This window comes from Dama dama, chromosome 15 (assembly GCF_033118175.1).
Source record: "Dama dama isolate Ldn47 chromosome 15, ASM3311817v1, whole genome shotgun sequence".
In the NCBI taxonomy this organism is placed as follows: Eukaryota; Metazoa; Chordata; class Mammalia; order Artiodactyla; family Cervidae; genus Dama; species Dama dama.
In genome coordinates this window covers 84530389-84664251 of record NC_083695.1, presented here as the reverse complement: position 1 = coordinate 84664251, position 133863 = coordinate 84530389, and the positions used below count along the sequence as shown (strand labels likewise).

Here is a 133863-nt window from a genome sequence, read left to right as displayed (position 1 = left end):
TATTTATGCCTACTATGGGGTTTTGCAGAGACCAGGTTTTTTGGAAGAAAGGAAGGAAGAAGAGAGAGGGAAGGTCATAAGTAGGGTTGACAGATAAAATGCAGGATACTCAATTGAGTTTAAATTTCAGATAGACCATTTTTTAAAAAATAAGTGTTTCCAAACATTTCATCTTCAGTAGATTTTTAAATATGCATGAGAAATACATATACTAAAATACTAAAAAAAAAAAAAACAACCAAAACAAAACTGCTCATTGTCTATCCAAAATAGAAATTCAGCTGGGCACCTTGATTTTTGCTAAATATAGCAACCCTGATCATGGGGCAAACTCCTAGCAAAACTTGAAAGTGGTTAGATTCTGAGGCTAAGAGGCAATGTCCCTAGTTTACTCTTCCTTTCCTGGTTGGCCAGAGCTCTGCCCTGGGGCTGTCCAGGCTTTGGTGCTATTGTGCCCGCTGTAAAACCCCAGTGGCTGGCTCCTTCCTTGGAAATCAGAAACCAGGCTAGTAGTTCCTGACAGAATGCTTGGAGGGGTCCTAGAGGAGAAGAGATGCACGGGAAAGGTAGTGGAAAGACAGGAGGAAGGAGTCTTAAGAGTTCTTAAAGGACAAGCAATTGCTTTTCTAAGTCTCAGGCATTTCCTTCACATCAGAAGACATGCGTTAATCACGAACCACAGTGAGGAAGGACTTCTTTGCTGGGGGAAGTGTTCTGGAGAGAAACCTTGTGTTCAGAGAAGCTCTGCGGGGAGAGACAGAAGGAGGGAGAGACAGAAGCCGGTCCACACTGTGCCCCGACTCCCCTCTAGTTCCCACTGCATCCATTACAATAGTGGGGAGGATGCGTGCGTTAGGTTGAGTGGTAACCCTCAGAACCTGCAAATGTGACCTTATTTGGAAATGAGGTCTTTGCAGATGTGATTAAGGGCTTTGAGAGGAGCAGATCCCCCTGAACCATCTATCTGGGTAGGCCCCACGTGTGTGCTTGCTCAGTTGCTCAGTCGTGTCCAACTTTTTGCCACCCCACGGACTGTAGCACTCCAGACTCCTCTGTCCATGGAACTTTCTCAGCAAGAAAACTGGAGTGGGTTGCCATTTCCTCCTCCAGGGGATCTTCCTAACCCAGGGATCGAACTCACATCTCCTGCGGCAGGCAGATTCTTTACCACTGAGCCACCTGGGAAGCCCCAGGTAGGCCTGACATCCAATGACAAATGTCATTTGTCATTGTAAAAGGACATTTACCAGGGAAAATAGACACACAGAGGAAACAGCAATGTGAAGACACTGCAGAGCGATGCAAGCCGAGGAATGCTGACAACACTAGAAGCTGGAGGAGTCAAGGAAGGATTTTCCCGGAGCCTCCAGAGGGATCAGGGCCCTGCCCACACCTTGGTTTCAGATTCCAAGCTTCCAGAATTGTGAGAGAATACGTTTCTCTTGCTTTAAGCCCTCAGGTTTGGGTAAATACATTTCTCTTGCTTTAAGCCCCCAGGTTTGGGTATAAGGCATTGTTTCAAATCTTAGTATCATGTGTGAAACTTCCTATTTGTCTTTATAAAGCAAATCAGTGGTCTCCAAGTGGGGTACTTAGCATGCATGCTAAGTCGCTTCAGTCGTGTCCGACTCTGTGCGACCCCATGGACAGCAGCCCACCAGGCTCCTCCGTCCCTGGGATTCTCTAGGCAGGAACACTGGAGTGGGTTGCCATTTCCTTCTCCAATGCATGAAAGTGAGAAGTGGTGGGCTGCTGTCCATGCATGCATATATTGGAGATGTGAAATTAAAAAAATTAGGTATTGCTATGGACTGAATGGTATCCCCAAATCATATGTTGACGCCCTAACCTCATGGTGACTGAATTTGAAATTAGGGCTTTTAGAAGGTGATCAAAGGTTGAATGGGGCTTCCAAGGTGGCTCAGTGGTAAAGAATCTGCCTGTCAATACAAGAGATGCAGGAGATGTGGGTTCAATCCCTGCATCGGGAGGATCCCCTGGAGAAGGGAATGGCAACCCACTCCAGTATTCTTGCCTGGAAAATTCCATGGACAGAGGAGCCTGTTGGACTACAGTCCATGGGGTTGCAAAGCGTCAAACACGCCTGAGCAACTGAGCACACGAAGTTAAATGAGGTCGTGAGGATGGAGTCCTAAACTAAGAGGATTGGTGACCTTATAATGGCAGGAGGAGAGCAATCTCTCTCTTTCTCTCCATGCACACACACGGAGGAAAGGCCACGTGAGCCCTGATCCAGAAGGTGGTCATCGGCAAGCCAGACAGGAGTTGTCAGCAGAAACTATTGTGATGGTACCCTGATCTCAGACTTCCACCCTCCAGAAGGGTGAGCAGTCCATTTCTGTCCTTTAAGCAGCCCAGTCTGTGGTATTCTGTTATGGCAGCCCCTAAGGGATATGTGATCAAAGTACAGTGATATGGGATCAAATACAGGGATATGTGATCAAAAACATTTGTGAATCACTGAAGTACGTAGTGTGTGGTTCCCTTATATTTCTTCTCTGATTCCTATCATCAGGTTCTTTCTCCTCTGGAAGGTGGAAATGGCTCATTGTGTTTGACTCTAGCAGTGACAGCCCCATTTGTTCCCACTTCCCTCATTCCACGCCTTTGGGTGGTCCCCTCCTGTACAGACTCTGGCCCTGACCAGGTGACCTGCTTTGGCCAAGGGAGCGAAGCTAATGTGTCACAGGCAGAGGCTAAGAAAGTGCTGGTGAGTTGGAGCTTGCCTTCTCTCTTACCATGGGGCCCTCTGGCAGCTAGTGAACTAGCTCACCAGCAGCCTCCTGGAGGCTCCGAGACCAAGAGAAGTGTAGCTGCAGACCTCCCAGCTGAGGCCTGGGACCTGTGCGTGGGGCCGACCCTGCCCACCCAGGTCTGACCAGGCTGGCCCAGACCAGAACTGCCCAGATAATCCACAGAGTCACGAGAAAGTAGAAACACTTATTGCTGGAAGTCACTGAGTTTTGGAGCAGTTTGTTACCTGGCAGAAGTTAAGTGATACAGTGGGGTGGGTGGATCCTAGGGCCTTTCACTCAGTTTAGAAGCTCCGCAGTTTAAAAATGGATGGTCCCAGATGAGATGCCTTTCAACTGTCCTTCTAGGTTTGTTATTTGTCTTTGCATTTCTGGAGCCTAGAACAGAGCCTCACGCATCTTAGATGCTTGGAAACATTTGTGGAATAAAGCAGATGGGTCAAAACAAACACATGTGGAAGATTTCCTAAAAGTGTTTACGTGGATTGTTTTAGTTACTCCTTCCCCTCCAGGGATTACCATGCCCATTTTTTTTTTTTTTTTTTTTTTTACCATGCCCATTTTAAGATGCGGAAACCAAGGCTTAGGGAGGCTAAGTACCTTGCCCGAGATCGGACACCTGGAAACAGCTGAGGGGGACTTGATCTCTCCGTTAGGTCTGCCTTCATAGTACTTCGCTTAGGTTCCATGCAATCCCTCCAGTTTTGGACTGCCTATCTTTCTGTATTCCATGAAATTTGAAAGCCAGAAAGGGAATTTTCAGAATTCTTCTGTTGCTTAAGTGGTCCTCACTGCACACATCTGGCCCCTCCAGAGAACGAGGTTTCTCATGATGATGACAGCCACCGGCCCGGTGGGTCTGGAATAATGGAACAGAGGTCACCAACGGAGGCCGTGAGCAGTAAACGACACACAGCTCAGGAGCTGGCGGCTTCTGACTCCACTACCTGGGAGCGGAGCCAGGGTGCCGCTCCAGCTTGGGCTTGATGAGAACTAATTGATGCCAGTTGCCGTCCCTGGGACCCAGGTGGTGCCCATTAGGCACAGGGACAAGGCCAGTTCATTCATGGGTCTGTGCCAGGCAGGGTTTCCAGCCAACAGCTTTCCCTGCTGGCAGTCTGTGTGAGGCCCTCTGTCTGTCCAGCCTCCCTCTTCCATCCTTGGATGGACAGAAAAAGCACAGATCAGATTACCCTGATAGAGCTGTGCGCAAGCAGCACGGGGTGGGGGACTGTCCTCGGGCTTTGTTCATGCCCATGTGGGGAGACTGAAATGTCTAGGCGGGGACTAGAATAGTAGCTCGCGCGTGTGTTCAGCGCTTTACAGGAAGTGTGTCTTTTAGCCCTCATCGGGGAGGATTTCCCAGCTCCCAGGGCTCCTACATTCTGTTACTCTCTGTTACAGTAAACTGTTCACTGTGATTATTTTGTTTGCTTGCTTATTTGCTTTATCATCTCTCCCTCACTGGACTTTGAGCCCCTTGTTTATTTCTCCCCTTGTTTATTGTCTATGGTATCTCCAGTTTAACGTCATGCAGATAGTGGATGTTCAATAAAAATTCGTCAGATGAACTTTTCAAGACAGACTTTATTATTCTTATTTAATAAAACAGAAGGGACTTCCCTGGTGGTCCAGTGGTTAAGAACTGCCTTCCAATGCAGGGGACTCTGGTTCGATTCCTGGTCAGGGAATTAAGACCCCACGTTCCACTGGGAAACTAAGCTTGCATGCTGCAAATGGAGAGCCCACACCCTGCAACCAAAGATCCTGTGTGCTGCAACTAAGACCCAATGCAGCCAAAAATAAGTAAGTAAAATATATTTTTCTAAAAACCCTCTAATAAAACAGAAAACTAAAACTCAGAAATGTTGGGTAAATTGCTCAAGGTTACTACACAGCTGAAGAAATCATAGAAACCAAATTCTAACTTGGGTTTTACCAACTTCGTAACCTGTGAGATTTTTCTAAAGCGTGAGGCAGACACCACTTGTGGCAGGAGGGAGAACTAAAGTAGCACACAAATATCTTTAAAGAATATCAAGTCATGAGGCAGATTTCCTTTCCATTTGTCTTTCAATCCTGCAAGCAGATGATTTTTCCAATAAAGTGAGGCCTCAAGCTTACAGCCAGACTATTAGCACAAGTTTTGGCTGTAAGAGGAAGTTTGAAAAAGATGATTGAACACAGTAAGGCATGTTTCTCTCTCATGTAAACAGACCCAAATAGCCTAGGGATGGAAAGGCAGTTCCATGATCGTGGGGTACCCAGACTCCTTCTACTCTGTTGCTCTGGCACCTTTATCATGTAGTGTCTCCTTTATAGCCCATGATAGTTGCTGTAGCTCCAGCCATCATGTCCATCAGGTCCACCTTCTAGCCATCAGGAAATAGGGAAGATCCTGCCCTTTCCTTTAAGAGCCACTTTCTAGAAGTCAGTTTATATTCCTTCAGCCACTGGAGAATTGAAGAAGGAAGGAGGGGAGCTGCTGCTGCTGCTAAGTCACTTCAGCCGTGTCTGACTGTGCGACCCCGTAGATGGCAGCCCAGCAGGCTCCCCCTGTCCCTGGGATTCTCCCGGCAAGAACACTGGAGTGGCTTGCCATTTCCTTCTCCAAGGAGGGGAGGGAGAAACAAAAATTTGTATTCCTATGGCTCTGTTAGGATCCTGACTTTTATAAGTTTCATGAAGTCATTGCACTTGGCACAGCCTCCAAATCTGGAAGCTTTGATCAGAAGATCAAGAAGTACTTGATTGTTGGACAGGCTGTGAGTTGGGACTTGTCCTGTGGCTCTTGGCCCATGACTGATGAGGACAAGGAGTCACCTGATTGGGCTGCGTGAGGGGGTTCACCAGGGGCAGTTTTCTTTCCTCCCCAAGGTGTGCGTGGGTGTTGGGGGGCTGCTCCTTTGTGTTTTTACCCTCCTTGTGTAACTAAGGGTTGCAAAGTATCCCTTGTGGGCCCTTGGGGCCCCACCATCCCAATCAGATAGCGCTCAGCCCTGAACATGCTGTTCTCCAGATGAGCCTCACCGTGCAGGGGAGAAGAGGGCGGAAGAGAAGCTGCAGGGTAGGGCTGGCGCCTGTCCACCCATGTGTGCCCTGAACACCCACATGTGTGACTTTCTCAGGCGTCCAGGGGACACAGTGGGAGGTGGCTGCCTCCAGGCAAGAGGACCCCAGCAGCCAGAGGCCATGGGTGTAACTGCCAGTTTAGGCAGCTTAGGTATGTGGTGGAGTGGAACAGGATCACTCACTCAGAGAACATCCAGAGGAACCCCCGCGTGCCCCCTACAAGGCACTAGCGTTGAGAAGCTCCCCCAGGAAGAGTCAGGCAGGCCAGTAGCTCTGCTAACCTGGAGGGGATTGCAAAACACTGGCTACCCCGAGAGACTCCCCGTTCCTTTCCCATGAGTTGCTGACTCCCAGCCCCCAACCTCTGACAACATGAGGGAGGAGAGGGTTATCTCAAAGGCACACCAAGCTCCCTTCAATCCCAGTGGTGGGTGGGGGGAGGTGGGGGGAAGAGGTGGAAAGCAGACTGTCTGTCCCCTTTCAAGTCCCCAGAGCCCCAAATCCACTCATGATGGGGAAGGGGTGACTTTGGAATCATATAAGAGATTAGAGTTCTAAACCAAACTGGGCTGAATTTTAATAAGGAAGGGGACCTGAAAGCTTTGAAATCTGCCCCACATCTTGCTAAGGGATGGGAAAGGGAGCTTCAGTAGAGGCTGGTTCAATCTCTTCTTCACGGTATGTGCTAGGCACTGCCACATGCCTCAAGGGTGGGAGAGATGGATGATAAACAATAAACATACACTCCAGATCGGGTAGTGGAAAATGCTAGGGAGGATGAGGAAAGAGATGGAGGGAGACAGTCGGCCCTCTGAGGAGGGGATTTTGACCAGGGTTTGAATGAGGGAGGGAGGAACTCTAGTGACTGCAGGGGGATGACTGCTTTAGGCCATGATTGGCATTTTCTTCCTATTTCCTACTGAAAGTAGCCTCACCAGCCTGATGGGGTCTCCCTAGGGTACTGAACCTGGCTGATTATTATTATTATTATTTTTTTTTTTTGGCTGATTATTATAACCTCAGATTCCTAAGCCCAACCCAGGGATTCTGATCCAGTTGCATGAGGGAGGGCCAAGGAGCCTTCCCCAAAGCTCCCTATCTGATTCTGCTCATCTGAAGGTCTGAGGACCAGACTGATACGATGATCACATCTGTTGCTCCCCAAGCACCTGCAAGACAGAGGAGGGAGATGGAACTGTAAAAATTGAGAGCAGTTACTATGTATCAGGAAACCTACTAAGGAAACCTACTAAGGAACCCTACTAAGCATTTTGCTTGCATTACCTTATATATATACACATATTTATATACAATATTTGCAAGAACTCTAAGGTGAGTAGTATTATTCTACCCATTTTACAGATGAAAAATTAAGGCTCTGAGATATTCAGTCATTTGCCTGCGATCATAAAATAATGTGTGGGGGCACCAGGTTCTGGCCCAGGCATGAAACTCTGGCACCCTATTCTCTCTGCAGAGATGAGATAAACAATCACTAGTGAAGAAACAGCCACACAAGGCAGTAATTCTAGGTGACAGATGGGAGTGGGCCCTGGGCCACTTAAGATTTCAGAGGCAAAAATGAAACCAGTGAGGTCTGGATATTCAGGATAAAGGGCTGGACTGTCTCCAGTGGGAAGTCAGGCCTGCCTGGGAGAGAAGAAGCAAGCAGAAGCACTGCCGTCTGTGAAGCAGAGCCACGCACAGTTGCCCAGAGGGAAGCAGAGACCAGAGACCACCTGGGCCTTGGGTGGGGGAAGTTGAGATGGTACTTGCCTCAGCTCCTAATGGCCATCTGGACCCACATCTTAGCACAGAGGAAGATCAATGGAGCCTGGGGGCTAGGGTTTGCCTGGAAATGAGTATCAAATACACAGCAGGACTAGAGATTTCATGGTCAGCATATTTTAAAACAGTAACTCAGTGGAAAAGACCCTGATGCTGGGAAAGATTGAAGGCAGAAGGAAAAGAGGGCAGTTGAGGGTAAGATGGTTGGATGGCATCACCAATTCAATGGACACGAACCTGGGCAAACTCCAGGAGATAGTGAGGGACAAGGAAGTCTGGTGTACGGTAGTCCATGGGATTGTAAAAGTCGGACACAACTTGGTGACTCAACTCCACTCATTGCAAAACTGAAATTGAAAACGTTCTCTCCCTACATTTTTGGGACAACCCCGTGACTGGCACTCAGGGACCCATTTTCCTTTAGGCCTCTTTGCTTGCTGTGCTTCTGACTGCTTGCACGAGATTTGGGTGTACTTTTTTTTTTTTTCCTGTCTCCAAAGTCCCTGACGTCTCAGGGACTTATAGTAAACTCAGTAGCCTTATAGTAAACTCTTACTTTGCTTCAGCTGGTTTAAGGGGGTTCTGAATCCTGTAATTGACATATCCCTGCCTAGAGCAGATATGATGAATCTGGTTTCTGATACAGGCCAGTTGAGATTTGAGGGCGGATTATACAGGTTGGACTCTACTAGGAAGCTGGAAATTAAGAGATGGATCTTGAGTGAGGTATAAGTTAATGCCAGCTGCTGGGACACCCAAACCCCAAAATCTTAGTGGTTTAAAACAATAGATGTTTATTTCTTGTTTATAGCATGATGTGCGTGTGTTCCTGGTCAGGCAGCCTTCATCAAGGACTGAGGTTCCTCCATCTTGTGCTTCCTTCTTCCCGTACAACTTGGAATCCACTGAGGGGGCTGAGACAGAGGGGAGACATTCTTGCCGAGAGCTGAAAAATTGATGCTTTTGAACTGTGGTGTTGGAGAAGACTCTTGAGAGTCCCTTGGACTGCAAAGAGATCCAACCAGTCCATCCTAAAGATCAGTCCTGGGTGTTCATTGGAAGGACTGATGCTGAAGCTGAAACTCCAATACTTTGGACACCTGGTGGGAAGAGTTGACTCATTGGAAAAGACCCTGATGCTGGGAGGGATTGGGGGCAGGAGGAGAAGGGGACGACAGAGGATGAGATGGGTGGATGGCATCACCGACTTGATGGGCATGAGTTTAAGTAAACTCCGGGAGTTGGTGATGGACAGGGAGGCCTGGCGTGCTGAGATTCATGGGGTCGCAAAGAGTCGGACATGACTGAGTGACTGAACTGAACTGAACTGAACTCTTGCCCAGATGTGATGAAGGTCCCTTCCACCCACTTGTCATTGTAGAGAATTTTTCACATGATCTACAACAGCCGAAAGGTGGGCCCAAATGCCCATCAATGACGATGACAATGTGTTAGTCACTCAGTCGTGTCTGACTGTGACCCCATGGACTGTGGGGCCCACCAGGCTCTTCTGTCCATGGCAAGAATACTGGAGCGGGTTGCCATTTTCTTCTCCAGGAATGCCCATCAACAGATGCATGGATAAGCAATTTGTATTAGAAATGGGTACAGATTTAGAAAACAAACTTATGGTTACCAGGAGATAAGCGTGGGGAGGGATAAATTGGGAGATCGGGACTGACATGTACACACTGCCATATATATATAAAATATATATATAATACATAACTAATAAGAACCTGCTGTATATAGCACAGGGAACTCTACTCAGTACTCTGTATTGGCCTATATGGGAAAAGAATCTAAAGAAAAAGAGTGGATATATGTATATGTATAACTGATTCACTTTGATGTATACCTGAAATGAACACACCATTGTAAATCGACTATACTGCCACAAAAAGAAAAAAACAACTAAAACAAACAAATGAATAACCCAACTTGTGGTAAATCCATACAATAAAATATTATTCAGTCACAAACAGGAATGAAGCACGGACATAGGCTACAACATGGATGAACTTGGAAAACATTATGCAAAGTGAAGCACAAAAGGCCACATATTGAATGGTTCCTCTTATAAGAAATATCCAGAATGGGTAAATCTGTAGAGAGAGAAGGGCTCACCCCATGGCTCAGCAGGAAAGAATCCACCTGCAGTGCAGGGGCCACAGGAGAAGCAGGTTCGACCCCTGGGTCAGGAAGATCCTCTGGAGGAGGGCATGGCAACCCACTCCAGTATTCTTGCCTGAAGAATCTCATGGACAGAGGAGCCTGGCGGGCTACAGACCATGAGATCTTAAAGAGTCGGACCTAAAAGAAGCAACTTAGCCCACATGCACACAGAGACAGAAAGCAGAGTGGTGGTTGCCAGGAGCCAGAAAAAGGGAGGAATGGGGTGTAATTGCTCCTTTTAAGGTGATGAAAATGTTTTGGAACTTGATATAGAGGTTGGCTGCACAGCATTGTGAATGGACTAGCTCCTGTTGAACGGTCCATTTTAAAACAGTTAATTGCATGCTATGTGAATTTCATCCCAACTGAAAAAAAAAATGCATGCAAGGGGCTGGCAAACATTATCCCTGGCAGGGCAGCTGCTGCTCCTCAGTGACCACTCCCCAGTCCAGAAGGAGGTCACAAAGCCTTGATGACCAGCTGAACATCTGTGCACACTTTTCTTCTTCCTTCCCTAAGAACATACCGGATCGCCCTTGAGTTTGAATGTGGTTTCTCTCGCATTAACGACGTATAAACTAAAAGGGCAAGTTATCTCAATTCTCAGCTCACGCCCCATACATGGAAGCAGAGGAGACAGCATGACTGCAATACCAGCCTATGTTCAGAAAGAGGAAGGCTGGCAGACAGAGCAGCCCCTAGCCTCCAGCAGTGATGAGCTCTGCCAGGCAGACGCTGAGGAGGTGGGCTCCTGAATGGACTGGTCCCTTCATTTCAGCCTATTCTGATTTCCAAGAGGAGCTCCCTGGTCCATTTTTCTCTATGACTGACTCCACCCTCTGGGAGATTTCTCCTTGATCACTATCTCCTGGGCCACATCTGAAGTGCTCTACTATAGAGGCTGTCCAGCTTGCATAAGCCAACTTCCTGCCTGGGCAATCTTGGGGCCCTGAGGGTGGCTCAATGTTTCAACAGTCAAAATCTTTACTAGTTGGGGCTTGTCATTTCTTCGGCAATAAAACACCCTAAAAATTGTTGTAGGTGTCTTGCTAGACACACAGGAAATTACGTGGCGTCTGATTTCAGTTATATCATGTTCAAGAACGGGCAAAATGAATCAAAGACGGCACTGTGCTTGATTGGAATGCAACAGACTAGGAGACTCAGAGGGGCTCAGGGGCTGACCTAAAGTCACACAGCCAGTTTGAGCAGAGGCAGGATGAGAACCCAGGTCTCCAGACTTACAGCTCAGGGAGCTCTCTTTCCACACTTAGCTCTCATAGGGAATGAGGAGACACCGTGGTTTCAAAACTGCGTTTTCTTTCTATGCTTTTAATTAGCATCTACGAAATACACTGCCAATCTAATTTAATTATAATTAGGTAACTGGAAGGCTGATTATGTTGTAAATTTAGATTAAAGAGCTGTTGTTTTCAATTAGATTTGATTGTAAAGTGCTTTGACACTTTTCCAACCTATGGAAAGTTTATTATATAATTTCCCACTTGTTCACTTGTGTTTTTACTCACAGGTCTGGGGTGCTGGTGATGGGACTAAAGTTCCCAGGGCACCCCGAGTTTGGCATGGATTTGGACCTAGTACCCCATCAACGGCAAGGGCCACCAGATGCTAATTGGCTGTTGTATCAGGGTGGTTTCACCCACATGTTACAGCAGATCCAACTGAAAAACAGCTCGAGCTTCCAAGGGACTTAAAATCTCTCATAATAGGAACTATGGAGGTGAGGCAGTTCCAGGCTTAGTTAATTTACTTTCGGAACACTCAGGCTCATTCCATCTTCCTGCTCTTCTAATCAGTGTGTTGGGTTCTGACCTCAGACCTGTGGTTGTGTAGCTGGTGATGTATCTCCAAGCTTTCCCACTTCCCTAGAAAAGGACGTGCCTTCCTGGCATCTTGAACCTCCAGCAAATTAATCATGACTCCTTGGCCAGGACTGCAGTCCAGGGCCATTCCTAAGTCAACCACTGTTCCTAAGGAACCACTATAATGGGCTTGAGCAAATCAAAACTCATTCTGTAGCACCCAGGGTTACCTGTTGCCTGCCAGCCACCTAGTAGACCTGTGGGGACAGGGAGTGACTGTTGGTTAGGCTACCAACTGTCCTTGCTTGGAACCAGCGTGACCACTTTCTAGGCAGATTTGGCTGAGCCCAGCCCGGGTCTGTAAAACTATGATCAAAGGACTCTAGCTGCAAATCATTGCTTCGTGACTTTCCACTAGATGTCTGCCATCTCTGCATTCCTGAGGACTAAGCTTTAGCTTTGCTTGTAGGTGGGGTTGGCAAGATAAGGCACAGTGAGGCAGGGAAAAGGGATGGAAAAGAGTAGTCAGAGAGAGGACTGTTTAGAGGATGAGGCAAGCTGACTGGAGGATGAGAGAGAGGTGAATACGGCTATGAGCAGGGGCCAAACTGCCCCCGTTTCTTCTGGGGAATATTAAAGCTCTGCCTTGGGAAGAGGGTATCAGAGAGAATGGGACTGGTCCTCAGAACCTCAGGAAATGCTCCCTCTAAGGCGGGATTGGGAGAAGGAAATGGCAACCCGCTCCAGTATTCTTGCCTGGAGAATCCCAGGGACAGAGGAGCCTGGTGGGCTGCCGTCTATGGGGTCGCACAGAGTCGGACACGACTGAAGCGACGCAGCAGCAGCAGCAAGGTGGGATTATCTCTCTGACCCAAACTCTCCTGTTCTGTCGGACCAGGCTGCCTGTCTCTCCTGTCAAGCCTCCTGTGTGATGATGCCTAAGGATCGGAGAGAGGTTTCCATTTTGAATCTCTGCTGATGGCACAAGCAGCCTCTGCTTCCCTACAAAAAAATTCCTCAAGATGTTGGGACAACTGTATACGCGAAGTTGAACAATGGATCCACATGGTTATAAATGGCTGTTCTATTCTCAGAAAGCTCAAAAATACTTAAAATCCTCAATCACAGTTGTCCCTTTTAACCCTTCTTGCTGATGTTTTGTTGCCTTTTGAATTTCATTTTGTTATTTTATTTTGCAATTAGACATGTGAGGCTGAAGTCCAGTGACCAGCCAGTAGAGATTAGACTTCCTGTGGGGCTCCTAATGGTTTCCATCTGTGTCTACAACGGGGTTAACTTTACAGCTTTCTAAAAATCACTGGTATCAGTCCATTTGACTTCCCAGGTGGGGCAGTGGTAAAGAATCCGTCTGCTAGGCAGGAGATGCCAGAGATGCGGGTTCCATCCCTGGATCGGGAAGATTCCCTGGAGGTGGTCATGGCAACCCACTCCAGTATTCTTGCCTGAAAAATCCCATGGACAGAGGGGCCTGGAGGGCTACAGGTCATGGGGTCGAAAAAGTACACACACACACACCCACACACATATCAGTCCACCCAGTATTCCATTTTCTACTCATTTTTATAAAACAATAAGGCAAAACCCCTGCAATTTTCGTAAACATATACTATTGACCAGATATGAAAGGGAGCTGCCCAAACTGACCAGTTGGCTGACAGGAGACACCATTCTGCCAAAGCTGGAAATGTTTGGGTTGAGAGTATGAAAGGCAATTTGGGGTATGATGTATGAAAGTGCCGACTGTGCAAAACAGATGGAGCTGAGGCCCGTGGATGTCTGTCCCTCCTTAAACATGACAAGATGGATGTCAGCTTCTACCAGATGATCAGTGTGGCCTATAAAGGGCACTGAGCCCCTGCCCAATGCCAATCCACTGAGAGTGCTGGCCCCAAGATCGTGAAGCATCTTGGTCCAACCACCTGGAATGCTGATGACAATTGCTTGGATTGATTGGCCATGAAGAACCAGGTGTTTTGTGCTCACTGCTGCCAACCGCGTTTATGCCTGTGGCTCCTGCCAGTGCTGGCTGATGGTGGCAGGAGGGGGAGGAGAGGGGGTGGGGGGAGTCCTGAATTTCAGTCCCAGGAAGACCCTTACTTCCAGGCCACAGCTGAATGATGTTGGCCCCGGGTGTCCCCTTCCTCTAAGAACTCCATTGGGATTGGATGCACTAGACCTTTGAATGCCATTTTTTCCCCCTGTAAGTGTAGGCGATAATGTTTAATAAACTAACTCTCATTTCCAGAATTCTCTGTAACCTCCCCGACACAATCTTTCACCCTTTTCCTCCTTCATAATTCCTTTCACTGTGCCTTCTAGAACATTTGCTTCATGATCAGCAGATTTTCTCATGTATTTTTTCTTCAATTATTCCCTCCACATCCCAGCCTTAACCCAAATTTAGCCCTCCTCCGAGAGCAGTCTCCCTGTGACCTCCCAAAGGGACACATTTCTCGTCACTTGGGTTCCTTGATGGGCAAGTGGTGTTGGTGTCCTCCTTGTCCCAGCTGTTCCTTCTTCTGCCCCTTGTGAGCTCCACCGAGGCTCACATCATCAGAGTTTTCTACCCGCCCTCCTCACATTGACCACCTCCTGGAAATTACCGCCCCCATCACTTTCCTTTCCAGATTCCCCTTATCTCCATGTCAACCCTGCCATCAGTCCCATGTGGGAAACACCAACATCTGTGCAGAGGGCCCTTCAAGCCCTCTAGTCTCAACCATTGCTGGCCTCCTCATTAAGCCCAATTCTTTTTTATTAAAAAAAAATAATTTATTTGGTCACACTGAGTCTTAGTCGCAGCACTCAGGATCTTAGATCTTTGTTGCAGCATGTGAGATCTTTAGTTGCAGCATCTGGGATCTAGTTTCCTTACCAGGGATCAAACCCAGGCGCCCTGCATTGGGAGCATGGAGTCTTAGCCACTGGACCTCCAGGGAAACCCCACCAGGCCCAATTATAATATTTGCTGCAAGAATACAAATGGAGACTCATCTATATGTCTCTATGTCCAAATATTGACATGTTATTCACCCAGCTAACAGAATGCTAAATGACACATATACTATCCCCTTTTCTTGAAAAATATATCTTTATATGACAGCAACATTACAAAGTGTGTAAAGTTATGGTAAAATTTCGAGATGATGGATTTACCCATAACTATTTTTGTTTTTGGGTGGGTGTTCTTTCCATGAGCTTATTATTTGGATAAATAATAAAATGAACCCATAAAAAATTCATAAATTATATTTACTCCATAAAAGTTAATTTTCTTGCCTCATTTAAGTGAATTACTAATTATGTTGTTATAATCAAGACTTTCACATAATTTGTGTTCTATCAAGAATAATGATAAATAAACTTCTGGGGACATTTCAAAATGAAGAAATTACGTTTGGTTGAGGTTGCAGCAACTGGAATTATCAATTAAATTCTTAAAACAATACTTGGATTGGAAATGAATCATAAATCTAACATATCATGTGCATTTGATCATGATATGAATTTCATATGTAATATTTTAATGGGGGTTGGCCATATATAATTAATTACTGTTACAGAAAATAGTACAAAATATTTTAATTTCATTATGAAAATTTCTTTTACCAATATCATGAGTTTCACTCTGTCTTATAAGAAAGATCAAGATTTATACATTATTTTAAAGTATTTTCCTTTCAAATTCCTCAATCTGAGACAAAATAAGAAGACTGACAACCACAGCATATTATTTCATTTGTTAAAATCTTTCTTCAGAGTACATTTTGATCTCTAATGGACAAAAAATCTCTATAGAAACTATTTTTGGATAATTTTGTACAAGGCTTTTTGTAGTCATGCAAACTTTTTTGTTTCCTTTAATATTTTCTTTAAAAATTAAAATATTAATGCTCTAAAAAGTGAAAAACAAACAACTGTGTATGGTTTTGTTTTGTAAGCAACAGTTCACATCAAGTATCTGTGGACAGTGCAAAGCCAAATGCAAAAAAAAGTAACTTTATTTTCTACTGAAGACTACAACTCACTTCTATTGCTTCACTTAACTTTTCAAGTGTACCCCATCTATCTTGTCTAAATTAAATCAAATTGCTTTAACACAGCAAGTAGCTCCAAGTCTATGAATTAGAACATGAAAACAGACACCTGGCACAACTGGGCAATGTTACTGTTATGCAAGAATCTATCACATTAGCACCAAGTGGAAAGGATTTCAGAAGTTAATTAATTTGTTCTCTTTCAGTTAAGTGCTGCTGTTGCTCAGATCCTTCTTGCACTCTGATACGTCACTGCCACTATTGGTGGTGTTACCACCAACACACAGAAACCTTCATGGCATCCAGAACTGTAGCTTGTTGTTTTGAGGATGTGGGGTTTGGAGAAGGAATTGCTGTTAGATCACCAAGTTGTGTCCAACTCTTCATGACTCCATGGACTGCAGCATGCCAGGGTTCCCTGTCTCTCACCATCTCCTGGAGTTTGCCCAAGTTCATGTCCATTGAATTGGTGATGTCCATTGAATCAGTGAGAAGCAATACTGAATTGCTAATTCAAACATCCTACCTTTTGGTTATCATCTATCCTGCAGGTTTCGTGATTAACAACCGATATCCTTGCAGCAGCTCTTCAACCTCATGGACACCTCTCATCCATAAACAACTCTCCTGGCTCTCTAGCCACGTGCCCTATCTGTCTTTATTTTCTTATGCAGCTTGAAGTTTATGACTAATTCATCTTTTTCATCACTGATCCAACTCTCCTTCCACTGCATGCATCTGACAAAACCCTAGCTTTAGAAGAACATGATCATTTACATCAAGCAGCTGCATCATTCTTGAAACCTTTCTTTCCCTCACCTTCAAGCTTTAACCCAAGTCCTGTCCATTCAAGTGCCAAAAGAGTCCTGCAGTCTACTACATTTTTCTTCAGCCATTACCATCCCCAAAGTCTAAGTCATCGTTACCTCTTTTTAAAAAAATATTTATTTATTTATTTGGCTGCATTGGGTCTTAGTTTTGGCACTTGGGATCTTACATGCTCTCTAGTTGTGGCCCAAGGGCTCTGGGCTCTGGAGTGCAAGGGCTCAGTACTCGAAGCTCAAAGGCTCAGCTTCTCTGTGGCATGTGGCATCTTAGTTCCCAGATCAGGGATGAAACCCATGTTCCCTGGATTGCAAGGCAGATTCTTGACTGCTGGACCACCAGGGAAGTCCCCCACCATCCTCTCTTGCCTGAAGTATTGCCATAACTCCCTGATTGGTCTCTTTTTCCACTCTTTCCTTCCCTATAGGCCATTCCCCTCAAGGTAGTGAGATGCCCCTATACAATGTAAGTTACATCTCACAGTACTTCTTTATGTCTTTTCCATTCAAACAGAAATACAGACTCCTCAACAGGCAGTATAGAGCACACATGTGGCCATTTCCTTTTGTTGTTATTGTTGTTTAGTCACTAAGTCATATCCGACTCTTTTGCGACCCCAGGGACTATAGCCTGCCAGGCTCCTCTGTCCATGTGATTTTCCAGGCAAGAATAGTGGCATATTTTCTTGCCTGGAAATTTCCAGGCAAGAGAATATATCAATAGAATATTGGTATCCCAATTCGTATATTGAAATACCAGTGTACTAATACTGGAATATTGCTATTTCTTTTCTAATATTCAAGGAAATGGGTTGCCATTTCCTTCTCTAAGGGAATCTTCCTGACCCAGGTATTGAGCTTGTGTCTCCTGCATTGGCAGGCTTTGGCAGGCAGATTCTTTACCACTGAGCCACCAGGGAAGCCCTTTATACCTCTCCTTCATATGTCACAACCCTTCCATTCCCCTTCCCTCCACTAGTGTTCCTTTCTTTAAGTTCCCAGATGATGTCAAACACCTTCTGCCTGGAAAGTTGTCTCCTTAACTTGTTGACTGGCTCACTTCTACCCATCCTTTTGTCTTGGCAGAAATACTCTTTTTCAGGTTGAGTCTCTTTGGTCACCCCAAGTAAAATAACTTTCTCTGTGATGCCTTCTTACAGTGCCTGGTGTTTTCCTTTATCCTGCTTGTCAGGCTTTGGTTCCTGTGGTTCATTGTTTAAATCTTGACACTTCAGAGGAACGGAAACTCCATGAGGGACGGAAACCCTTCTTGTCTGTTTACTCCTGTAGCCCCAGCACAGCGCCTGAGCACAGAGATATTTGTGAATGATGGAGTAAACGAAATAGGCTGACAACAGGGAGCTGGTAGGGTAACCTTTTTCCCTACAGTCTCCTTCAGCTTGAGTCCTTTCCTTCAGCCCCTTAATTCATCGGGTTTACAGAAAGAATCTGCATCATTATTTTTGTTCCCCTGCTAGGATGGAATCTGGCTGGATGCAGATGCTAAGATGTAAAAGGAAGGAACAAAATCCAACATGGAAAGAAATATCGAATAGAGAATACTCCCCCGAGTGGCTACACATCTCCACTGTAAGCAGTAATCTCATTGCACAGCTATTGAAGCTTGAGTTATTTACATGCCTTTAATCCTCTTACCTTCTAATCAAGATCATTCCAATAGCTTTGCCTTTAGATTTCCAATTGTATTATGCATTCACAAGTCACTTCTTTGTCAAATGCTGTATTGGTACCATTATAATCTCCTAGGGAGATTACAAGAAAAGTACTCATTCTTCTTTATCCTAATATAGTTTATCTCTATCAAAGTTGTGTTTTCAATTTTTCCATGCTAATGCCTTCATGAAATTAATAGTCAATTTAAAATGAAATAGAAATTAAAAACAATCATCTATAGGTCCGTGTGTTATCTATCACAAGCTTGTCTAATTCAATTGCTTCTGACTTGACTAGAAGCATGTACAGTTTGGGAATTTTTTCATATAAATTTTCATTTCTTCTTTTCTCTTCTTGCTCACCTCTGAGCAATTTTATCTAACAATGCAAGAGGCTTCCCTGATGGCTCAGTCAGTAAAGAATCTGCCTGCAATGCAGGAGACCCAGGTTTGATCTCTGGGTAGGGAAGACTCCTTGGAGATGGCAATCCACTCCAGTATTCTTGCCTGGGAAATCCCATGAACAGAGGAGTCCATGGGTTGCAAAAATCAGACATGACTTAGCAACTAAACCTCTCTACCACCAACAATGCAAGAATAGGAGGGTTAACTAGATGAAAAGATACAAGAAAATGGTAATAATAAGCTTTGTTTTCTCTTAGGGAAGAATGTATCTCATCATAAGGATGGTATTTTAAGAGTTGATTAAAATGACAAAGGGCTACCAATATAAAAATAAGATTTCAAGTAGATTTAAGGTAGTGATGTGTTTATTCATTAAAAAATATTGAACAATCATAATGAAATACTCTGTAGGAAACGTGACATGGTGGTATTCAAAGCTATATAAGACTAATTCTTAGTGACAAAACCTCTGCACTCCCCCATTTTACCTATTTTAAATAATTAGCTACATATTTATTTTGTAATTGTCTGTCTTGATTCTAATCAATACATACTCAATTTTGTGTGTGTGTGCATGCTAAGTCATGTCTGACTCTTTGCGACTCTGTGTACTGTAGCCCTCCAGGCTCCTCTGTCCACGGGATTCTCCAGGCAAGAATACTGGAGTGGGTTGCCATATCCTCCTCCAGGGGATCTTCCCAACCCAGGGGATCAAACCTGCATCTCTCATGTCTTCTGCATTGGCAGGCGGGTTCTTTACCATTAGCGCCACCTGGGAAGCCCACTCAATTTTGCATACATATATTTTTTAGGGATGTGTTTATGAAGGGGAGGGAGTGGAGAGGTCGGGATGAAGTTATGTAGTGGATAGGCTCTGGGGATTAGATATCTGGGCCTGTAATGGGTATTGAATCCATTTAAACTTCCCTACTTGACCTCAGATTTTATTCTTGTGTCCCACTCTGGGTACCAGGGATGGGCCTCATTTTCCAAGAATAAATCCATGCCCTTGCCAGTAAATGACTCTGGGATTTGGGGCTAAATGCTGTGTAGACTGGTTCAAGAATGAACCAATGGGACATGGAGAAGAAGTATGCTCAGGGCTCTGGGAAAGAACTTGCTTACAATCAACGCCTACCAGGAGCCACAGACCCTCTTCTGGACATTGTTGGTCAAGTATGTGAGGTCTAGGGCTGTGGCAGCCAGTTTGTTGGCAGCCTAAGGATGAAGTTTGCAAAAGAGAAAATCAGGTCAAAACTCAAGGCAAATAACAGAGCTGGAGACCTGATGGAACCATGTCTCACCTTTGCCCCGCTAGACTTTTATCAGTATGTTAGTCAATGAATAGCCTTGATTTTTAAGCAATTTTTACTTGAGATTTCTGTTTCTGGAAGCCAAAATAAATGTTTTAACATACAGAATCCCAACTTATACTTTCTTAATGTTGTTTTTATTTTTTAAACTTTGAGGTTAGGAATGTTTTTCTGATTATAAAAATAGCGTTGATACATGCTCACTGTAGAGAATATAGAAAAGATTGGAAGACAACGAAGAAGAAGATAAAAACCATCTGTAAGAAGCAATAGTTAGAACTGGACACGGAACAACAGATGGTTCCAAATAGGAAAAGGAGTACGTCAAGGCTGTATATTGTCACCCTGCTTATTTAACTCATATGCAGAGTACATATGAGAAACGCTGGGTTGGAGGAAGCACAAGCTGGAATCAAGATTGCCGGGAGAAATATCAATAACCTCAGATATGCAGATGACACCACCCTATGGCAGAAAGTGAAGAAGAACTAAAGAGCCTCTTGATGAAAGTGAAAGAAGAGAGTGAAAAAGTTGGCTTAAAGCTTAACATTCAGAAAACTAAGATCATGGCATCTGGTCCCATCACTTCATGGCAAATAGACGGGGAAACAGTGGAAACAGTGGAAACAGTGGCTGATTTTATTCTTCTGGGCTCCAAAATCATTGCGGATGGTGATTGCAGCCATTAAATAAAAGACGTTTGCTCCTTGGAAAGAAAGTTATGACCAACCTAGATAGCATATGAAAAAGCAGAGACATTACTTAGTCAACCAAGGTCCATCTAGTCAAGGCTATGGTTTTTCCAGTAGTCATGCATGGATGTAAGAGTTGGACTATAAAGAAAGCTGAGCGCCGAAGAATTGATGCTTTTGAACTGTGGTGTTGGAGAAGACTCTTGAGAGTCCCTTGGACTTCAAGGAGATCCAACCAGTCCATCCTGAGGGAGATCATTCCTGGGTGTTCATTGGAGGTACTGATATTGAAGCTGAAACTCCAATACTTTGGCCACCTGATGTGAAGAGTTGACTCATTGGAAAAGACCCTGATGCTGGGAAAGATTGAGGGCAGGAGGAGAAGAGGATGACAGAGGATGAGATGGTTGGATGGCATCACCGACACAATGAACATGGGTTTGGGTGGACTCCGGGAGTTGGTGATGGACAGGGAGGCCTGGTGTACTGTGGTTCACGGGGTCGCAGAGTCAGACACGGCTGAGCGACTGAACTGAACTGAATCCCATTAGCCCTAGGTAATTGCTATTAATGTTTTGAATTAGCCTTTTATTTACATAAATAAACTTACATACACATATTTCCTACTTTGGTGGAACTAATATCCTCAGGTCAGTTCAGTTCAGTCGCTCAGTCATGTCCGACTCTTTTCGACCCCACGAACCGCAGCACGCCAGGCCTCCCTGTCCATCACCAACTCTAGGAGTCTACTCAAACTCATGTCCATCGAGTTGGTGATGCCATCCAGCCATCTCATCGTCTGTCATCCCCTTCTCTTCCTGCCCCAAATCCCTCCCAGCATCAGGGCCTTTTCCAATGAGTCAATTCTTCACACGAGGTGGCCAAAGTATTGGAGTTTCAGCTTCAGCATCAGTCCTTCCAATGAACACCCAGGACTGATCTCCTTTAGGATGGACTGGTTGGATCTCTACTAATATCCTAGTGGGAAATAAAAGACAAATCAAAAATCCAAGAAAACAGATTAATGTCTGAGACTATGGAATGTTGTAGTAATTATTAATTAACCTGTGTTATATCTGTCCAGTGTTGGGTCAATGGTTGCTAGTAATGTTATTTCCCATCTCCACATTCCAGAACAAATCATCAAAGATTTTAAGTTAATACTTACTAAAATATATTAAGCTTTTAGTGAAAGTAAGTGTTAGTCACTAAGTTCTGTCCGACACTTTGCCACCCCATGGAATGTAGCCCACAAGTCTCCCCTGTACATTGAATTCTTCAGACAGGAATACTGGAGTAGGTAGCCACTCCCTTCTCCAGTGGATCTTCCCGACCTAAAGATTGAATCCGGAGTCTCCTGCATTGCAGGCAGATTCTTTATCGTCTCAGTCACCAGGGAAGTCCCAAGTGTAATATAATAATGTCCCATGTCCATAAAATCAATGAGTTATCAATATGTTCATTTGTTTCCCTTCAGTAGGTGATGCTTCTTTTTTTTTTTTTAATTTTATTTATTTATTTATTTGGCTGCTCTGGGTCTTAGTTGTAGCATGTGGGATCCAGCTCCCCGACCAGGGGTCGAACCCGGGCTTCCTGCACTGGGAGCTCAGAGTCCTAGCCACTGGACCACCAGGGAAGTCCCGGTGATGCTTCTTATTTATGGCAAATTGCACCCCGTCAGTAATTGCTTTGGTTCAATCATTGCTAGATTTTTTTCCTAATGGTGTGTTTAAGCAATTACAGCTAACATGAATGTCTCAAATTGATTATTATAGCAGTATACATGTAAAGGGTTCTATGTTCACAAGTATGCTGGGTAAGCCTCCCCCATAGTAGGCCTGACTATTAATAGATGAAAGTTATATGCTGTGTCAGTACCAATCCCTCCAGTTCTAAATGTCTTCATCAATGATTTTCTGACCCATAAATTGATTGGAAGACTAGAAATATGGGTGTTCACTAGCTGTCTATTGGTTATTGATTTCTAACTGAACTATACAGTGGTCAGAGCATGTGGTTGCTATGATACCAATCCTTAGACATGTAGAGAGACTTGCTTTATGACCCAGTATGTTCAAGTTTTGTAAAGTTTCACATATTCTTGAAAGGAGTGTATATTCTGCAGTAGTTGAGTTCTCTGTGTATACATTAAACCAAAGCTTGGTAACTGTGTTATTCAAATCCTCTAGTCCCTTAAAGATGTTCAGTTCCTTTGATCTATATGTTAGTTCTTCTGGCTGCTATAACAAATTAGCAGAAATAGGGGACTTCAAACAACAGATATTCTTTCACGGTGCTGGAAGTCTGAAATCATGGTTTTGGCAGGGCTGTCTTCTCTCTGGAGACTCTAGGGGAGAATTCATTCTTTGCCTCCTCCAGCTTTGGGTGGCTGTTGGCCTTTGGTGTGACAGTGTGACTGCATCGCTCCAGCCTCTGCCGCTGAGGTCACACTGCCTCCTCCTCTTCTGTTTCTGTCTCAGATCTCCCTCCTCCTTGCTCTAATTACGACACCTGCCACTGGTTTTATGTTCCATCTGGATAATCCTAGGGCTTCCCTGGTGGCTCAGACTAAAGAATCTGCCTGCAATGCAGGAGATCTGGGTTCAATACCAGGGTCGGGAAAATCCCCTGGAGAAAGGAATGGCAACCCACTTCCTGGATAATCCAGGAAGCTCTCCTCATCTCAAGATCTTTAATTACCTATGCAAAGACCTTGTTTCCAAATAAAGTAACATTTACAGGTTCTAGGAATTAAGACACAGAGATATCTTTTGGGGGAGCTACTATTCAACCCATTGCAAACTGTTAAATCATCTATTCCGATGATAGATTTCTCTTTCTTGTACTTCTGTCAACTTTTGCTTTATGTATTTTGTGACCATATTATTAGACACACATTTATGATTCTCTTGTGTACTGAGCATTTTTTTTATCTAGTCACATCCACCAACTCAAAAGTCTAGTAATGACAAACTATCATTTGTTGCCTGCAAAAACTGTAATTTCTCTTTCCTCTTACATTCTTTTCTTGCCAGGCTTATAACTCTAAGGGTACAATTCCTCCCCCCTCCCTCCGCCCCCACGGCCGCTGAGCATTTCACTCTGAAAATTGTCTTTTTTTCTTTTTCATATTCCCCAAATGTCCCAGGGCCAGAGAATCAAAACCCTGTGCTGGTTCAAAAAATATATGCCCTTAATGAATATGAGAGAGCATTTTCTGAAATTAAACCATTGTAAGTGCTCACAGGGCTTCCCTGGTGGGACAGTGGTAAGCAATCTGCTAGCCAATGCAGGAGACATGAGATCAATCCCCGGATCAAGAAGATCCCCGGAGAAGGAAATGGCAACCCACTCCAGTAGTCTTGTCTGGGAAATCCCATGGACAGAGGAACCTGATCGGCTACGGTCCATGGGGTTGCCAAAGGGTCAGACATGATTTAACGACTAAAAAAACAAGTGGTCAAAACGCTTCATTAAGTATAGTGCAGAATACGCTGGGAAAATACGTGTAGAGAAGCTGAAATAAATGTGGACACTGAAGTATATCAGAGACAACTTCTCAGTGGCTGAAGTGATTTATGTAACTTCAAACTAATTACATATCTGTGGAAATAAAGATTCATTATTTGCTAGCTTAAAGTAATTAAGGGTTTTTTCTAGACAACTTTTCACTAGCAGAGAACGAGCGCCACAATAACAACTGTAACCACACATTCTCACACAATATACTATTGCTATAATCCAAGAATGCAGAGGAATAGAAGAAATTATAATAGAGTTACATAATGTTTCTTCTTTGTCCCTCAAAACTAATCTCAAATTTGTAGCCAAGATTTGTGAGACAGCATACGGAGAGTGGCATTTTTAAGTTTAAAGTTTCTGGCCTCAGTGTATGGAGGAATTAGGAACTTAAAAAATCCTTGATTAGCTCAAACACACTTAGTATTTTTAGTCACTCTGCTGCTTCGCCTGTTATTCACCAGAATGAGGGTTTGGGACGGGTCTGCAGAGGGCCATGAGCTATTCAGCCAAGGGCCGCCCTGGGTGGTCCCAACCCGTTTATGATGTTCGACCCGGACCCTCTACTGGCCACCAAGGTTACGTATCAAGCAAAAGCCGGAAATGCAAGGCCCTCTGTGGTCCGAAGACCGGTAAATCGGGCGAGCGGAAGAAAAACACGGCCGAAAGGGGAAGCCTGGGTCACATCGACCGTCAAGGATCTGGACATATCTTCAGTCACAAACTCGGCTGCCCGTTGTCCTGGTAACCAGCTTGCGAAAGCGCGTGCGCAGCTCCACTCCCTTATCACGTGAGTCCGGGCGCGGGGCGGGGCCGGAGCCGGCTCCCCAGGAACTGGGTCGCCCAGCGCCTGCCTCTCTGCGCGCGACCAGTCGAGGCGGGGCGAACATCTGTTCTCCCGCCAGGTGGTGGCTCACAGCTCCCGCCCCTTTTCGCTCGGCTTTCCGGAGGCTTGTTTCCTCGCACCACGTGCCCTCCTGGCCACTCCTCCCCCGCTGCCCGCCCTTTCCCCAACTGCCTGTTGGAAGCTGCTGTAAAATGTCGTGAAGAGCGCTCCCGCTTTACGGCTGCCTCTCCCCAGACTGGAACCCGGGAGCGCCCACCGCCGTCAGTCCTGTCTGCAAAGAGGCGTCCCGGCGGAGACTGAGTGACCAGAGGCACGCCGCTGCCCCTCCCCGCCGCGCCCGCTCCGGCCCTTGGCGATGTGAGCTCGAGGAGGCTGCGGTGCCCGCCCCCCACCCCGGCCCGGCCCGTCCCGGCCCGGCCCGGGGTTGAGACGGGCAGCAGGTGCCTGTGAAGGCGGGCGGGTGCTGGGGGCCTGCAGGATGGAGGAAAGCATGGAAGAGGAGGAGGGGGGCAGCTACGAGGCGATGATGGACGACCAGAACCACAACAACTGGGAGGCCGCCGTGGACGGCTTCCGGCAGCCCCCGCCGCCTCCGCCACCCCCGCCTTCGATCCCAGCCCCTGCCCGAGAGACTCCCGGGGGTCAGCTGCTGGCGATGCCTGCGGTCTCCGTGGACAGAAAAGGCCCCAAGGAGGGGCTTCCGATGGGGCCGCCGCCGCCGCCGGAGGCCAATGGGGTGATCATGATGTTGAAGAGCGGCGACGCGGCCTCCGTGGCCAAGGCGGCCCCCGCCCCCACCCCCGGCTCCACCATCAACATCAACACCTCCACCTCCAAGTTCTGTGAGTCCAGCCTTTTCGCCAGCAGCCTTGGCTTTTCCTCCTCCCCACGCGGACGCCGAATCCGTCCCTCTCGGCCAGCCCTTCTTTCTTTGTTTCAGGCCTGGGTCTCCTCTCCTCCCCCCCTCCCCGCGTCCCTCCCTCCCTTCCCGGGTTTGGTGTCTGTGGGCCGGCGCCGGAGCGGCCCTGGCTTCTTGTATTACCTGGCCTATAAAAGAGCAGCCTGGGTTAAACGCACGCAGCCCCGAGTTCTCCTGCAGACGCGATCCGTATCAGGACTGGCTCGCTCTCAACGTTAGGAAGCTCTTTTCTTCTCCGTTCCCCCTTAAGTTTCACCCTCAAACGTGAAGGGAAAAGTATAAGGCTGCCGGGTTTCGTTAGGGAGAGGCCTTCAGTCTTTTTGTGTTTTTTGCAGCCAGAGGAAAAAGAAATCTGGCCACTGTGTTTCTGTGCCTTTAGCCAGCCTACGTTAAGCAAGTCAGGAATTAGAAAGTTGACCTGTATCTGCGCTTCGTTCTTTCCCGTCTCCAGTGCACGCCTTCTGCATCCTCATAGGGAAAATGTATGAGTTGCTTCTTGAGTTAACACCAGTGCAGTGGGAGCTACGACATCCGTTTTGAAGCTAATACTGTATAAAATTATTTTTCAAAGCCTACACTCATGAGAATAAGCCATTCGGTATGTGTCCAAGTCCAAGGTTGTGTTGAATGTTGAACTTTATGTTAGTGATCCGCCTTAACGCTAAATTGCAGGCAGAAAGATTTAAGACCAAATCTCTTCCCCAGCTGGGAAACTGTCCCCAGCCAGGGATGTATGCTTCCACAACTAGAAAAAAAAGTGCTTTTGCTTTAAGCGAGTTTTTTGGGGGGCTGGTGGTGGTGGAAATCGATCGCCACAGCCAGATTTTTTCCCTCCTATTAATAACTACAAGTTTTGAATGGCATCTGGTAAAGCAACTGGAGATTTCATTTCTAGTTGCTAATTTTATCAAGCTGTACCAGTAATTGTCCAAGGAGCTGTGCAGAGAAAGTGCTTTGGTTCAGGTATATAGTGGTAGCCTTACATATTTTGGGGGAACGAGCACATTACCTTGTTTATGTGCCTTCAACGTGGACACATTCACATGTAGTTACGGTTGATAAGATTTCTCTAGGGTTTTTTTGTATTGTGAATACGAGAGAATAATGTTTATATTGTATAGTTTCTGTGTTGAAGTCTATGTAGTGAAACCAGATCTGAGACAGAGTGGCAGGGTGACTTATCTAAATGTTGAAGGAAGGTTGCCTTAGTGCTTTTACCAAATTCATTTCAAGAGTTCCAAAAAAACCAGCCTACAGTTAAGAGCAGAAATCAGTGAAATTAGGAACAAAAGAAAGGTTGGCCAAACTGAAAGAAGATGTTTTGAAGGTAAATAAGCTAAACAGACCTCTGATTTTAAAAAGATGCAGATAGAATAAGTGATAAATGGGAAACGGCTACAAACGTGAGATGTTTAAAAAATAAGTTTATGAATTGCTTTCGGTTTATAAACTTGAAAGCCTGGAGGAAATGTATAAATTCTTAGAAAACTACAAGCTATGAAGGTTGGTATCAGAAGAAATAGATAGCTTGAGCTGACTAATAAATATTTAATGAACAATGGTAAAACCTCCTCTTTTAAAAAAGCCCTGTATGAAGATAATCTTACTGAGTTGCAATGAATTTTTAAATGAAGATTTCTTTTTAAAGGTTTGTCTGGGAATAGGGGAAAAAAAAAGAGGCCAAACTCATTTTATAAAGTTAGTAAAGTCTTGATTTCAAAACTAGTTGAGGTCAGTATGAGAAAGTTATACATCTATAGCATAAATAAGAAAATCCTACATAGAACACTAGCTCATCAAATCCAACAATGTGTTGAAAGAATCTTGATCAGAGTTTAAGAATGTAAATGTGGTTCAACATCTGTTTGTCTGTTAATGTAATTTGTCTCATTAATAGGCTGAAGGAGAAAAGTCATCAATTATTTGTATACCATAAAATCATTTGATAAGATCCAGCACCGATGTATGATAAAAAATCTTAACAAACTTTGAACACAAGATAACTAGATAGTGGCCGTTACCAAAAACCTACAGCAAATAATAATAGAGAAATTTCAGATACACTTACTTTAAGATCAGTAACAAGATAAGGATGCCCTTGTATCACTGTTGGTATTTAACATAAGGAGGTCCTGACTGACACTACAGAGGGAAAAATAAAAAGTATAAAGATTAGAAGGAAAGCAAGAAAACTCATTATTTGCAGATAATATTACTTATCTAGAATAACCATTAGAATCAAGAGAGAAACTGTTGGGACTAGTAAGAGTTTAGCAGGGTTGCTGCTTTTAAAATCAACCTACAGAAATTAGTAGTATTTAGCACACTAGCAATAAGCATTCAGTAAGATAATCAAAGATAAATATTGTATACAGTAGTGGGAACAAACTAGTCTCTAGGAATGAACCTAAGAGCACATAAGATCTTTAAGGAGAGAACTTGACTAAGGAGCCAGAAATATGTTCTCAGTTGCACAGTCGAGTCTGATTATTTGCAACACCATGGACTGTAATGTAGCCTGCTAGGCTCCTCTGTCCATGGAATTTCCCAGGCAAGAATACTGGAGTGGGTTGCCATTTCACTCAGGGATCAAATCCACATCTCTTCCATCTCCTTCATTGTCAGGCAGATTCTTTACCACTGTGCCACTTGGGATGCTCCCCCAAGGAGCCAGAAGAGGATCTAAATAAATAAATGGGAAAACTTTCCATGCTCTTGGGACTGTTTATTGTTGTAAGGATGTCAGTTTTCTCCATTTTAATCTGTAAGTTTGATTAAACTGCCGTCAAAATTCCAGTCAGTTTGTCTAACAAACTCCATAATCTAGATCTAAAATTTATATGACAGGTGGGATAAAGTCTGAATAGCTAAATCAGTCTTAAAGATTTGCTTTGGTGGGGGCTTGCCTTATCAGAAGTTTAAGATTCTGTTTCAAAACTATAGTAATAAAAACTAATAGGAATGTGAGAACATAAAAATAGACTGGGGGGACATATTAGCTGAAAGTTACCTATAAATGTTTAGTAACTTAAGGGTGTCATAAATCATCAGAGAAAGTCATGTTGCTCAGAAGAGTGATTCAACTGTATGGGGAAAAAAAACAATATAACACCACAGATGGGATGAACTATAGATAATTAGAGATTTAAGTGTGAAAGGAAAAGTTAGAAAATTAATGGAAGACAGTGTTGAAGACACTCTTTCCCTCAGGACAGGGAAGGGCATCTTAAAGCTGTTGAGACTTAAACAGAGGTGAAAAAACGATAACTTTGTAGAAAAAAATGAAAGATTTTTCTTTCAGTGACAGACAGATGAAGGAATTAGAGAAGATATTTGCAGTGCCTAAAATTGCCGAGGGATCTAGTGTGGAATTTATTCAAGTTTTGCTTGTTCACTGAAGTGTTCTTTTACCTTCAGTTTCTAAGGATACTTTTGCTGGAGATACAATTCTAGATTGACAGTCTTGTATTGTCTTTATTTTTCCTTCAGTACTTTAAAGATGTCTTTCCTTTGTCTTTCAAACTCCATTATTTCTCATAATAAATCTGTGAATATTCTAGTGTCTACGTAATGTGTCCTTTTTTTTTTTTTTCCTGGCTCTTTTTAAGATTTTCATTTTATCTTTCACTATATCAAATTTAGTTTGATTGTGTTGTTTCTTGGAGGTAGAGTTTTCTTTAGGTTTATTCTTTTTGGTGTTCTCTGAGCTTAGGGTTCTGGAATTTGTCCAGTTTGGGACATTACATTCAGAATGACTACGCGGTGCCCCTCAATTGCACACGTTAGTTACACTAAATCACTGAGACTCTGTTCATTATCTTTTTCAGCTTTTTCACCCCACTTTGTGCTTCACTTCAGATAGTTTCTATTGCTGTGTAGTCTTTGGTATTTAATTTGTTGTTTGTTCAAGTCTGCTCTTGATCAGCAGGAGTTCCAACTGTTTTTAACATAGGCTATCATTTGGTTCAGGTTTCAGTCAGTTAACTGAGCAAATCGTTATAATCATGTCTAGTTTCTTGAGATTTTACAATGACTCTTCAGTTAGTGTATTCCTTTTGATAAGTCTCATCTAAAGTTATATTTCAGTCTTTAGAATTCTTAAAAAGTCTTCCGAAAGTTTGCGTAGGCATGTGTAGAGATATTAACGGGTTATGTACCAAACCATTGCAATAAAGTGAACCACGTGAATTTTTTGGTTTCCCCAGTGCCTATAAAAGTTATATTTACAGTATAGTATAGTCTGTTAAGTGTGCAATAGCATTATGTCTAAGAAACAACAAACATACCAATTAAAAATACTTTATTGCTAAAAATATGTTAAATATCATCTGAACCTTTAGCAAGTCATAATCTTTTTGCTGGTAGAGAGTTTGCAATATTTTGAGAATTACCACAATACGACAGAGACGCAAAGTGAGCAAATGCTGTTGGAAAAATGGCACCAATAGACTTGGCTGACTTCGAGTTGCCACAGAACGTCTGCCTGTAAGAAGCACAGTATCCGCAAAGTGCAATAAACAAAGCACCATAAGATGAGTTATTTTTTAACTACAGTGCCTCTAGTTTTTTTGGAATGAAGGCTGGTTCCTGTTTGTTTAGATTTGGTGCTGGTTCCCCTGGGGAATTTAATTTAGTTGGAGGTTTATTTCCAGGTAGTATTGTGACAGGGGCTTCTGTCAGGTAAAGATCAGCCTCATACTGGGGAGAAAGGGGTCCTCCTCTCTGTGAGTGCTTTGAGGTCAGGATTCTCAGGTTGATAAAACACCAAACTGACCCCACCTGAAAGGGTCTCAGGGTCTTACCATTTCACAATCAGTGCCTTAACTTTTACTTAAGATTTATGTCTAGAATTTGAATTATTTTTATTTGGTAGTTCTGTAACTTGCAGAATCATTCTGTTTCTGATTTTTAGCTCTATCAATCCTGTGCCTTTAAGCATTAAAGGGCATTTTTTTTTTTTTTTTTTGCAGTCATGGATGTTCTTTGGTCCTCAGTTTACTGCGCTAAATGTTTTTTTAAAGCTTTCACCTGTCATCAGAATCAGCCCACTCCACAGTTCTTGTCTTTCTTATTTTCATCATAGCAGCTGTAGCGGTCTGCCATGTTTTCTTCAAGAAGACATTTATTCGAGGTAGCTACAGGTGATAGGTTTTTCTTTGCCGCTCCATGTCATATAGTGTTAGCATTATGTTATATAATGGTGGCAATGCCCATCATTGCCTTTAAATCTAATTAGGTTGGCAAACCAAAGCCAGCTTCCTAACTTCAGAGTCTGTGTCCTGTAACTCCTCTGGTACCAAATACTTCATCAAGCACAGTTCAGTCCAAGAAAACACTAGGTATCTAAAGCAGTAGGCGATTTAATAGCAAAAGCCAGGTCCTCTGCAAATTGTTGGAGAGGTTGGAGGCGTGAAGTCAGTGAGGCTGCTCCGCCAGCCGCACTAGCCAGGGCACGCTGCTGTTGCTGCCACCACCACCATTCTTGAATCATCATAGTTGCCTCCCTCATCCTTGAAGTTGGTGACCAGACACTGAAACTCGCTGATGTCTCTAACCTTGCTCGCCAGAACCACTAGCCACAATAACCTGTTATTTGCCTCACTTTGCCCTTCCAAATCTCATTCAGGTGTGTCTGACTGATAGAATGTAATTTGGGAAGTGAAATGATTTACTTCAGTTTTTCATTGCACATTAGTCAACTTTCTATAATAATAACCCCCGAATTTCAGAAGCTTATGGGACAATAAGGATTTCTTTCTTGCCCGTGTTATGTTACTAGCTGACAGTTGGCTGTCACTGTTCACACGTCATCTCATTCTGAGGCACACCTCTCTTCTGGGTTTTGTCACTCTTGGCCAAGGCAAAGAGAAGAGAATGGACGGCAGTACCCAATGGCTTTGAAAGTCTCTGCTCAGATGTAGCATATGTCACATCTGTTTATATTCCAAATTTGTTAAATAGGCTAGAATGGTTCCCTGTGTGAATGTGTTGGGGCTGCAGGCAGGTGGGACTGAGTGTGAGGATAAAAGACAGTGGACAGGTAGATGGAATGAAAAGGCAGTGAATGGGTAAATGGGAGGAGGGGGTTGGGAGGGATTTTGCATTGACTAATGATCTTGTAGCATGATCTCAGGAGAACGATGAGCCCAGTGCACCAGAAGCATTTCCAGATAGATGAAAACTTCACAGTATTTTTAATTGAAGTCAATGAAATCACTTTTTAAAATTAGTGATTCAAAAGTCTGTTAAAATTGACTTCTGAATTTAGTGAAAGTGTTAACCGATTTTAGTAAATCCTAAATAAAGTTGCTCTTTATCTGATCAGGTCCTGTCTGCCAGTTTCCAGGTTGATTGATTCTTTCCCAAGTGGATCAACTAATCAGGCCGTAAAATATGCACTGTTCATAGCATCGGTGATGGTGGTTTGGTGTCTTCTCACCTTCTCTCTTAGTGGAGTTGGTGGTGGTTTAGTCGTTAAGTCATATCTGACTCTTGCAACCCCATGGACTATAGCCTGCCAGGCTCCTCTGTCCATGGGATTCTGCAGGCAAGAATACTGGAGTGGGTTGCCATTTCCTTCTCCAAAGCACCAAACATCACTGTGATACCAGTCTACTGTCTGAATTTCAGGATCTCGTTGGGGATCTTGTCTTGCCTTTGTTTATTTATTTATAGATGCGCAGGGTTCTCATTGCTGCGTGTGGGCTTTCCCTAGTTGCAGTGACCCGGGGCTACTCTTACTGCGGTGTGTGGGCTTCTCGCTGTAATGACTTCTCGTGCTGTGGAGCGTGGGCTCCAGGCATGAGAGTTTCAATAGCTGTGGCCCGTGGGCTCAGTAGTTGTGGCTTGCGGATTCACAAGCACAGGCTCAGTAGTTGTGGGCCATGGGCTTAGTTCCTCCCGGGCATGTGGGATCCTCCCGTACCAGGGATTGAACCCATGTCTCCTGCATTGGCAGATGGATTCTTAACCACTGGACCACCAGGGAAGTCCCTTGTCTTGCTATTTTTTTGATATAAATTGCACAAGTGAGACTGTAAGAGAAATCTATTGTAATGTTTATGTAAGGCCCAGTCCCAAATCCTTCAAGAAAATGAGTACAGTTTAGTTCCTCTTTAAAAACTGTAACTCTGTAAGCTGCAGACCATATACTGATTAAATCACATTGTAAACTGTTAAAAGCTATATAAGGGTATTCTTTGGTAATATGTCTTGGCAGAGCAAACTGGCCTTTCATATTTCTTTTCATCGTTTGTAGTTATTTGGCTGTTAACCTCTACAGATTAGAGGAGTAGTAATTTGCAGTAGTAGTAGTTGCAGATGTGCTGACTAGGATGGCATTTTACCTAACAGATATTTATTGTCTTCTGTATGCCAAGGTAATATTTTAGCCTCTCATGATGAATGAGACAGAATTTAGCATGGAGGTTGATGGACAGATGATTGTGATATGTTATAATTAAATGCTGTAGTAAAGTTATGTATGTCCATGGTAGCACAGAGGGCAAAAGAATCTTTGAAAATGAACAACAGTTTGTTGGGAGGACTGAGGTGGCAGGGTTGGGCTTGAAGAGACTTCCTTGGCAGAGAGAAGCCTGTGTGGAAGACTCAGTTAAAATTATTGTAGGAAAGTAGGGTGTAAGGAGGGAGTGGCGCAGATTAAACCTAGATAGATTGAGAGGTCTGGATGCAAAGGGCATGCCAGGTTAGAGATGGGATTCTCTTCTGTAGGAACAGGAGCCACAGGGAGTCACCTTGGTAAAATTTGTCTTAGCGTGTTCGATTAGAAAGGAGAGTAAATGGAAACATGAGAGATTGGTTAGGGGCTTGTAATGACAAGAGATGACAGCCTGAGCAACTTAAGGATTGGAGCAGAGGTGGTTTCAGATTTTGGAAATATCCCGGGACTTGTTTGGGAAGTCACAACTAGACGAAGTTGTGTCCGGCTCGTTGCAGCTCTGTGAACTGCAGCACGCCAGGCTTCCCTGGGCTTCAGTATCTCCCTGAGTTTGCTCAAATTCGTGCCCATTGAGTCGGCGACGCTCTGTAACCGTCTCATCCTGGGTCACCCCCTTCTCCTGCCTTCAATCTTCCCCAGCATCAGGGTCTTTTCTAAAGAGTCCTCTTTGCATCAGGTGGCCAAAGTGTTGGAGCTTCAGCAACAGGCCTTCCAATGGATATTCAGGGTTGATTTTCTTTAGGATTGACTGGTTTGATCTCCTTGCTGTCCAAGGAATTCTCAAGAGTCTTTTCCAGCACCACAATTTGAAAGCATTTGGGGACTATAGTCTATAAAATTTGGGGGTAAAGAAGGGAGGATATGGATATGGAAGGAGTATAGGAAGGGGTGTATGTCTGTGTGTGTCTCAGTTATCTGTGGGACATTTGGGTGGAGAGGTCCGTTGGCAGTGGGTTAACTGAGCTTTCCCGTTTCTTGTGCTTTAGAATGTTGGAAGTACTGGAACAGAAGTTTAATGTCTGTTCAGCTTGGGTGATTTCTACTGTTGTCTTCCCAGATCAGCAGTCGGTTACTCTGTATTATCTAATCTACTGTCGATTGCCCCTAGTGTATTTTTAATTTCAGTTACTGTGTTCTTAGGCTCTGTTTGGTTCTCAGTATTTTCTATTTTAAAATCTTCAGTTCAGTTGCTCAGTTGTGTCTGACTCTTCGCGACCCCATGGACTGCAGCACTCCAGGCTTGGAGCTTGTTCAAACTCATGTCCATTGAGTTGGTGATGCCATCCAACCATTTCATCCTCTGTCGTCCCCTTCTCCTCCTGCCTTTAATCTTTCCCAGTCAGTACTTTGCATCAGGTGGCCAAAGTTTTGGAGCTTCAGCATCAGTCCTTCCAATGAATATTCAGGACGGATTTCCTTTAGGATGGACTGGTTGGATCTCCTTGCAGTCCAAGGGACTCTCAAGAGTCTTCTCCAACACCACAGTTCAAAAGTATCAATTCTTTGGCTCTCAGCATTCTTTATAGTCCAGTGCTCACATCCATACATGACTACTGGAAAAACCATAGCCTTGACTAGACGAACCTTTGTTGGCAGAGTAATGTCTCTCCTTTTTAATATGCTGTCTAGGTTGGTCATAGCTTTTCTTCCAAGGAGCAAGCCGCTTTTAATTTCATGGCTGCAGTCACCATCTGCAGTGATTTTGGAGCCCAAGAAAATAGTCTGTTATTGTTTCCACATCTAGTTGCCATGAAGTGATGGGACTAGATGCCATGATCTTCGTTTTTTGAATGTTGAGTTTTAAGCCAACTTTTTCACTCTCCTCTTTCACTTTCATCAAGAGGCTGTTTAGTTCCTCTTTGCTGTCTGCCATAAGGGTGGTGTCATCTCCATATCTGAGGTTACTGATATTTCTTCTGGCAGTCTTGATTCCAGCTTGTGCTTCATCGAGCCCATCATTTCTCGTGATGTACTCTGCATAGAAGTTAAATAAGCAGGGCAACAATATACAGCCTTGACGTACTCCTTTCCCAGTTTGGAATTTAACATCTTACCATGTTTATCTATTCTTCTGAGTTAGGAAGTGTCTTTATGATCATTACCTTGAACTCTATTGAGTAGATTGTGTATCTCCACTTCATCTAGTTCTTTTTCTGAGGTTTTTCTTGTTTCTTTGGAGCATGTTCCTCTGCTCACTTTGTGCAGGTCGCTGGGTTGGGTAGGGTGATTACATTCCCTGTCTGGGAGTGCTGGCCCCTGTAGGAGGCATCCTGTGGGCCCCAGCAGCACTCTTGCTGGTCACCAGAGTTAGATGTTCTAGGAGTGCCCCCTGGGGTTGCCTGTGCCCTTCTCCTACGGCAGGGCTGCTGTGGCTGGTGCAGTGGTGGGTGGGACTGGCCCCAGCCTGGCTGTGAAGCCTGCCTCAGGTGGTGGGTGGAAGCCTGCTGGAGGGTGAGGTAGGCTTCCCACTGCTGTCTGCCTGGCCTTGGGCCTGGGGCTGGCCTGCTGGTGGGCGGGTAAGCCCCAGCACTAATAAGCTATGGGAGGATTCCAAAGCGACACTTGCCAGGGCTGTGTTACTTTGGTAGAAGGAGCGCCCCCTAATGGCTGCTGCCAGCATCTCCACCCCCAGGGGGAGTTGCGGTTTGCCTCCTGCCTCTCCGGGGCCTCTCCAGGATCAGCAAGTGTGTTCAGGCTCTCCTGAACACAAGCCCTGCTGCTTTTCAAAGCCAGAGGTTCTGGGGCTCGTCTTCCTGGTGCCGGAGCCCTGGGTGGGAGAGCCTGAGGTGGGCTCAGGAGCCTCGCTCCTTGTAGAGAAGCTCTGTGATTGTGATATTCCTCCCATTTGTGGACCCCTGACCTGGAATTGTGAGTCCTGAGTGTACTGAGTCTCCTCTTATTTGGCTCATTGTGATTCCTTCTTTAGGTATGTAGTTGTGGAATAGCTTTTCTGCTAGTTTTTGGGCCGTTCTCATCATAGCTTCTCTGTAAGGAGCTGTAATTTTGGTGTATCCATGGCAGAAGGGATGAGTTCAGGGTTTTTCTACTCTGCCGTCTTGGCCACCTCACTTCATATCTTCCTTTTTACTGGTATATACCTGTGTGTGTGTGTGTGTGTGTAAACATACCTTCTAGCAAACTCTTGAGAAAAATGTCTATGGATAGTAGTTTCAGGTGTTGAATATATAAAAATGCTCCTTCATACTCGATTGACACTTTGGTTAGAGAATTCTTATGTAAACAACTTTTCAAGTGTTGCTTCATTTACTTTTAATTTGCAGTGTTACAGTGGAGAGTTCAGGTACAGTGTTTATTCCTGTTATTTTGTGCGTGGCCTTTTCCCTTGAGAGAGTCACCGGGATGCTTTTCAGGCTAGTGAGTCGGTGTTTCTCTCCCTTTCCATTCTCTCTGTTCTCTGAAATTATTCGTAGTCAGATGTTGAATTTCCTGCCTTGGTCTTCTAAGTCTGTTAACTATTTTTCAGTATATTCTATTTCTCTTAAACTATTACTGTATTTCTCTAAACTCAGGGACAATTTCTTGCTGTTTTCTTTTGGATTTTTAACAGTGGCTGTGTTTTTAATCTTGAGAGTGTTTGGATTGCTTCTTTTTCATCACCATTTTTAATTTTTGTCCTCTCTGAGCACAGTAATTATAAAGGTTTTTTTTTTTTTTTAAGTTTTCTTTTATTCTCTTGATTATCTTTGCTTTTATGTTTTTACAATTTTTTGTTTGTTTTGGTCTCTCGCTTCTGAAACCTTGCAAATTTTGGTGATCCTTTGCTAGCTATTCATATTTAAAAGTGAAAAGGCTAATTGGTAGCTCTTTGTTTACTAGGGACTTTGCCCTTTTAAGTGTTGGGCTTCTCTGTAGGCTAATTGGATGCAGAACTGCTGTTTTCTTGGGTGAACTGCCAAATAGGAAGTAAATACTACTCCTTGCCAGTGGCATTCTAGAATTAAAGAAAAGGGGCAGGGTTGGATGTTTGAGCATTTTTTATTTTGACTTTTGACTTCAGTTCAACCCACCAGCCCTGAACTTTGCACCTATGCACCCACCTACCGTGTATCTTGTCCTTAAGTCCTAATTTCTTATCTGTCAGTTTCTGTGCAGAATAATCCTCTCTTTCTCATTGTTTAGTCTACAGATTTGTAACCAGTCTTCACCCTTCCCACTCCACCCACCAACTCTCTGCCTCTAACTTTGCTCACTGTCCTCCTGTGAACTTCTCAGGGTTCTGCAGGGCAAGATTAGCTCACCTGTTGGTGTTTCCACCTCAGCGCGCCTTACTGCAGTACTTTCCTGGTGTCAATGCCATGGAGAGTTGACTTTAAATCTTGCAAGAAGTAACAGAATTTTAAAACTGTGGCAGACCTGCGGTTAGCATGGTTCACACCTGTGGAATCTCAATTGAGCAGATGCTTTATATTTGAACATGGGGAAATTTAGGATTAGTTGGAGTTGGAGCCATAAAGGATATATTGATAGCACTTGACCGTTTTCATACATGTACTTTCATATATAACATGTTCATTGTGGAAACTGTCACAGGCTCAAGTGTGATATTATAATTGTGGAATGATATGCAGGAATTATTCTAAAGTAACGTTGATTTCAATCCTGCTGGTAGGCCACAGCGGCTGTTTTCTGTTTGTAAGATAGTGATGATGAAGGAATTTTCTACTGTTCTATTTTGCTGTGTGCTTAGTCGCTCAGTCGTGTCCGACTCTCTGCGACCCCATGGACTGTAGCCCTCCAGGTTCCTCTGTCCATGGGGATTCTCCAGGCATGAATACTGGAGTAGGTTGCTATGCCCTCCTCCAGGGGATCTTCCCAACCCAGGGATCAAACCCATGTCTCCTGCATTGCAGGCAGATTCTTTACTGTCTGAGCCAGCAGGGAAGCCCAAGAATAGTGGAGTGGGTAGCTTATCCCTCTCCAGGGGAACTTCATGACTCAGGTATTGAACCAGGGTCTCCTGCATTGCAGGTGGATTCTTTACCAGCTGAGCTACCAGGGAAGCCCCAACTCTTCTATTACATTTTTTCAAATTGAGTAAAATAACAGTGGAATGTATTTCTGTGTAAGTTTTGTGGTGTTTGGGGAAAGAAACATGTCATTTGAAGCAAGGCAAAGCAGGTTATGTAGTTTCATACAGTTGTTTTCAGTCACTCAGTCATGTCTGACTGTGACTCCGTGGACTGCAGCACACCTGGCTTCCCTGTTCTTCACTAACTCCAGGAGTTTGCTCAAACTTGTGTCCATTGAGTGGGTAATACCATCCAACCGTGTCATTCTCTGTCATCACTTTCTCCTGCCCTCAATCTTCCCAGCATCAGGGTCTTTTCCAAAAGTTGGCTGTTCTCATCACGTGACCAGAGTATTCCGCTTCAGCATCAGTCCTTTCAATGAATATTCAGGGTTGATCTCCTTTAGGATGGACTGGTAGTCCACAAGACTCTCAAGAGTCTTCTCCAGCACCACAGTTTGAAAGCATCAGTTCTTCGGTGCTCAACCTTCTTTATGGTACAACTATCACATCCATACATGACTACTGGAAAAACGATAGCTTTGATTAGATGGACTTTTGTGGGCAAAGTGATGTCTCTAGTTTTTAATATGCATGTCTCTACGTTTTAATACGCGTGGTCTCTACTTTTTAATACTCTAAGTTTGTCGTAGCTTTTCTTCCAAGGCTCAAGTGTCTTTATCTTACAAGTCTTACCTGGACCAAAATGTTAATCTAGTTATTTGTTTACATGAATGTAACTTAGTATTTACATGGGTATAACAACTACGCCAAAGCCTTCGACTGTGTGGATCACAGTAAACTGTGGAAAATTCTGAAACAGATGGGAACACCAGACCACCTGACCTGCCTCTTGAGAAACCTGTATGCAGGTCAGGAAGCAACAGTTAGAACTGGACATGGAACAACAGACTGGTTCCCAATAGGAAAAGGAGTATGTCAAGGCTGTATATTGTCACCCTGCTTATTTAACTTATATGCAGAGTACATCATGAGAAACGCTGGGCTGGAAGAAGCACAAGCTGGAATCAAGGTTGCCGGGAGAAATATCAATAACCTCAGATATGCAGATGACACCACCTTTATGGCAGAAAGTGAAGAAGAACTAAAAAGCCTCTTGATGAAAGTGGAAGAGGAGAGTGAAAAAGTTGGCTTAAAGCTTAACATTCAGAAAACTAAGATCGTGGCATCTGGTCCCATCACTTCATGGGAAATAGATGGGGAAACAGTGGAAACAGTATCAGACTTTAATTTTTTGGGCTCCAAAATCACTGTAGATGGTGATTGCAGCCATGAGATTAAAAGATGCTTACTCCCTAGAAGGAAAGTTATGACCAACCTAGATAGCATTTTAAAAAGCAGAGACATTACTTTGCCAACAAAGGTCCATCTGGTCAAGGCTATGGTTTTTCCAGTGGTCATGTATGGATGTGAGAGTTGGACTGGGAAGAAAGCTGAGTGCTGAAAAATTGATGCTTTTGAACTGTGGTGTTGGAGAAGACTCTTGAGAGTCCCTTGGACTGCAAGGAAATCCAACCAGTGCATCCTAAAGGAGATCAGTCCTGGGTGTTCATTGGAAGGACTGATGCTGAAGCTGAAACTCCAGTACTTTGACCACCTCATGCGAAGAGTTGAGTCATTGGAAAAGACCCTGATGCTGGGAGGGATTGGGGGCAGGAGGAGAAGGGGACGATAGAGGATGAGATAGTTGGATGGTATCACCGACTTGATGGACATGGGTTTGAATAAACTCCGGGAGTTGGTGATGGACAGGGAGGCCTGGTGTGCTGTGATTCATGGGGTTGCAAAGAGTCAGACACGACTGAGCGACTGAACTGAACTGAACAACATTACAAAGAATGACTTATTAATGATCACAGGAGATATTTTATATTGTTCATAGTGTTTAAATTAAATTATACAAACCATATACCCTAAAACTTAGAAACTTCCCAGACACATGCAACTTAGAACTTAAAACTTAAAAACTCCCCATAGAGCATACAGCTCTTAAAAAGTTTTAGCTTACTTTAGAAACAATTCCTTTATTAGGATTTAACATTAGCTATCATCTTTTAACAGTGAATCAAAATATATCTGAGTAGCTGGTACAGGTTTTGTTTTTTTCTTTCTAATATGGAAAAATATATTTAAAGGATTTGGTAACTTCTTTTACTGTTTTTTCCCCAACCTGGGCAGTTCTCTTGGGAGCAGCTAAACTACTGTTCTCTTTGCTTGGATCAAGATATTTTCCTGTTGAGAGAAATAAGTAACTGGGATTTTCTTTTTTTAAAGAAAGAGTAAAACTGCATTTATTTGCTAACCTGCACAGCCTTATTCTGATTCTAATTCTCTTCCACTCTGTTCTTTTTTTTTTTTTTCCCCCCCAAAGGATTCTCCCCATTCTACAGACTTTGTTCTCTCCATTGCTTGAAAGATTTCAGACTTCCCCTTATGTTGGATATTATTCTACCAGGGGGTAAAGTTTTAAACCACACAGATTTATTGATAGATGGGCACACTGTGACCACAAGAAATCATAATTTTTCTCTTAAATCATTTACCCTAGCCAGATCTTTTTTCTCCTAGTCGACTTGTCAGATTATCTCATTGTAATTAGTTGTAATTAATCTAAAAAGTCATTATGCTTGAGACATAATTTAGCCTGTTTAATTTGGCTTAATCATTTATTTCATAATTGCCAATACTATATTCTCCTTAAGGAGCCAATTCTTAATGAGGGTGGCTTTTTTGGTGGGGAGAAGGGAATGGAAGACTAGAACTTGAAGGCTTTTTTGACTAGCTGCCCTTGAAATTGTTTTCTTTGTTACTCGTGCACCTTTATTCTGTGATTGAAGTTGTTCAGACCCAGCAACCATGTGCTAGCAGAGAACAGAGGAGCGCCTGTGACCCCCGGCTGTTCTGAGTGGAGTAGGAGCAGTGGGCAGTGGTTCTCTTAAGAAGCAGGCAGAAAAGATGCTCCACGTCACTCATTATCAGAGAAATGCAAATCAAAACCACAATGAGGTACCATTACACACCAGTCAGGATGGCTGCTATCCAAAAGTCTACAAGCAATAAATGCTGGAGAGGGTGTGGAGAAAAGGGAACCCTCTTACACTGTTGGTGGGAATGCAAACTAGTACAGCCGCTATGGAGAACAGTGTGGAGATTCCTTAAAAAACTGGAAATAGAACTGCCATATGACCCAGCAATCCCACTCCTGGGCATACACACCGAGGAAACCAGATCTGAAAGAGACACATGCACCCCAATGTTCATCGCAGCACTGTTTATAATTGCCAGGACATGGAAGCAACCTAGATGCCCATCAGCAGATGAATGGATAAAGAAGCTCTGGTACATATACACAATGGAATATTACTCAGCCATTAAAGAGAATTCATTTGAATCAGTTCTAATGAGATGGATGAAACTGGAGCCCATTATACAGAGTGAAGTAAGCCAGAAAGATAAAGACCAATACAATATACTAACACATACATATGGAATTTTAAAAGATGGTAACGTAACCCTATATGCAAAACAGAAAAAGAGACACAGATGTACAGAACAGACTTTTGGACTCTGTGGGAGAAGGCAAGGGTGGGATGTTCTGAGAGAATAGCATTGAAACAAGTATACTATCAAGGGTGAAACAGATCGCCAGCCCAGGTGGGATGCATGAGACAAGTGCTCGGGCCTGGTGCACTGGGAAGACCCAGAGGAATCGGGTGGAGAGGGAGGTGGGAGGGGGGATTGGGAGGGGGAATACATGTAACTCCATGGCTGATTCATGTCAATGTATGACAAAACCCACTGCAATGTTGTGAAGTAATTAGCCTCCAACTAATAAAAATAAATGAAAAAAAAAAAAAAAGCAGGCAGCAGAATCACCTGGAGGGCTCAAAGGCATCTCTGCACCGTGTTACCCCCTCCCTCCTCTCCTGACCCCAAGGTCTGGGTTGGGGCCTGGCCGTGCTTTGCATTTACATCAAGTGAACAAGTTTCCAGCTGGTGCTGATGATGCTCCTGGTATCACATTTTCGGAGCCACTGATCCAAGGGAGGGACCAGTCTTTGCAGTAGATCTAGAATGAGTTAATAACGTCTGCTATAATTTCGGAATATATCCTCCCCTTACAAAAAAATAACAAGAAAAGAAAAACCTCAAAAGGAATATCTGGTAGGGCTTACCTGGTTTGCTTTAGTCTGTGAAACCAAATGCACTTTAATTCCAAAGCTACTGATAAGTAGTATGCTTTGAACTGTTTTTATATTAAACATTTACTTTGTATTTCATTAAATTAATTTACTTCACATGCATTATTTAATACCTATCATGTGCTAGTTTGGAATTGGGAATCTAGCATTGAATGAATTCCTTCTCCAAAGGGTTTATGTCTGGTTTGAGGAAGATTGATAATTAACACATAATATGTCAAGTGTTGATAAGTTACTTGGATAACAAAGTATGAAAGTGGAACATAGTTATTCTTGCCTGGTATGAATTACATATCCCCAGTAGTTTCTCGTTTATTAACAACCTGACAGTACTTTCTAGACTTCAGATTCCAGCTATTCCATGAGTTTCAGATTTTATTTCACTTTATTTTAGTAAAGATCAGTTGTAGTACTTTCTCAGTAGGCTATGTGAGCTTGTTATCTTATGAGGTTCAAAGTTTAAGCTTTGTGACATGATGTTTTGAGGCTGTAGGGTTTTTAAATTTTTTGAACTTGAATGTCTCTTAGAGGGCATATACATTCTCTGCTTCATTGAAATGTTCACAGCTCTTTTTTATTCTTGTGCCAGGTCTGTTTTACTCATCTGTTACTGGCCTGGGCCTTGTAGGTATTTGAGTTTAGAATATCTTCTTTAGGCAGTTTGAAAGATAGTGCATTTTTTTCAAGCTGGGAAATCTAACCTAGATAAAATTCAGTTAGATTTTGTTTAGGTTCCATATTTTATATTTCTTTTGATTAGTCTGAACTTTTTTGTGGGCAAAGTTGAAAGGGATTGCTTACATTTCTCTAACAAGAGGATCTACTTTTAGAATTCAAGGCTGTGTGGGTACACACACACACACACACACACACACACACACACACACACACACACACACACACACACTCTGTTTGAGGCTGTGTATATCAAGTGTTAGATAAACCAAACACACACACACACACACACACACACACTCTCTGTTTGAGGCTGTGTATATCAAGTGTTAGATAAACCAAACACACACACACACACACACACACACACACACACACACACACACTCTGTTTGAGGCTGTGTATATCAAGTGTTAGATAAACCAAACAAATAAGGCTGTGTGGGTACACACACACACACACACACACACACACACTCTCTCTCTCTCTGTTTGAGGCTGTGTATATCAAGTGTTAGATAAACCAAACAAATGGCTAATATTATTTGATTTGTTTTAAATCAGATTGGGTTGAGATTAGCAAGGAATTAAATATTTTAAAAGTTGTTGGGATTGTTATTTTAAGTGTTGACTGAAGAGTGATATGAAAAACCTTCTTGATCTTTGGCTAAAGGTATGAAAACCAACCAGTGCTCATTCTTCAAACTCCCTGTAGCTCTGGCAGATGCTTATCTGTGTTCTGCTTTCCTTTCTACTATGGTGAAGATTGGGTGGCTCCTGAGAAGCCACATGTTAGCTAGTGTTCATGCTGCTGGGCCAGACTGTCATAGACAGGGTGGCTTATTTATCTCTCACATTTCTGGAGATGAGAAGTCCAGGATCAAGGTCCTGTCAGACTGGGAGTCTGGTGAGGGAGCCTGCTTCTTGGCTCATAGAAGGCCACCTTCTCCCTGGGTCCTCATATCGTGGAAAGGGTGAGGGGGCTCTCTAGAGTCACTCAGTCCATTCATGCAGATCCACCCCCATGATCTGAAAACCTCCCAAAGGCTCCACCTCCTAATACCATGACCCTGGGGGTTAGGATTTCAACACATGAGTCTTGAGGGAATGTGAACATTCACTCCATGATAGGTAGCATGTAAGTGAATTGGTTTTCTGTTGTTTTTCAAGCAAAATGTATGTGCAAATAGATATAACTTCTTTTTAGATGTGGAAATAGGAGTTAAGATTTTCTGCTGTGACTTGTGCCTTTTTCATTTTGGTTTGAAGGTCTCTTCTCAAAGATATTTAAAAGCAGAGTTTTTTCTTTTTTTTTCTTAGTGCCACATGAAAGATATCTGAGAGGCATCAGAAATCTTTGCTTTTGTAGTGGGACTTCATTCTGTCCTTACACCTGTGGGACTTCACATCTTAGGTTCTTTTTCCTCCATCAGATCTTTACCTTGGAGATTTGTAGAACTGTGAGACCTGTGCATGGAAAGCAGGCGGCTCCCCAGCTACAGTGCCGGGTGGAGTTCATTGAACTGAGCTGTCCAGGAGCCCATGGGTTGGCCTGTTCATTCTTGGCTTTTGGAACTTGAAGTTTTCTTTCTGATCTGAACATGTTACCTTTTTCAGTTCCCAGCTTTGGGCATAGAGCAGGTGTATGGTGTGGTTTAGATGATGGACACTGATGTTGTATTGTTGTTCGGTCTCTAAGTTGTATCCAATTCTGTGACCCCATGGACTGCATCACACCAGTCTCCTCTGTCCTATGGTCTCCCCCACACTGATAGGTTCAGTAACCTAGAATCACATAATAAGTTCTTTGGTTTTCAGTTATTTTCAGTTTTTTTCTTCAAACTTTAAGCTTTTTGTTTTGTATTGGGGTATAGCCGATTAACAGTGTTGTTAAACAGTGAAGGGACTTGGCATAGGGGAAGGTGGTATTTTGGAGCTAGTTTGTGACACTTTGCAACATCTGCTGATCCCCTTTTATCACTGGGAAAGCAAACTTCACTCAATATTTCAAGGCAGTAGAACCTCATAGAACTTAATAACTGTATTTATGTCTATGGGTATATTGCCAATGGCACTACTTTTCTGTTTTTGATGAGTTTTTTTTTTTTTTTCTGTGTTTTGTTTGAAGATGGGTAGTTTTATGCCCAAGGAGGTGATTCTAGGAAGCACCTGTCAGAGTGTGGAGATGAGAGACAGGGATGGTAAGGAAGCCAGTAAGGAAGTCAGCACGGTGGCTACTGGAGTGTGTTGTCAGTGGGGACCTGGGAGTCGGCGCAGCACTCACCCAGAGTAAAGGCAGATGCGGGTATTTGCTCCCGAGGTCTCATTAGTCATGACTTAATGGTGGCTCCTGGGGTGTTAATTCTCTTGAACTTCCAACCTGCCCCTCCTTCAGACAGAGCAGTGGCAGCCAGAGAGCACTGTGGCAAATAGTGGTAGGTGTCCACCACGGCCTCTGTGGGCAGAGTAAGTGGGTGGGGTACCAGCAGTTACAACTCCAAAACGTGCTGGACTTCTCCTGCGTCCTCTTCATCTTAGTCAATGGGATCCCCATCCTTTGATGCGCAGGCTAAAAACTTCAGAGTCATCCTGACCCTTCTCTCACATCCCACATCCAAACCATCAGCAAATCTTGTTGGCTTTCCCTTAAAATATGTACAGAGTCTGACCTTTCCTCTGGTCCTTACTGCTCTCACATGGTCCAACCCCCCACCGTCTCACAGCTTTCTTGCGTAAGGCGGCTGGAATGATACATAGAAAATCAAAGATTACATAACTTGGCTGCTCAAAACCCTCCTCCTCTTACTCAGAGTGAAAGGCGGAGTCTCCACTGCTCATAAGGCCCTCCACGATCTGGCCACCTTCTGCCTTTTGTGTGCGTGCCTGTGTGTGCACATGCATGTACAGTTCTTTTTGTCTTTAGCCTTATATGTAGTCAAAACATTACTTTGGTCTCCATTCCCTCCCACCTCAGCCTTTTTTTAATGGCAGCTATGTGATTCATTTGTAAATTAGATTTATCTGTCACAGTTTACATTCCATCTTTACCACTACATCCTGGTTGATTTTTTTTTTTCCCATACAGTGAATGTATTTTTTATAGGGATTAGTCCTCTTGGTTTTGAGAAATGCACGGAGTGGTGTTTCCGCTACCACGTATCCATACAAAAGAGTCCATTGTCTTAAACGTTTCCTCCTGCTTCCCCTTTGTATACAGTCCCTCTTTCAACCTTCTAGTCTCTGGCAGCTGCTGATCTGTTTTCCTCCCTACAATTTTGCCTTTATAAATAAGTGAGTCTTACCATATATATATATATATATAGCCTTTTTGGTCTGATTCTTTCACTTAGCAGATATTCCATGTTGTGCAAATCACTAGTTAACTCAAGTGTCCTTTAAGTATATTAAAGCCAACAAAAAAAGTGAATTAAAGAAAATCTTGAACAAACACAGTTGATGTGGCACATAGACGTGAGAAACATCTTGAACCTTGGTGAACCTAAAATTGGGAAATGGACTGGTGGCTCAGGCCATAAAGAATCTGCCTGCAATGCAGGAGACCTGGGTTTGACCCCTGGATCGGAAAGATCCCCTAAAGGAGGGGATGGCAACCCACTCCAGTATTCCTGCCTGGAGAATTCCATGGACAGAGGATGCTGGTGGGCTACAGTCCATGGGGTCACAGAGTTCGACATGACTGAGTGACTAACATTAATGTGATAGAAAGATACCAGATCAAGACTTTGCTTTTCCTGGTACCACTGCCAGTGATGAGCTGTGTCCTCTTGGGGGAAATCACCCTTCGGCTCCCAAGTTTCTGGTAAACTCAATAGTAAAATGGCTGATCTAGTAGTTGTTAGCTCCTGTCAAGACTCCTAAAATGCAAGTTATTTTAGGTGCTTTGGGTAGCTCTTTTCACTATTAGCGTTACAGTGCTGTCAGGTACCCATTATACCCCTGGATTTCACAGTTAGGACAGGCTGTTATATAAATGCTTTATTAAACCCATCCTGGAGGAATAAGAGCCAGCCATTAGGAATGAGGTAAGCCTTCAACTTATGGCTGCAGTTCCTCGACATTTTTCTGTTGGACTTACCTAAAGGGTGGGATCGCGTGAGCCTACATTACAGCTATTGTCATGTCCAGGAGCTCCTGGTGGTGCCATAAAATCTTAGCAAGTTTCTAGCACTGTAGCATTTGGAATTTAATCTCCACAGTCATTTCCTTAGGTAGATTTTCCCAGGGGTTTCTGTAAAGATTGATTAGAAGTTAAGTTTCCTAGAACTTTATTGCGGTTCATGAATAGGCCATCTTGTCGCGTCATGGACAATGTGTATTTGAAGGTCAGTGCATGTTAGGAATGCTCCAGTCATCACAGAAAACTGCAAAGGGAACCAGAGAGAATTGCTTGTTTTGTTATTTTTAACGATAGGTAGATTTATAGTAATTTTTTGTTTTTTTCTTTTGTATAGTGATTTTTAAAATCATAATTAATGGCTGCTTAAATTCCCTGATCAGACTGGGCTTTTTGAAATTGGAAATGTAATAATAATTGAGTTGTATTTAGGTGATAAATTGTCAATGTAAAATTAGTGAGAGGAATTTGAAAAACTGCTGTGATTTGTGTTTATTTTATATGTGGCACATAGTAATATTCATCTTACTTTTTACTTTTAGTAATGAATGTTATAACTATTGAAGATTATAAGAGCACATACTGGCCAAAATTGGATGGTGCCATAGATCAGCTTTTAACTCAGAGTCCTGGTGACTATATCCCCATATCCTATGAACAGATATACAGGTAAGTCAAGATTTTATTTGCTTGAATTTTAGAGGGTATATTGAGGTTCACAGCAAGTTGAATTATGACAGTATGTATGCATATAATATATGATACATACAGTGAGGCTCTGTAAGTAATTTATATGTTACACACTTGTGGATTGGGATTTTTATTTGTACTTCTTGCTTCAGAATTGGTTTTCAAATCAAAGTATTGTTCACCCTACCTCAGCCTGCCACCCCCACCAAACACAATGCAGAAATTATAGAGGTCAGTGAAAAAGGTTAAAAAAAACATTGTCCTTTTAGTCTCATGGGGTAGTGCTAGCTTGTTCTGTTGATGTTTACGATACACAAGTTGACCTATCTTTGGTGATTTTGTTTCCCAGCTCCTGGTAAGTGAAGGTAGCACATTAGTGAGGACTGGGGTGGGATGTCAGATCAGCCCAGTCACAAGAGGAGGAAGTGACAACTATGCTGTTGTACACAAGTGAATCACAGACGTTGCTCTGCAAACACTTGTGAGTTAGAAACTGTGCTGTGTATCACTCGCTGTGCCTTATTTTGATGTCCATTAATATCAAAGAAAGAAGCTGACTTTTAAGTAGTTGTCATAGTCAAACTCAGATTATTACCCAGTGTTAGGTTATCTAGTACTGATAAAGTAGTTAATAGGATCCTCAGAAAGATTTTTGTAGCTGCCAGTGCTGGCCGTTCCATTTGAACACTGACTGGGGCAGAGTACATTTTTGTCTAAGAGTTGCATTGGTCACTTTGTTCGGCCCGACGTAATTCACCAGTGGTTATGTATTGAGGGGATGTCTCTCCCTTGGGCTGATGGAGTGTGTCACCCTTGATTTTTCTGTCTGCCTTCCTCCCCACAGTTGTGTGTATAAATGTGTGTGCCAGCAGCACTCGGAGCAGATGTACAGTGATCTGATTAAAAAGATAACTAACCACTTAGAACGAGTCTCAAAGGAGCTGCAGGTAAAGAACTGATTGTAATGATTTTTGCTTCTTCAAACTGTCTCATCTTGGGAATAGATTAATTTGAAAATTTGACATAAACTGTGGACATTTTTAGATTACGTGTATTTCCGACTTTAATTCCATTTATTAACCATGTCAGCATATCTTTTCTTTAAAACCTTATTTGTTCTGTTAACCTCAGTCTTTGGTGACTTTTGTATTATGAACGTGTGTATATTTTATATTTTCATTTTTTCTGAACTTTTTTTTTATTGTTATCTTTGAAGTGTTATTTGCCTACCAGTTTCTAATATTTGCTAATATTAACAACTGAAGTTAGCATTTTATTGGTCAACTTTCTACAGATGAACATCATCTCAGCTGTAAAATCTGGGCAAAGTTGCAGAAATATTTTGTTTAAGGAAGCAGCTGGCTTCTTGATAGCACTCTGGCCCTCCCCACCTCAGTAAAGTTTCCAGTGCTTAAAGGTCACGTACTGTCTTTATTCCAGGGCCAGTTCACATTTTAGTTGTGGTGTAGAAATTACAGGATGTGTAGAAAAGTCCCTCAGCAGTGGATCACCAGGGTCCACCCCACAGTTAGGACGTGCTTCAGCAATTCTGAAATATCCAATTTCCAGCAAGTGCTGGGTTACTATTTGGATATTGTTCCTCACGTCTCTTGTGGTCTGAGGTGTCTTAGTTTTTGTTTACCCCAAACAGTTGTTGTACTAAGTAAAAGTAGCTTTTTCTTTAAAAATTATAGCCAGAGTTGTATTTATCATAGCCAAATATATCTTCTTCCTGTTGTTGGTATAAATTGTTTTCGTCATCTTTTTTACCATTAAATGCAAAATCTGTCTTTTTTGTCTTCTTAAACATTTTATTTTGTATTGGGGTATAGCTTATTAGCAAACAGTGGTGTGATAGTTTCAGTTGAATAGCGAAGGGACTCAGCCATACATATACATGTAAATACAAAATCTTTATTCATTTAACAAATATATTTAGTATTAGGCATTGTATATGAATTACAGGTAAAACCTAAGACCCGTGCATTGTAGCTTTGGATGGTTTGCTTAATAATTCTTGACACTACCCTCTCTGAATCCCCACGTCCACAATTTATTGCCAAATCCCACTTATGTTCTACTTCTGTCTTGGCTCCTGTCCACTTTCCATCATCCAGTCCAGGCTACGTCTTTTTAGGTGTGTTCTAAAATGCTCATCTCAGTTGGTGCTTTGCCTCTACTTTTAACACTTCTAACTAGAATCTTGCATTTTAGAGTGACTGTTTCTAAAATACAGCTCTGATAATCATATTCCTGTTAGAATAACATCTAAGCTTCTTAATGGGATTTAGAAAGCCCTTCATTGTTTGGACTCCTGCTTATTTCTGTAGCCTAATGGCGTTTAGAATGAAATGGTTGGATCGCATCACTGACTCAATGGACATGAGTTTGAGCAAACGACAGGAGGTTGTGGAGGACGAGGAAGCCTGACACGCTGCTGTTGACGGGTTCGCAGAGTTACACATGACTTAGCGACTGAACAGCCATAATGGCTTTCTGTTCCTGAACTTATTTCAGTTCCATGAAAACTTAGGTGCTCTCTCACATCTTGGCTTTTGCCATGTTAAGCTGACTGCCTGAAACATTCTTCCTTTTACTCTGCCCTCTTATTTTGTCAGTCATTGTGAACTTAACATTCAAGCTGCAACTCGGACATCGTTTGTTTTGGAAAACATTCTCTGATACCTTGTTCCCCAAGTCTGGGTTTGGGAACCCCTTATCTGTGCTTCTCTAATACTGACTATGTCATGGTAGTTCATTGTGTATTGTAATTTCTGGTTTAGCTGTCCGCTCTCCCCACAGCCCCTGCCCCAGTACCGTGTCCTGAGAGAGCAGAGGTGCATGTCTGTCTTCTTCATTATTGTGCTGTTAGTACCTTGCCTAGTGTCTGATAGACACTAGGCATCACTTACTGAGTAAAAGTGAATGAATGTTTATGAATATTGATTATCTCTTGGATAATGAAAATTTTTCTAGTAGAAATCTGAGTTTGATCTTTGTTTTTAACCTGAAATCTAGGTGGTCTTCTGGGTGTAGGATATACCAGAGATTTCATTAGATCAGTGAAGAACTCATCTCAAAAAGGATCGTTTTATTAGTACTCTTTTGCTATTATTGAAATAATGTTAAATAGTCTTCTAAAACAGAAAGCAAACCTTTCGGTTCACATTACAAAGATAAAATATATTACTTGTCTACTTATAAGAGTCACCTTTGAAATGTGAATTGGAGATTTTATGATACATTTTATGCGTGTGCTCTGACCTCAAGTGTGTCATTAGTTTGACTGATAGAGTTCTGATTTGCCAAAGCTATTTGTCGTATCGCAGTTTCTGCTTGAGGAGATTTTTCTGGTACTTAATTTTGTAAGCAGTGTAAGACTTCTCATTCTTACAATTAGAATATTCCTGTAAAATATTTTTAAAGGTAGAGGGCCTTGTAGTATAGTATTATCATGCTCTGTCTAACTTGGCTACAGTCTCTGGCAAAAATTTGCTTGATCAGTTATTGGTAACCCAAAGGTAACCTGTTACTTGCCCAGGATGGACTGTACAGGGAACTAATGCCTGTGAGTCACTGAAGTTCAGAGTGAGTTTCTGCTGTTTTGGAGCGTGATCTCTGACTGTGTGTAGAGCTCCTTTATTCTTTATCACGAATGCATAGTTCAGTGTACCTTGCTTTGTGGATGTTCCTCAGTTTATTTAACCACTTTTAACCAGTGAACATTTAGGTTGCTTCCAGTCTTTGGCTGTCGCTAACAGTGCTGCAGTGGACAGTCACTCTTGTGAGTTTCATTGTGCTTTGCTTTATTGCAGTTCACAGGTGCTGCATTTGTTACAGATTGAAGGTGTGTAGCAACCGCCAGCCGAGCAAGTCTACTGATGTCATTTTCCCAACATCTGTTTGCTGAGTGTCTCTGTGGCACATTTTGGCAATTGTTGCAATATTTCAAGCTTTCTCATTATTATTATATTTGTTATGGTGATTTGTGATCAGTAATATTATTACTTCAGGTTGCTGAAGGTTCAGATGATGTTTAGAATTTTTTAGCAGTAAAGTATTTTTAAACTAAAGTATGTACATTGATTGGTTTTTTTTTTAGACATAATGCTGTTATACACTTAATAGACTATAGCACTGGAAAACTAAAAATACGTGTCACTCGATTTATTGGCATCTCCTTTATTGCTGTGGTCTGCAGTTGAACCTGTAGTATCTCTGAGGTCTGCCTGCCATCTCATGTACTTTGTGCATATTTTGTGGTTCACAAAAGTTGTGCCAAGTTATGTGCCCCCTCTGCTTCAGTGTGTATCAGAATGCCTGTTTTCTCTACCATTACTAATATGGCATGTTAGGTAACTAAAGAATTTTTGGTTTATATTAATATAGGGATAATTCTTACAAAATTAAAATGTAGACAGCGGTGATAGCTCTCGTGAGCTAATATTGAAGTGAAGTGGAGTGGAGTCGCTCAGTCGTGTCCAACTCTTTGCGACCCCATGGACTGTAGCCTACAAGGCTCCTCTGTCCATGGGATTTTCCAGGCAAGAGTACTGGAGTGGGTTGCCATTTCCTTCTCCAGAGCTAATATTAGGTGATAGCTAATACTTTAAAAGCCATATTGATAAATATGTAGATAATATACTATGTAAAACCAGGGAACTTAGTTTATTTTTAGAATCAATGCATATCCTACTTTGAACTCAGCAACATGGGACTATGAAAAATCTTACTTTGATATGATCTCTGTTGTAAAATTGTTAAGTCAAACCATTATTAAATAGCAGGGTGAAGTGGGTAAAAGTATGGGGACCTGGGCTCTGGTCTCAACTCTTGCCCCTCAGCAGCTATTTGCCTCTTGACTAAGCATGCTGATATCATCTTGCAAATTTTCTCAGTGTTAAAATGAAGTGGCTTTACCGAAATATCTGGTTCCTTTACTCTCAAGTCTAAGATACTTTTTCTTTGCTTATTACCTGGCCAGTGCTGCTTCATTCTTTTCTCAGGCTTAAACTCATTAGTGTCCACCTGTGTAAAATCTTCCCAGCACCCTCACATTTCCCTCAGACAAACAAAACGCCATTGGAACTTTTTCTTCTGTGTACTCACAGCATCTTGGCAATAACAACTCTGTATTGTTTCTGTGTCCACGTCTGGACGCCTCACAGCTCCTTCCTCCTTAGAGGGCAGGGACTCTGTCTTGTTTGTCTTCTTATCCGTAGTGCCTGGCACAGTTACAGCTCACCAAATGTTTGTCAAGTGAATGTTCAGCATCACATTTGACCAGTGGGAAGAGTAGCATAATTAGTGACCACTAACCTTTGTGTCTCTGGATGCCTGTTGTTCAGTCTCTTAAGTCGTGTCCAACTCTTTGTGACCTCGTGGGTTATAGCCTACCAGACTCCTCTGTCTATGAGCTTTCCCAGGCAAGAACACTGGAGTGGGTTGCCCTTTACTTCTCCAGGGGATCTTCCCAGACCAGAGATCAAACCCACATCTCCTGCATTGGCAGGCGGATTCTTTACCACTGAGCCACCTGGGAAGTCCTAACTAGTTGTGTAGGCATTTTATTAATTTATTCATTTTTCACTTAATCCAGTATATTAATTTATTCAGTGTTGCAGGTGTGTGGCATAATTGTAGTGTAGTCTCTACTTTATAGAGACCTTAAGGACAGTTCTCATTCGGGACAGAACCTGAGAGTATGCTCAGGCCCCTTGAGCCAGAAGAGTTTCATTTGGGTGGAATGTTTTGTTTGCAGCTCTGAATTTAATAGTGAAATACTGTTATTATGAGCTAAAACAGAAGTGTGGGATGACTTGCATTTGGCAGATAATCAGAAATTTAGTGTTGGGGTTAATATAATCAGTGAATTGAACCTTTAGGGCATCAGCCTCTTATCTTTCAAGAGCATCTTAAAATAACTACTGGTGTGTGTATAGTTTACATTGTCAGAATGATTTATTTATTTCTATCAAAAGCCATATTGTATTGAAGGGACTGAAGAGTATATGAAATAATGTTTCATGTTCCCCAGTTATTGAGTTAAAAACTAGAGAATATTGGTTTGACATTTTAAAAGATTCTTTTAATTTGTTGAACCTAAATGTTTTAATATAACAGCATAATTTAACTTGCTTGTTCTTAAAAAAATGCATTTTTTGTTTCCATTTTGGAAACAATGACTTTTGACCACTTTGTAACTTAAAAACTTTTTTGTTGTTAAATTTATTAAATCACTTTCATAGCTAAACCTACTTAGTATTCTATTTACTATTGTATTTTTCTTGTGTGTGTATCTACACTTTTTTTTTTTTACTTAAACTATGAGCTTGTTTGAGCTGTGACATATTTTGCATTTGGTTTTTTTTAAGTCATTATCCCGAACTTGTGCTTCACTTCTCTGTTTTTAAATATGGTAATGAACATCTCTATTCTATTTTTTTACCCATGTCTCCAAAGCCTCAAAATGTGAATTTACAGTTCTGATTTTTTGATATACCAAAATTGGTTTATTAGTTTAGTGAATGATATTCTTTCTGGTTAGTTTTAGAAAATTCTGTTGAAACTTGTAGCAATCATTATACTTTAAGTGAGGACTCAAACCAGCTTTTCCAAATGCCTATGAGACATTTCAACTTGGATTTCTCCTTTTGGATACTTCATGTATAAATTGAAATTCCTTTTCTCTCAAATCAGTTTTACTTTCAGGCTTGTTATTTCATATTCACCTGTGACTCCTTTTTTCTCCCCTACCTCTTATTTCCAGGTGATAGTCAAGGTTGGTGGAATACGGTCGTTTGACTTGTTTCTGTTCCCTTTTATTCCCGCTGCTGTCATCTCTGTCCTTGTCACTGTTGGCTAGTGCCGACTCTAGTGCAGGGCTCTCCTAACTGGTCTTCCTTTCTCCAGTCTGTTTTTTTTTTTGACTGACTAATCTTGATACTGAAGCTGAAGCTCCAATACTTTGGCCGTCTGATGTAAAGAACTGACCCATTGGAAAAGACGCTGATTCTGGGAAAGATTGAAGGCAGGAGGAGAAGGGGACAACAGAGGATGAGATGGTTGGATAGCATCACCGACTTGATGGACATGAGTTTGAGCAAACTCCACGAGTTGGTGATGGACAGGGAAGCCTGGCATGCTGCAGTCCATGGGGTCACAAAGAGGCAGACACGACTGAGCATCTGAACTGAACTGAATCTTCTAAAAATGCTAATATTTGATGGGCATACTTTCTTATTCAAAAACATCAAAGACTCCCATTTGTTTTTCTTAATCCCTGTTGATTTCTTAGCCAGTATAAAATAACTGAGCTGGTTGGTTGGTTGTAGGGATCCCTAGTGGGGAACCTACTACAGCTTGCCGTTTCCTATGCAAGTGTGCAAGGTACTCTAGTAGGTGCAGTCATAGACATATGATTGATGAGACTGGATAATTTTAGACCGACCCTACAGCTGAGAGCAGCTCTAAAAATGGACCAGGGATGGGGACTTCCTGGTGCCCAGTGGTTAAGATTCCACCCTTCCACTGCAGGGGGCACGGGTTTGATCCCTGGTCAGGGAACTAAGATCCCACATGCTTCATGGCATGGCCAAAACTCAAAAATGTTAAAAAAAAAAAAAAAAAACAGTCCAAGAAGCTAATTAAAAAGTGAAGAATTATAGGACCAAGATCTGGAAAAAGAAGGAAATCTAGAGAGGGGAGGCTAGCATTTGAGCCGTTTCTCTACTGGGGGTGCCTGTTTATTTGGGAAGAGTAGTGTCATAGGCTAAGAAATTTTATAAAGCTTTGATGGGTTTATGGGGGTAGGGTGATAAAAATTGGGGTTCAGGTCCCACCAAACCTAAAGGATCACATCCTGGGTATAGTAAGAATGGTCAGTTAGAACTGTCATGGTAGCTGGCATTTGATTCCTGATGGAATGAAGATGGTCTGGATTTGCTAGTTCCTCTAGTGGCTTACCAGAAGCAAAAGTAAATTCTCTCTAGAGCAAGATCATTATCCTAGGCATCAAATTGTTTGCATAATTTTTCATAAACAGTGTCTGATGTTCATTCAGAAATACCTGGTTATATTAGGAGACTAGGTGATCATGAAACAGAGAGAAATGATGAAATACACTTTTAGACAAGAATTGGGAGAATTCATCACCAGTAGTTTCTCCTTTTGAGGAAATACTGGAGTGTTCTTCAGATAGAAGAAAAATGTCCCTAGGTGAAAACTTGGAGAGTCAGTAGGAGTGAAGGAAAACAGAGATATGAATTATGTATCTCTGGATATACATAGGTCCACAGTCCCTTGTCTGTAATTCCAAAATATAAAAAGAAGCTTTGAAAATGGATTTTTTCCCCCTCTTAGTTTGGTGCCAAAACTCATTTGCAGTAAAACTTGGTTAAAACTCATGTGAGGAAGGAACTCAGTGGGAACCTACATATGTTTTCTCCCAGAAATATCAATGGGTTGATATTCCCATTCTCTACTGAATATTTTACAGAGTATATGGTATATGTACCATAGTACCTTCTAAATCTGAAAAGCTCTGAATTGTAGCACACTTATAGTCCCAGGAATCTTGGGTGAAAAATTGTGAACCTGTTGTCAATCAAAAGGGAGAAAGAGATGTCTGGGGCACATTGCACAGATGAAAGAGGCAGGACAAATAAGACAGTAAGTTGGAAGAGAGGTAGGATGAAAGGATTTGAAGATCATTTTGGCTTCAGGGGAATTGTTAGAAGTGGGAGTGGGAGGGAAGATGAGAGTGGTTTTTGAATATTTAGCTCAGCTAACATTTAGTGTCCATATGCCAGCATTGTGCTGGATGCAGAGGATATAGTGATGAGTAAGATGGGTTTATTCTTTGTACTGTTCAGGGAAAAAGTGTGATGGTCATTTTAATATACTGGAGTGTGATGAGTAGCATGATAGAGATTTGAAATGGGTCACAAGTCTTGCTGATTTTCCTCCCTTGTAAAATGTCTCAGATTTATTCCCTGCCATGTCCCTAGTTTATTTAGGTCCTCATTCATACTTGCTCAAACAACAGAAAAAGATTTCTGGTTCATATCTTGACCTTGCACCTTCCCTCTATCCATTTTGTTTATTTTTTAGACTTATCATGTCATTCATTTTCTTAACCTTTTGCTTATTTGTCCAAAGAACAAAGACCATCCTGCTTAACAAGAATTTCAAAACTCTTTACACCTGAACTCAGGAAGATAGTGTAAGAGTATTTTGCTTTTAAAATTTAAATGGTGGTGGTGGGGAGGGGGTTGTCTTTTTATCTTTGTGTATTTTCTTAGTTCCTTTTGCCACTGTTTGTTTCCTCCTTTCCCTTTCTGCAGAGGGGGCATTCTACTTGTCCCCTTGTTAGGGTTTGCCCTGCTTTTAACTTCTCTATTCCTGGTAGGCTTCACTGATCACTCTGTACTTTGCTGCGCTAGCACTTTGTGTTGCTGCTAGAGTCCTTAGTTTAGCACTTGGCATATATTTAGTTACCAGCAGGAAGTCACCTTTGCAGTACTGGGAGCTTCTTAAGGGCAAGGATCCTAACTTACTTTGTTTTCCCTGGCCTGTTGTGGTCTTGAACTAAGTACTCGTTAGGTAGGATTTTCTTGGTGGCTCAGTGGTAAAGAATCTGCCTGTCAGTGCAGATGTGGGTTCAGTCCCTCGTCTGGAAGATCCCTGGAGAAGGAAATGGCAACCCACTCCAGTGTTCTTTCCTGGAAAATTCCATGGAGAGAAGAGCCTGGCGGGCTACAGTCCATGGGGTCGCACAAGAGTTAGATACAACTTACTGACTAAACAGCAACAACCATTTATTAGGTAAGTATGCTGGTCTTGATGCTATTAACCACATGTTCCCAATCAAGAGTATATTTCTCAATCCTGTTGAAGTTAGACTTGGCCAAGTGCATTGGCTTGTGAATTGTAAGAGAAAGTGGGTTCAGTGAGGTGTGCACTCCCCAAAGATCTGAAGCCTTTAACATCAGCAGTGCAATTTTCCATGTTTCCCTTTCTCTGCCCAGTGCTTTAGATGGTAAAGCCTCCTGGGTCCCTAAGTGAGTATAGCATGGAACTATACTCAAGATGGGCATGAAACAAGGGAGAAAGGAAGGTGTGCTATATGTATTTTTTTCCTTTTTTAAACACAGTAAAAAAAATCTATTATATGTTTATTGAGATACAATTCACATACCCTGACAGTCACCTTTTTGAAATTTACAACTCAGTGGGTTTTAGTGTAGACGCAAAGTTGTGCAACATCACCACTATTGTCAGAACATTTTATTCACCCCAGAAAGAAGCCAGCGCTTATTAGTAGCCAGTCCTTCATCTCCACTCTCAGCCACTGGCAGTAACTAATCTACTTTCTGTCTTTGTGGATTTGCCTTTTCTTCGTAGAAATGGAATTAGTTAATATATGGCCTTCTGTATCTCTCATAAATAACGTATCATGTTTTCAAGGTTTATTCATGATTATAGCACGATGCTTCATTCTTCTTTTTGGCTGGATAGCATTCCATTGAATGTTTATACCACAGTTTGTTTATCTAAGCTCTGTTCTGTTGAGTCACTGAGGTTTGGGGAGTAGTGTTTTGACTGATAAAATCAGCACTTGAATTGACAACATTTAGAAGGTTCTGTTTTGCTCGGCTGCTATTTGGATAACTGAACTGCACGGGTTTGACATCCTTTTACTCTTAAAACTGCTAACAAATGGAACCTGATTATCTTTGTGTTTAAAAATCATAGCCAAGAATTGCTTTGCCATTTGTGTTTTGTCCAGTGGATGGCAGCATAATTCAACTAGTTGTCAGGAACATCGTCCTAAGAAATTTTGTATATTTTTCGGAGGCTGTAATTTCTATAGCTGTTGAACTTCAAAGTGTATACATATATTTTACGACTAAAGGTTAACAGATTTTTAGATAATAAGAACAATGTCTGTTACTCTTTCTGCATAGATTTCAAGTAAGGTAGCTGTCACTGCCAACTGATAAGTAACTCTTCACAGGAAGTCTTTCCGAATAAGTTATTTGGAGATCTATTTTTAAGTACAAATTAGAACTTAAAGTAGTTGTTATAGCAAAGTTGTTCTTATCTCAGGGAATTTGCCAATGAGATGCCTTAACCCTTGTTCAGTCTATAGGCTTGCATTCAGACTATAGTTCTAATTTGTATACCACCATCCTTTGAAGGTAGGTCTGTGTTTTCTTTTCATTTGTCCTAATAGAACCAGGCCCCAAAGAGATCCAGTAAAAGCACTTACTAGTTGATAAAGATGAAGAAACATGCTTGCCTTACAGCTGAGATTACTAGAACCATCTATTCCAGTTAAAAGAGTTAACTTGGAAAATGGAATTTGTGATGAGCAGGAGAGTCAAGTCTCTTAAATAATAACTATTTGCCGTTGTACAGAGTGTACAGAGTACCTTGATGAGTTGTACTCTTTTTAAAGTAGACTTTTTGTTTAAGACAGTTATGTACTTAAATTGAAAAAGATAAGGAAAAAAGTTTCCTTCAAAAAATAAGCAAATATGGAGAAGTGATCAGATCATTTTTGCTCAGTGTTCAAAGGGATGAGGGGTATAAGACATTGAGAAGTCATCCGAGTCCATCTGACTTCTTTGGATATTTTTTCTATTAAGTAATCCTTGAACCTTTTGTAACTGCTCTTTGTTGTTCCCTGGTAGCTCAGTTGGTAAAGAATCCACCTGCAACACAGGAGACCAGGGTTCGATCCCTGGGTTGGGAAGATCCCCTGGAGAAGGAAAGAGCAACCCATTCCAGTATCCTGGCCTGGGAAATCCCAGGGACAGAGTAGCCTGGTGGGCTACAGTCCATGGGGTCTCAAGAGTCAGTCACAAAACTTATTGACTAAACCACCACCAGTCAGTTAAAAAACTGAGATTAGAACCTGGGTTTATCTCACTGTTGTGTGGGTAAGCTAAAGGAATTCAGGAATACAGAGGCTTGATTTTAATTCTGTTTAGTGTTCAGATTCAAATAGTATTTGAGAAATAAAGACGGTCTTTTTTTTTTTTTTAAGAAATAAGTGAGAAAGAAATTTCCATATAATGGTAACAGTAATAATAGTAGCAGTTGACTTTGAAAGTTAAGAGGCCTAAACAAGAAATGTCTTCCACTGTCTGTTAGACTGAGTTTAATTTTTTATTGTTGTTGTTTTTAATTAGAAAATCATCCTTACAATTTATATTAGGAGCATCTAATATATACATTATAATTCTTAATAGCTCCTGAGGCTCATTTACCTTGTACATATCTTATCATTTTTTTGGATATTTTATTATGGAAACAATATCTGCACAGTAGAAATGGGAATGGATGAGAATATAATACCAGATGTATGTATTTGTCTATTTGAAAAGAAATTCCATTTTGATGTGGCCTCTGTCTGTCTCAGGTGTAACATTGCTTTTGGAGCCTTGAGAAATCTGGCTGATGGCAGTATGGAACTGTTCTGGAAAGTCATGGATTAAGCTAGTTAGACAAAGTATATTACACTTTTCTTTTTTGCTAAAGTAAGTCATATAGAAGCAGATTTAAAAGAGAAAAACGAATTTTTGATTCAGAAAACATTAAGACAGCATTCAGGTCCATTTGTATGGCATCCAAAATGCTGAAGTCCTGCTCGGTAATATAAGGAATAAATATTAAAAGATTATGAAGGAACTGTTTGAAAATATTTAGCATTTGTTTGACTTTAAAAACCCCATCTTTTTATGCATGTTGCCAACCTTTTCTTCTAGATCATTACATATATTAATCATAGTTATTTTAAAGTCTGTAAGATAGTTTCAGCTTGTGTGCATCTCTGTGTCTGGGCCTGTTGGCCATTTAACTCGTGACAGTGGGTGTGTTTTCTCGCCTTTTTTGGGTGTTTCTAATTGAATGCTGGGCAGTGTGTATGGAAACAATAGTAGAGACTGACATAAATAATATTTATGCTCACTAATGGGCCTGCCACTCTTCTGTTGGGCTCTTAGTTTGAGGAGTTGAGTCAGTCATAATAGTAGTTGAGTTGGATTTGAGTTTTATTGTTTCAGTAGATAAGAAGGCCTCAGATTCTCGAGCAGTGCACTGTGACTGTTCTTAGTGTGAATCAGGAGGGGTTGGACATTGCAGTTGTAAAATATGGTGACCTCAGGTCTCTGATGAGCTCCAAAAATTGATTTTGTAGGTTGACCAGCTCTTTCTCATCATCAGGTCAGGGCTGGTGTTCTCTGGTGGCTTTCTGTATTCTAAGTGAAGTGAGAGCTTCACTGTTAGGCTTTAATAACTTCATAATCACTGAATTCAATGATAATCAAGAAGCTGTTTAAAAAAAACAATTCACCTATAGTCTTAATGCTAATGTTAAAATGCTAGTGTACCGTATTTTTACTGATTTCGGTATCGTTTGCAGCTGCAGTGTCCCTGTGTCATGCAGTAAATGCCTTGTGTCGCTGGGTAATTACTGTTCCACCTCCTTTGGTTCCTTTAGACTTCCTTCCCGTAGAGCACTTCCTTTCCTTTGAAGTGGTCGAAGGTAGAGGTTTCTAAGTGCTTAACAGCTGCTGGGCCAGCTGTCTAAAGAATCCCCTGAAATTCTCATTAAAAATTCACACTTCTGGAGAGTTTCTGAGTCTGGACTTTGGATTGAAGATATGGCAAAGGAATCTGCATCATTAATAAACCCTTCAGGTACTTAGGAGAGCGGTAGCCTGGGGAAATGTATTGTGATTCCTGAACCCGGACTCTCAAGCTAGGAGTGGTGGCTCTTTTGGTTTAAATGTAAGATTGTATTGTTGCTAAAGACACACAACACATTTGCACCACTGCAGTGCCAGTCTGGAGTAGGAGTACCATGCATACCTGGATAATACAAATAGCAGAGCTTGGTTTAAGTGTCTAGTGAAGAGGGAGTGATGAAGTAGACACTGGTGGGGCCAGACAGTCATTATAATTACATTGTAGAGATATATTTGATCTGGGAGGTAGGTGCTGATGAGTATATATAGCTGAGTGATAATACCAGATTACAAAATCATTCCGTAAAAACACACACAGAAGAACAGAAGAAAATGTTGATGGTAGTTATCTACCATTCTTGGTAGTGGTTCTTTTTCTATAATTGCATTTTTGATTTTTAAAAATTTCAATGAATATGTATTACTTCCAACAAACATGTGTTAGTGGCCTTGTTAGGTTTATTAGAGTCTTCCTTTCCTTCCTTTCTACCTGCCTATTTCATTATAACATACAAAAGCTGTTTATTTGAAGAATGTGAAGTCAAGTGGGCCTTAGGAAACATCACTACGAACAAAGCTAGTAGAGTGGATGGAATTCCAGTTGAGCTATTTCACAGGACTGGAAAAGGTCAGTTTTCATTCCAATCTCAAAGAAAGGCAATGCCAAAGAATGCTCAAACTACCACACAATTGTATTCATCTCAACACGCTAGTAAAGTAATGCTTAAAATTCTCCAAGCCAGGCTTCAGCAATACATGAGCTGTGAGCTTCCAGATGTTCAAGCTGGTTTCAGAAAAGGCAGAGGAACCAGAGATCAAATTGCCAACATCCGCTGGATCATCGAAAAAGCAAGAGAGTTCCAGAAAAACGTCTATTTCTGCTTTATTGACGATGCCAAAGCCTTTGACTGTGTGGATCACAGTAAACTGGAAAATTCTGAAAGAGATGGAAATACCAGACCACCTGACCTGCCTCTTGAGAAACCTGTATGCAGGTCAGGAAGCAACAGTTAGAACTGGACATGGAACAACAGACTGGTTCCAAATAGGAAAAGGAGTACATCAAGGCGGTATATTGTCACCCTGCTTATTTAACTTATATGCAGAGTACATCATGAGAAACGCTGGGCTGGAAGAAGCATAAGCTAGAATCCAGATTGCCGGGAGATATATCAATAACCTCAGATATGCGGATGACACCACTCTTATGGCAGAAAGTGAAGAGGAACTAAAAAGCCTCTTGATGAAAGTGAAGGAGGAGAGTGAAAAAGTTGGCATAAAGCTCAACGTTCAGGAAACTAAGATCATGGCATCTGGTCCCATCACTTCATGGCAAATAGATGGGGAAACAGTGGTAACAGTGGCTGATTTATTTTTCTGGGCTCCAAAATCACTGCAGATGGTGATTGCAGCCATGAAATTAAAAGATGCTTACTCCTTGGAAGGAAAGTTATGACCAACCTAGACAGCATATTAAAAAGCAGAGACATTACTTTGCCAACAAAGGTCCGTCTAGTCAAGGCTATGGTCTTTCCAGTGGTCATGTTGGATGAGAGAGTTGGACAATAAAGAAAGCTGAGTGCAGAAGAATTGATGCTTTTGAACTGTGGTGTTGGAGAAGACTCTTGCGAGTCCCTTGGACTGCAAGGAGATCCAACCAGTTCATCCTAAAGGAGATCAGTCCTGGGTGTTCATTGGAGGGACTGATGCTGAAGCCGAAGCTCCAATACTTTGGCCACTGGATGCGAAGAGCTGACTCATTGGAAAAGACCCTGATGCTGGGAAAGATTGAGGGCAGGAGGAGAAGGGGATGACAGAGGATGAGATGGTTGGATGGCATCACCGACTCAACAGACATGAGTTTGGGTGGACTCCGGGAGTTGGTGACGGACAGGGAGGCCTGGTATGCTATGGTTCACGAGGTCACAAAGAGTCGCACACTGAACTGAACTGAACTGAACGTTGTTTATGAACATAAAAGCAGATAGTCTTAAATTTTATTTGTGTGTATGTTTCATTTTGGTGGGATGGGGACAGGGCGTGGCTAGGAGGGATATAATTATGAAGTTATGGAACTTATATTTTACATCTGCAGTATCCAGTTTGGTTGCCACTAGTCACATATAACTTAAAAGGATGTAAAAACTCAGTTTCTTGGTTTTACTTAATTCATGTCAAGTGCTTAGTAGTCACACATGGCCAGGGGCTGCCACATTGGACATTACTGATACGGGCCATTTCCATCATCACAGGACATTCTATTGGGCAGCACTGACCTAGATGGCAGTATATTTGTCTGTTGGCTTCTAGTGCTCGTGTGCTCGACTCTGTGACCCTTTGGACTGAAGCCTGTGAGGCTTCTCCGTCCATGGCATGCTCCAGGCAGGCACACTGGACTGGGTTGCCATTTCCTCCTCCATGGTATCTTCCCGACCCAGGCATTGAACCCAAGTCTGGTCGCCTGCATTGGAGGGCAGACTCTCTACCTGCTGAGCCATAGGAGAAGCCCTCTATTGGCTAGTAAAATTATTTAAACAAGTCATGCCGTTCTAAAAATTAATATACATCTAATTAGAGTAACTGAGCAGACTTTCTTATCTAGCTTTCAAAATTAAAGATAACTAAGGAATATACTTAGTAGATATATGTGTTTATATATAATATTTAGCAGCTTTGTTCTATAAAAGTGTCAAAATTATTTTGTTTTTATATGATAATATTTGATTATCTCGTTCTACCTTTTTTTTAAACTTAAATTTTCTTAAGACTACTTTACAGAATAGCATCTGTGTGAAGTAATTAATTTCAACTTTGTGTGGTGTTAACAGATAAGCAATAAGCAATCAATGGGGACTGATTAAATAAGCAATAAGCAATCAATGGGGACTGATTAAATGAATAGTACATTCAAACACCATACTTACAAGAATAGATTTCTTTAAAAAGTGGTGTGAGGACCTCTGAGGGTCACTGAAATCTTTTCAGGGGGTCTGTAAAATCAAGAGTTTTTCTAATTCTGCTAAGATCTAATTTTTCCTTTTCACTATATTGATATTTGGTCTGGTGGTGCAGAAACAATGGTGGGTAAAACTGCTGCTGTCTTAGCTTGAATCTTCATTTCTTGACACTCATAGCAAAAAACAGAAGCATTTCATTTAATGTCCAAGATGAAACAGTGAAGTCTTAATTTTATTAAACTGTGACTTTGAATATACTTAAAAGAATGTTCTTTGTGAAGAAATGGGAAGCCTTGTATACTAAAGTAGGAGTGATTGTTTTGAGAAATAGCACTTGTAGTTATATGAGTTTTGAGCTAAACCAGCTGTTTAGGTAGTGTTTTCCCCTTTAAAACATTATTTGAAAGAATGACAAACTATGGTTATTTCGTGAAAGTGAAGTAAAGTGTTTAACAGTCATGGCCAACTCTGCGACCCCGTGGACTGTAGCCCACCAGGCCCCTCTGTCCATGGAGTTCTCCAGGCAAGAATACTACAGTGGGTAGCCATTCCCTTCTCCAGGGGATCTTCCTGCCCCAGGAACTGAACCCCCGTCTCCCACTTTGCAGGCAGATTCTTTACTGTCTGAGCCACCTGGGAAGCCTCATGGTTGTTTAGACTGCTGTTTAGTGGACATTTTCTGGAAAAGGAAAGATCTGTGTCACCTAAAGAAAAACAACTGATGCTGTTTGTTTGCCAGTGGTAAAACTCGAGCGTTGTAGTGAAAATCAGAATTTTGGAAAACCTGTATCTGTCATGATGACTTTGATAATATCCCAATCCTTAAAAAGACTTTTCTAATGAGATAGGTGGTGATATTAATTTTTTTGATGTTTTGTAGTGATACCACTCTTCTTACTAATTTTTTTGGGGAAAATGTAGTTATTTATATATTAAGTTAGTTTATAAAGTATTTATCTGTATTTTAACATTAAAATTGTTAAAATGCAATTTTTATTATTATTTTATAATATATTAATACATAGTTTTAAAATCCAGTTTTAATTTCTAACATGGTAGTTATTAATAGCTGTAACCTGCATTATAAATACTTTTAGAATATTCAGTACTTTTTAAGAGTATAAAGGATTCCTGACATCCAGATGTTTGAGAACCACTAGAAGGAAACAGTCTCCAAGATACATTGTTAGGAAAAGCGCAGATCCAGTATAATTGTAAGTTAGCATTTATGTTAAAAAGAATGTAAGTGGGATTTTTAAAAATTTATTTTTAATTGGAAGATAATTGCTTTACAATGTTGTGTTGGTTTCTCTCCTACATCAGCATGAATCAGTCATGGGTATACATGTGTCCCCTCCCTCTTGAACTTCCCTCCCACCCCTTCTCACCCCTCTAGGTTGTCACAGAGCACCACGTTGAGCTCCCTGTATTATACACCAAGTTCCCACTGGTTATAAATGGGACTCTTATTTACTTGTATGTAAGTGAAAGTCTTCTGGAAGGTTATAAAGGAATTAAGTGTTGGTTTGTTCAGTAAGGAAGGAATGAAAGGTGAATTTTCTAAACCCTTTTGAACTTCCTTGAATTTAAAACCAGTTGAATGCATTGCTCATTTAAAAAAGAATAAATCAAAATATTCCTACCAGCTGTATTACAGATTTCAGGTAGTATGTAAGTCTGTTACGATAGTTGGAGCGAGTTTGGAGTAATGGTTATTTTTCTGGTGACTTGCTTTTTCTTATTTTATTAGTGAAGAAAATGAAGCTTGCTTATTTTAAAGGTAAAAAATTTCACATACTGTCCAATCCAAATACACTGATAGTGAAATTATATAAATCAAATAGGTAGCAGTTTCCCCAGTGGGGCCCAAAGTATACTAAACTTAAGTTTTAAGGAGAAAAAAATCTGATTGGTTTTTTTACTAGCAGGTATTTTCTAGGTTTCTAGTAGAGACTGGATTTATTTTAGAAGACTATTACAATTTGTAGTCTGTTATTTAAGAGGTTTCGAAAAAGTGCTACATGAAATACGGAAATATAAAAACTAGCTGAATGTTTTGACATTTGATTCAGTACAAAGAGTACTTTGTAACACTCATAACCTTTGAGGCTTTGGGAATTCTTTAAAAGAATAGCTAAGGAACTCAATTTTATTGATCCTGTCTGCTGTTAAGCATGACTTTTGATCACTGTTCATACTTTTAACTTTTGGATACATTAAATATCCTTTTATGAAAAGAGAAAATTATTTTAATGCAAAAACTCTTCAGATTTTCTTTTTTCATATAATACTTACAAAGTTTATTTCTTTGAATGCTGAAATATTTCCAGAGTTCTTTGATGCAGTTTGGAGAAAGATACTACATGAGATTCTGTTCATTATAGTGAAAGGTTTGCCCATAATGTGGAACTGTTTTCCCCAATTTCTTTAGCTGACAAAGAATGCCTTTAATAATGTTAAAAAATTTTTCTGAGGTATTAGTTAATTCAGAAAGGAGTTTACTATTTGCATGTACATGTGTAATAATTGACATTTTTCAAAGAACTTACACATTATTTTCTTTGATTCTCAACACATCTTGGAAGTAGCACATTAGTATTTTTCTTGTTTATTTTTTTGTATTTATGGAAATCAAAATTCAAAAGACTAAATAAATAGTCATATAACCTTGTTAATGATAAAATAGCAATTTAGATTTAAGCAAGGCTAGATTAGATTTTTCTAGAGGAAGAAATGGCAACCCACTCCCGTATTCTTGCCTGGAAGATTCCATTGACAGAGGAGCCTGGTGGGTTACAGTCCGTTGGGTCACAAAGTCAAATGTGACCAAGTAAGCACACAGCACAGATTAGCTTTAAACAAGTTTAGATATAAACAAGACTAAATGCAAAAACAAAACAAAACAAAACATCTATACCTGTGATGTTCAGGTTCTGTGGTCTGCAACTGGAGATGTAAAGACAAGACACAGATCTTGCCCTCTAGGGGCTGAAAGTTTAGTGACAGAGACCACTCAGTGGAGAAAGAGGTGTGGTGGTGCCCAGTTGAAGGGCCATATATCTCAGTTAGTTTTGAGGAAGTGGCACAGATCCTGAAGAATGAGTAGGAAAAGTTAGCCAGAGTGAGTCTGGTTAGGGTGTGGTGAGAAGAGGTAGAATGTGTAGGCAATTAGGCCTAAGTAGCACGTGGATGTGGTTTGGGAGCTGTTAGTAGCTCCATTTGATGGCTGTGCTGGGCTGCATGGGAGAAGGAGCAGGATGTGAAAGGACAGAGGTAAGATAGTGCCTTAAACTGGAATTTTGAATTTTTTTCTGTAAATTTCGAGGTGCTAAAAATTGATTGTATTAGGTTGGTGCAAGTGAAATTGCAGTTTTGGACTGTGAATCTTAAATCATTATCAGTTCAGTTCACTCACTCAGTCTTTGCGGCCCCATGGACTTACAATTCGTCAGGCTTCCTGCCCACCACCAACTCTTGGAGCTTGCTCAAACTCTTGTCCATCGAGTCAGTGATGCCATCCCACCATCTGACCCTCTGTCATCCCCTTCTCCTCCTGCCCTCAGTCTTTCCCATCATCAGGGTCTTTTCCAGTGAGTCAGCTCTTCGCATCCGGTGGCCAAAGTATTGGAACTTTGGCTTCAGCATCAGTCCTTCCAATGAATATTCAGATTGATTTCCTTTAGGATGGACTGGTTGGATCTCCTTGCAATTCAAGGGACTCTCAAGAGTCTTCTCCAACCCCACAGTTCAAAACCATCAATTCTTCGGCACTCAGCTTTACTTACGGTCCAACTCTCACATCCATACATGACTACTGGAAAAACCATAGCTTTGACTACATGGACCTTTGTCACAGAGTCATGTCTCTGCTTTTTAATATGCTGTCTAGGTTGGTCATAGCTTTTCTTCCAAGGAGCAAGTGTCTTTTGATTTCATGGCTGCAGTCACCATCTGCAGTGATTTTGGAGCCCAAGAAATATAGCTAGGCTCAAACACATCTTTATTAATCAAAATAGGAACCATTACAATCAACATGCTTTTGCTAATGAGAAGTAAATTTGTTTATTCTTGTAGCATAAAAACCCATGCCTTGAGATTCAGTGAACTCTGGAAAAACATTTTCTGTCTCCTGCTGGTTGTGGAAGCGTTTTCCCTGTTGTCAAGATGTTTGTCAAGAGTTGTCAAGATGTTTGTCAAGAGTTGTCAAGATGTTTGGGGAAGTGGTAGTTGGTTGGTGAGAGATCAGGTGAATATGGAGGATGAGACACAGTTTCCTAGCCCAGTTCGTTCAACGTCTGAAGCATGGGTTGTGTGAAGGGCGTTGTGGTGGAGAAGAGTTGTGTTCTTTTGACCAGTGCTGGCTATACGTGTTGCAGTTTTCGATGCATCTCATTGATTTGCTGAGCATGCTTCTCAGATGTAATGATTTTGCTGGGATTCAGAAAGCTGTAGTGGATCAGACCAACAGCAGAACACTGAACAGTGACCATGACCTTTTTTTGGTGCAAGTTTGGCTTTGGGAAGTGCTTTGAAGCTTCTCCTCAGTCCAGCCACTGAGCTGGTTGTTGCCTGTTGTATAGAACCCACTTTTCATCGCATATCACAGTCAGATTGAGAAATGGTTTGTTGTTGCATGGAACAAGAGAAGACGACACTTCGAAACGATTTTTTTGATTTGCAGTCAGCTTGTGAGGCACCTACTTATTGACCTTTTTCACCTTTCCAATTTACTTCAAATGCTGAATGACTGGAGAATAGTCAGTGATGAGTTCTTTGGCAACGTCTTGTGTAGTTATAAGAGGATCAGCTTTGATGATGTTCTCAGTTGGTCGTTGCCAACTTCTGATGGCTGGTCACTATACACTTCATCTTCACGGCTCTTGTCTCCTTTGCAAAACTTCTTGAACCACCGCTGTACTGTACGTTCTTTAGCAGTTCCTAGAACAAATGCGTTTGTTGTTGATGTTGAGAGCTGTCTCTGCTGCTTTACAACCCAGTTTGAGCTCGAGTAAGAAAATTGCTTGAATTTGCTTTTTGTCTAACATAATTTCCTAGTCTGAAATAAAGATGAAATACACACCAAGTAGTAAGTCATTAGCCAAAAAAATAGGAGAACTGAACATTAAAATGATGTATAATGTAACCACATTTATTTAAGAATGTATTCCAGTATGAAATGGCAAAGTTCAACAATGCTAAACCACAATTACTTTTGCATTTACCTAATAAACAGATGTGTGGATCACAATAAACTGGAAAATTCTGAAAGAGATGGGAATACCAGGCCACCTGACCTGCCTCTTGAGAAACCTGTATGCAGGTCAGGAAGCAACAGTTAGAACTGGACATGGAACAACAGACTGGTTCCAAATAGGAAAAGGAGTACATCAAGGCTGTATATTGTCACCCTGCTTATTTTACTTATTTATTTATTTAATTTTTTCAATTATTTTTATTAGTTGGAGGCTAATTACTTCACAGCATTGCAGTGGGTTTTGTCATACATTGACATGAATCAGCTATGGAGTTACATGTATTCCCCATCCCGATCCCCCCTCCCACCTCACCCCCAACCCGATTCCCCTGGGTCCTCCCAGTGCAACTGGCCCGAGCACCTGTCTCATGCATCCCACCTGGGCCGGTGGTCTGTTTCACCATAGATAATATACATGCTGTTCTCTCGAAACATCCCACCCTCGCCTTCTCCCACAGAGTCCAAAAGTCTGTTCTGTACATCTGTGTCTCTTTTTCTGTTTTGCATATAGGGTTCTCATTACCATCTTTCTAAATTCCATATATATGTGTTAGTATGCTGTAATGTTCTTTATCTTTCTGGCTTACTTCACTCTGTATAATGGGCTCCAGTTTCATCCATCTCATTAGAACTGATTCAAATGAATTCTTTTTAAGGGCTGAGTAATATTCCGTGGTGTATATGTACCACAGCTTCCTTATCCATTCGTCTGCTGATGGGCATCTAGGTTGCTTCCATGTCCTGGCTATTATAAATAGTGCTGCGATGAACATTGGGGTGCACATGTCTCTTTCAGATCTGGTTTCCTCAGTGTGTATGCCCAAGAGTGGTATTGCTGGGTCATATGGCAGTTCTATTTCCAGTTTTTTAAGAAATCTCCACACTGTTTTCCATAGCGGCTGTACTAGTTTGCATTCCCACCAACAGTGTAAGAGGGTTCCCTTTTCTCCACACCCTCTCCAGCATTTATTGCTTGTAGACTTTTGGATAGCAGCCATCCTGACTGGCGTGTAATGGTACCTCATTGTGGTTTTGATTTGCATTTCTCTGATAATGAGTGATGTTGAGCATCTTTTCATGTGTTTGTTAGCCATCTCTATGTCTTCTTTGTAGAAATGTCTGTTTAGTTCTTTGGCCCATTTTTTGATTGGGTCATTTATTTTTCTGGAATTGAGCTTCAGGAGTTGCTTGTATATTTTTGAGATTAATCCTTTGTCTGTTGCTTCATTTGCTATTATTTTCTCCCAATCTGAGGGCTGTCTTTTCACCTTACTTATAGTTTCCTTTGTTGTGCAAAAGCTTTTAGGTTTCATTAGGTCCCATTTGTTTATTTTCGCTTTTATTTCCAATATTCTGGGAGGTGGGTCATAGAGGATCCTGCTGTGATTCATGTCGGAGAGTGTTTTGCCTATGTTCTCCTCTAGGAGTTTTATAGTTTCTGGTCTTACATTTAGATCTTTAATCCATTTTGAGTTTACTTTTGTGTATGGTGTTAGAAAGTGTTCTAGTTTCATTCTTTTACAAGTGGTTGACCAGTTTTCCCAGCACCACTTGTTGAAGAGGTTGTCTTTTTTCCATTGTATATGCTTGCCTCCTTTGTCAAAGATAAGGTGTCCATAGGTTCATGGATTTACCTCTGGGCTTTCTATTCTGTTCCATTGATCTGTATTTCTGTCTTTGTGCCAGTACCGCACTGTCTTGATGACTGTGGCTTTGTAGTAGAGTCTGAAGTCAGGCAGGTTGATTCCTCCAGTTCCATTCTTCTTTCTCAAGATTACTTTGGCTATTTGAGGTTTTTTTGCATTTCCATTCAAACTGAAATTATTTGTTCTAGTTCTGTGAAAAATACCGTTGGTAGCTTGATAGGGATTGCATTGAATCTATAGATTGCTTTGGGTAGAATAGCCATTTTGACAATATTGATTCTTCCAATCCATGAACATGGTATGTTTCTCCATCTGTTTGTGTCCTCTTTGATTTCTTTCATCAGTGTTTTATAGTTTTCTATGTATAGGTCTTTTGTTTCTTTAGGTAGATGTACTCCTAAGTATTTTATTCTTTTTGTTGCAATGGTGAATGGTATTGTTTCCTTAATTTCTCTTTCTGTTTTTTCATTGTTAGTGTATAGGAATGCAAGGGATTTCTGTGTGTTAATTTTATATCCTGCAACTTTACTATATTCATTGATTAGCTCTAGTAATTTTCTGGTAGAGTCTTTAGGGTTTTCTATGTAGAGGATCATGTCATCTGCAAACAGTGAGAGTTTCACTTCCTCTTTTCCTATCTGGATTCCTTTTACTTCTTTTTCTGCTCTGATTGCTGTGGCCAAAACTTCCAACACTATGTTGAATAGTAGTAGTTCACCCTGATTATTTAACTTATATGCAGAGTACATCATGAGAAACGCTGGGCTGGAAGAAGCATAAGCTGGAATCAGGATTGCTGGGAGAAATATCAATAACCTCAGATATGCAGATGACACCACTCTTATGGCAGAAAGTGAAGATGAACTAAAAAAAAAAAGCCTCTTGATGAAAGTTTAAGAGGAGAGTGAAAAATTTGGCTTAAAGCTTAACATTCAGAAAACTAAGATCACGGCATCTGGTCCCATCACTTCATGGGAAATAGGTGGGGAGACAGTGGAAACAGTGTCAGACTTTAATTTTTGGGGCTCCAAAATTACTGCAGATGGTGATTGCAGCCATGAAACTTCCTCCTTAGAAGGAAAGTTACGACCAACCTAGATAGCCTATTAAAAAGCAAAGACATTACTTTGCCAACAAAGATCCGTCTGGTCAAGGCTATGGTTTTTCCAGTGGTCATGTATGGATGTGAGAGTTGGACTGGGAAGAAAGCTGAGCGCTGAAAAATTGATGCTTTTGAACTGTGGTGTTGGAGAAGACTCTTGAGAGTCCCTTGAACTGCAAGGAGATCCAACCAGTCCATCCTAAAGGAGATCAGTCCTGGGTGTTCATTGGAAGGACTGATGCTGAAGCTGAAACTCCAGTACTTTGGCCACCTGATGCGAAGAGTTGAGTCATTGAAAAAGACCCTGATGCTGGGAGGGATTGGGGGCAGGAGGAGAAGGGGACAACAGAGGATGAGATGGGTGGATGGCATCACCGACTTGATGGGCATGAGTTTAAGTAAACTCCGGGAGCTGGTGATGGACAGGGAGACCTGGCATGCTGCGATTCATGGGGTCGCAAAGAGTTGGACGTGACTGAACTGAACTGAACTGAATAAACAGATGCAAGGACTGAGTTTGAACAGTGTTTGAGTCTTAATTCTTGGGCTTACTAGCAATAGAACTACAGTCAAGTGATTGTTTCTGAGCCTCAGTTACCTCAGAAGTTAAATGGAAAAATGTTGGATGTATTGCAGTAGACTAAGAAAAATAAATGTTAAAATAGTGTGTACCAAACCTCTATGTAAGAACTCAGTAATGGGAGATGACTTAGAAGTAAGTATGGCTCAGATGGTAAAGCGTCTGCCTGCATTGAGGGAGACCCAGGTTTGATCCCTGGGTCAGGAAGATCCCCTGGAAAAGAAATGGCAATCTACTCTAGTACTCTTGCCTGAAAAATTCCATGGATGGAGGAGCCTGATGTGGGCTATAGTCCATAGGGCCGCAAAGAGTCGGACACGACTGAGTGACTTCACTTTCTTTCTTTCTTTCTAAGCAGAAGTGAAAAAAAGAGTTAAGTTTTTTATTTTAAAATATATTTGGACTATTTGGACATTTTCTAAAGCAGCTTAGCTGAAATGGTTTTATAATCTCAGTATTTAATATTTAGGAGTCTTTCAATGTGGTGTTTCTTTGTAGCCTTGTTTGAAAGTCAGACTTTCTGTGTATGATATGGTTATCAGCTTATCAGACTGTTACCAGTCAGCCCTTTTGTGGAATCAACTTTGTGTGATGTTGTGTGCCCTGCCTGTTCCCCCAGCTCCTTGGCCCAAGACTCAATTCAGAACTGGAAGACTTGGATCTGTCGTCTCCTAACATACTCATTTTTGGCAAATCCTTGCCCATTTATGTGTTTCTTCAATGTTAAAATGGTACCTAATTAATTTAGCTTCAGAGAACAAAGTGAAATAGAACCTGGGTACATTTTTGTAAAACACAGTGTCTTAGTCTGTTTGGTCTGCCATAACAAAAGACTGCAGACCGAGTGGTTTAAACAGTGGAAATTTGTTTCTCACCATCTTGGAGACTTGGAACGTCCACGGTTAAGGTCCGGCTGACTTGATTTCTGGTGAGAGCTCCTCACGGCTGGCAGACAGCCGCCCTCTCGCAGTGTGCTCACGTGGACTTTGCTCTGAGTGTGCTCTGGGGGAGGGGAGGGAGAGGAAGGGTAAGAGAGTGAACCCCTGGGTGTCTTTTCTAATAAGGGCACTAATTCTTTAGGATCAGGGCTCTTGTGACCTCATTTAGCCTCTGCATACAGCTTCACTGACTAGGACTTGCATGTGGGACACACATAGCTTGCATGCATGCTTGCATGCAGGCACATTCAATAACATGCGTTGAAATTGGAAGTGTTGTCTTTTGATGGGTTTACAACCATCAGAACCATCATTGATAACAGTTAAGTGCCAGTCATGTATTATATTTAACTGCTGTCCAGAGCTGCAGATATGTATGGATCCTCTGAGTCCTGCTTTCTAGTTGATGAGTTTATAGTTGGTTAGCTACAGGAGTGATTTACAACCGAGTTAGTATAGAACTCAGAATATTACTGTGCCAAAGATAATTACAAGATACCAACAGCCTTTCTTATAGTATATTAAGCATATACCATTTCCTTGAATTCCCCCCACCCTTTTCCAAGCCCAGATAATAGTTTGGTTCCCATAGTAAATGTCTATAGTTTAGTGGTAATTTTAAAAATTGTATCATTTATCTTAATTATGAATTTAGCTTTTTACTCACAGAGCAAGCTTTTTAAGGTGGTACAGTTTCACAGATTTTAAAGATAACTAAATCAAACCTTGGTTTTGCGTAGCAGATACTGGAATAGAGATAGAAGTTCTAACTAAACTTCAGGATATAAGCCTTCTCTTTTCCTAATTGTGAATTTCAGTATGAATTTTGATTGAGTTCTGTTTGCATTTTAGATTGTGCTGGAAGATCTTTGTACCTGGTTTCCCGAAATGATCCCATTTATGTTGTTTTTCACAGGCCAGCCCTCCAGATCTCTATATTGAAAGATTTAATATAGCTCTTGGACAATATATGGGAGCATTGCAGAGCATTGTGCCTCTTTTCATATATATGGTAAGTTAGAGCTATTTTCCCTTTCCACATACCTTGGTTTGTTGGTCTAACTGCAAACAGATGCAGAAAGTTAAGTATATTCTATTTTTCTTTTACTAAGTATTACGTTAGAAATGGAAATTAATCTCTTTCAGCAATATTTGATAGTGTTGACATAGAAAACTTATTTAGCCTTGTGTACACTGTTTTGAAACTTCATAAATACCATTGCCGAAATAGTCAATTAGGCATTACTTAATCACAGTCACCCAGTTAGCATTTATTTTATTTCTACCATATGAAAGATACTGTGCTTAGAAAATAAAGATAAAGAAATAAAGATAAGAAAGCAAAATCTTTCCTATATATGAAGATTTCTTATCTTCAGAAAGTACAGTTAAGACATGTTTCTAAAAACATGGTGTATAATAAATGCCAAGGAGGTAACTCCATAAAAAGTAGAACAATAAAATTTTCTTTCATTCTAATGATCGTTTTCGTTTGGAGGGTATGCCATGGGTATAATCTGTAGTCTCTTAACTTTGCTGATGTGTTCTCCACTCCCACCCCACCCCACCCTGTTTTAAATATATAAAGTTACAGGATCTTAATGTTTGTGTTCCTACTGAATGGAAGAGCCTTTAGAAACCATTGTCCCACTTTCTTGTTGTTAGGTTGAGTTGTTTAGGTTGATCCTACATTCTGTTGCTTAGAGGTCACTGTGTGTAATACCAAACTTCAAAATGATTTATTGTCCATAAGATATGCTTTACTGGGGGGGGGGGGGGGAGAAAAAAAAAGGTCATTGGGAGAAATCTGTGTTGTCAGTGGGAGACTACTATTTAAATAATGGATGAAGGATATTTATAGTAAAAACTATACAAAAATAATGACATGTCCGTATGTTATTTTCAAGGGAAATCTTTTCAAGCTACAACATTAGGTGAAAAAGCAAGATGTAAAGCAGTGTGAGGTATATTTCTTCATTAGCAAGTGTTTTCTTCTTTATTTTAGGGGAAATAAAACATATCAGAGAGGAAAAAAAAATGTTAAAAATAGAAAGAATCAGTGAGCAAATTGTTAATATTCCTCTTTGTATTTTTACTCCTATACATGGAGTTAGCATTTTTAAACACGAATGAATTTAGTCTTTTTGACTTGCCAGTCATTTTAATGGATGCTTTTGGCTGTAAGAAACAAAACTTGATTGAAAGTGATTTAGATAAAGAAAGAAAAGTATTGTCTCTTGCTATAAAGTTCTAGAAATAAAGTAGTTTCCAGGGTTGGTTAAATCTGTAGTTGAGCAGTGTTATCAAAGTCTTAGCTTGTTTTTTGTCTCTTTGCTTTATATAGCTGTTTCATCTTGTTTTCCACATGGTTGTAAGATGACTGTAAGGTACTCTTCACTCAGGCCTCAGTTTCCCTTAGTCTGATTGGGTTACCTTGGGTCACTTGTCTGCCTTTGAACCAAAGACTACCCATCCGGAAGGAATGCTGTAAACTGAATGATTTGGACTAATCATTAAAGTGGAATGTAGGGGAGTCAACCGGTGCATGCCCACTGCCTGCTTTAAGCCTGGATTTTTAAATAGCGTACCTATCACTTGTGTTTCCTGGTATTGCCTTTAGATCATGATGTAGTCATATAAAAGGGCATATTAAGTGCTTATCATACAATATGGTCCATTACATTCCTGTCTAGTTAATGTTGAGTATCTTCCCATGTTCTTTTATATGATTTATAGCATTTTGTCTTTATGTGCTTTAAACTCCATGCTAGGAAGACTATAATAGTGGCAGAGCTTTTGTTTTCTAATGTTGGTTTTTTATGTTTTAATTGATGCTTTTATGAATTGTTTCCTAAAATTATTTTTTAGTGCTTCAGTTCATTAGACTAACTATTTCCCTCTAATTGATGCCCTGAAAAATAACTTGTTTTCCATTTCAGAATAAGTTTTACATCGAAACCAAGCTTAACAGAGACTTAAAAGATGACCTTATAAAGCTGTTTACTGAACACGTTGCAGAAAAGCACATTTACAGCCTAATGCGTAAGTGTTTCAACCTGGAGGGATGACGTGACACTAGCAGGTTTTCTTTTTTGAATCAGTGAGCATTGGCATCTGAACCCCAATGTTGACATCTTTGGAATCATATCACAAGAAGTGTTAAAGTCTCATTCTATAGTGAGACACTGAGGAATTGAAATTTGACTTGAAGTTCACCCAGTGAGCTGGGAGAAGCCAGGCTCTGAACAGTGCCCTCATAGCTGGAGTGATACTTTGCCTCTTTTGTTTTCCTCTGACATTGGGGGAAATATTGATATTAAAGAGTTCATTTGCCCATAATTTTGTTACCGATAATTCTAGGATAGTGTTAATATTTTTGAAATAGCACAGTATCCTCTCAGTTTCCTTATTTTTATTAAAAAAAAAGCTAAAGCTTATGAGAATTAAACATATGTTTGTCCCTTCTCTCAAGCTACAGCTCCCTCAAATTCCCATTTTGTTTTACTTAAAAGGGGAGTTCAACTAGAAAATTTTACTTTTTAATTAAAGACTTTCTACAAAGAATTTTAAGTGGAGAGGATTTTATTGAAATGTTATATCTTTTTGTAACTGAATGTGATTATTTTCAATTAATTCATCCCAAATTTGTATTCATTTTATGTTTAATATGTGAATTTATCATTTCCTTATATAGCTATCAAGTTTGACATAGGTAGTTATAGTTATGTAGAGCTTATTTGCAAATGTATGTATTTGATGACACAATGACTGTGTGATTGAACCTGAAGAATTAGTTGGGAATAAGACAATAGCTCAGTTGGTAAAGAATGTGCCTGCAATGTAGGAGACCCTGGTTTGATTCCTGGGTCAGGAAGATACCTTGGAGAAGGGCTAGGCTACCCACTCCAGTATTCTTGGGCTTCCCTTGTGACTCAGCTGGTAAAGAATCTAACTGCAATGTAGGAGACCAGGGTTCAATCCCTGGATTGGAAGATCCCTTGGAGAAGGGAAAAGCCACCCACTCCATTGTTCTGGCCTGGAGAATTCCATGGACTGTATAGTCCATGGGGTTGCAAAGAGTCGGACATGACTGAGCGACTTTCACTTTCAAGACTTATTGAAAGCCAAATGGTTGGTCCAAAAGTAGGAAGATGAATTAACAGAGACAGAGTCTGGGTTTGGGGTCATGTTGAAATTAGTAGAGTAGGAGAGACTCCAAGAAACTGAAATTTAGAATTTCAGTTTTTAAACATTCCTTTTTTTTAAGACGTGATTTTTCTGCAATGCCTAGCATTTGTTATCCTTTAAATTTATCTATGCCATTCAAAATTATAGCTATCTGCTGATGATAAAATCAGAAGGAAAAACTTGAACCAGTGACCCTCTGGCCTTCATTACATGAATTCAAATGTAACACACATTGCATGTTTGAAACTACAGAAATGTTGACTAAGTGAGATGGCATTTCCATTTTTAAAAAGGTGTGAATAGAAAAAACAATTTAATAATTTGACAAGCCTGCTTAGACTAAAATTACACCAAATTTCATGAGTATTTATTAGTTAATATATGGTGATTTTGGGGAAAGGGAAATGATTGAGGGAGTTAGAGATGAGGGAGTTAGAGAACTTTCATTCCCCACATGTAAGTGTTTTAAATCATGAACTTAATGGGAAGTATTTATAGCTCACTCAATTAAGTACCATGAGTACTGTTGCTTTAATAAAGCTTTGCTTATTTACAGAACCTCCATCAATTGAATAATTTCCGTCAGTGTTTGAACAACATGCACATATTTACTTGGTAGATGGAACTCGACTGTGATGGATTAATTTTGAAAAAGAAGAACTTTAGTGTATAAATACTTGGTTTGCCCTCTTGAGCTGTTCTTTTCTTATCCTTGTTTATCCTTCAGTCTTTGGGAGAAACGGTGATAGAAACTGAAACCTTGACAATCAATAAGAGTTGCATAATTTTTATAACCCATTTTCTCTTTATTTCAGCTTTACTTTTAGAAGCCCAGTCAACACCATTTCAGGTCACACCTTCAACTATGGCAAATATTGTGAAAGGCCTGTATACTCTCAGACCAGGTAAACATTCATCATTTGTTTAGGGGTTAGATTTGTTTGTTTATGGCAATTCCAGCCTGATTCATGAGAGGATAGTGTTTTTCTGTGTTTTCTGAAGCTTTATGGTATTTGGGTTTGTTACAGAAGAAAGTTGAATTAGATACTCATTATTGTGAAATGTAAACTCAGGGTCTCACTTGGAAGTCTTTCTATACTAGTGAAAAGCAGATAATTTAGGGAATACAAGAAATAGTTTGTAGGAGACACTTTAGATACAGTTGAATCTTGTGTCTGGCATGAATCTCTTTTTTTTGTTAGGTTCTCCTTTACTTCCGCGTCATACTGCAAGTATGTCCAGGCATACACATTCACAGCTCCATCTTGTAAGGCCTGTTATGTATCTTGCAAGGACTCTAGAAGTTCTGATAAAATTATAGTTATTTCAAGGATATTTTGAGGAGGGAGATAGAATAGCAGAACCAAAAATCAAAGATCACTGTGTTCAAGGCATAGTTTGTAAGTTAATCTTAATATATGTCTTATAATAAAAGCACTGAATTTAAAGGATTCTCCAGATGCTTTTATACATATCTTTCTGTTTACAACCCAGAACCTCAAACTTATCCCAGTGGTCTAGTCAATTAAAAAATGTCCATAGGACAGAGATTGCTGACGTTCAGGGTAGAAAGTTATTTTCTGACTGCTTCTGGTTTTCAGACAGTCTCCTCTGATACTTTCTTAGGAGTGTACTTCTCTCTGCTTAATAAACTCTTGCTACTTAAGAAAGAAAGAGAATAAAAAGAAAAATAATTGCCAGTCTAGAAACTTAAGGATGCCTTTTTTGACAGTAATTATTTTTTTGTGAAATTCTGTCACTTGAAGATCGAATGAAATAAAACAGGATCTAAAGAACTTAACATAATAGTACTTGATAATGTAATAAGCATGCTAATATTAACTGTTGTTACTGCTTTTCATTTGGGTCCAGTGGTTATTTTAATGGACTGATATCTGAATAATTTACTTATTTAATTTAAAAGAAATAGCAGAATTTAGCTTACCACATTGGAAACCAAGTAAAAACTGTGATATTAGGGGTAGACTGTGATCTACAGAAGTACCTTCTTTCTCAGGCTTCTTTAAAGAATTAGTGATTTCTAGAGTATTCAAATGTAATGTTACTTAAATTGGAATCAGTTCTTGCTCTAATCTTCATAATTTTTAGACATATTACCCCTACAAAATAAGTATTTATATAAAATTAAAAGTATTGCCTGTGTACAATAAACTGATGAATTTCTTTTTCTAGTTTCATAGAATTTTAAATTTCATTTTGCTAAGTGTGGTGAAAGTAACTCATGAATTTTTCTTTTAGTGCTAGATTATGAATGATTTTTTTCTTTTATTTTGGAAGACATCCAAGTACAGTATGACAGATTTCTAAATTCTGCCTCCAAAGTGAGCAGCTTTATCAGCTCTGGCTTTTATCATTAGTAACAAAATCATAGAATAAAACTAGTCACTAAGGGTAGAAAAACTTGTAGATACATGTTTATCCAAATGCTATTTTTATCCAGGTTTGAGCTCTTCTATAGGATTTGTACTACTTGTGAGGAGAATTCTGTATTTGAGAATTGTCCTTTTGAAAAGGTGAATTTTATCACAGACGAACCTTTTGCTGTCCTAGCTATTTTCTGAGATACTCTTAAACTTATTTTTGACATTTATTCGTCTTGCCAGTACCCATTGTCTTCCTAGTTTGTTTAAGCAGTTTTATTCACCTGACAGACTAAGGTTAAAATATTTTAAAAGTTGAATTTTAAATGTAAAGGTTCCTTTCATTACAGTAGTGCTGATTTTTATATAATGGATGCATCTGAATCACCCAAAAAGGTTTGTTAAACTGTAGATTCCTGGGCCCTAGTCCTTGGAGATTCTGATGACATCTGTTATTTAAATGTGTTTCCATCTAGTCTTTAGAAGCTCTCTAGGAATAGTTCCCATGATCCCATCTTGCTCTTCTTCATTTAATACAAACACTTTTCATTGTTTCTTTATCTTTATTTTAATGATTGCCTGGAGTTCCGTAAAATGTCAGACTGGTTTGACTCCTTGCTTTCTCTGATGGGTTAGTGGTTCCCCAGGGCACTGAACTGAGACTCTTTTTAAAGCCATTTGAACTGAGCTAGAAGAAGGGACACTATTAAGAACATTTTGATACAAGTCTGTACAGAGGGTGAGTGGATCACCTTGATAGTGTTTGTGGTGCTTGGTTTTTTTGTTGTTTGTTGTTTACCATCTCTAGTTTAGCTCTTCTCTTATTAGGCTTTTTTTTTTAACTTGCCAGTGATCCAGCACTGCATAGCATTAAATGTATTTTGCTTTGTTTTTCTGATTTAGAGTTGTTTGCTTAGATTACAGTTTTTAAAGTGAGCATACTGGATTAAATACAGCGTTGGCATTTTATGGGTTTTGATACATACAGCCAGAATACACACACACCACACACACACAGCCCTACACACACGCGCGCGCGTGCATGCATGTGTGCTGAGTCATTTCAGTCTGTTCTACTCTGTGCAACTCTATGGACTGTAGCTCACCAGGCTCCTCTGTCCATGGGATTCTTCAGGCAAGGATACTGGAGTGGGTTGCCATGCCTTCCTCCAGGGGATCTTCCTGACCCAGGGATTGGACACATGTCTCTTAGGTCCCCGGCATTGGCAGTTGGGTTCTTTACCACTAGTGCCACCTGGGAAGCCCATATATATATCCAAAAGGGAAAATTTGAAAGGACTAGGTTAGAAGAATCCAAGAGGGCACAGAAGTGGCAGTATTTATATTTAGTGTTCACTGAGTAAGGGGAAGAGTATCTGATTTGTTAAAATGCTTTATAATAAAGACACTTAATTTATCTTTGTCATGTCTAATGCAGATATTTTCCTTTGACTTCTTTTTGTCTATTTATTTTGAGGAATGAATTTTTTTCTATAGATTATTCTCTTGATCTTTTATCTTTTGCTTAATAGTTTGATTACCAGTTAATTTTCTTTCTTTCACTGTTACATATGTTTAATTTGCTATAATTTAATGTGAGTCAGAGTTGGTTTATATTTTAAATGATGGGTAACATCATCTCTCCCACCTCCCTCCCCATTTTTTGGTACTTTTAAAATATGTCTGCTTATTACTTCATGTACTGTTCTGTTCTTAGGCCAGTGTATTTTTTTAATTAATGTTCCACAGGGCTAAGTATTTCCACCAAGTCTTTTCCTTCCAAGTCCCTCCTGCTCAGAATTCTTTGCTTATTTCCCTTCTGTTTTCTTCCATATTTAGAATTTTTGAGACGGTTCATTCAAAAATTCTCTATGGATTTTTTGTTAAATTTGGTTAAATCAATAAAACGTAAAATATCCTCTTCCTGTAAATTCCATTTAGAAAAGAAACTTAACCTCTTTATCAGGAGGGGTTGCACTAATTTTTTTCCCACTTTAAGTTTGGTTTCATTTATAATCTTGTTGTTTGGGAAGAAAACTTTTCCTTTTCTGTTTAAATTGTATGATTTCCTTAATGAATCTTTTCCTTCCCTCACAGAGTGGGTTCAGATGGCTCCGACTCTGTTTTCTAAATTTATTCCAAACATTCTCCCTCGTGCGGTGGAGTCTGAACTGTCTGAATATGCTGCTCAAGATCAGAAGCTTCAAAGAGAACTTATACAGAATGGTTTCACAAGGCAAGTTTTCCTCTCCTTTCATGATAAAATGTGTCCATTTCCTTAGGCCAGTTTGGCTTGGTAGTGGGGCTGGAGGGGGGACGCCAGGTTCTTAGAATGGGAGACATCTGGCCGCCGATAGGGCCGGTGCTGAGGGGAGAGGTGGGGAGCTCCTTGTCTGTGAAAGTGTTGAAGCTGGGTTTTGACTTTATGGGAGCTGCTCTTAAGTAGGTTTTGAAGAAGGGATTTCTCATCGGGTGGGCAGTTAGTCTGGGCAGCCTCCGAAGAGCTCTTCCAGCTTTGATCCTCTTATACTAGTTTTGAATATTTGGGGAAACCTTGTGAAAATTTTATGATCAGTTATAAAGGTATATTTATGACTAAACTAGCAAAGGATTAGTTTTATGACTAAACTGGTAAGGAGGGTTTAGATTGTGTTTTTCATATTTCCATTTTTCCCCCTAAATTGTAGTCATTTCTTCTTAAAAAGTAGGGTATCACTTATATGTGTCCCCAAAATTCACCTCCCTTGATTTTGATGTAAACACTTTGCTAATTTTTCTGAAAGTTGCAATTCATTATCCTGGCTTTACCCCAGAAAATCTTTCAAAGTGAGTATTTTCAACTAAAATTACAGAAAAATTTTGATTCCTCACAGGAAAGCATCCTGTTCTGTAATCAGATCGTTGTAGGGTATAGTGGAACTTCATAATTTTCATAATCCTTGCCCTCTCCTTAGCACGGTTGCATGTCTTCTCTTATTTGAATCCCTTATATTAAAGGGAGAAAGTTGTGGAGAGAAAGACACCTCAGTTCCTCCCTGAGGCGTAGTTGTGACACAAAGAGTGATTGGGTATTGACTCACTTCTCTGGCTTGGGCAGGGGATGGCCATGCTCTTTCGCAGGTTCTGAGGCCACATTCAGCCTCAGAACACCAGCCTTGATCACGATCGCTGTTTGTCAGTTTCTCATTTCAGCACCGGTTAGGAAAGAAAGCAGATCCTTTGTTCTTTGTTGGCATTTATTCCCTTTGTGTCCCGGTGGCGTCTGTGTTCATGTGGTAAGGGGCCACTGAGTAACCCACCAGTCACTCTCCACCTCGTGGGCAGCTGACACTGAAGGGCTCAGTCAGCTGTCAGAAGGAAGCTGTGTGGACAGGCCCACGAGCCTGCCTTCTCTGTGGCAAGGGAGAGGAACAAAAGGCCGTGGGAGAGTCTGCATGCCAACACCTGACTTTTCTCCCTGGTGTCCAGTGGTTGGGTGTCTTCTGATATCAACTGTAGTATTTCTATGGAGTATGTTGTTTACACTGCCAATCTGGCAGGTGAAAAGTAATTACTCAGAGTTTGTTTCATTTGTGTTTCTCTTATTAGGAGTGAGGCTGAGCATACTTTCCTGTGTTTGTATTTCTTTTCCTGTAAACGGTTTCTGCTTGTTGCTCATTTTTCTTTTCTATTGTTAGTCTTTTTTTCTTGGTTTCTAGGAGCTCTTTCTATAGTGAAAAGATTGTTTGCCCAAAATGACAGTTTTTTCTCAGTTTCTTTTGACTTTGCTTATGGTGTGTTTTTTGGTGTATTTGTTTTATTTGAAGTCATGTGGAAGTTTTTTTTATTTTACGTAACTATCAAGTTTTTTCTTTATGGCTTATGCATTCTGAATTATAGTTAAAAGTTTTTTCTTGAAATGTTTTAAAAATAAATGCAGAATAAACGGAGTATACCTCTTATGTTTTTTCCTGGGCTCACCATAATTTTGAATTATTTTATGCTTTTTTTCTATGTTATATTTGAGTGTTTGCTTTTAATTTTAGAGATGAGCTTATCAGTGCTTTTAACAAACAGCCCTCTGAAGGCTTTTATTTCTGTGAAGCAGTGTAGGAAGATAGCTCTTGTAGATTTCTTTGAACACCTGGATTCACCTTACAGAAGAGTGTGGAACACATCCAGAGACATTTTCCGAATCCTAATTTTGGAGCTGGAGTGGGAGAACAGGGGTGTCTCATCACTCTTAGGTAAAACTTGGGACCTGGAATGAGAGAACAGGGTGCAGGACTGTTTGGTGTCTCCTCGCTCTTATGTAAAATCTGCTTGGGGTGAGTTGAGGCACTGACTCCATAAATAAGCTCAGGTAACATTGCCTTTGAACGTGAAGGACTAGCCTGGCACTGTTCTAATAAGGTCAGGATGGGTCAGGTGTGTTCATTCATATGAAATTTAAAAGCTAGTATTCCAAAAGATGATAAAATTATTTTATTTTACAAACTGAGTTGAGCTATTTTCTGTTAACGAACTACTCTACATTTATTCTGAAGATTAAAGGCTGCCTCATGACTTACTCCGTTGGGTGATATGCACAAAGTAGGCCCTGATTTCAGTGGACATTATGAAGTGCTGGGCTGGCTAAGACCAGTCAGAAAGGGTGTGCACACACCATGCACTTAGCAGCTGACGGCAGTCACTTGCGCTTCCAGCACTTGTGTCTGGACCTTCCATACTCTGCTCCTTCCAAACTTGATGCTGCCTTTGATCATTTTTGGCTAGAATTGTTTTGAAGAAATGGTGTCCACTGATGCAAAAATACCATATAAGCTGTCTAACAAAAATTCTGTTACTGGCTGCCTTCATGTGAGCAATCTTTTTATGGTTTGTGTCTAGCCATACATGATTCCTGTTCAGCTTTGCAAGCTGTTTTTTCATTTGAGGCTGTATTGCATTTACATGATGTAGGGTATGACAGTGCATTGCTTTAATGTGGATGGCACAGTCTTTGAAATGTTTTAAGATCAGTGAACATTGTCAAATATATCGTCTTTGTAGTTAATGGATAGATTCTTATTTGAGCTGGAGTTTATGTGAAGCATCTTTAGGTGCATAGAAATATAGTGTGGACTTATTTCAAAGCCAGAAGTAACATACCAGCTAAAAGCAGTATTTTTTTTTTTAACATGTTACCTGCATAGTTGAATTGCTTATTGGGGGAAGGGCAGGCTGTTGTCTGCTGTTGTCAAAGATTACATTATGGAAGATAAGCTCACTAGGGAACTTCTAACACGCAGGCCCTCAGGTCGAGCATCCTCATTCAAACCCACCTATGGGCCTTTTCAAAGCGTGTGCCAAGTAGCTTTTAAAGGCAAGTAAACTATTTTTGCTGAGTGACTGTCCTGGATTTCTAGAACAAAGTAGAACCTTGTTAGGGGTATTGTTGTTCTTTTAGCTGAGACGGTCACCCAAGGATCAGGGCTTTTTCAGTAGTAGCCTGGGTCTGGTGTTGAGGGCAGCTGACTTGATAGTGTTATCAGATAGTGGTTTAACAGCCTCATGTACATCACACTGACATTCTGTGTGCCTCCTGTTGTTTTCATGTCCGTATTTTTCTCCTGTTACTTTAACGTGTTTCATTTTTTTAAAAAATGTGGGGGGTGGGGGTGGGAATGAAGTTTGTTTATAGAAGTCTAAGTTCCAGATTCAAGATCTATCCTGTGTCTTCCTTTTTGATCAGCATTAATTTACTTGTTTCAGAGTATTTGGTGAATGCTGCTGTGATGATGTTACATACCTCTGTTCATAGTTCTTCATGCACTCTGTCTACCAACGCTAATCCCTTGAATCTGTTTTGTCACCTCCACTGTATTATCGTAAGGGATTACATTTAGGTCATACTTGAATGGCCTAGTGATTTTCCCCTATTTTCTTCAATTTAAGCCTGAATTTTGTAGTAAGGAGCTCATGATCTGATTTCATTCCAGTCCCAAAGAAGGGCAATGCTAAAGAATGTTCACACTACCATTCAATTGCGTTCATTTCACATGCTAGCAAAGTGACGCTCAAAATCCTTCAAGCTAGGCTTCAGCAGTACATGAACTGAGAACTTCCAGGTGTACAAGCTGGGTTTAGAAGAGGCAGAGGAACCAGAGATCAAATTGCCATTTGTTGATCGTAGAGAAAGCAAGGGCTTGCCTGGTAGTTCAGCTGGTGAAGAATCCGCCTGCAATGCAGGAGACCTGGGTCCGATCCCTGGGTTGGGAACATCTCCTGGAGGAGGGCATGGCAACTCACTCCACAGTATTCTTGCTTGGAGGATCCCCATGGACAGAAGGAGCCTGGCAAGCTATAGTCCATGGGGTCGCAAAGAGTCGGACATGACTGAGTGACTAAGCACAGCACAGAAAAAGCAAGGGAATTCCAGGAAAACATCTACTTCTGCTTCACTGACTACACTAAAGCCTTTAATTGTGTGGATCACAACAAACTGGAAAATTCTTTAAAAGATGGGAATACCAGACCACCTTACTTGTCTCCTGAGAAGTCTGTATGCAGGTCAAGAAGCAACAGTTAGAACCAGACATGGAGCGACAGACGGGTTCAAAATTGGCAAAGGGGAGTACATCTAGGTTATATATTATCACTCTGCTTATGTAGAGTACATCATGTGAAATGCCGGGCTGGATGAATCACAAGCTGTAATCACAATTGGTGGGAGAAATGTCAATAACCTAAAATATGCCGGTGATACCACTCTAATGGCAAAAAGTGAAGAACTAAAAAACCTCTTGATGAAGGTGAAAGGGGAGAGTGAAAAAGCTGGTTTAAAAGCTCAGTCTGCAAAAAACTAAGATCATGGCATTCAGTCCCATCACTTCATGGCAAATAGAAGGGAGAAAAGTGAAAACAGGGACAGATTTTATTTTCTTTGGCTCCTAAATCATGGTGACTGCAGCTGTGAAACTAAAAGATGCTTACTCCTTGGAAAGAAAGCTGTGACAAACCTGAACAGCATAATAAAAAGCAGAGACCTCACTTTGCCAACAAAGATCTGTATAGTTAAACCTATGGTTTTTGCAGTAGTCACATGTGGGTGTGAGAGTTGAACCTTAAAGAAGGTTGAGCACCAAATAGTTGATGCTTTCGAAATTGTGGTGCTGGAGAAGACTCTTGAGAGTCCCTTGGACAGCAAGGAGATCCAACCAGTCGATCTTAAAGGAAATCAGTCCTGAATATTCATTGGAAGGATTGATGCTGAAAGCCCAATACTTTGGCCACCTGATGCAAAGAGCTGACTCTTTGGAAAATACCCTGATACTGGGGAAGATTGAAGGCAAAAGGAGAAAGGGGGCAACAGAGGATGACATGGTAATATAGCATCACCAGTTCAGTGCACATGAATTTGAACAAACCTTGGGAAAGACTGAAGGACAGGGAGACCTGGTGTGCTGCAGTCCATGAGGTCGCAAAGAGTCGGACATGACTTAGTGACTGAATAGCAACAAAGCTGTGATGATAGTACTGTAAGATTCTCAGCTGGCTTTGGCCAAATAGTATATTAACAATAGAGGTGTTCAAAAGCAGCATTAGGGTGGATCTGTTTAGAATTTGTTAGGCTGTCTAAACCTAGTTCGTGCTAGGTTTTTCTCTAAAATGCTCGGTCAAGAGGAAAATCCTTCAGAGACCATTTGGTGTGGTCTCTTTCTTCTGGTCCTTAAGACTCCTCATCCAGTGTAGCAAGAGGTTTCTGTTCTGGTCTTGATCGTAACCAGAGAAAGTGGGAAAGTTTGGTAATCTGGAAGATCACACACACAAAAAAAAAAGATTACAAAGATTAAGAAAAAACAAAAACATGAAATAATTACTTAAGCTAGCATTTTAATCCATCTGTGGAGGCTATTTATTAGTTATGCACTAATTTGTTAATTCAGCAGATATTTCGTTTTTCTACTCTGCACTTAGATACTGCTTCTAGATACTGGGTGAACAAGACAGGCAGAGTTCCTGTTTTTATGGAGCTTATACTCTACTGTTGGGAGATAAATAGCAAACATGTAAACAAATTATTTCTAATAATAATGAGTGCTACACAGAAAAAGAGATGGAGTGTAGGATAAAGTACCTGACCAGGGCATGCATGAGGGGCTGTTCCCCTCACTTGGTGATGTAATGCCCTTGAAGAGGAAAATTCCAGCTGAACAGTAAGGAGATAGCCATGTGGCTAACTTGGGAGAAGAGTGTTGCAAGTATAGAGAAAAGTGCAGAAGTGCTAACATGTCCAAGGGACAGAAAAAAAGCCAGAGTGGCTGAAGTATAGTGAACAGAGAGAGGAAATGGGTGTGGAGAGGTAGATAAGAGCCATAAGTCACAGGGATGGGAAAACAAATTTGAATTAGAGTTGTTGTTTTTTTTTTTTAACTGTCATAGAAAGCTACCGAAGGGCTTTTATTCAGAGACATGAAGTCATCTTATATATGCTTTTAACATAAGATAGCTCTGGCTCTTGCCTGGACTAATACTAAGATCTTGCGGTGGTGTAGGGGAAAGGTGAAAGTGGGTTGGGATTGGCTTTGTGGCCGTGGGGTCGAGCAGTGGTTGATTTGGGGTTATGTGTTGAGACAGAATGCTCCAGAGTGAGGCAAAGAGAGGAATCAAGGATGAGCTAGGATTTGGGGCCTGAGTAATTGGGCGGATGGTGGTGCAATTTATTGAGGAAGGCGTGGGGGTGGAATGCGTTCTGGCCGTGGTAAATTTGCAGAACATGGAAGTCATCCAGGTGACAGTGGCGATGAGACCACTGGGCCTCACAAGACCGAAGTATCAGGAGGGAATCGGAGCTGAAGATAGGATTCTGGGAGCCGTTGGCATAAGGATCATATTTCAAGTCACAGAACTGGTATGACCACTCTCCTAGACTAAGGAGAACATACGTGGAGAAGAAGAGAAAGTGGCCAAGGACAGAGTATTGGGCAGAACATGGAGTGTTTCAGGAAGGAGGAGGTCAACTGAGTAAATGCTGCTGAGATTGAGGAGGAAAAAGCTAGTGGACTGGTTATTATTACTCATTATTTAGGCATTTTAGTCATTTGTCTGGGTTATTGTCTAAGAAACTACAGAGACAAAAGTAGGATTTACAAATAGCATAGAACTCTTATTTTCCTATTTCTTAAGTGGAACTCGAACTTCTGTAGGTCTTATGTATTTCTGTAGGTATTTAAGGTGAACTGGTTACTGTATGTAAAGGTTCATGTTCTGTCTGCAAGAAGGGTATTCATTAAGATTTCTGAGATTTTCCAAAAGCTTTAAGCAGTTATCAATCCCATAATAGGACTCTTAGGGGAAGATTTTAATTTATTCTATTTCATAGTTGAAATTTGCCCTGTTATATGCAGTTCACCAGGGATGTTGTTAATAGAGCCTAGATTTGCCTTCAAAGACAGTTTAGTCTGAACCAGTTTCTAGGACCCATCTTTATAGTTAATCCTTCCTTCCTTTAATAGCTTTCTATATTTAAAAGGTAGCACCTTTTAGCTAAGAATATTCAGGTTATAAATGACTCAGCTGCTGTTTACAAGTTTAATGTCAATTTTAAAATAGGATGTTAAAATTGAAAAACCTACTCAACTTCCATCATCAGTGATGCTAATTCATTTCTCCTCTACTTTGGTGTGTGAAGATGTCAGTCAGTTCTGTTGACTTCTTCTTTTCTTATCCCCAGAGGTGACCAGTCCCGGAAGAGAGCTGGGGATGAGTTGACTTATAGTAAGTAATGATGCTCCTTACCATCTTTGATGGTTTTGTGATGTAAAGCAGCCCCTGGCTATAATGATATCTGCAGAGTTCCTGATGGTGGTCTCCAAGGGCCCTGTGTATGGTCAAGGTCAGACTGTTGGGTAAGCCATGGCAGCTCTGAAGCCCTGTTGCTGGTGGTAGTTCTCAGGCAGTTGTCAAGAGGCTGCCAGTTCTTTCATCTCCACTAGAATGAGATAAGTGTCCAGACTCAGTTCCGGGTGATATGGTCCCCTTTCTTGTCGTTCACAGCCACATGGTTTTTAGGTTTTTTCCTGATCTGCTTTTGGGAGAGGGGTGAGAAATATGTGTCACATCAGCAGATTTCTACCTTTGTCAGGGAGAAGTAGCTTCTCCCTTTTCCAATGTTGTTTTTTTTTTTTTTTTCAGACAGCTCATCAGCCTGTGCAAGTTCTAGAGGGTACAGATAGTGAATGTATTGAATGTACTTTACTTCCTGAGAAGAGGACACTGGAGCTGCAGAGACTGTGTTCAGAGCACAGCGGGGGTCCCGCAGACACTCAGGAGCCGTGTCACCAAGCTCTTCTTGGAAGAGGATGCTGGACTTCTTACTTGGGTTTGTAATTAAAAAAAAAAAAAACTAACAAAACAAAACAGTTGCTGCTAGACTTGGGGATGATTTTGAAATGGAATGGGACAATCTCCTAACAAGTTTATCTACAGATTCTGTGAGGAACACACATGAAGAGTGACCATTGCTAAGTGAGATCCGGCAGCCAAAATCAGCAGCTTCCTCCAAAAGATATAAGAGCAGAAGAATCTTTTCTTTTTTAAAGCACTTGTTTTGTTCATTTGTGGACTTAGCACTTTGGCATATTGGTTTCACACATCAAGATGTCTTTGCTTTAAAATCAAGCAGATCATTACAAAATACAGTATTTTTCACCCATAACCAAAATGACCCCCTTTAAAAAAAGAGTTGGTCTTGGTTTAGCATTAGAAAGTCTTGTTACAGGAAAATGCTAACTCTGCTTTCAATATAACTTCTCCCCGCCCCCTACCCCCATCAGTTCACAACTCTTTTCTACGCTGTGCCTTGAGCTTTGTGCACTTTGCAGCTCTGTGACCATGTTGTGAAACACAAATGCTTCCCGAAAAAGCTGATGGTATTACAGTCTGACCCACCAAGATGTTGGGTATGACTTCCTAGCAGGACTCTGAAATCATTGGGGAAAGAGAAACATGTTGCACACGGGTCAGATTTCCCCCTGCCTCGCAGTGGTGTTTTCTTGTTAAATGTTGGGGACCAACTCGTGTAGAACATTTCCATTCCTCTGCCGTTTAACAGGCTCTCCCCGCTGCTGTAGTGTTGCCATTACGCTAGTTTAGCATTGGGCAGTCCTTTAGCACTAAAGCTCCCTTTTTAATACTGTTGAGAATTACCCAGTGGTCAAAGCTGGTTCCTGTGATGCTCTAGGAAGTAGATACGGTTATTAAATCCAAACATAATCAATAGTGCGGGATTCCTGATCAGTCTCATTTTAAATAGGTGAGATAAGTACTTAAGAAAAAAAGTCTGCAGTCTGTATCTTTTAAAACATTATATTTGAGTGTCATAGAGAAAAGGTAGCTCTGGCCAAGCTATATTTTCTGTTTCCATACACTCACAGTGCTGTTGAGTTCCTTAGAAAAGACTGAAGCTTACCCTATTGATTTTGAAAGGCAAAGGAAAATAGATGCGACAAGGGGAAGATGTTTTTTTTCTCAGTTATGCGTAAATCTAAATCGAGCATATGCTTGACTCTCTTTGGCTTTGTTGGCTATGTCAGACTAATTTATCTCTTCAGAGAACTAGGGGCAAAAAAAGAAGACATATCAGGGATACTGACTATCACACTTGTGATTTGCAGGTTGTTCATAGAATTGCCTCTGCCAGTTCACTTGGTCCTTTTGCGGGGAGCAGGCTCGGGGTGCGAAGTGTAGTGTCAGGAGCAAGTCAAGTCACCGAATAGAAATCCTTTATTTGTAAAATTTGTATTCAGAGAAGCAGAAGTTAAAGGTTGTCAGATTTATTTTTTTAAGTACTTATCAACCAGAGTTGGTAGATTTTGAGGAGGACTTTGACGCGTGCTCCTTTAATTCTGTGAGCATCTTGGATTGTATTGATAAACACTGAAACTGCTAAGACTATTGACAGGCTCTCGTTGTGCCCTGTACGGTTTGATTTGCCACATCATAACATTCCAATGTCAAGGAAGAATTCTCTTTTATCATGAAGTTCAAATTTTACTTTACTCAATTGGACTGCTTGCTGCAGGCTTATAAATGTAACACCTGCAACCAAATTCTCTCAAGTAGTTTTAATAATAATATTTCTGAAAAGGAATGAAATTGGAATGTTTTGTTAAATGTGGATGAATGCTTCATTATCCTAGTAATGTACCCAAATGCTTTTTCTGGGAAGGAAGTATTCTTTGGCCAACAATAGAACCTTCCCTATAAAAGCATCACATTAGGATGTGAATTGGCATTAAAATCTTTGGATGCTTTTTGCATTGTTTAGTTAATGGGGGAATAGTTTGTATTGTCTTCTTTTTATTTTGTGTGTGTTAACAAAGTGGGCAGAGTAAAGTTTGCAGAATTTAGTCTCTCTGTGCATTTTTGCACAGTGGCTGCAGCTCGCTATGGGTGAGGGCCTCATGGTACAAAACTATGATCAGAAGGCACTGGAGGAACAGCTTCTCCCGGTGCATTCAACCTGGTTCTTACTCATCTTGGCCTTTTGAGGTACACTGCAGTATGAAGAACTTACTTCTTTAAGTCAATATTGACCTTACTTATTTAATTGGGATTCTTAACAAAATTCTTAGTCTGCAACGAAGAAGTAAGAGATGCCTCCATTTTGTATTGACTAAGTACTGTCTGCCTAAAAGTATTTCCTTCGCGTGTTCACTTGTATTCTCCTTGCCAGTACAGTATGTAGTTTACACACCATAGTTAAACACTGGCTTTTTATGGGGCCCAAATCATCAAAGACAGAAAATTGTAAAGCAGGTTGATCATCTCATGAGTCAACACATGCAGTTGGTTTGCCAAATGGACTAGTGTATACATGCAGCCTGAAACTGGACCCTCCAGAGAAAGCCAGTTCACTCACTTTGGAATGGTGACACTTAACATCAATAGGTGATCGTTGTTTGGAGAGATGGTACTTATTTTAAAGTTGGCATTAAGCTTCAGTATGTGTTGTCTCATATCCTTCTCATCACAGCTACACCCTGACCTGACTGCTGTGTTTTCTGGGGAGCAGAGAGCAAAACCTGGTGTTGTGACTCTTCATCTACTAGTTCTTAGATAGGAGTTAGTGAAAAGAGACAAATACCCGGGCGCATGAGTGGTGCATTATTAAATTTTGTGGACAAGTGACTTTATCCCCTGTCCCTTTTACAAGTTGGAGGCAGTTCCCCTCCCTTCCTTCGAGGTGCGGGGTGAAAGTCAGCGTGTGAGTAAGTGAGCTTGCAGAAGAGTGGGCTGTGGCGGTGACGCTGCACGCACATACATCCCCAGGGCTACAGCCCCGGACCCCGTCACTCCTCTTGCTGCATGCCACGCTTTCTGTCAGGTTGCAAATTTGCACACACAAAGAATTCCTCAGGAAGAGTTTGCACACGCATCACCTCGCTATAATATTCTGTACCGACCAAACAAGGGATTTGAAAGTTCTTCAGCACAAAAGGATAACTTTAGAGTGATGGTCTGTGCACATGTACAAGCAAAGGTAACGGTGATCTTGCAAACACAATTGGTTTCCGGAGCTAAGTGAGCAGGAGCGCTTGTGTCGGAGTATTTAAAGAAGCTGTTTAATCTCCCAGGGTCACCCTTCAGATCTTGTCTTCTCATTGAAACTGGCTCTGTTTTCTTCTCTGTGTTTTTTCTTTTTTATTGCAGTTTATTATTTCCATGATTATTACACAAGGCATTATCCTTGAGCTAAAATTCAATTGTCCAATAAGCAGCTAGTATTAGATAACATTGTTCTATGAATATACACTAATCTGGGTTATTAAAAAACTTCACAATTAAAAAACAAAACAGATCCCCTGCATTAGTTATCCAGTCATTGTTTGGATTTTTTTTTTTTTTTTTTTTTTTTTATGGTATCTTACTGAGCTTCGGAGTATTATGTTGACTTTAATCCACTTTAGACCTCTTAACGGGACTTTAAATTTAAGATCAGAATATGAATCCCTTGACATACACCTAGAAGAGATTTATAAGGACCTTTTTGGTTGTGATTACTCTTTTCACTAAGATTGCATAAGATGGAATTTATGTTTATCAGAAGGTAAAACAGAGGTCATAGGTATTCAAGGAGAAATGGCTTTCCTGTTATTTTCCTTACCCAGTTGAAATGTGCCTGTTTCTGGCCACCAGGATCTATGAAAGGACCTTTGTTTTTTTCAAGCGAAATGATTCCTCTTCTGTTTGCACTGTTCATTAACTAAGTCATTGACACTTTCCCATGTCCACTGGCCAAGACCTCATTTTGAACCTCTTTCCAGAGCCAAATGGCACATGTACCTATACTATTTCTGCTTATGTTGGTGGAGTGGCTGTGGGAGAATTAAAGAAAATGCTAATCAGAGGTACATTCTTATAGGACCGTAGGGTATATTGTACCCCTGTTGATTGGAAATTATCTTCATTTCTGGTTGGATTGCATTGTTTAGAAATGCAATGTGTTATTGGCTTATAATTCTGGGAAATTGATAGTGTGGCTCTGAGGTGAATTCTGTGGTTTGAAAAAAATAAATATTTTGTATTGATTCTCAAATGTCATTTCAATGTTGTGACTATGTACTAAATGCAATAAGACTGTGGCTGTTCTCTTCAAAGGGTATGTCTTGTTCAACAGTTGGCAATTTAATTGCTCTCATTAGCCCTGTTTGTCAATATTACAGCCATGCAATTCAGGAGAAGTTGTTCACATGTGATGTGGGGAGTTATGACTGGAGACAGGAATGCTTGAGAGTAAATGGGAGGCCAGATGCAGACAAAAGGCTTCTGCCACCCACCAGCATAGCCAGAGCAAGGATGAAGCGATGAAGTCTAGTTCCTGGTGGTCCTTGTTTGTCAGAAAGCATGGTGGAGCTTAGAACAGGGTGTTCTGTACATCAGCTCTTTTATGAATCCAAGAAGAACAAAATGGTGGATGAAACTCTTATTGACTGGGGATTCAGAGCCACTGACTTTGGCTCTGACCTTTAACTCTTGATGGATTCTGAATCACTCTTTCTGTATTAGGGTGTATACCATCACTCTAAAACATTGTGGTCAATGAAATAAATCTTGTACAGATGTGCTTGGCCTTGTTATGTTGACACCTGGTTTACTGGAACTTTGTCTTAATACAGAATGTATGGTTTTGCTTATAGGACATTCATGATGCTTCCTAAAGGATAATGACATTCTGTATTCTACCACATTCATTAGCCTGCAGCATGAGTGGCCATCCTGACCCCCACACCAATGTGAGTGTGTGTATGTGATGATGGTGATCAGAGATGACCAAATTGGATTTATCTCAGGAATGCAAATTGGTTAACGTTAGGAAGTCAATTAATGTGACCCGTCCATCAACAGATTAACGTGTGATCAGATTGTCTGTGAAAATCCAAAATATCTACAAGGCAGATTAGTAGCCTTGTGAGTTTATCAGGGTTGCTGGAACACAATCAATATGCAAATGTCAATTACATTTTCACGCAGCAACCACAAGCAGTAATATCTGTAAATTTTTTAAATATTGTTAAGAAATAGAATTTATACTAGGAACAGAAAAGTCACAAAGTACCTAAAAATCTTAATAAAAGATATATAAGCCTTTTAATGAGAAATTGATAATTTTTAAAAAGCACCTTTGTTGACATAAATAGACAGTGGTTGGTAAGATCATCTCAGCCTCAACTCATTCTCTGAATGTTAGTAGATTAAAGTAATTCCAACAGAAAAATCCCAGCTGATCCTAATATTTAAATGGAAGAACAAAGGACCACAGATATCTAAGATACTCATAAAGAAGGTGAGGTGTGAGGAGAGCTAGGATTACTGGAGTATGACCCTTACTGTGAAATACAGTGAGTGCTTAAAACACTGTGGAGTTGGCACAGAGATGATAAGTAGATGAATGGACAGGAATAAAGAGCTCAGAAACTGACCTACTCATGTTCCAGAACCAAATTTTGTTAAAGGTAGTCATTGCAGATCAATGAGGAGGAGGATGGATTATTTCTTAAATGGGGCTTCAGTAATTTTTCACAGAGGAAAAAAAGTGAATTGGAGTTCAACCTTGCACCAGTTACAAAAGTCAGTCCAAAGTGGATTAAAGATTTACTGGATTAAAGTTAAAACTGTAAAACTTAGAAGATGATATAGAAGAATATTTTTTATGACTTTAGGGGGAAGGGGAAACGGTGCAAACCATTAGTTAAGAGAGAAATAATTTAGTTGCACTAATAGTAACTACTTTTGTTTACCAAACATGCCACAGAATGAAAAAGCAAAGCCAAACTGGAACAAGATACAGATAATCATGATGTGTACATAATTGTTAAAAAGCACCTGAATGTATATCAGTAAGAAAGCGACAACTCAGGAGAGAATTGGGCAAAATTCACAAGTAGGCATTTCACAGAAGAACCAGAAATGGCCCATAAACTTGAAAAAAAGTCAAGCCTTACCAGTAATCAGGAGACACATTGAAGCCGTAATACCAGTTTCTAGTCCCCGTATGGGAGAAGGCAACGGCACCCCAGTCCAGGACTCTTGCCTGGAAAATCCCATGGACGGAGGAGCCTGTTTAGGCTGCAGTCCATGGGGTCGCTACGAGTCAGGCATGACTGAGCCACTTCACTTTCACTTTTCACTTTACTGCATTGGAGAAGGAAATGGCAACCCATTCCAGTGTTCTTGCCTGGAGAATCCCAGGGACTGGGGAGACGGGTGGGCTGCCGTCTATGGGGTCGCACAGAGTCTGACACGACTGAAGTAACTTAGCAGTAGCAGCAGTCCCCATATTGGCAACAATTAAAAAGTTGGTAAGTGGGGGGAGGGAAAAATTAGAAGCTTGGGATTAGCAAATGCAAACTACTATATATAAGATAGGTAAACAACAAGGCACTACTGTGTAGCACCCGGAACTTAATTCAGTGTCCTGGGGTAAACCTAGTGGAAAAGAATGTATATAATGTATAGCTGAGTCACTTCGCTGCACAGCAGAAATTAATGCAACATTGTAAGTCAACTACAATTTTAAAAGGCGGGGAGGGGTCAGAAAATACTAAAAATTGCAGAGGTTGCGACAACAGGATCTTCATCTGCTACTCTGCGTGTAAGTCAGTACTACCACTTTGGAAAACAGTATTAGCTAGTGAAGTTGAACATTGGGTTTATCTTAAGAGAAAATCACATCAGATGTGAATACCCAGGAAACATGTCCAGGAATGGTCACAACAAGCAGTGTTTGTAGTAACAACAGGAGGAAAAAGGAGGAAAAGAGAGCCAGCTGCCCATCTACAGGGAAATGAAGAGATGAACTGTGTGTGTGCAGTGGGATCTGTGGAGTCCTAAGTGCAGCACACAGATTTGTGCATCAACCTGGGTAAGTCTCAGAAATCACACTGAGTTAAAAAGAGGCAAATCAGAAGAGTATAGTCAGCCTGATTACCTTTATACAAAGTTCATAACCAGGAAAAACAGTACATTGTGTAGAGATTCATAAGTAGTAAAACTAAAGAAAGAGAATTAACATTTATAGACCATGGGGCTTCCCTGATAGCTCAGTTGGTAAAGAATCTCCCTTAAATGCAGGAGACCTCGGTTCAATTCCCGGGTTGGGAAAATGCTAGAGAAGGGATAGGCTACCCACTCCAGTATTCTTGGGTTTCTCTTGTGGCTCAGCTGGTAAAGAATCCGCCTGCAGTGCAGGAGACCTGGGTTTGATCCCTGCGTTGAAAAGATCCCCTGGAGAAGGGAAAGGCTACCTGCTCCAGTATTCTAGCCTGGAGAATTCCATGGATTGTTAGTCCATGGGGTCTCAGAGTCTGACACAACTGAGCGACTTTCACTTTCAAGACCATGGTCTCCTTGAAGGTGGGGTAAAGGGGAAGTGAGAACAGAGAGGAACACTGGCTTATAAGCAGTTGAGAATAGGAACATTTTGATCTTAGTAAACATGTCAGTTCTTGAATTAATATCTAAATTCAGCGCAAAGCTAATCTAAACACCAAAAAGTATTTTAAGTATAAATAAAAAATTTGTGTGAAAGTATGAACGGATGAAAATAAAATCTTCATTGAAAGGGGGGAAAGAAGAGGAACTTGTACCAAAAATCACTTTTTTTACAATGGCAATTACATTTTTACACTGGTGTCAAAAGACAAGTTAATGGAAGATGGTTTAAAATAGAGACTCAAGTGCTTTTAAGCATGTTAAAGGTGGGTATTTAAAATGGTTCTGATCATGACATTATTCACTGGAAAGTGCTGATACAGCTGGTGAAAATTCAGTCATACAGTTCACCAAAAAGAAATTCCAGATGGACTAAAAATGAACGAAGTTAAAGTTATAAAAACTGAAGACAATACCATTTATATTTTCTTGAGGTGGGAGACGTTTGTTCTATGAATGTAAGCAATGGTCTGAAAACAGAACCCTGTGTAAATCAATCACCCAACTACACTATGTAGAGCACTGACCCAGCATTTGTACATACGTATATATTTTTAAATTGTGTACTATACTAATACACATAAGACAAAACAATAGATGAGAAAAAAGATGAGGTGAAAATGTTTTAAAATACTTTTTGTGTGTATTGTGGTTAAAAAAGAAATAACCCTTTACTCTTTCTGAAAAGTTTAGTAAGAGCCATATTATTAAAAATGCTTCATTATTTTTGAAACTCCTAGTTTTAACACTTCACAATAAAAACAATGTGTGATTCTAAGGTAAGTTTATTTTAATGCTGAGTTCTTATGGCTATTGTAGCTGGGGTGGGGGGGAGAAAAAAAAAAAAACTTCATTAAGATGTGGATCCAGGGAATCTGTGGATCCAGATGCCTTGGCTTTCTGAAAAACAATACTGTTTTCAGTTCCATCTACTAGTCTTAAAGTGTTTGTTGAAATCTTTGTAATAAATTTCCATCTGTCTCACTGTCCCTAACTTGTTCTTGCTCAATAATTGTGAGTGTGGTATTTTTATTATTAACAAAGGGGTTCAAGAGCTATTGAAACTCACTTTTGAATTTTAGTTCCCAAGTTTGAGTGTGCTCTTATAAGAGGTTTTATTGGTGACCAATTTTGGACAACACATTTTCATGAAGCTGGAATCATGTCTAGCCATTTTTGAGATGCTCTTAACATGAATTTCTTTAGAAAAAGTAGCAACTTTCTTACTCAGTATAGCATCTTTACTTTGAAGGGTTGGATAAAGTCTGTCTTTTTTGTTTTTAAAATACCTTCGTGATTGCATTATTGACAGGCACTTGTCACCACAAGAAAGGTTGGCAAATTGCAAACATCTGTGTTTTTATCACTAAAAAAATTAAGAACATATTTAATACTGACAATACTTTTTCAAATGTTACTGTGAGATAACCAGCAAACCTCTTCTGGGATTTAAATTTCTCCATCTCAGAAAATAGGGCTACTCAGGTGGTTCAGTGGTAAAGCGTCCGCCTGCCAATGCAGGAGCCACAGGAGACTTGGCTTAGATTCCTGGGTCCAGAAGATCCTCTGGAGAAGGAAATGGCAACTCACTCCAGTATTCTTGCTGCAATAGCGATAATCCCATGGACAGAGGAGCCTGGCAGGCTACAGTCCATGGGGTCGCAAGGAGTCAGACACAACTAAAGAGCCTCAGACACAACAGGGCATGGATGCACACACACATCTCATAAACTGTTGTGAAGATGCTCTCATGTAAGATCAAGTCTAAGTCTGATTGCCTTGTGGGGGCGCTCAGACCACAGTTTTCAAGAAGAGAATGGTGTCCAGCATTGTCAGCATTGTGAAATGCCACTGCTCCTTTCAGAATGTATCACTTTTTTAACCAGTATTGGGGGAGTGAGGCCTCCCAGGTGGTGCAGTGGTTAAGAGTTCACCTGCCGACGCAGGAAATGTAGGCTTTGCGGATTCAATCCCTGGATCAGGAAGATCCCCTGGAGAAGGAAATTCCAGCCCACTCCAGTCTTTTTGCCTGGAAAGTTCCATGGACAGAGGAGCCTGGCAGGCCACAGTCACAAACAGTTGGACACTACTAAGCCGCATGCATGCACGCATGCATGGGGAAATAGTCCCATTAGAAAACCACAGTAATTGCCACAGACATGATCTACTGATGAATGCTACATGGAAGTTGTTGAAGGAGAAATAGGATAGTTGCATACACTCAAAAGTTGTCTCACTCTCCAGATATTTATTAATGTGGCCACCTCATGCGAAGAGTTGACTCATTGGAAAAGACCCTGATGCTGGGAGCGATTGGGGGCAGGAGGAGAAGGGGACGACAGAGGATGAAATGGCTGGATGGCATCACCGACTCGATGGGCATGAGTTTGAGTAAACCCCGGGAGTTGGTGATGGATAGGGAGGCCTGGCGTGCTGCGATTCATGGGGTCGCAAAGAGTTGGACACGACTGAGCGACTGAACTGAACACATCTATAGAAACTGATCTGCCTTCGGGAGGTGGAGCTTAATTACACTCCCCCTGGATATGGGCTGGACTCAGTGACTGGCTTCTGAGTATGGAAGAAGTTTCTTATCACAGAGAAACCTGAGGGCAGCCCCTTAATCAAGTGGTTATGGTTCACATTGCAACCATGAGTCACGTGGTATCCTACCCCCAATACAATGCCCTGAGAAGGACACTTCACCTCTGTGGTGTCAGACAAGAGGGGGATTTTCTCCAGGACACCTGACTGCCCCTCTTCACAGGTGTCAAGGTCATGAAAAACCAGGGAAAACCAAATACTTGTGATAGGTGAAGCTAAGTACAGAGTCATAGTGACAAAGTGCCATTTGGCATCCTGGGATTTAAAAAAAGATAAGGGGAGAAATCTGGATAAAATCTGAGGCATAGCATTGCTCTGATGACTTCTTCGTTTCGAGAAATGTACCATGGTTGTCAGTCAGATTGTGTGCTTAGTTGTGTCCAACCCTTTGTGACCCTGTGGACTGTAGTCCACCACGCTTCTCTTTCCTTGGGGTTTTCAGACAAGAATACTGGAATGGGTTGCCCTTTCGTCTTCCAGGGATCAAACCCATGTCTCCTATGTTTCCTGCATTGCAGGTGGTTTCTTTACTTGCTGAGCTATTGGGGAAGCTCGTACCATGGTTACCTGAAGTTTAAACTGGGGGAAATTGGGGGAAGGATTTACAGAAACACTGTCCTGTCTTTGCAACTCTTGGTATGTAAATCTAAAACTGTTTCCCCAATAAAGTTTTTGGTTTTAATCCCATGGGATTCTCAGAATTATAAGGGGACCTTATTCCTCTGTAGAAGCCATACAGAGAACCACGGTGATTCCAGTGAACACATAGCTATTGGGGCTGGTGGCTCATTTCTCAGCTCTGTCATCAAAAGTCTGTTTTGAAGTGGATAAAAATGTTCATCCTTAAATTGGAGGGTCTGAGCTTAACAAGCTCTCACGTGAATCACGTGTTTCCTTCATAGCTCCTCTTACCGTAGTTGATTGTATATGTTGGCTTCCAATCAGGGTTAGAGAATTGGATTGACATTTGGAGAAAATGTCATTGCAACCCATCAGAGGAAGCTTTGATGGAGGAGCAGTTGAAGTCCTTGGTGTGCAGTCAACCAGTGGGGCTGTCCCTGTGCACTACAGGGGCCCTCCCTTCTGGGTTCCTGTGCTCTCTGCTCTCAGGCTTTCCTAAGGATAACATGGTTAGTCAGACCCTCCCAAGTTCCACAGACCTGAAGTTCTCCAGTCTACTGAAAGTCATGCTAAATCAAGCTAATCCAAGGCGGCAGTGTGAAGGGGGAACCGTGTCAGAGCTACAAGGACAGCAAGAAAATTAAAGGTACCAGAACCATCTGCTAATACAGGAAAGGAGATCAAAGAGAAGAAGCAGGTATGGATGGGCTTTCTGACTGTGGGGTGCCATCTTATCAGGGGTGCAAGGGGGTCTTGGAAGGAGAAGTGGGAAAATCAGGTGCAAGGCAGTGCTTGGGGGTGGGTTGATGTGAAAGCAATTGTAAGAGTCAAGACTTGCCAGTCTCATCAGGCCATCTCAGGCCAGGGCCCAGCGTGAGCCCTTTCAGGCAGGAGACATGGAGACCTGGAGACCTAGAAGCTAGAAGGCAAGAACAGATGTGGATCAGGACTTCTGAGAGGCCATATGGTGCCATACAGATAACATAAGCTCTTCACTCAGAGATGCATTTGGGGTCAGTAACTCCTGGCCCTATGTGTCGTGTGTCCCCCTGCAGGTCACTTCAGCTCTCTGAGCCTTGGTTTGCTCTGCTATAAAACCCATCTCCTTCTGCAAATAATTTAAAGAATTGCTCCTCCATATTCAACACAGTTTGGACAGGGCTGGTGAAACTGTCCTGCCTTCCTCAGCCTTTGTTTGGATGGGCGTATTACCTGAGCCAATCAGCTTTCTCCCCTGGAGATGGAGTTTTGAGCAGAGCCTTCTGCAGCCTGTACGAGGCCCCAGGGACTGGGCTGGGATTTGCCTGCTGAAATCCTGGAGCCGCCAGGCTCCTGTTCCTTCAAAGGCTAGCTCTGCCATGCACTTGGTGACACTTCCTTCACCATAAGGGGTGAAAGTCAGTGTTTGCTACCTGCAGCCCAAGTGTCCTAAGGCCCCCAGAAGATCTCTTGGGTGATCTCTGTGATCCCTTTTCTATAAACAGGGTCTTTGTTACCCACTTTGGAGCTTTTCTGAAACAAAGTGGTGAACAAATAATATGAAATGGAGCAGGACCCTATGGTCCTTGTCTCGCCCCCCTACCATGTCCTCAGCTGCCTTTTGTGGAAAACTTTAGTCAAAGAATAAGTTTAATCAGAGAAGTGAGAAATGCAGAAACGAAAACAAAGGACACCAAATAATAATGATGTAGTTATTAAGCATAGTCAAGGACCTTTAGTTCCTTCTCAAGTTAGTTCAGTCGCTCTGTCGTGTCTGACTCTTTGCAACCCCATGGATTGTAGCACACCAGGCCTCCCTGTCCATCACCAACTTCTGGAGTTTACTCAAACTCATGTCCATTGAGTCAGTGATGCCATCCTACCATCTCATCCTCTGTCGTCCCCTTCTCCTCCTGCCCTCAGTCTTTCCCAGCATCAGGGTCTTTTCCAATGAGTCAGCTCTTCTCATCAGGTGGCCAAAGTATGGGAGTTTCAGCTTCAGCATCAGTCCTTCCAATGAACACCCAGGACTGATCTTTAGGATGTACTGGTTGGATCTCCTTGAAGTCCAAGGGACTCTCAAGAGTCTTCTCCAGGGACTTCCCTGGTAGTCCAGTGGCTAAAACCTCTCGCTCCCAATGCAGGGCATGCAGGTTCGATGCCTGGCCAGGGAACTAGATTCCACATGTCCCAACTAAGAGTCTGCATGCCCCACTCAAGATCCCATGTGCTGCAACGAAGACAAGGAACCTGGTGCAGGCAAATAAATTTAAAAAAAAAAAATTAAAAAAAAAAAAAAAAAAGAGTCTTCTCCAACACCACAGTTCAAAAGCATCAATTCTTCGGCTCTCAGCTTTCTTTATAGTCCAACTCTCATATCCATACATGAGCACTGGAAAAACCACAGCCTTAGACGGACCTTTGTTGGCAAAGTAATGTCTCTGCTTTTTAGTATGCTGTCTAGGTTGGTCCTAACTTTCCTTCCAAGGAGTAAGCATCTTTTAATTTCATGGCTGCAATCACCATCTGCAGTGATTTTGGAGCCCAGAAAAATAAATCAGCCACTGTTTCTCCATCTATTTGCCATGAAGTGATGGGACCAGATGCCATGATCTTAGTTTTCTGAATGTTGAGCTTTAAGCCAACTTTTTCACTCTCCTCTTTCACTTTCATCTGAAGGTTTCACTTTCATCTGAAGGAACTGAAGGTTAACTGTACCTAAAACAACCAGGATAATGCTGGTCAGACCACCGATGACCAATCTGAACAATTAGTTCAGAGTTGACTGTTGTTTCTGTGTGTAGCCCCTTCTGTCTATAAAAGCTTTTGTCCTATTGGTTGCCGGTTTGGTGGTGGAGTGGGGTTGGGGAGGGTGGAGTGGGGTGGGGGGAGTTGGCCTTTGAACAGATGTCTGCCATCCCACCACCAGCCCCTCTGTTGCAGGCATCTGAAATAAAGCAAACTTCCCTTTCCCCCAACCTGGCCTGTTTATTGGCTTTTGAGCAGTGCTCGCTGAACCCCCCACACACTTTCAGTACCAAATACATTTAAAAGATGGAGTCTACAATTTTCTTCCCTGCATTTTCTCTCTGGGTAGAAATGGGGGATGCTCAGTTGATCCCAAAGCCAAGGTCCCCAGCGTGGAGTAACCAGGCACGCCATTCCTAAGAGCCCGCATCCTTGGTCACCCCCCTGCAGAGAAACCCAGTTGCACGCTCACCCCAGCCCTGTCCGGGCACTGTGTGTCTCGTAGCCCTGGTCGGCAGTGTTTGATAAACCACCGAACACTTCCAGCCGCAGCTCTCCTGCAGCTGACCATTTGTAAATTGCTTTTGCCCTACTGCCTGACAGCGTGAAAAACACATTTTCAATCTCCATGTAGCAGTAGGTGTATTTCTATCACAGCATTTCTGAGCTCCCAGGGACAACCTGAGATGCTGGGCTGGGGTGGCCCCTGGGCCTAGAGAACACAGGAGATGTTCTGGGGCGGTGGGAGCCAGGCTGGCGGGGGCGGGAGGGGGCAGGTGACAGGCACCATGTCCCCACACACAGAGGCTCTAAGGCCCTCTCATTGCGTGCCTGGCAGGATCTGGAGGGGGCCCCCACAGGCCCCCCAGCCCCAACGTGTCCTGAGCAGGACACTGAATTGAAGGCCTCAGTGTCTGTTCTCAAGATGAGGCCATTTAGGAATAAGCCTCCCTTAGCGAGCCTTGCTTTGAGCCAAGCAGCGTGTCAGGCACTTGGCACACTTTGCACACTTTGTGTCACGTGTCCTCACCCCGCTACTCTACCCCTGCTGTCTGCATGAGGCCCAGACCTCGTCCAGACCAGGGCTGTCTGGCTCCAGAGCCGCTTCTGTTAGGCAGCAGCCCAGGGGAGCCAGCTGGCGATAAACCCAGGTCCCCTCGTCTTTAGCCCAGGGCCATCCCCTCCTGACACTGCACCCCCCAGCACCTGGGCACAGCAGCGCCTGGCATGGCAGTACTGTGGCGTCCGCTCCCTCCAAGGGTGACCTTGGAGGGCTGCTTGGGGCCACATCATCTGTCCCTTTTCCCAGGGGGGAGACAGAGCTGCAAGAACCAGTGCTGTGTCTGCTGCCATTGAGTTTTCCTGCTGATGCTCAGAACCAGGTGTTTGTTAGGAAGGAGCCTGGTTCCAGGGAGGCAGACAGTTCAGCTTCAGCCCCTTAGAGATGTGACTATCGTTTCCCCATCTACATATACACTGGGCTTGTATTAGAAGTGGGGCTAGTAATCATACTGGGAAAACAGATAGCAGCTACAATTGTAGTCAATTTAAATGACTTTTTTCCTTTAAGGGAAAGCAGTTACCATGTAGTAAATGCTGGAAACATCATCAGTTACTATCAAGCTGTCTAGCCAGAGCCCATTACTCTAGTTGTCATGTAGCTTTCTCTTCTTTGGGCTAAAATTAGACTCCTATTTTCTTTTAACTCAATAAACAGCCACACAGCAGCCTCTACAGATTAGATTAGACAATCTCCATGGTAGTCTGAGACGTCTCCATCTTATTAGCTTCGTGCCTCGGCGTCCAAGGCTGCGGGTGAGGGAAGGAAGGCCTTGGGCAGAATCAGTGGCTTTCAATTATTGAACTTGAGCATTGTCAGGCCATGGGTGAAGCATGTTATATACACTGTGGCATTTAATCCCCAAGACACTTCAGGAGGGAGCTATGAGCATTTTCAGCCCCATTTTACAGATGGGATAAGTGGTGTTCAAAGATAGTCAGCAACTTATTTAAAGTCCCTCAGCTACTAGGGCTTCCCTGCTGGCTCAGACAGTGAAGAATCCACCTGCAGTGCAGGAGACCAGGGTTCGATCCCAGGATTGGGAAGATCCCCTGGAGGAGGGCATGGCAACCCACTCCAGTATTCTTGCCTGGAGAATCCTCATGGACAGAGGAGCTTGGCGGGCTACAGACCATGGGGTCACAAAGAGTCGGACACAACTGAGGAATTAAGCACGACTAAGCACAACAGCTACTCGGGGATAGAGCTGTGGTCCAATCTGGGTCTCCCCAAAGGCTATGATTTCAGTCCCGGATCACACTGCAGACCCCAGCTCGAGAATGAGGCTCTGAACCACCTCAGCATTTTAGGACCCTCACTAGAAACTGATCATTTACCTCTGAAATGCTGTTCAGACTGGACTATTTGGCAACTGGAATGCTATTAACTCTCCACGACCACCTTGGCAGTCTCATTCTGGCCTAACCGGTCCTAATGGGCAGTTAAAGATGTGATGAATAACACAGGGGTTGAATTAACCGAATGGTGCCCAGGCAGCCTCTTTTCAAGCAAGGAGTCTGGTGGGGCCAGGAGTGGGGGAGGAAGTGAACCGTGCTCTGCCCCTAGGAGGGAGAGTTGGGAGGCTTAGGGCTGGGAGCAGAGTTGGGGCTCCCCTTTCCCCCTCCGTCTGCTCAGAAACACGGAGAGATGAGGGTGGGCATCGGGGAAGCAGCAAGAACTGAGAGGCAAGTGCAATTGAGCAGCTGCACCATGTCTCACCCCCCAACCCCGTCCCCCGACCCCAACTTACCCAGGGATCAGGAACCCCAGCTAGTCCCAATTTTCAGATGAGCTGAGACCCAGAGAAGTGCCCAGGGTCACACAGCCATTGGGTGGCAGGGCCGAGGTGGTCGGACGCAGAGCAGACCCCCCGAACCGTTCCCTCCACTGTCCACTCTGCTGGTTGTTGGCTGCCACACAGGTGTGGACCCCAGCCCAGTGGATTTGCTCCCTCCTGAAGACCCCACCCTGGGCTGAGACTCCACCTGCCAGGCTGAAATAGCTGCTAGAGTCCAAGTCCCCTTAAGTCCAGAAGCTGCCTCCCAACTAATCGAGGCCTGGCCACCACCCCTCTCCACGTCAGCAAAGATGGCATTTCTCTGAATTGTCCCCAGGCCTCCTCCTGACCTTACCTTGCTGGGGGCCCCTGGCCAACTGGCTGCCTCTCTTCTTCTCACTGGTGAAAAGAGGAGGGTTCCTGAACTTCGGCCTGCAGAGCCAGTGGGGATTGTTACCTGTGACCCCTCTCCCACCTGCCGAGATTCTGATTCTCTAGGTCCCAAGTAAGGCCCAGAAACCTGCATTTCAGCCTCACGCCCCAGGTGACTTACATGCACCTGGGGCCCACCCCAAGTGGGGACACAGGCTGGACCGAGTCTAAGATTCTCACTTCTATGGAGTCTGTGTGTGCTAAGTTGCTTCAACTCTGCAACCCTATGGACTGTAGCTCTCCAGGCTCCTCTGTCCATGGGATTCTTCAGGTGAGAATGCTGGAGTGGGTTGCCACGCCCTCCTCCAGGGGATCCTCCTGATCCTGGGGATTGAACCCACATCTCTTATGTCTCCTGTATTGGCAGGTGGGGTCTTTACCACTAGCACCACCTGGGAAGCCCGCTATGGAGGGTCTGAATTGAAGACTAATTCTTAAATCATCTTTCGATTTTTCTCATCTGGGGCTGAAATTAGAATCCCAAATCCAGTGGATCTTTTTATGCAGTTCTGTCACCGTGCCCTGGGGCCGATGGGGCACCTCCTGCTGTAGGTTCACACTCAGAGCCCTCGGTGGCAGCTGGGAGGAGCCCAGCAAGCGCTTCAATGGGGGCCCAGCATGCGGGGCACATTTTCTGAAATTCACGATGGCTTTCTCCCTGAGCAAAGCTCTCAGCCTCCCCGGATGGGGGTCCTGAGAGAGACCTGGCTGAAGCTTCCCTCTCTTGAGGAAGCCCCCTGAGCCCTGCTGCAGCCCAACCCCCGGGAGCCCATTGTCCGCTGGCCCAGTTAGGGTGGCGTAGTTACCCTGCCAACTGGGGCGGATTGGGAGGGAGTGGGAAGGAAGCTTTAGTTTGGAGCCCCTCCTCCAGAGCCCTCTGCAGTCAAAGGTTTTATTCGTATAGATTAATGGGCATAAACAGGATTCTTGATTTCCTTAAATAAATGGATTTTGAATGGTTACTCCGGCAACCAGGCCTGGCTCCATTCATTATCCAGCGGCAGGAGAGAGGGCCTGGCAGGATCTCTGTTCTTGCTCGCAGACTTTGCAGTCAGTGAGTTTGGGGTGGCAGAGCCTTCAGACCAGTCTGGATGAGGTAATACAGAATCATGTAACCACTAAATGTGTTAAGATCAAGAAACACAGTGCGTTCTCTCTGCAATGCCCGAGACAGCCGGAAGACTGCTCCCTCCCCTGCCGGAGACAAAGGACGTGCCTCTTGGATGTGGCAGACCCAAAGCCATTAACCAGGGGATGTTTAAATTCTCATCCCCGGATGACACCCACATGACCTTGGTGAATAAATTCTGGGGTGGCGAGAGGAGGGTTGTTGATCAAGGGGCTCCACTGGCCTCTCGGGATGAGGCCAGGCCCTAAGGGGGAAACAGGCAGGTCTGGTGTGGCTCTCTGGCCTCCAAGTTCTGGTCCAGTGGGCTCATCACCATCAAGAGGCCTTGAGTGCCAGCAGCGGTGGTTCTGATATGTGAAGACAACGTGGGGATTGATTCTGCAGCACAGACTCAGGACACGTCCTGCAAGAGGATCTGTCACCTGGGACGGGGGGTCACCTGGAGCAGCGGGTGTGCCTGGACAGAGCCTCCTCCTGCTGCCTTCCACCCCTCGGGCCCCCTGTAGTGAAGCCCTCTAGAGGTGCATAGAGACAGCATCTGAGGACAAGCCAGGCAGGACCCCGGGAGCACTGGGAAGGGGACCGCTGGCAAGTGGAGCCTGGGTGGGTGCCAAGCTACCCAGAATTCTCTCTGCAGACACACTGCTGACCCAGCATGGAGGAGGAGACCGGACCCAAGTCAAGGGCCCATCGGGCGGAAAATGGTCTGCGAGGGGCTGGTGGACTTTCACCCTCATCACAGCTGCCAACACTTCTTGAGCACCTTGTTACACAAGCTCTCTCTCTGCCTACGTGATCTCAGCTTATCTCCCAGTAGTTCTATGAGGCTCAGAGAGGTTAGGAACTGGTCCAAGGTGGCAGAGCCAGCAAGCCTGGTGCAAACCCAGGTGGTCTAACTCTGAAACCTGTACCCATCAAGTTAGTTGCTCATTTAGCGATTCTTTGGTGAGCGTCTATTTTGCGCCTGTGGGAAAACTGTGGGAGTCCCAGAGCTTCTGAGCTAGGTCTGGGACTCCAGCATCAGTCCCGTCCCGCCCTCTCACCCCAGCCCCCAGGACAGTTAGCAGTGTCCGTTCTGCCTGCATCACTCACGCACTGCACAGAGAGGCAGATGACCCCACTGTGGTTTATGGAACACCGCTGAGGGATGGTCTTCAGAGGCCTTCTGTCAGGCTCAGATGGAGAAGTTTCTGGGGAGGAGCTAATTGCTAGCCCCAGCTGCCCTCTGAGCCAGGCTGCCAGACAGGGAGGAAAGCCAGCAGAGAGGGGTTCTAGCCCCTGCAGAGGCCAGTGGATCTCTGTTCTGGTGGAGACTCCAAGTCTCCCCCAGGCGGTATTTGGACGCTTGCTAGCGTGGCTGTTAAAACTCTCCTTGTCTTTGACTCTTATTTAACCCTCCCCAGAACGGGCTCCCGTTCGCCTGTCTCAAAAGGAGACACAGAAATTCCTGATCTGCAGGTTTCATGGGGAGACAGGTGACCCCCAGAGTGATTACTTGAGTTAATTCATGACCCTCCCCTTCTCTACGCCTCCCTCCCTACCCCTTCTATCCCTCTTGTCCTTCCTTCCTCTTTTTCTCTTTTTATTTAGAAAACAATACAGGAAAGTACAGAGAATAAGTCTATCAAAGTTCTAGAGCAGCACTGTCCAATTGAACTTTATGTGAAGGTGGGACGGTTCTAGGTCTACGCTGTCCAATAGTGTAGCCACTAATCATAGGTGGCTACTGAGCCTTTGGAATGTGGTGAGCGCAAATGAAGAACTGAAGTTTTTAATTGTATTTAATTTTAATGGATTTAACGTCAAATGTCAGTAGCCCAGTGTGGCTAGCGGGTACTATATTATACAGCACAGCTCTAGAAGCAAAGAAACTATGGATAACTGGCGGGTCCCATGTTCCAGGAGATTCTGAACCACCCTGTTGGACACAACTTGTGTGTACCCAGCAAGGGTGCACAGGCTGAAGTCACATCAGTTCAGTGCCTTTGAATAAAAGATAGGAGGGCAAGGGAGTCGGTACCCAGGGTTCAAATACAGACCCCACTACTTCTTAGCAGTATAAACTTGGACTCATTGCTTGGACTCTCTGAGCAGATTTTTCTCATCTGTAAATTGAGGGGTCAGGAAGGTATCTGTTTCCAGGTGTTGTTTTGAAGATGGAAAGAGATAATTTGGTAAAGTACAACTGAACCCCAGAAGGAGCCTGGCCCAGGAGGTACGCACACACTTCTCCAGACACGTCCTGGCCACAGTTCAGGTAAAGAGTGCTAAGAGGACACCCGTACTCCAGACATCCCGCAGATATTCCTTCTCTTGCTCCTCCTCACAGCCCTAAGGCACAGTTACTGTCCTTGGCTCCTCTTGGCAGGTGGGCCTAAGGGAAAACTAGGCACAGAGAGGTTAAGTAACCTGCCTTAGGTCACACAGCTGGGAAGTGGTAGAGCTGGGCTTCCCACCCAGGTGTGGTTGGTCCCTCAGACTGCTCCACTAACCACAACGCTGAGCAGTCTGTGACCGAGGGGTTGCTTCAAAGTATAGTCTCAAAGGCATTTGGTTCTCAAAGCGTGGTTCCTGGACCAGCAGCATCAGCATCACCTCAGAATGCGTTTGAGATGCAAACTCTTGGCCTTTCCCTAGAACAACAGGATCAGAGACTCTGGGGGTGGGGCCAGCCCCGCAGGTGAAGCTGGGGTGCTAGAGCTTTAAAACGGTAGTAGCTCCAGGAGCCTTCAACATCTTGGCTTTGAACTCCGCCACAACTCACAGCTCTGGCTCCCTCCCCTGGCCCCACACGACTCCCTCTCCCAGCCCAGCAGTCTCCCTCTGGCCCTGGTGGCTCCCTGATCTACATCCTTTCCAAACCTGCTCATGGGCTTGAGAGCAGGCCAGGAAGGAAGTGGTCAGTGAGCGCTGGCACCTGGCCGCTGTCCCCAGCGCTGCTGGCCCTGCTCCTGGTTGGGTCTCAGTAATCTGCAGTCTGCCAGCTTGCATCTTGCACAGTCATCCTGCCAGTAATTAGTCCCACGGAAGGTGTGGATGGGGAGGCTGCTCACGGCTTGTTCTGTAAGGGAACAAGGGATGCATCTCCCTGGCTGATGGCTTGTTTTGACTGACTGTCAGCTTCAGATGATAGAAATCAGGTCCCCCGCTGAGAGCGTCAGGCGGGGTGGGGGGTGGGGGTGGGGGGGAAACCGGCTTGGAGCTCCCAGGTCCCCAGGAGGATGAGAGGGGAGGGAGGAGATAGAGAAATGTAGGCACCAGGCAGCTATTGAGCTTGAAAACAGGGAGCCCAGACCTCACCCTCGGCCAGGGAAATCAGACCCTCTGGGTCTGGGACCTGGGCACTGACAGGTTTGAAAAGCTCCCCACATGATTCTTCGCCACCTCCCAGCTTTATTTAGACATAATTGACATATGGCATTGCATAAGTTTAAGATGTACAATGTGACGGCTTGATGCATGTATATATTGCAAAGTGATTATCACGATAAGAGTAGTTAACACGTCCATCACTTCAGACACTTACTATTTTTTGTTGTGGTGGTGAGAACATTTGAGATCTCCTTTCTTAGCACCTCAAGGGTTCACTCTAGCACTGTCAACTGCAGCCACCACCTTTACCCTAGATCCCCAGAACATATTCATCTTATAACTTGAAGTTTGTACCTTTGATTGACATCTTTTCCCCACCTCTTCACCCTTGGTATCTACCAATATATACTCTCAGCTTCTAGAGTTCACCTTTTTAAGATTCCACATATAAATGTCAGACAGTATTTGTCACTCTCTGTCTGGCTTATCTGACTTATTTCACTTAGCAAAATGCCCAACAATGTTGTTACAAACGGTTGAAATTCCTGCGTTTTTATGGCAGAATATATTACATATGTTATATAGGTATACACATATATCTCACATTTTCTTTATCTGTTCTTTTCTCAATGATGGATATTTAAGTTGTTTCCATGTCTTGGATATTGTGAATAATGCTGCAGTGAACATGCAGATGCAGGTATTTCTTCAAGAGTGTGATTTCCTGACTCTAATGTGGAACCAAGGCTGAAGTATCATTACTCTAAATTAGCATTTCTCAAACTTGAAGAGCAGTCAAACTATCTAAGACCTTGTTTAAAATGCAGACCCTGGTTCAGAGAGTCTGCAGCATGGCCCAAGAATCTGCCTTCTAGGAAAACTCATCAATCAATTTACCAAATAACCAGTTTGTCTACTTCATCAGATTTCCTGTTTTATTTGGTAAAGGCAATATTTAGTAGCTTATTAAAGGAGAGTTTACTTTTGCTTAAGATATTTCATCAGGCTTCCCTGGTGGCGCAGATGGTAAAGAGTCCACCTGCAATGCAGGAGACCGGGGTTTGATCCTTGGGTCAGAAAGATCCTCCTGGAGAAGGGCATGGCAACCCACTCCAGTATTCTTGCCTGGAGAATCGCATGGACAGAGGAGCCTGGCAGGCTACAGCCCATGGGGTCACAAAGAGATGAACACGACTAAGTGACTAACACACACACACACACACATATCCACACACACAAGATATTTCATCAACAGAAAGACTATTACCAGCGTTGCATTTGAGAATTTTAGCATTTATGTAAGAAATGGAGTATTTCCTGCCATAACAACAGACAAGGATATGTTTTATCAACATACATATCATACAACAACATAACATACAACAACATAGCAACAGACGAGGATCCAAATGTGAATTTCTGAGCCCCGAGGGCGCCCAGGAAGGAGGCCAATACCCGCTATCTGGCAACCACCTAACTGCAACCATTCCCGACGGTGAGCTCTGAGGAACTGGAGAAGGTGCATGTGAAAAAAAACATAAGCTACTGCCCTAGATAGCTGAGATACATATGAAAGGAATGATTTTAGTGAACCCAGACTCTCACATCTTCCTATACATAGAAAAGTGCTAATTTCTTCAACTTGAGATACCTGGTTTTCCTTAATTAACAACAATCTTCTGATGCTCAGACTACCTGCCCCTTGTTGCAAACTTCTATATAAACTGACTCTTCCCTTGCACTCCTCCCCCCTCCCCCCACCGCCACTCCCCAGAACAGTCTCTCAGGGTTACTTGAGATGCTGTCTCCTGAACTTGAAGTCCTAAAAATTTCTGCAGAATAAAACACAACTCTCCACTTTCAGGTTGTGACTATATTTAAGTTGACATATGCTAATTTTTCATGTAAGGTATTTTCTTTGGATGATTTGGTATTTAGCAAAATGGTTCTTGGTGAATAGGGTCCTTTTAGTGTCCGTGCAGAAGTCGCTCAGCCAGCCTTGGGGAGAGGAACCACACAGATGTGGTCTTATGGGTGAGCTCACCCATTGTTCCAAAACCCCCAAATTTATCAAGCTCTGCCTTTGCTTCTTGCATGTTTGAGGGCTCTGCTGCTGAAGGTTTTTGGGAACAAAATCTTTTTAATCTGAAAGCTGCATTTGACAGTTGAGAAGTATGAGGCTCAGAGAAGTTAGGCAACTTTGCCTGAGGTTGCACAGCCAAGGCCATCAGACCAGAGAGAGGTTGCAGGCCATATATTGTCAACTCAGAGGCAGAGCCTGGTACATGGCTAAGTAGAGACTGCCCAGACAGAGGATGGGGGCTGGGAGGAGTTTGGATACATCACCCTCACTTACCCCTCTCTCCTCGTGGAATTGACTGCCTCTGAGGGTTCCCTTGCTCCATCTCCCTCTGTGGCAGTGGCAAGAAAGGGGAATCAAAGGCTTTTTCTTAAATTTGGCCCCATCAAGGCCTTTGGAGGCGCTCAGCATCTCCTTTCCATTATCCGTGGAGGAGGAGAGCCTCAGGAGACGCCACACTATGAGCTAAATGGGGCATTAAGTGAGACGATCTGTGTAAAAGGCTTAGGAGGATGCCTGTTCAGGGAGTGGTTCTTTGTCTTCCTCTTTGGGAAGGAGGAGGAAGGGGTGATCTTAGAGGCAGCCCCAGGGTGGAGGGGGCTGTCATCTCAGCCACATCACAAGGACTGAGGGATTCAGCTAGAGGGGGGCCTGCATCCCATTTTTCCAGGCCTGCCCTTCTCCCCCACCTCCTGGCCTCAGGCACCCGCTCCGGAGGCTGCAGGGTCCCGGTTCCCAGCCGGGCCACGTGTAGGCATCAGGGCTTTGCGAGCAGGTGGCCTGGGAACTCAGCATCCGGCAGATTGTTGTCAACAGCCCTAGTGGACGCGGCTGGGCCTCTCATGCCCTCTAGCTGGCGGGAGGAGGCGAGGAGGGGTGGGTACTTCACGCTGCCAGCCTGGGTGGTGTCGAGAGCGCTCTCGCAGCCCTAATTTGAAAAACGGAGCTGAAAAACAGTCAGACGGCTGGTGTGACTCAGCACCATTATCCCTAATCACGCGGAGAACCTACCAACCTCTGCCTGGCGAGTTCCTATGGCAGCAACTTGAGAGTTGTGCCGGCGTGTCGAGGGAGAGGGGACGGGGGCCTCAGAGCAACAGGACAGGAAGCCCCTACCGGGCCCCCGGAAGGAAGCCGCGCCGGGATGGCGGTCTTGTCCAGGCGCAGGACCGACGCCATCATTTCTCTGTCCGAGGCTGGTCCTGGCCCTTCCTGGGTCTCCCCTCAGCCGGGCCTGGGATCCTGCCCTCAGGGTGTCCCTGCCCCAAGACGTCAACAGCCTGGATTTCAGAAACGTTCAGGAGAAGCTTCATGTGGGCATTAAAAAATGACGAGGTAGGCGTTAAAAAAGGACGAAGTAGCCCTTACAAGGAATGACCCCACCAGATGTCTGCGATGCACCATTAAGTGAAAAAAGCAGTTTATAAAATAGTGTGTGGTATGACTCAGTCTGCTTAGACTGCCGTAACAGAACCACAGGCTGGGTGGCCTCTACACCAGATGTTTATTTTCTCAGTTCTGGAGGCTGCAAGTCCACGATCAAGGAGCTGGCTGATCTGGTCGCTTTGAGGACTCTTTTCCTGGCTTAAGGACTCTTTTCTGGAATTATTGATGGCAGTCTTGTCACGTGATCCTCACACAGTCATGCTTGTGGGGTGTGGGGAGGAGAAGGGAGGGACAGACAGTCCTCTCTGGTGTCTCTTCCTAGAAGGACACTGATCTCATCAGAGCAGACCGCCTCCCATGACCTCATTCAACCTTAATTATTTCTCTGGAGGCCTCATCTTCAAATACAGCCACACTGGGGGCTAAGGTTGCAACATACGAAGTTGGGGGAGGCTCGGACGTTGGGTTCACAACAAGGAGCAAACCCTGGGCTCCATCCAGCTCCTGTCTGCATGTGGAAGTCACTTGGGTGTAGTGACATGACTTCTTTGAGGGCCTCAGTTTCCCCTCTTGTGCTCTGAGAGAGACTGTACCTCTGTCTCTCTCCTTATCTGGGACTGTTACAAAGATGAAGAAGATGACCGCGAGATCGTCCAAGGCTCTGAGAGAGCTGGAGATGATGAGGTGGCCTGGAATGAGAGGTGAGGAGAGCTGGGAATGTTGTTAGGGAACCTGTAATCCTCAGGACCACCTCGGGTTGGGACAGAGGGGTTTACAGAGAAACCCAGAGCTCCAGGTATCTGCTACAGTACCAGCACAGTACAGTACAGTACAGTACAGTAATCAGAACACATCCGCAAATGCTTGCAGATGGGGCTGGTCCCACCACTCAGGGAAGTGGTAGTGAGCGCAGGCAGGATGGAGGGTTTCCATGGTGACCAGGCACCTGGAGCCCCCCCAGCTTACCACCTTGCTAAGCCAGGAAAGTCAGATGTTTTCTTTCGCTTTTTGAATTCTCAGGAAGAGATAGAAATTTGACTTCTTCTGCCAGTAGGTAGCAGATTGAAGCATTAAACTCTAGCGAACCAAACAAAATTGAACCGATTTGGCCCGCAACTCAGCAGTCTTTGACCTAGGTTACAAGAGTTGCTGGCAGGACCAGGCTTGGGAAGGATAAAGGAGCTGGAGAGAGGCACGGGTGGGGAGCTAATGGTATCTAGTGGGTAGAGACCTGAGATACGGCTACACATCCTCCAATGCACAGGACAGTCCCCTACCATCTGCAACAAAGAATTAACCAGTCCCTTCCAGTGGCCAAGACTGCACTCCCAATGCAGGGGGCCCGGGTTCAATCCCTGGTCTGGGAACTAGATTCCCACATGCTGCACCTAAAGAGTTTGCGGGCTGAAATGAAGATCCTGTGTGCCAGTGCTGTCGAATAAATAAGTAAACAAATAAATATTTTTTAAAAAGAAAGCAATTAACCACCCACAAATGGCACAGTGCCAAGGTGGAGAACTTTTGTTGTATATTGGGCCGGGTGATTCTTGTTCCAAGATGTCCTGTGTTATAAAACACACACATGCACAACATTCTCTTAACTGGGAGCCAGGCAGTAGTGGACTGTCTCTTAACATTCAGCTGATGCCAGTTCTTCATCAGGAAAACATTCAGGCCAGTGCCAAGCTGCCTGCTCTGTGTTCAAAAGGCAGTTCCCTGATGGAAGATGTTTCTGCAAGTGTGTAGCCCACCCCTGCTTGTTACCAGCTTCTCTGGGAGAAAAGCGCAGCCTAAATGTTGCTTATTATCGTGTTGACAGGATTGTATCTAAAATGTTTTATGCTGAGTATGATCAGTTGGGTTCTTCAAGTGAGGAACAAACAAGCTCATTTCATTTATGCCTAAAGCTTTGCATTTGGAACCCAATTTCCTTCTCCCTCCTTGCTCCCCATTGGGATGATGGCACCTCTTCATTGAGAGAAGGGTGGGCAGGCTGAAGGGCCAGAGCACAGGCCAGCTGGCTCAGCTGTCTCGGGCCCCGAGTCCCTAACAGTTTCCAGGGCTACTTCTCCATGAACCTGTGTTCTCAGAGTGTGTCTGCTATTTATTATCTGATTAGCCTCTCCGAGGGCATCTTAATTTGTCCCTCCCGGTCACGTACTCCAGCCAGATGGTCTGAGAAATTGTGTCTCTGGGCCTGCTATAATAAGACAATTATTCCAGCAGCGTCCTGCATCACAGCAATAAGTCCTGAGCTTGGTCACGGCCTTAATTCTCATCTGGGGTGAGAATGCACGGATGTTTTGAGAAGCTGTAGCTTTCAGATGGCCGCTGTATGGCAGTGAAACTCAGGCATAGCCTTGACTCTGGGGGCGATGCTTGTTCGCTTCAAACCCCCTGTGGTCTCTGGAATCACGGAAACAGTGTGGGGAGCCTGGACTTTGGAGCCCAAAGAATGGAGCTGGAATCTTCATTCTGCACTAAGTGTGTGACCCTGGGAAAAGGACTTAATGCCTCTGGGTCTCAGTCTCCTCATCTGTAAAATGGGTGTGTTTACAATAAAATTCAGCTGTTTATTGGCTGCTCAGCATTTATTTTCTTTCCTCTGCTAACAGTTCCTTGATTTCTTTTGGGGAATTACCTCCCCACCATGTGTGATATCAGATGGATATGTCAAGGTGTCCTGCCATCCCCTGGCCAGAGTGATCACGTGACCAAACCCAGCCAAAGTGACTCTAGGTGGGGTCACCCTCAGGACTACCTGGCAACTGAGCCCTGACAAGACTCCCACAAGAGCTGCTTCCTAGACCCCTGAATCTGCTCAGCTTCCAGATCCTCCTCTGATCCCTTTTTTCCAGCCTTCCTGTCACTTCCATGAGCTCACCAGTCTCCTTCCATTAGATGCCTTTTTGCTACATTCTTCAGGGTTTATTTTTCTTGTCACCCTCAGGCTTGCTGGGAGATGAGAGAGCTGATCTTTTGCATAATTAAGTGCCTGCCTCTGAGCCTGGCAATGGTGGGTGCTCAGCCAGGATGCTCTCAGTCTCTGCCCAGGAGAGCAGAGTTTCTTGAAGTGGAGCATACAGCCTGAGACGTGAGGTGGGCAGAGCCCCAGGGGGTGAGGCTTCATCCCCTTTCCAGGGCTGTTCCCCTGCCTTGGTGCCCCTGCTCTCCTTGGGTCCTTTTCTGACTCCCTTGGACTGCTCAGGATGAGGGGTTAGCTCAGGGGAGGGGCTTGGGAGGGTCCACGGATCCTGAGGTGTCCCTCCCTCTGGCTCTGGAGGGGGCGGCGGACTCCAGGGGCTGGGGTTTCTGCCCGCCTTCCCCCAGGCTGCTGAGCCTGCTCACAGACCCCTCCCACCCCCACCCCAGCACCAGGTGGGGAGAGATGCGCCAACAGGAGCAGAAGCTGTGATGATTTTAAATTGCATCTTTGTATGTGGAGATGAGTTGCCTGAAGCCCCATCAATTTCTCCTAAATCTCGGGAGAAGCAGGATTTGCTGGGTGCCTCTGGACAGCCACCACTGGATCCGAACGTGTCGGTGAGAAACAAATGTTCATTGAGTTGCATGAAATGTACAGAACCACTTCAGAATCACCCACCTCCTTTTCTTAAAAAAAACAAAACAAAACAAAACAAAACAAAACAATATCTATTTTTTGATTTTTAAATTGCCCTGGAAAGTAAGTACAGAGAGAACGTACCAACAACCGTATTGTCACCACTTAAATGAATAGCTCTTAACATCTTGTCTATTTTCTTCCATGCTTTTATAAAAAATGCTAAACTTTGGCAACGGTGCTCTCTTGCAGGGTCCCCGTCTCTCCCATTCCTCTCCTGCACACCCTTTGTCATCTCAGGCGAGGTTGCTGTGGGCCCTTGTACACTGCAGTGAGCACACACTTGTGTGTCTGTAAGCCAGGTCAGTGCTCTGTGTGTGTTCATCTTAAAAAGGAAATAAGTGGTATTGTTCTGCATGTGTCATTTGTCTTCTTGCTCCTCTCATCCAACATTTTGTTTTTATTTTTTAAATTTTTATTTGTGTGTGTGTAATAAAGTTTTATTTAAGTATAAAGGAGATAGAGAAAGCTTCCAACATAGGCATCAGAAGGGGGCAGAAAGAGTGCCCCCCTGCTCGTCTTCAGCTGGATGTTACATAGTCACTATCAGTCTGTTAATGAAAGAAAGTGAACGTGAAAGTGAAGCCGTTTGGTCGTGTCCGACTCTTGGCAACCCCATGAACTGTAGAGACCATGGAATTCTCCAGGCCAGAATTCCAGAGTGGATAGCCTTTCCCTTCTCCAGGGGATCTTCCCAACCCAAGGAATCGAATCAGGGTCTCCTGCATTGCAGGCAGATTCTGTACCAGCTGAGCTATAGTCAGCTTCACGAGGTCCTGCCAAATGTTTTAAAGCAACTCTACTCCAATAAAATGGCCCCCGTTGTTTTATTCCCTTCCTCCCAGCTCCCTGCTGCTGCTCCTTCCTCCAATCTCACAGCCACCCCTTCTCTGATCGCTGACCGCACTAACCTTCCCCGTTTCTCTCCCCCACATGCCCGCTCTTGCTTTTCCTGCTTCTTTTCTTAAAATTAATTTTTATTGGAGTCGAGTTGCTTTAAAACATTGTGTTAGTTTCTACTGTACAGCAAAATGAATAAGCCATACATATGTATGTATCACCTCCCTCTGGAGGTATATATGTATCATCTCCCTTTTGGATTTCGTTCCCATCCAGACCACCACAGAGCATTAAGTAGAGTTCCCTGTGCTACACAATATGTCCTCATTTGTTATCGATTTTCTGCCTGCAATACAGGAGATCCGGGTTCAGTCTCTGGGTTGGGAAGATCCCCTGGAGAAAGGCATGGCAACTCACTCTAGTATCCTTGCCTGGAGAATCCCATGGACAGAGGAGCCTGGCGGGCTACAGTCCATGGGGCCGCAAAGAGTCAGGTACGACTGAGGGATTTCACAAAATTGGGTCATTTGTAGAGACATGGATAGACCTAGAGACTGTCATACAGAATGAAATAAGTCAGAAAGAGAAAAACAAATCTCATACATTAACACATATACGTGGAATCCTGCTGTCTGTACTGGCTTCTCCTCTCCCCTCTCCTGGCCCAAGCTCTGCAATCTTTGTTTTCTACCAGGACTCTCATGCTTGCGGAGAGGCAAGTGTGGCTGAGATGCGTCTTGTCCAATTAGCATGCTGTTCTTGAAAAGTTTAGAATCTGAACCCCCAACCTTCTGTTGCAACCTCCTTCTAGGATAACTTCCTTCATGGCAGAAACGATAGTTTGGGAAGATCTGCACTTCCCAAACTCCGTGCGGGTGTGGCTCCAGAAGTGACTCAGATCGACCCTCAGATGCCCTTGCTGGGACTTGCATTCAGAATTGAGCCAAGTGTCTGTTTGCTGCAGCGGATTCCAGCAGGCACAGTGGAGCTGTGGAGCCAGCAGTGCTCGGGGCCACATCTGGTCCCTGGCCACTGGTCATGTAGACCTCCAGCCAGCCATTGCCTCCTGCATCTGCAGCTTCCTGATTGTAGCAGAAGTTACAGTTCCTGTCCCTTGGTGGACTAGTTCTGTGCATTTGAGGAAATCTCTTCCCTGGTGGCTCAGACGGTAAAGCGTCTGCCTGCAATGTGGGAGACCCGGGTTTGATCCTGGGTTGGGAAGATCCTCTGGAGAATGAAATGGCAACCCACTCCAGTACTCTTGCTTGGAAAATTCCTTGGATGGAGGAGCCTGGTAGGCTACAGTCCAGGGGTCACAAAGAGTTGGACACGATTGAGCGACTTCACTTTCCTTTTCACTTTCCTTATCAGACTAGAGATCACTTATTCTTTTATCCCATCCAGTGACTCTGTAAACACTTGATTCCTGAAATTAAATTCATTGCTGCTTAAGCTAGCTACAGTGGTTACTGTTATCTGCAACTGAACCCTGATTAGTAAAACCCTAAAGGAGCTGGGGTTTTGACCCCTGATCTATTCCTTTACTTTCCTTGAGAGCACATTCTGACTTCAGTTTCACTCTTTTATTAATTGGATTGCCCCCAAAATATGTATCATGCATCTGTGTGCTAGGTCGCTTCAGTTGTGCCCGACTCTTTGTGACTCCGTGGACCATAGCCCTCCAGGCTCCTCTGTCCATGGGATTCTCCAGGCAAGAATAGTGGAGTGGGTTGTCATGCCCTTCTCCAGGGGATCTTTCCGATCCACGAATCAAACCAGCATCTCTTTGGCAGGCGGGTTCTTTACCACTAGTGCCACCCAGGAAGCCCGTATTATGCATCTACTAGGTATTTATCACTGTGATGAACTTGAAAAACACAAAATGAAAACTAACCAGCATCTGTTCCAGTCTCTGGGATCACCATTCCCTCCTCTTTTAAACTGGAAGCTACCTGTGACTTCTCTTTTACTGCTCTCACATCCTTATGGCCCCTCTGTAAATCGGGAGTTTGTGGTTCATGTCCTTAAACCATTGATTTTATTCCACATGACCTGAGGCTCTACCCCATCCGGGAATATCTCCATGCAGATGAAATGAGAGACAAGCCACCAGGAAAGAGGTTGTTAGCTGAGAAGGTCACCTATGTTCTTGAGGTTTTCAAAGAGCAAAATTAGCGTCTGCCATCCTCCAGCCCCCCAAAGCCCAGTGATTTAGGTCCAAGAGAGCTGATAAGTTGCTGCTTTTTCCCCCAAGACAAAAGGCCTTATCAGCCCACCTGACATAAACAACTGTGTCCCTGCAGCTGAATTGAAATCACATCTGGGCAGGTTTAAACCAAACAGACCATTTTTGTATAAATTTGGATGCTCTGAATGTTGCAATCTGTCCCCAAGATTTCAAGAGGGAGTGAAAAAAACACAGACGTTCTTTGACTTTAAATGAGTCAGGGCTGCGGCAGACTCACACACGCACTTCCTTGTCTCTTTCCTTTTCTGAGTTTGAGGGAGCTTATGAATTATTTAACCTAGACTTCAAGATAAAGAATATTGCCAGAGGTAAAGAGGGGCCTTTCATAATGATGCAAAGGTCAGTTCTCAGTAGATATAGCAATCCTAAATGTATATGTACTTAATAATAGAGTTTCAAAATGCAAGTAGGAATCCTGACAGAACTAAAAGGAGAAAGAAATGAATCTTCTACTCTAGTTGGAAATTTTATTACCTCCTTCTCAGTCATTGAGCTTCCCTGGTGGCTCAGGCAGTAAAGAATCTGCCTGCAATGAAGCATACCTGAGTTTGATCCTTGGGTCAGGAAGATTCCCTGGAGAAGGGAATGGCAACTCACTCTAGTGTTCTTGCCTGGAGAATCCCACAAACAGAGGAGCCTGGTGGGCTACAGTCCATGGGGTTGCAAAGAGTTGGACATGACTGAACAACTAACACACGCAAAGGATATGGAAGAGCTGAACAAAACTATCAACCAACTTGACCTAGTCGGTATTCCTAGAACTCGCTACCCAACAAGCAGAATACATATTCTTTTCTCCTGCAAATGGAACATTCACCAAGATAGACCATATGCTGGTCTATAAAGCAAGTGTCAATAAATTTAAAAAGGTTAAAATCATTTAGAGACTGCTCCCTAACAAATGAAATTATACTTGAAATTTAAAAAATAAGATATGTAGAAAATTTTCAAATATTGGGAAATGAAGCAACATATCTTTAAACAATACATTGGTCAAAGAAGAAATCATAAGGAGAACCAGAAAGTTATCACAAGTTGAATGAAGAGTCATGTTCATTTTCAAAAGTAGAATGACCTATGTCCTAAGAAACTCCTGAAAGTGAAAGTCACTCAGTTGAGTCTGACTCTTTGTGAGTCCATGGACTATATAGTTCATGTAATTCTCCAGGCCAGAATACTGGAGTGGGTAGCCTTTCCCTTCTCCAGGGGATCTTCCCACCCCAGGGATCGAACCCAGGTCTCCCACATTGCAGGCGGATTCTTTACCAGCTGAGCCACAAGAGAAGCCCAAGAATACTGGAGTGGGTAGCCTATCTCTTCTCCAGGGGATCTTCCTGACTCAGGAATTGAACCAGGGACTCCTGCATTGCAGGTGGATTCTTTACCAACTGAGCTATCAGGGAAGGCCTAGTCCCAAGCCCACCAGGACATTTGGTCATCCACCGAAATATTTGGGTTCAGACTGTAAGTTTAATGTGTCACCTTAGATATGTGGCTTTTCTCTTTTTTTTCTCAGCATTATTGAGATATAATTGACAAGTAAAATTTTTTATATTTAAAGTATATAGACTGATGCATTCATATATGAATACATTGTGAACTAATTACCACAATCAATCTATTTAACATACCCATCACCTCAAATAGTTACCTTTTTTGGGGAGTGGGTGAGAACTGAAGATTTAGCTTACAAATTTTAGGTATGTAATACAGTATTGTTAATTACAGTCATATTGCTGTACATCAGAGCCCCAGAACTTATTCATTCTATAACTGAAAGTTGGTATTCTTTGACCAACATCTCTCCATTTCTTCTACCTCCTCCCCTGCCAAACTCTTGGCAACCATCTTTCTGCTGTCAGCTTCTATGAGTTTGACTATTTTAAATTCCACATATAAATGAAATCATTCAGCATTTGTATTTCTGCATTTGGCTTATTTCAATTAGCATAATGTCTTCCAGGTTTATCCATGTTGTCACAATGGCAGGATTTCTTTCTTTTTATGGCTTAATAATATTCCATATGTTATATAATAATCCATACTCTCTCTATATATCTCTCTCATATTTTCTTCATCCATTCATCTGTTGGTGAACATTCAGGTTGCTTCCACATCTTGGCTATCATGAATCACGCTACAATGAACAAGGGGGTACAGATAGTTCTTTGAGATCCTGATTTCATTTCCTTTGGATATATACCCAGAGGTGGGATTGCTCTATCATATGGTACTTCTATTTTTAATTCTTTGAGGAACCTCCATACTGTTTTTCATAACTACTGTTGCAATTTAGTTCCTACCAACAGAAAAGGATCCCCTTTTCTCCCCATCTTTACCAACACTTATCTTTTTTGCCTTTTTGAAAATAGCCATTCTAACAGGTATAGAGTGAAATCTCATTGTGATTTTGATTTGCATTTCCTTGATGATTAGTTATGCTGTTCATATACCTGTTGGCCATTTGTATGACTTCTTTAGAGAAATGTCTATTCAATTATCTTTTACTTTTACTTTTTTTTTGCTGTGGAAGTGTTTAGAACACTTATATATTTTGTATATTAATCCCTTATTAGATATGGTTTGCAAGCATCTTCTCCCATTCCATAGGCTGCCTTTTCATTCTATTGAATACTTCCTTTGCTGTGCTTTTTGCCTTGACACATCCCATTTGTGTTAGTTTCATGTCTACAGCAAAGTGACTCGGTTATATATACATATATATCTATTTTTTCAGGTTATTTTCCCATATAGGTTACTACAAAATATTGAGTTCAGTTCAGTTCAGTCGCTCAGTCGTGTCTGACTCTTTGCGACCCCATGAATCGCAGCACGCCAGGCCTCCCTGTCCATCACCAATTCCCAGGTCTACCCAAACCCATGTTCATCGAGTCGGAGATGCCATCCAGCCATCTCATCCTCTGTCGTCCCCTTCTCCTCCTGCCCTAAATCCTTCCCACCATTAGGGTCTTTTCCAACGAGTCAACTCTTCGCATCAGGTGGCCAAACTATTGGAGTTTCAGCTTCAATGTCAGCCCTTCCAATGAACACCCAGGACTGATCTCCTTTAGGATGGACTGGTTGGATCTCCTTGCAGTCCAAGGGACTCTCAAGAGTCCTCTTCAACATCACAGTTCAAAAGCATCAATTTTTCGGCGCTCAGCTTTCTTCACAGTCCAACTCTCACATCCATACATGACTACTGGAAAAACCATAGCCTTGACTAGACAGACCTTTGTTGATAAAGTAATGTCTCTGCTTTTAAATATGCTATCTAGGTTGGTCATAACTTTCCTTCCAAGGAGTAAGCGTCTTTTAATTTCATGACTGCAGTCACCATCTGCAGTGATTTTGGAGCCCCCCAAAATAAAGTCTGACACTGTTTCCACTGTTTCTCCATCTATTTCCCATGAAGTGATGGGACCAGATGCCATGATCTTAGTTTTCTGAATGTTGAGCTTTTAAGCCAACTTTTTCACTCTCCTCCTTCACTTTCATCAAGAGGCTTTTTAGTTCCTCTTCACTTTCTGCCATAAGGGTGGTGTTGTCTGCATATCTGAGGTTATTGATATTTCTCCTGGCAATCTTGATTCCAGCGTATGCATTTCCAGCCCAATGTTTCTCATGATGTACTCTGCATATGAGTTAAATAAGCAAGGTGACAATATACAGCCTTGATGCACTCCTTTTCCTATTTGGAACCAGTCTGTTGTTCCATGTCCAGTTCTAACTGTTGCTTCCTGACCTGCATACAGGTTTCTCAAGAGGCAGGTCAGGTGGTCTGGTATTCCCATCTCTTTCAGAATTTTCCACAGTTTATTGTGATCCACACAGTCAAAGGCTTTAGCATAGTCAATAAAACAGAAATAGATGTTTTTCTGGAACTCTCTTGCTTTTATGATGATCCAGCAGATGTTGGCAATTTGATCTCTGGTTCCTCTGCCTTTTCTAAAACCAGCTTGAACATCTGGAAGTTCATGGTTCACGTATTGCTGAAGCCTGGCTTGGAGAATTTTGAGCATTACTTTACTAGTGTGTGAGATGAGTGCAATTGTGTGGTAGTTTGAGCATTCTTTGGCATTGCCTTTCTTTGGGATTGGAATGAAAACTGACCTTTTCCAGTCCTGTGGCCACTGCTAAGTTTTCCAAACTTGCTGGCATATTGAGTGCAGCACTTTCACAGCATCATCTTTCAGGATTTGAAATAGCTCAACTGGAATTCCATCACCTCCACTAGTTTTGTTCATAGTGATGCTTTCTAAGGCCCACTTGACTTCACATTTCAGGATGTCTGGCTCTAGGTGAGTGATTACACCATCATGATTATCTGGGTTGTGAAGATCTTTTTTGTACAGTTCTTCTGTGTATTCTTGCCACCTCTTCTTAATATCTTCTGCTTCTGTTAGGTCCATACCATTTCTGTCCTTTATCGAGCCCATCTTTGCATGAAATGTTCCCTTGGTATCTCTAATTTTCTTGAAGAGATCTCTAGTCTTTCCCATTCTGTTGTTTTCCTCTATTCCCTTGCATTGATCACTGAGGAAGGCTTTATTTTATCTCTCCTTGCTATTCTTTGGAACTCTGCATTCAGATGGGAATATCTTTCCTTTTCTCTTTTGCTTTTCGCTTCTCTTCTTTTTACAGCTATTTGTAAGGCCTCCTCAGACAGCCATTTTACTTTTTTTTGCATTTCTTTTCCATGGGGATAGTCTTAATCCCTGTCTCCTGTAACAATGTCATGAATCTCCATCCATAGTTCATCAGGCACTCTGTCTATCAGATCTCGTCCCTTAAATCTATTTCTCACTTCTACTGTATAATCATAAAGGATTTGATTTAGGTCATACCTGAATGGCCTAGTGGTTTTCCCTACTTTCTTCAATTTAAGTCTGAATTTGGCAATTAGGAGTTCATGATCTGAGCCACAGTCAGCTCCTGGTCTTGTTTTTGCTGACTGTATAGAGCTTCTCCATCTTTGGCTGCAAAGAATATAATCAGTCTGATTTCGGTGTTGACCATCTGGTGATGTCCATGTGTAGAGTCTTCTCTTGTGTTGTTGGAAGAGGGTGTTTTCTATGACCAGTGCATTCTCTTGGCAAAACTCTATTAGCTTTTGCCCTGCTTCATTCTGTACTCCAAGGCCAAATTTGCCTGTTACTCCAGGTGTTTATTGACTTCCTACTTTTGCATTCCAGTCCCCTATAATGAAAAGGACATCTTTCTTGGGTGTTAGTTCTAAAAGGTCTTGTAGGTCTTCATAGAACCATTCAACTTCAGCTTCTTCAGCATTACTGGTTGGGGCAGAGGCTTGGATTACCATGATATTGAATGGTTTGCCTTGGAAATGAACAGAGATCATTCTGTCATTTTTGAGGGCCAAGAGGAGCTACTCCACGTTCAAGGTCAGGAAGGGCAGCCGTGAGGAGATACCTCTTGTACAAGGTAAGGAGCAGTAGCTGCGCTTTGCTGGAGCAGTCGTGAAGAGATACCCCACGTCCAACGTAAGAGAAACCCAAGTAAGACGGTAGGTGTTGCGAGAGGGCATCAGAGGGCAGACACACTGAAACCATAATCACAGAAAACTAGCCAGTCTGATCACAGACCACAGTCTTGTCTAACTCAGTGAGACTGAGCCATGCCGTGTGGGGCCACCCAAGACAGACGGGTCATGGGGGAGAGGGCTGACAGAATGTGGTCCACTGGAGAAGGGAATGGCAAACCACTTCAGTATTCTTGCCTTGAGAACCCCATGAACAGTATGAAAGGTAAAAAGATAAGACAATGAAAGATGAACTCCCCAGGGGGGTAGGTGCCCAATGTGGAGATCAGTGGAGAAATAGCTCCAGAAAGAATGAAGGGATGGAGCCAAAGCAAAAACAATACCCAGTTGTGGATGTGACTGGGGATAGAAGCAAGGTCCGATGCTGTAAAGAGCAATATTGCATAGGAACCTGGAATGTCAGGTCCATGAATCAAGGCAAATTGGAAGTGGTCAAACAGGAGATGGCAAGAGTGCATGTCGACATTTTAGGAATCAGCGAACTAAGATGGACTGGAATGGGTGAATTTAACTCAGATGACCATTATATCTACTACTGTGGGCAGGAATCCTTTAGAAGAAATGGAGTAGCCATCATGGTCAACAAAAGAGTCTGAAATGCAGTACTTGGATGCAATCTCAAAAATGACAAAACATTGAGTATAGCTCCAAATGCTATTTATTATTCGTTATCTATTTTCTTTTCCTTTTTTGTTTTTTCTTTTTGTTTTTGTACACAGTTTTATTGATATATACTTCACATATCTGACAATTCAACCATTTAAAGTGTGCAGTTCAGTGGTTTTTGGTACAAATATGGTTCTTAATTGCAAAGTGAGAAGAAAATGCATACTTTCTTTTTAAGAAACAAAAGAACTGCCAAACATAAAAAACTGTAGAATTTGTACTTCTGCAATGTCGATGATCTTTCACTTTCTTCCTGTCTTAAAAAAATTCCTGTTGTAATCCTTAACAAAATCTTAGATAACAGTCGTCCTTAGGGAGTTCTAAATAGCAAAGAACTAACATTGCTTGTCCCCCCACCCCCACCCCACCCTTATATTTCCTGTGTTGGTAAGTGCTATAGAGTGAACCTAAGTTGGTCCTCTAGGCCAACTTTGCAGAAGCTCATAGTCCTTCATAGTGAGCATTAATTTTCAGTTTACTTGGGATGTACTTCTACAAGGTTTAAGAGCTGAGTTGAATCACATCCTGAAATATGTAGTTTAGATTAAAAAGTCCTATATCACTTTATTTTCTTGTTATTTTCCTCTTTTCATAAACTAATCAATAATGAGAAGTTGTATTATCTCCTGGGAGGTAGATTGAGGCTGCTTTTTTCATAAAATGATCAGTTTTGAATGGAAGAAGAGAACCAACATGTGTTGATGATTTACTATGTGATCATCACATGCAATCTTCAGAACAAACCTGTAAGACTCTTGAAAGTGAGAGTTAGTTGCTCAGTTGTGTCCAACTCTTTGGGATCCCATGGACTGTATCCTGCCAGGCTCTTCTGTCCTTGGAATTCTTCAGGCAAAAATGGAGCAGGAGTGGGTAGCCATTCCCTCCTCTGGGGGATATTCCCGACCCAGGGATTGAACACAGGTCTCCCGCATTGCAGGCAGATTGTTTACCATCTGAGCCACCAGAATATATTTAAATTATATGTGAGGAAACCACGTTTCCCTTCCCCCCTCACCCCAAGAGATAGTGGCAGAAATTAAATGTTAATTTAGGCATGTCAGATTCCAAAGTTCAGCCTCTTCTCTTTTTATCTTATTGCTTTCCAACTAAAGGCTGCAAACAGTTTCTAAAGAGATAATCCACCACTTTCATTCACCTCTTTATTTTGTAAAATAAAGGTTCATTAGAATTCAACTTTAAAAATAGTTCACCATATCTACACTTTTAATGTAATATATGCAAGATTAAATATGTCTACATCTTCAAGTACCAAAATAATATAGGAGTTAAACAAAGAGGAACATAATATATAAGTTTTATTTTTAAAGTCAAATATCAAAAGGCCTATGCTGGAGAATATCAAGGACAATTTCTTTGCAGTTCTCCTCAGTTCTCTGAGTTCTCCCTCATGTTTTTTGTCTTTAGGTTTACAGAATGGCTATGGTATTTTCATGCATCACTTCACATTCAAAGCAGATGAAAGCAATGGTGGAGAAAGGGTGGGATGAGGGATGTTAGTGCAAAGGATACCCATTTGATACCCATCCCTTCTATCAGCAAAAGCAAAAATCTTTATGGAGTCCACAGTAGATACCTGTTTCCTTCTCTGTGTCTGGAACTGTGTTGTGTGACCACACCAGAGTCGGAAAGTGGGACTTTACCTTGGCAGGCAAATGGCACTATTATCCTGAGCACAATCAAGGTTTTGATAGAAGGAAGCGAGAATAGATATTGGGCAGGTTACTGATAATGTCTGCTACAGTATGCCACATACTGCCTTATCAGTTTCAATCCACATTTCTGCTTCACTTTTATTAACCTTATTGACTGGTTGTGATGAGCCAGCCTTCACTACTTCAAGGTTTATAGAGATGGGTTACTTCCAAATATAATAGGAAGGTAGGGGTTTTTCTTTAATACAACCTTTAAAGATAATTCTAAATACAGATAACATTTAAATTGCATTATGTTTTATGTTCTAAGAATGTGAAATGTCCTGGATATATGCTCAGGAAGTGTCAACACTTTCTTACCAAAAAAAACAAAAAACAAACACTAAATGTAGGAAATAGCACTTTGTTCTGGTGTGATCTGTGAGGTGACACTAGAGGCTGGGGACTTATCTGCAGAAGACGATCTGAAAATACTGTTAAAACTTAACATGGACATTCTCTTTTTCTGTTTGTTTTTTCATTATTTTTTACATGCTATTCCCATAGAGGTCATTCAGTTCAGTTCAGTCGCTCAGTCATGTCCAACTCTTCGCCACCTCATGGACTGCAGCACGCCAGGCTTCCCTGTCCATCACCAACTCCTGGAGTTTGCTCAAACTCCTGTCCGTTGAGTTGGTGATGCCATCCAACCATTTCACCCTCTGTCGTCCCCTGCTCCTCCTGCGTTCAATCTTTCCCAGCATCAGGGTTTTTTCCAATGAGTCAGTTCTTCACATCAGGTGGCCAAAGTATTGGAGTTTCAGCTTCAGCATCAGTCCTTCCAATGAATATTCAGGACTGATCTCCTTTAGAATGGACAGATTGGATCTCCTTGCAGTCCAAGGGACTCTCAAGAGTCTTCTCCAACACCACAGTTCAAAAGCATCAACTCTCCAGAGCTCAGCTTTCTTTATAGTCCAACTCTCACATCCATACATGACTACTGGAAAAATCATAGCTTTGACTAGATGGATTTTGTTGGCAAAGTAATGTCTCTGCTTTTTAATATGCTATCTAGGTTGGTCATAGTTTTTCTTCCAAGGAGCAAGCGTCTTTTAATTTCATGGCTGCAGTCACCATCTGCGGTGATTTTGGAGACCCAGAAATTAAAGTCTGTCACTATTTCCATTGTTTCCCCATCTATTTGCCATCATTAGAGAGTACTGAACAGAGTTCTCTGTGCTTTTCACTAGGTTCTTGTTAGTTGTCTATTCTGTATGTAGTATCAGTTATTGTTGTTCAGTTGCTAAGTCATGTCCAACTCTTTGCGACCCTAGTGTATGTATGTAAATCCCTATCTCCCAATTTATCATCCCTTCTTCCCCTGGTAACCACAAGTTTTTCTACATCTGTGACTCAGGTTCTGTTTTTTTTTTTTTTAATTAATTTATTTTTTATTGAAGGATAGTTGCTTTACAGAATTTTGCTGTTTTCTGTCAAACCTCAACATGAATCAGCCATTGGTATACATATATCCCCTCCCTTTTTAGCCTTCCTCCCATCTCCCTCCCCATCTTACCCCTCTAGGTTGATACAGAGCCCCTGTTTGAGTTTCCTGAGACATACAGCAAATTCCTGTTGGCTATCTGTTTTACACATGGTGATGTAAGTTTCCATGTTACTCTTTCTATATGTCTCACCCTCTCCTCCCCTCTTCCCATGTCCATCAGTCTATTCCTGTCTGTTTCTCCACTGTTGCCCGGTAAATAAATTCTTCAGTACCATTTTTCTAGATTCCGTATATATGTGTTAGAATATGGTATTTATCTTTCTCTTTCTGACTCACTTCACTCTGTATAATAGGTTCTAGGTTCATCCACCTCATTAGAACTGACTCAAATGCATTCTTTTTTGTGACTGAGTAATATTCCATTATGTATATGTACCACAGCTTCTGTATCCATTCATCTGTTGATGGACATCTAGCTTCCATGTTCTAGCTATTGTAAGTGGTGCTGTAATGATCAATGGGATACATGTGTCTCTTTCAATTTTGGTTTCTTCAGGGTATATGCCTAGGAGTGGGATTGCTGGGGCATATGGTTGTTTTATTCCTATTTTTTAAGGAATCTCCATACCATCTTCCATAGTGGCTGTATCAATTTATAATCCCACCAACAGTGCGAGAGCATTCCTTTTTCTCCACACCCTCTGCAGCATTTATTGTTTGTAGACTTCTTGATGAGGGCCATTCTGACTGGTGTGAGGTGACATCTCACTGTAGTTTTGATTTGCATTTCTCTAATAATGAGCGATGTTGAACATCTTTTCATGTGTTTGTTATCAGGTTCTGTTTTGTACATAGGTTCATTTGTACCATTTTTTAAATTCCACATATAAATGATATCATGTGATATTTGTCTTTGTCTGGCTTGCTTCCCTCCGTATGACAGTCTCTAGGTCCATCCATGTTGGATGGCACTATTTTGTCCTTTTTAATTGCTGAGTAATGTTCCACTGTGTATATGTACCACATATTCTTTATCTGTTCTCCTGTCGATGTCACACGCTCTGCAGTGCTTCCACGTCTCGGCTGTTGTTAACAGTGCTGCAGTGAACAGTGGGGTGCATGAATCTTTTCAGATTATGGCTTTCTCAGGATATAAGCCCAGGAGCTGGGATTGCTGGATCCTAAGGTAGCTCTATTTTTAGTTTTTAAAAATTTTTCCTTTTTAGTTTTTTAAGGAATCTCCCATAGTGGCCGTACCAATTTACATTCCCACCAACAGTGTAGGAGGGTTCCCATTTCTCCACACCCTCTCCAGCATTTGTTACTTATAAACTTTTTGGTGATGATCATTCTGACCCGTGTGAGGTGGTACCTCATTGTAGTTTTGATTTCCACTTCTCAGATAATTAGCAATGTTGAGCGTCTTTTCATGTGCCTTTGGCCATCTGCATGTCTTCTTTGGAGAAATGTCTATTTGTGCAACCATTTCTGTCACAACCAGCCAAAGCCTGGGTGTGCTCAGGAATGAGAGGGCGTGCACTGGTCATGGGAGTTGCTGTCACCAGCAGGAGACTCTTTTCTGCTCCCTGACTCAGTGCAGCTGATTTGCAAGCCAGCTCTGAGCCCCCTGCTCCCCTCCGAGCAATGGCCCTATTGCTGAGAGCCTCCTTCTCACTAGAGGGAGGGTAGAAGGCACAGGCCCTGTTGACCTGCAACTGTCTATGTTGTGATCTCCCTGTGTTTTCTTGCATCTGAGGCTTTCCATGGGGTTTCCATGCAGGCTGTGTGAA

At 42.4% G+C, this 133863-nt stretch overlaps 1 protein-coding gene across 1 annotated transcript; it reads left to right on the top strand.

Moving 5' to 3' along the window:
• The first annotated feature begins 25188 nt into the window (after nt 1–25188).
• CACUL1 (CDK2 associated cullin domain 1) lies at nt 25189–99836 on the top strand. Its single transcript, XM_061162755.1, has 9 exons — nt 25189–25805; nt 47945–48071; nt 48937–49039; nt 75240–75335; nt 77263–77365; nt 79327–79416; nt 82990–83128; nt 90587–90630; nt 91048–99836. The coding sequence occupies exons 1-9, from the start codon at nt 25442–25444 to the stop codon at nt 91086–91088; spliced, it is 1107 nt and encodes a 368-aa protein (XP_061018738.1). The 5' UTR covers nt 25189–25441; the 3' UTR covers nt 91089–99836.
• The last annotated feature ends 34027 nt before the right edge of the window (nt 99837–133863 follow it).

Coding starts and splice junctions, on each gene's coding strand:
- CACUL1 (XM_061162755.1), top strand. CDS start 25,442: ATGGAGGAAAGCATGGAAGAGGAGGAGGGGGGCAGCTACGAGGCGATG. Junction 75,336..77,262: donor TGCCTCTTTTCATATATATG/GTAAGTTAGAGC, acceptor TTTCCATTTCAG/AATAAGTTTTACATCGAAAC. Junction 79,417..82,989: donor CCTGTATACTCTCAGACCAG/GTAAACATTCAT, acceptor CTTCCCTCACAG/AGTGGGTTCAGATGGCTCCG.